The 143,069-nt window shown below is 40.8% G+C and overlaps 7 protein-coding genes across 11 annotated transcripts in view; 4 read left to right on the forward strand and 3 right to left on the reverse strand.

Moving 5' to 3' along the window:
- Positions 1 to 1,474: 1,474 nt before the first annotated feature.
- lck (LCK proto-oncogene, Src family tyrosine kinase) lies at positions 1,475 to 15,801 on the reverse strand. The gene is made up of 13 exons (XM_074691747.1): positions 15,668 to 15,801; positions 13,800 to 13,912; positions 13,184 to 13,238; positions 11,833 to 11,923; positions 10,224 to 10,322; positions 9,979 to 10,082; positions 9,343 to 9,492; positions 9,102 to 9,254; positions 6,355 to 6,534; positions 4,371 to 4,447; positions 2,416 to 2,569; positions 2,089 to 2,220; positions 1,475 to 1,974 (listed from the first exon to the last, which is right to left on the reverse strand). Exons 2-13 carry the CDS (start codon positions 13,905 to 13,907, stop codon positions 1,778 to 1,780), a joined length of 1,500 nt encoding a protein of 499 aa, XP_074547848.1. The 5' UTR covers positions 13,908 to 13,912; positions 15,668 to 15,801; the 3' UTR covers positions 1,475 to 1,777.
- A 2,225-nt stretch (positions 15,802 to 18,026) lies between these two features.
- On the reverse strand, positions 18,027 to 20,033 carry fam167b (family with sequence similarity 167 member B). Its single transcript, XM_074692850.1, has 2 exons — positions 19,636 to 20,033; positions 18,027 to 19,147 (listed from the first exon to the last, which is right to left on the reverse strand). The coding sequence occupies exons 1-2, from the start codon at positions 19,933 to 19,935 to the stop codon at positions 18,884 to 18,886; spliced, it is 564 nt and encodes a 187-aa protein (XP_074548951.1). The 5' UTR covers positions 19,936 to 20,033; the 3' UTR covers positions 18,027 to 18,883.
- A 1,085-nt stretch (positions 20,034 to 21,118) lies between these two features.
- Positions 21,119 to 30,546, forward strand: LOC141807074 (myotubularin-related protein 9). Its single transcript, XM_074692849.1, has 10 exons — positions 21,119 to 21,641; positions 22,493 to 22,601; positions 23,390 to 23,515; positions 25,374 to 25,547; positions 25,634 to 25,851; positions 25,943 to 26,104; positions 26,750 to 26,891; positions 28,264 to 28,484; positions 28,588 to 28,739; positions 29,912 to 30,546. The coding sequence occupies exons 1-10, from the start codon at positions 21,457 to 21,459 to the stop codon at positions 30,022 to 30,024; spliced, it is 1,602 nt and encodes a 533-aa protein (XP_074548950.1). The 5' UTR covers positions 21,119 to 21,456; the 3' UTR covers positions 30,025 to 30,546.
- Positions 30,547 to 30,853: 307 nt separating this feature from the next.
- On the forward strand, positions 30,854 to 33,349 carry tdh2 (L-threonine dehydrogenase 2). The gene is made up of 8 exons (XM_074692638.1): positions 30,854 to 31,088; positions 31,648 to 31,690; positions 31,791 to 31,861; positions 31,969 to 32,118; positions 32,203 to 32,375; positions 32,472 to 32,562; positions 32,653 to 32,922; positions 33,151 to 33,349. Exons 1-8 carry the CDS (start codon positions 30,896 to 30,898, stop codon positions 33,294 to 33,296), a joined length of 1,137 nt encoding a protein of 378 aa, XP_074548739.1. The 5' UTR covers positions 30,854 to 30,895; the 3' UTR covers positions 33,297 to 33,349.
- Positions 33,350 to 35,166: 1,817 nt separating this feature from the next.
- On the forward strand, positions 35,167 to 44,812 carry srrm1 (serine/arginine repetitive matrix 1). Of its 4 annotated transcripts, none has more exons than XM_074691926.1 (17): positions 35,167 to 35,297; positions 36,127 to 36,216; positions 36,408 to 36,530; positions 38,610 to 38,780; positions 38,975 to 39,063; positions 39,158 to 39,382; positions 39,655 to 39,840; positions 39,986 to 40,105; positions 40,308 to 40,516; positions 40,806 to 40,883; positions 41,453 to 41,539; positions 41,718 to 41,853; positions 42,343 to 42,429; positions 42,504 to 42,986; positions 43,120 to 43,306; positions 43,684 to 43,857; positions 43,994 to 44,812. In XM_074691926.1, exons 1-17 carry the CDS (start codon positions 35,277 to 35,279, stop codon positions 44,003 to 44,005), a joined length of 2,478 nt encoding a protein of 825 aa, XP_074548027.1. In that variant the 5' UTR covers positions 35,167 to 35,276; the 3' UTR covers positions 44,006 to 44,812. The 4 variants fall into 4 exon arrangements, with proteins under 4 accessions (XP_074548027.1, XP_074548026.1, XP_074548029.1 ...); XM_074691925.1 differs by having other exon boundaries at positions 41,739 to 41,853; positions 43,987 to 44,812; XM_074691928.1 differs by having other exon boundaries at positions 35,180 to 35,297; positions 43,987 to 44,812.
- Positions 44,813 to 45,160: 348 nt separating this feature from the next.
- clic4 (chloride intracellular channel 4) lies at positions 45,161 to 65,393 on the forward strand. Its single transcript, XM_074692211.1, has 6 exons — positions 45,161 to 45,556; positions 58,188 to 58,297; positions 60,356 to 60,481; positions 61,221 to 61,327; positions 62,397 to 62,578; positions 63,590 to 65,393. The coding sequence occupies exons 1-6, from the start codon at positions 45,488 to 45,490 to the stop codon at positions 63,752 to 63,754; spliced, it is 759 nt and encodes a 252-aa protein (XP_074548312.1). The 5' UTR covers positions 45,161 to 45,487; the 3' UTR covers positions 63,755 to 65,393.
- Positions 65,394 to 85,306: 19,913 nt separating this feature from the next.
- The window catches only part of runx3 (RUNX family transcription factor 3), a 128,290-nt gene continuing 70,527 nt past the window's right edge, over positions 85,307 to 143,069 (reverse strand). The window contains exons 1-8 of one of the 2 annotated variants that reach the window (XM_074692687.1): positions 131,510 to 131,761; positions 131,007 to 131,117; positions 111,874 to 112,115; positions 111,153 to 111,309; positions 109,648 to 109,752; positions 97,760 to 97,906; positions 92,170 to 92,244; positions 85,307 to 87,464 (exon numbers count right to left, since the gene is read on the reverse strand). In XM_074692687.1, coding sequence (XP_074548788.1) covers positions 86,983 to 87,464; positions 92,170 to 92,244; positions 97,760 to 97,906; positions 109,648 to 109,752; positions 111,153 to 111,309; positions 111,874 to 112,115; positions 131,007 to 131,112 — 1,314 coding nt within the window. In that variant the 5' untranslated portion in view covers positions 131,113 to 131,117; positions 131,510 to 131,761 and the 3' untranslated portion in view covers positions 85,307 to 86,982. Of the gene's footprint in view, positions 87,465 to 92,169; positions 92,245 to 97,759; positions 97,907 to 109,647; positions 109,753 to 111,152; positions 111,310 to 111,873; positions 112,116 to 131,006; positions 131,118 to 131,509; positions 131,762 to 143,069 lie in introns of those variants that run through there. The other variant, XM_074692686.1, reaches the window with a different exon arrangement.

Below are 143,069 nucleotides of genomic sequence, written 5' to 3' on the forward strand. Positions count from 1 at the left end.
TGTAGATGTTCCAAATCCAAATTTTTGATAATTATTAGGGTTATGAATGTCACATAGAAGTACAGTGTCACTCTATAAGGGTCAAACAAAAGAGAAAAAAAATCAAGTTCCCATTGGTGGAAAAGATAGGCTACCTCATTACTGAGGACATATTGAATACATCTTCTTACTAATGCTCATAGATTTAATGATTATGAGTGCTGCATTTTTTATTTTTGCACATCATTGAAGAAATAATTTTATAATAGTGCCTCAGATTAGAATCCGAATCAGAAAATAACATTTTTTTTCCCTCTGGAGCAGCTAGGAGGGTTAATAGCAGTCCATATAAGGAATATATAATAATAAATATAATAATATTATATATATATATATATATATATAATAATAATAAATATAGGCGCTACCCAAGTAGCTGCCTGTTGCAGCAGCTCTCTCGTCTTTGTCCGCTTCTTGTAATTTTTTCGTCTCTTTTTCGTCATCTTTGTATTTGGAGTGGATCATCACTTTGTATGGCTCATTGTCGGTCACGGACACCAAACTTTTTGTGGCTTCGGCAGTATTTTTTACTACTTTTCTCCTGTGTTTGTCTGGAGATCCTACATGTAACCATGGCTGCATTGTTTACATGCGAAATTAGCTGTTAGCAGCCTGTAGCATGTCAATGCTAACTAGTGTAGGGCTTGATGATTTCCCTCGAGCTGAGGAGGAGGCGGTGAGGACGACGTGCTGGTTCTCAGGTGTGAGCTGGGAGGTGACGACGTGGACCTGTCCTTCCATCCATCGCTGTTGGGAACGTGGGATCTCGCTCCGGGGGATGGATGAGCTAGCTGTGCTAGCCCAGCGGCATCATGCTGTTCTCGGACATGGCTGACGGAGCAGACATCGGACGCCGCGACACATCGGAGGAGCTTCGCCTGCTGTGAGCAGACAGGATCCAGGAGACAAAGACTGAACAGACTGCTGGGGAGGCTCAGTCCTGGACCCTGTGGAGGTGGAGACTGGCTGGCTGGAGAGTGGTGGACGAGTGGTGGACGGGATGTCGTCATCTAATTTCTTATGGACATTTTTGCACTGTCTATACTCTTTCTTACTTTTGTTTTCTTAAATGCTGCGGTGACTCCTGAATTTCCCCTCGGGGATAAATAAAGTATTTTCTATTCTATTCTATTCTATATAAAGAGCAAGAAACAGTTGGGAAACACACAAAGCTAGGTTAGCAAGCAGCAGATTGTGTGCTGTTGTTGAGATAGCAGGGCAGAAGGGTCAATTAAGTTTATGCAGCAATAAATAATCAGATCAGGGTGGAACAAGCTGTGATAGGGTCTTCTTTATGAAAGTGAACATAGGAATGTAAAGATAAGAGAATTCATGGATAATATTTATTTTACAGTGGAAATGAAACACAGTTTGATTGTAAAAGCATATATAAATTTAACACCAGAAGAGCAGCTGCTTATTGAACTACATTTGAAACTTTCCATGTTCCTCGAGCAGCATGATGAAAACTCTCCTTTTTGCTGTTGGCTCTGCAAGGGTCCAGCTGCTACAAGAGTTTAAAGTCCATAGCTTCAAATGGCTCTGTATCCTTTCTATAAGCCCATTTGAGAAAAAGACTGATGCAGGAAAAAAGAAGTACTCAAAGAATCTCAGCATGTACTGTACCAAAGTAAAGGCATTTGATACTAACAACAAAAATATGGAGCATCCAGCCCCACAGGCTGTGCCTTTGTTTGAGTTTATTTATTGTGTGTCTGTAAGTCTTCATTTTTTTCGACTACTCCTGGTACTGCCTCTCTGTAGCAGTGAAGAAATCCTCCAGAACACTCCTCAGGTACTCAAAGGTAGGCCTATCATCAGGGTTTTCCGTCCAGCACAGACACATGATGTTATGAAGCCCCTCTGGACAGTTTTCTGGCCTTGGCATCCTGTAGCCTCTGTCAAGGTTCTGGATTACCTCTGGGTTGGACATACCTGGACAAAAGATGAGACATTAAAATATCAACCTATGGATATTTTTCTTTCAGAGCTCACAGTCTGTGCAGAACTTTGGTGATAAGGTGGCACATGTGGTGAATGAGTATTTACCAGGGTAAGGTATGCGTCCATATGTCACAATTTCTGTCAGAAGGATCCCAAATGACCACACATCCGATTTTATGGAAAAAGTGCCATAGTTGATGGCCTCTGGGGCAGTCCATTTGATGGGAAACTTTGCACCTAAGTCACAAAAGAACAATTTATTTGTCATAAAAAAGAAAACCACCATTTTTTAAAATGAAAACTTCCCATAAAAATGAATATAATAGATGCAAAACTTTCTTCTGTATCATGCACAATTTATTTTGGAAAAAAAAAAAAACAATAATGGGCTAGAAAGAACAGACACATGTGATCTCTAAAGAGTCTATTTACCCTCTCTTGCTGTGTATTCGTTGTCCACAATCAGCCGTGCCAAACCAAAGTCAGCAATCTTACAGATGAGCTCATGAGACACCAGGATATTGGCTGCTCTCAGGTCTCGATGAATATAATTCCTCTGCTCAATAAAGGCCATTCCATCAGCCACCTGCAGGGGGCAGCACACCATCAGACATGCCAGAGTGCAACATGCATGTGTGTTTTTGAAGAGTGGAAACATGACAGATTTGTTCATTTGTTCGCAGCACAGTGTAAATCAGTGTGTGTGTGTGTTGGACAGATGAACAGAAGGATCCTAAAAACAGGGAGTGTACCACTTCCCCAGGTCAGTTCCTCTTTACCTCTGTACTCCACCCAGGTATGCAGCACTGACGCTACTTCCTGAAGCTAAGTGCAGCAGCCTTTTTCTGTACCTCACAACAAACTGGCTGATTTTTCCACTGCACATGTCTCCTATTCAACTAATTAGAAGGTGTTTACTCGTTGGAAGACCACAGATGGACTGTGTGATGTCTCTAAATCAGCTAAAAAACCCGTTTACTCTGGTTTTATAAATGAGGCCTATATCTAGCACAGTGTGTGTCTGAGGTGTCAGGGTGTGTGTGCTCAGAATTCAAAGCATCTCTTTTAGGTCAGAGGTGTGTATTTCACACAGCAGAATCTATCACATAGGTACCATTTGCCCAGGGGTCTTGTTAGACAGGTGAGATGTACATAAGACGTAAGTATGTTTCAGATACTTCAACAGTTGTCAGGACTCCCAGCTCAGCTAACATAACATCCCTCTTGACTTTTGACTCTTTGATCTCTTTATTTAACTGTTTAAATTGATTCATATTTCAATTTTTGTGTGGTTTAAGCAAGATCAGCAATCAGTTGAATTTTTGCAGTCAATCACATGAGAGTTTCTAGCATTTCATGTTCCCAAAGTCAGAGCATACATGATAGCTTTTGAAAGCATTATTCTGTGAAATATGTTCACCACAAAGCTTCATCTAACCCCTCTGCACAAACCCCAAAGCTGTCAGAGATGTACTGTGCACCAAGAATCTTTTGACTGCTCTTGAAGGTGAAACTTCAGTCTGTCTTCCTGTGGTTTACATTCTCCCACCCTTTAAAACATGTAAGTCAAACTTCCCTCTTTGACATATGAGATTCTAAGAAGTAGAGCCGAGCATGAAGTTTTATTATATTTGTTCTTAAGATCAGATACCACTCCCATTTCTGCACAATTATAATGTGGAGTTACTTGCTTTTCAGCTTAGCGTAAAAACTGGGAACACAGGGACACAGCAACTTTTCCTAGACTGAACTCAATGCCTGCCAGCACTTCTAAAGATCAGCAATTAACATCAACAGCATTCATTTTAAGTACTACTTATAAAAGAGAACAAATCAGGCAGCTAACACCTCGAAATCTACAAAAGAAGTTTCTTCACCAAGTAAGAATTTTAAAAAGGTATTAATGAGCAAAGTCCAGATTGATTTTGTAATCAGGCTTTTTCTCTCCGGGTTCATGCCTTTGTGTAAAGCCAAGCTAAGCTCTTGAAATTCAAAATACAGGTTACACAATTGTGTTAAAAAAAAAAAAAAAACTTCATGTTGCACCGATTTTATCTTCCACCCTGTGCAGGACTCCCATATTGGCTTTTGGCTTTTTCTGTCATGACGTCTTATGAACTTTTAGCGATCAGAGAGTTAATGCTGTTCAAACATGAACTTGTGTACAGTAAACTTTAATTACAGCAAACAATGATCAGCTCTTTGGCAGATGCATAAACTGACAAAAGATCAAAGCCAACAAGACTACTTTAGAAAATTAAACAGGAAATTGGCATTACATGTTAATTTTCAGTTTTTTGTCTGATGCACATGAAAAGAAATGACACTGATCAAAACGAAAGGGACTGAAAGGGGTACAGGAATGAAAGCAGACAGTGATGACTTGCCTGAGATGCCATGTCTATCAGGGTGTTCATGGGTAAATTGCTTCCCTCTGTTGTTTTCAGGTAATCCACGAGGCTACCTGTGAAAATAAGAATAAAGTCAGAAAAATAAATCACTCCTAGGAAATATCATGTGGGCCTCATCAAGTGGACTCAGATAACCTATAAAACAACAATTTGATTACTGCTGCAAATGCTTGCTTATTTGTGCTTATTGCATCTTCTAAATTATGGCTTGCTATGAGGACAGATGATATAACAGCCTGTTATTAGGACTTTTATACCCATTGTAAAAATAGACAGACTTGGACCAGAATAGCAGATCACACCGGGTAACATAAGATTATGAAGGAAGTGCACAGAGCATCAGTCAACGTGATGCATTGTTTCCGGCTGTTGACTGTGTGTTGAATTTGATTGCAAGAACAATACGTCTGCACGCCAGTCAACCAAAGGAAATACTTTGAGAGGAATGACCGTGCCAGGAAAGAGGAGGCCTTTGCTCCTCTGCTTAAGTCCGGAAGAGTGCTTTTGAAGTCTGAGAGCCAGCGGAGCGCTCTTTGTCAAGGTCACAAAAGGAAGCTGGGATAACACGCCTGTTATTTTCCATCTTTGTTGTCTTCAGTAATAAAAATGGACAAACTGAAAAGACGGGAACTCCAAGCCATCCTTTCTCTTGACAACAGAGGCTGCAATTGTGTCCTGTCCACACGTGGATCCCAGACAAAGAGACAGCCTCATGTTGGGCCACTGCTGGTGGTTTACAGGCCACACATGCACCACGACACAAAGACACTCCAGTCAATGCAGCTGGATGGTGGCTTCTGTGTTAGTGACAGCCTCTTTCTGAGCATTTTGTGACTGTTCCTCTCAGTGGAATACAGACTCAAAGGCTAAAACGAAAACAGGATTGAATTACTTCCATACGGCTGTTGCACTTTGATTTAAAGTGCGGGTTGTTGAGGGTTGTGTTTCTAATACATAACTTATTTTGAGGTGTTTTAAAATGGTAATAAAACATGTGATTTGTTATTTAATAAGGCAGGAAGGAGACTATCCATTTGCAAGGCACTGAACACACTGCCATTGTTGAAGACTGTTTACTACCATGACCTTATAGTGTTCAGGTATTTGTGTCCATGTGACTCTGAGCGTCTGTGGGTGCAAGTGCGTAATACAGACACTGGAAAGAAGCCAGGTCTCATCAGGAGTGAACAATAAACCAGTGAGTCACGCTCTCCTATTTTAACACCCCCTTGTCCTGGATGTCCAGGAGGGACTTCCCTTCTGTGAGTAAACACCAGAAGGCTGTCTGGAGCGGCTCTGGAGGAGAAGTGAAAGTTCATATTTGTGTTGAAAAATTGTAGCAGAGAGGTGAATGCAGGAGAGTGATGAGGAGAAGCTGAAAATAGCCTATCAGAGGGCAGGCCACTTCAGCAGGGTAAGAGGCCCGGCTCATGACTTTGCTCCCTTATTTAGTTTTGCGCTGCTGCTTTCCTCTTTAATCACAAGAGGCTATTGTACAATGTAATCCAACTTATGTTGATCTTTTATTTCACTCCTTATAAAACACATATAAATAAGAGGGCAGCTGTGGTGATGTAATCAAGGGGTAATTCAACAGAGCCACCGAGGCGAAACGCAATGTTGTCTGGAAACAACATGATTTAGTTTTTTGTTGAAGCTTGTGCTCCTGCAGGTGGAGTGTGATAATAGATCAACATGTTAGATCCTGAAAATCTCTGACACCCTCCTCTTGTTGCTTCAGGCTCTGAGCTTACCATGACTGTGTTTGGTGTTGGAGGTAACAAAGCAGGAAATTAAGGACATGCTAGTTTCTGACAGGTTGAGTCATGTTCACATCATGAAACTAAACTGGAAGAAGCAGGTGTGATTACACAGGGGTTAGATTGGTATGTCTAACTGTTGGCATTATTAGCAAAACTCATCATGCAGTTGAGACAGATCTCTTGGTCTTTTCACTTACCATTTTCCATATACTCTGTCACAATGTAGATTGGCTCCTGGGTGACGACAGCGAAGAGGCGCACAAGACGAGGATGCTGCAGGTTCTTCATCATGTTGGCCTCTGCCAGAAAAGCCTCCACCGACATTGTGCCAATCTTCAGGTTCTTAATCGCCACCTTTCTTTGATTGTTATAGATACCTGAAAATAAGCATAGTACACTTTACTAGATTTCTGTAAGGTTTTAGTTTAAACAAGATGTAGCTATGTTCCAAGTAATAATGTTGCTTTGAGGGGAAAGTTAGTTATCATCAGCTAACACTGGACACTTTACAAAGCTGTGGTTGTCCACAAAAAATTCAGGTCAAATAATGAGCACCGTTTATCTTTGGAGACATAATCCATGAGCCTTTAAGACACCTCAGTTAGAACCATGAAGGTCTTGGTAAAGGTGTGAAATTCAAAGTCAGGAAATCACCAAGGAAGTAGGATTTGTTTCCTCAAAACAATGAATATCTGTGCCAAACTGTACAAATCCATCCAAATTTTTACATATGTCTCTACACAGAGTGTGCATATGATGTACAATAACGTAAAGCAGGGGTGGCCAACCAGTCAGAGAACCAAGAGCCACAAAAATGACCGTGGTACTACAGAGAGCCATATCACACACGTGGTCTTACAAACACACTTCCTCTCACACATAAACAAAATGACATAAAATGAAAATCAGTACATTTCCAATTTTCAAAGCCAGGTTTATTGTGTTTGTGTGTTTAAATTTGTACTGGAGAGGAGAAACTGAAACTTAAGTATCAATCCCAACTGATCCCAATGTTGGCATCCATATATATAGTTTAGATTGATCGGCACACCACTACTCATAACTAGATGTATTTTTTTATGAATGGATTGAAGAGCCACACACCAATAGGCAAAGAGCCACATCTGGCTTGCAAGCCACAGGTTGGCCACCCCTGATGTAAAGAATATATTACAAAGGCCATTGATCAGATATCTTCATCAGTTTTGTTCTATGAACTCAGTAGTTATCAAATTGCAGTTGTATTTGTGTATATCCGATATCTTGATGGAAGAGGTACTGTTAAAAGCACCCCCCCCAAAATGGCCACTCCTCAAGAAAACAAGACACAAAATGTGTCATAGGTTATTGAAACAAATGCACACTCAGCAAAACTACAGACGTCAGTATAAAAGAGATCCACCATCAATCCCTCAATTTGTGCATGACACAAGAGTTTTATGGAGACAGGGACGGCATTAGACAGAAAGAGGAGTTGACCACCAAGAACCTCTAAGGAAAACACTGATCATGTCAGACAAGCCTTTCAGCATTCCATAAAATTAATTCTCCTTTTAAATTAGATAAAAAAGGTCTATATCTACTCATTATTCTGTAATAATTTCAACATATTTGTCTGTTCGTTTGCTTTCATAGTACATCTTTAAAATTGTAAATTGACTGTATGAACCATGACTTTAGGAACCTTGAACAACTGCAAAGCACTGGTTTGAATGCCTTAATGGCAAGCTGTTACTGGATCCAAGCAATGGAAATCTTTGATGCAAACCTTCCATCATAGTTGAATATATAAAAAAATAATAGAGGGATCACCAAAGTCAGCTGGAAAAAAAAACTGAGCTGATGTTGAGATAATTCTGTGTTTTTGGGTGAACCAACGGATCCAAGGAGCTAAACTGGTAGAGTGACAAAACAAAATACATGAGCAAACTGGAGATGTCTTGTGTGGCTTTGTTAATGGCCCTGCCATGAGTTGTGATTATAAACTAAACTAACAACAGTTTCACATGACTGTCAAACAGGATCTCCGTCCAGCTCTGTTACGACTGTTACATCCACTTGTGTTATCTTAAGCAAATCCACTGCTGAGAAGTTTTGTTTCCAATAACACATCACATCTGGTGTCAGGTATCAATCAATGTCTTTCATCTGTATTTTGTGGCAGTTTTTATCCTCTCATCATCAGTGATGGTTAACACTTATTATTTCTGAAAGTTAAAAAGTCATATAACTACCCATTACAATCTCTTACATTAGTCAAGTTTGTTCTTGGGCCAGTGTTTGTGTAAGGATAGAGAAACAAATACAGTGCTCGGACTACATGCACGAAGATTACGTAAAAGGACATAGGCTGTGAAAAGACAAAGAGTTTGTTTAGCTCTAATACAGAGTTGTGTTTAGGATGTTGTATTGTGCTGGCGTAATAAGATGGAAAATACAAGGGGGGTAGACATCCAATAGAATAATCAGGGAGTTGTGGGCTCAGACTAATGCAGCTGATACTCTTGTGATCAAAATGTTGTGCCTTCTTCTTTAATTCAATACTCTACAATGACAAAAGACACTCATGAAAGAATGCTTTAAATATGTGACCTTACATAGAAGAGGAGATCTTTGTAGTTAGAGTGGTGGAGGATAACACACAAAATAACACATAACCAGTTAATACAAGCTTGCAATTAGGACTGTTTAGAGGAAGTTGTTTTGCAACCACAGCAGAAAAAAAAGTCAAAATGCTTTGGCAGCAGATAAAGTCAAGCCCACAGTGTGACCGAGCAACTGTTTTTTTTCTTTGCACGTGCTGTATCTCTGCAAAATAGGTTCCTACTCCCATGTACAAAAGGTTCAGTCATTTTTCTAAATTCAAGAAATCAGAGATGTTTGAACACATTCTTAACTCCAAACCTCCTTCCTTGAATTAATTTTTATTATCTCTGAAACTTACCCATCCATACTTCTCCAAACTGTCCTGCTCCAAGTCTGCGCTCCAGTTTCAGAGACTCACGAGGAATCTCCCACTCATCCTGCCACCAAGGCTTCTGTGGGGCCCTCGATTGGCAAGGCTTCACCAGCTTTGTGCATAACCCATCTGCATCTCCTGGGTGACACAGAGAGGAGAGGGTTAAAATGATTGTAGGGAACATTTTTGGAGTAATGTACTATCCTGATTGAGAAGCTGCACGCACGTGAGTGATGCTGCACAAGCTCTTTCAGTGAGTTGAAGGATATCTTGGCTGTGATGTAGAAGCCCCCGTTGTCCATGTTGCGGATTCTGTAGTGCTTGACTCCCTCACCGGTGTTGTGGTCCAAGTCCCTTATTGATAAGGAGTATGACCCTGGAACATTGTAAGGAATTTAAAATGATGAAGATTTCACTTTTATATAACCCTGAATCAAAAACTGTGAAGGAAGAACAACATTACTGTGAAAGTGTCACTTTACTGTATATATATATATATATATATATATATATATACATATATAAACACTATTAGATCTACAGTTTGTGTCTTTTTGATTCTTACTGCACATGAAACTTATAATAATATATGAAACAAGCAGGAACAGGATCTAACATTAGGGCTGAAAAGCAAAAGTGAAATCTAATGAAGAAGAAGGGAATTTTGAAACAGGAAGGGGGTTGTCTTATGTGTCTTGTGCCAGAAAGAGCAAAGTGAGTGCATTTCCTTGCTTCTATGTGCTACATGGAGCACCACGAAACCAATCTAACCTACTATACTAAGATACACAGCTGAAAAACAACCTTGTGAAATATAAATGCAGATCTTATGTAAGCTGTATAACCTAAACCAAATTTTCACCTGGGGTTGTCTCGCTCTCTCGAATCAGGAAGGAGCCTTGTGTGTTCCCAGGAGCTAGCAGGTTCCTCATTGCGTCATTTCTAGAAATGTTCTTAAAGAACCACCTGAAAACACAAAGCAAGCTCCACACTGTGAGCAAACCACTTCCCTTCCCTCAGGGACATATCATGCACTACATGAAATGGTGCTGAGGTTGGGTAACATGGAGGTGAGAGATGTATGATCATGTTTCCTGTGTGACGTACGGTTCAGTCTCCACTGTGGTCATTGCAACAAAGTTGTGTGGGATGTAGCCCCGCTGGCCTGTGGTGAGGGACTCTGCCAAATACCACTCTGGATCATCCCTGGGTGTCAGAAAAGATGAGTAGGTTTACATGTCTGGGATTTCTCATAGCTGTCTAGACTTTCTTGGATGAATGGTTCGCCTTCAGAAGGCAGTTTCAGTGAGCTCCACAGGCAAGGAGTTGTTTTGAAATGTAAAGGAATGCACACATATGAAATGTGCTATTGAGCAAACCAGTGAAAAAAACAGGAGACTGCTTGTAAAAAAAAACCAAAAAGAACAAAAAACAATAGCTCGTTCAACCTTATGGCCTCTTAAAATCATTTTTTAAATACTTGGTGTGCATCTGTAAGGGCCGTGACTAGTACTTGACAAAATACAAATTTACCAGAGGACAGCATTTACCGGGGAACTTCTTTGACCCTACTTTACAGAATGTATCATAATTGATGCAAGAGTTTCACAGACCTCTATCTCATCAACATAATAAATAGTTTCCTTCAAAAATGTTTAAAAAAGCACACACACCAAAAAAAGCAAGAAAGAAAAGTATTCAGCCAGATTATTATTCCACTACAGGAAGCTAAAGTTGCATTTTGGCCCTTTTTAAAATGACTGCTCGTATGAAATCATCTAACACTTTTTTCAGGAAAATCTTAGCTCATTTTAATGAAGTTGCTGTAAGAATAGCATCTAAATTCTTGCTTATTTTTTAAAAGAAGTACTTTCTGCCAAAACATTACCAAAACTGCTCAATTCATTACATTTGATACAAAAACTGTATCATAAACAAAATTATGTAGCTATAATTTTTGGTAATTTTATTAAAAGGGTAAATAAACGTCTTAGTTTCTAAAATTAAGAAATTCCTGGCTATTTTTCAAAGGGTTAGGAGCAGCTGACAAGTTTTTTTTTTAACTTGGTTTGATTAAAAAAAAAAAAAAAAATTAAACAACACCAAAAATCAAAGTATTTTCCTTAAATGTAAATCCCCTTTTTCTGATCATGCTTAACACTTTGAAAACCGATCACACCTTAAAGATCAAAGGGCAAAGGTATCATTATTGTCCCCATGGGGAAATTTGTTTGCAGCGTGAGACAGACAAATACATAACTGTTATTAATTTATTGAAGTTAATTTCTTTTTGAGACTATTGGGCTGCAAAATTCATCTAAATTAAGAAATATTATCTGTAATATTTTGACTATTTACAGCATTTTTTAATTTATCAAAAATCAATTTGCGATATATTCCTGATAGTAATAGTTAATCGTAGAGAGAGACACATTGATCTATAACTGGGACATGACAACACAATGCAAGTCCTTCAGTCTGAAAGTCATTGCATGTTTGTGTGTCACACCACAAGCTCACATGAGAGAGCCAGGATATGTTCTTAAAGCTGCAGGTGATAGTTAATATGGTGTGTAAGGATACAGAACAGTCATTAAAGTTTCAGGGGGTCTGTCCCTTTATGCACAACACATGAGAGATTTACATTCACATTGTTTCCTGGGCGTAAAGTATAATCCCCATCCACCCATCAAATAATGTATAGGAAGCAGCTTACTTGTTGAGGATCTTGAGTTTGTCTCCCTTCTCAAAGCCCAGGTCACCATCATGGTTGGGTTCATAACTGTATATGGCCACCACGAGGTTGTCTGCAAAAAGTATTACAGTCTTAGATCTTGTTGTGGGATTCATTGAAACAGTATTTACAAATGTCACAGCTGAGACAGAGGACAGGCTCACACTCTTTTCATGGAGACGAAGCTCCTTGTATGATGTATAAACTAGTTACGGTTATAGACTCCATGGCTGTAGTAAGTGAAGAAAGTGTGTATTCTCTCTGTTTCTCTCTATCAGAAAATTAGACACCAGAAAGTAACTGTTAGGACTTCAACTCAAAGAGATAAGCTTTTTTTCTTATTTCTTTTTTTTTTTTTTTTTGAAGTTGGATATTTTTTTTTTGCCTTTTATGCCTTTAATCCGGGAGGATGGGACAGTGAAAAGATTAGGAAACAGGGTGAGAGCAGGGAATGAGTGGGGTCACAGGCTGGATTCAAACCCGGGCCACTTGTTCGAGGGTGAACCTCATGGGGTGTAACCTAGACTTTAGAAATATTTTATTCATCTCCGAAGGGAAATTCATGTAGTTTGGGCTCATCTTCCAAATTCTTTAATCTTTGGAAAATGAGAACTACATGACAAACTACAGGAATTTCCCTTCGGGGATGAATAAAGTATTCTATCTATCTATCTATCTATCTATCTATCTATCTATCTATCTATCTATCTATCTATCTATCTATCTATCTATCTATCTATCTATCTATCTATCTATCTATCTAGACCGCTTGGCTCTGCACCCCAGAATTTTTTAATATGTATTTATTTCAGGAAATAAAAGCTGATAATCTGAGGGGAAGTGAAGTGTCAGTGCAAGTGGTGCAGGTTATCTCAGTTTTTGAGATATACAATGAATGGAATATTTTACACAACAGTTTTTGAACGCTGGATGTTCCAATGGAACTTGGAAAATAAAATAATCTTTATGGTAAATGTTGTGAGGGTATAAATGAATAATGTATACAAAGATAATTTCAGCAAGCTAAGCTACTGATTTAAACCCGGATGATAAGGATGAAGTTATTTGAATAAATTCTACGATACACAGCATTTTTGAGAAACATATTTAATTTGACATAGAATAAAGACATAATTTGGATTATAGATGTATATCCCTATGTTTTGAGTATTAATTTTTCCTATGTAAGAGAAAAAATCGATGAAGCCATATGCAAAACTACAGTTTTGTTTTCCCATCATTTTGAAAAAGCACTTCAGAGACATTTTTGTCATGTGCACCATTACCTTTAACATGTACAAACACATGCAGAAAATAAACAGACTCTTGTCACCTGGTAAAGGAGATGTAGGAGGTGAATGCTGTGATGGGATCAGCTGGTCTGTGTACTGTGGAGAAAAACAACATCAGACCTGCATTAAAAAGTCTGCTTTCCAAGTAAAACTACAAGATTCATGTGTAAAAAACAAAGTACTATGACAAAGACTACTCTGCGTCAAAGAAATGAAAAATTCTGTTTCATAACACATCCTTTCTTTTCTGGTGGAGCTTGTGATTTTTGTTTCCTACACTGGTCTAAATGTATTGTGGTGCTCACAGCTGGTTTTCTCCTTTATTTAATCTAACGGGACATCTAGCTCATGAGGAGGAAACAACAAAACTCAGAGAAGAGTTACACACCCAGTTAATCACACATTCACAGTTTCCCTCTCAGCAATAAAACACAGTGTCTTGACTCCATTTCATAACTGCAAAATAAAGCTTCCTTGCTAACAGCCAAGAAATTAAAACACCGTAAAATGAATCGTAGAGGCTCGTGTCCTGTAAGTGATCAAACGCATTCAACCAGAATCCATTCATGTTGAACTCATTTTACTGTGGCATCAATGCCTGTGGGAAACAGAGGAAAACACAAAAGTATATGCACAAAAAAGTGGTGTGAAACTTACTGGGTTACATGACTGGGGAGGTATGGGACAGTTGCAGTGTTCACAGATTTCATCCAGGTTCTCGATCCAATCGGTGTCTGAATAGTCCGAACTGCAGTTACATCCCATCTTTTCTGCAAATTACAGGTTCATTTTATTTTTAATCTTAAGATTTATCTTTTTTATCTGAATCTCAGATGTAATTTTTCGAAATTAACTTCTCTTCAACCAATCTACGACCAGCAAGTTTTTGAACATAGTGCACTCCAGTCCAGAGCCAAATTGACAAAAATATGGTGGAAAATTAACAAAAAATCCAGAATATAATTTTTAAAAATCTCAGCTTCATTTTGATTGCTAAAACAGGAGATGAAAATGCTAATTTCCAAAATCTACTCCGATGGGAAATGACCGAAGGCTTGGTCTCAAAATGGCGGCTTAGTTGTGAAAGTTTGAAAGTCACAGCTGTGAAAGCTATAACAATATACACCCTTGAAACATCTCATAAACACTTGTTAAAGGTCAAATCTAACTGTTTAAATCTCCCCCTGAATTGTTAAGAGTTTCTTAATGATCACATGGAGACATATCACAGTCCCTTAGGGGCCTTTTGGGAGTGAAAAGCAAGCTCCGGAAAAACAGTACAAACACTAATCTCATATAATCCAACGTCTGCACGTGTTCTGTGTTGGGGTTTAATGTGGTGCACTGCACAAACCAGCTTTCTCAAGCTCGCTTGGCTCCCACTGGAGCTCTCATGGAACAGGGTCAGTGGGCTAATCACAGTGGCCGCCTGTCCCAAAGTTTTAGAGCCGTGAGAAAAATCTGGGGATGCCTGACCCGGCAATAACAACCAACCACTGTACCGGGACCCGAGGAACCAATAACAGCAGGATCACTGGGGAATGAGGGTTTTCTTTATTTTTCAATGATCATCACTCCTACGCCGACTGGCCAGCTCCCAGGGAGTCACACAGAGTCAGCATTTTCCACTGAGGGGCTGCCCTCGGTTTTTTATGACCCACTGCTGAAGGGCCCCCCCAAAGAACACTAATGATTGTTATAGTTTGCAAAGTATTATGGGTATGTAGATGGTGGAAGTGAGGTTTTTATGAGTGACTAGGGGGTATTTGGCATTTTTGATTAACTGGCTAAGGCACATCGGTCACTATATCCCTCCAAAAGCTATCTTTTAGCGCCACTGATGAAAACAATCTATTTTACATATTTTGAAAAACACTACAGTTCACAACAACAAACAATATATTTGACCCCAGGGATATTTTAATGACATATTTTAACTCTAGCCACCATCTTGAACATTATCACCTCAATAAAGATGTGTTAGCGTGTCTGCTTTCTCCAAAGTAACCCTTTGAATATCACTTACAGTTTATATTTTTGTTTTTAAAGGACTAAAAAAAAAAAAAGAATAACAATAAATTGTAGAATTTTTATTAAATAATTAGGCCCTCTGTTGTTCCCTTGTAGCTAATTTCTGTGTCATACTGAGCTTGTACAACAGTGATGATGACAAATTCACCTCTTTTTTTTTTCTTTTTTTTTAAAGAGCCATTTTTTCACCATTAAATAATCATATGGAAACATGATTTAAACATGTTTCCTAGCTAAGCTAAAGCTAAGCTAAAAGGCAGATCCCTTTGGGTGTTGGCATTTTTACTGGCATTTTCATTTCTGAAGAAAAATGTATTTAATAGATAAGTAAAAAGATTTTGCTGCCCCTCTTTTTCAGTAGCCTCTCTCCTTAAATTCACATGGTTTGTAAAAAACGTGTAATCACAGGGTAATATAAATCTTATATCTACCTTAGTAACCGTCTTTTCTTTTACTACTTTTGATCCCATGTCACTCTGAAGTTTGAAGCTTACCTCTTTAAAAAAGAAATCCCTCTTCAAGCATCCAGTAACGTCAGATTTCAAGTGCCGCCATAGAAAAGTTCCTCACTGAGCATATATTCTTCTACAAAAGGCTGTGAGTATCTTCATCTGCTGCTCTTATCATAATCGACTCGTGTGTGTGAGTGTAGACACACACTTGCGCAAACTTTTACAGAGCTGAGGTGAGCGACCCGCTGAGTTTCCTGTCGTTGAAAGGTTGAGGGTTGCTCTGTAGGCTTCTAACAGGTGCTTCACCATGCAGCTGTGTGTGAGAGATGAGGAGGAAGCGTTACAGGCTCCATCATAAAGAGGTCAGGACAGCACCTTTCCCAAAGTGGGAGCCAAGGCGTGAATGTTCCAATACAGTTCCAAGGCAGTGGTGAGATTATATATAATAGTATGAAATATAGCCAATTTGGGTGTAACATCTGTGAGTTGGTTACTTTTAGAAGAGAGAAACACCTTAAGGCTGAGGCCTGCAAAGGAGGATTTGATCAAAAAAATAGTGTTTTATGAAAGTAATGCCACACAGGTGAGCATTTTATATGACTGTTTTTCTCCATTCCTTAGTTTAAGATGAGACTATTTTTGTCAGTTACTCTGTGGTTTAGGTCTTGTGGCCAGCAAACTATTTAAAAAACCTCAGCCTTGGTATCCACATCAGAGGCATGCATGTCCAAAAGAGAAACTAGACACATTGACAGCCCATTTGACAAGTGACATGCTCACTTTCAATCCTGAGAGGAGACGCGAATAAAACAAGCCCCACAGATTGGTAACACACTCTGAGCCACTGCTGCTGAGTTTTCAACCTGTGGGTCGCAGTTTTCTTGTGGTGAACGGCTGCTGCTACAGAGCATGCATGGGCAGGAAGTCAGTCCAAACATCACAGGAAGTGCACTGAGATGTATACTAAGAAGACTGCCACAGCTTAGATTAAGTGACATATGCAGTGAAACCACCCTGGCTCACTCTTTTTTTCCATTGACACAAGCATGGGTTTGTCAATCTAGAAGTTTCTGCAGGGTAGCTTCACTTTTTTTCTGTTTAAATACAGATTAGGATATAACAAAAAGGACACATTCACTTCATTTTAACTGATTTCTTAGGGCAGTGTCATAGTTCAAGGGTATTCCTAACTCCCCCACAACCACAGCTGTAACATCCTACAAAGGTGGTTGGAAATCATTTTCTATTACGCAATCAGATGCAGTCACAATCACAAGACATAAAGTTTTCCAACCTTCCACCACAAGCCCAACAATGCAGGTGCTGGCCTCCTTCAAGTGTGCAAATGCAGCATATGCTTTTTTTTTGTTATTGTTGTTGCTGATGTTTGCTCATGTTCACAATCATACAGTCTTATAAACCAAATCAAATATTAGTTCAGATCTAAAACAAACTGAGGATACATTTGCCTTGTGTACACTCATCCATCAGTTTCTGCTCATATGACATGTGGTATGATATGGGGAAAAGGTCAAGGGAAAGTATCTGCAGGGCAGAACTGAGTGGCATGAGAAACAGAAGTCTGCAGTGTTTCATGATAAAAGCTTTCACCGAGTGGAGCCTGCATACACAACACCTCAGCCTCTGAGCACTTTCTATACAATATACATTTCAACTTTTAAGGTCTAATGGCACACATGAGGTCACTCGTGTCCTGAGCTGTGTCACATTGTGCCTGCACAGTACTTCTGGCTGTTCTGTGGTTTCACACAGTGACCGCACTCTGCCGAAGCATATTTGGTTTCTTGTTCGACTAATTACGTTGGACAATGTCTGCGTTTCTGCACATCTCCTCTAGGGCTTCATTCATATGTTTGAATTTTAGACCAGTTCACAACAGAGGATACTGTTGTGCACTCACAAAATCAACCTACAAACACACATCTCTTATCAAAATTAGAAATTCGACCAGTTGAAGAAAAATAAAACTAGAATTTACATAGATAAAGTCTCTTTAATATTTTTTTTTTGCAAATACAATCAACATTTATAGGGTTTTTGAAAATTCTCTTATTACTCACATACATTGAGTGCAACATTGTTACATAACCTGCATAGTGACAATAAAGCTTATTTTTTTTATAGCACTTTAAAACAAATGTAGCACATCACTCAACAAAAATATTGTCTTTCTTCTTCCATTACTTCTGTTATGCTAAATAAAGTATATGTTGTTACCTCCCTGCAGTTTCGCACACAGTATCAAAACTACTCCCAGTCATACATGGTGACTTATCTGTGCTCTGCAGCATCTGAGGGTGGAAAAGACTACGCTGGGCATTGCCCTCTCGGTTCTATCACTGCAGTGACAAGGCTGAGGGGATATTCTTGGTTTGTAAAGAAGAGGTGTTAATAATGCTAGAGTGTGAGCACACACTTCAGGGACAGTCCCATCATGAATGATTCAGCAGATGAAAAACATTGCTGGTCAAAGGGAATCAGATGTAAACTTCTGCTCTGTTTATCTGAAAAATGCAATTTCCATATTTTACAAGAAATGTCAGATTTACTGATAATGTAAAGCACGGGTTTCGTAGTGATTTCTCAGGATAGAAGAAAGTCTTCTTGCAGCCCCTTGTTGTTGGTTACAACCAGTTTAAGAGGGTTGCCTGTAAGGGAACATTATGTATCTATATGCCACAAAGATAGAAAAGAGCATTTGGTTCATATCTTATTTGTGTGTTTATTTATCCTTTAACCTTCTGCCTAGTTTCTGACCCTCTTGTGAAGCCCCAAATGTTACAAACTGTATTTATTTAAAAAACAAAGACACTATACCCCCAAATAAGCTCCCTTCTATCTCTACAATAATCCCCTGATGACAGTTTTACTCTTATATGACACATGTAAAACATGGTTTACAATCTGTTGGATAATATACCCAAAGACCAATTTCATATGTTCCCATCCTGGTTTCAACTCTCTTGACATTTCACTGTAATAGTAACAGAAACAGAGAAGAGCAACTCAGGTTCAGTCCGACAGGAAGGTGTGTCGTTTCAAGTGTGTGTGTGAGCCCCTCCAGGTCTGCACATCACAGCTTCCTGGTGCACCATGTTGCTTTTTCTTGTTTCCACCAATGGCTTGCAGTCACTCTTCACTTTATTGCCAGAACAGCTCAAGAAGAAAAGTGAAGCCTCATAGTCAGCATGTGTGCAGAGAAGGTGAATGTCCACAATATGCAAAAAGGTGGAGGTCTTAACACAAAGAAAAGCGCCTGGAGTTAATGTTCATCTTAGTGAGGCCCAGGTGTTTGAGTGGGGTGGACAGGGCGAAGGCAGCCTTCATGGGGATGTCACACAGCAGATCTGACTCCTCATCACACTCCTCCAGCTCATACGTTGCATCATCCAACATCTCCTTATGGCGGTGGCACACCTGCTCTATTTTCAGGCGGTGGATCTCCCCGCGTAGGTGGATCAGCTGACGGGCCAGATGGTTGTCCTGGACCTGCATCTCCCTCTGAAGAATAGGAGCAAGGTTGAAGGGGAGGAAGATGAAAATCTGTGAGACACCAGGAAATATCTGGAGGTTTGGATTGTCATTGCTCCTCACCTATGCTTGCTTATCATCTCATTCAAGCATGTAAAAAACTGGCACATGACAACACGGGCTGTAGGCTGATATGATGGAAAGACAGACATCCCATTGTTTTACCAACTGCTTTTGGGGGGACTACTGAAGTCAATGCAGCAGGGGGGCTTTATGGTGGAGCAAAGTGAAGATGACTTCAAAGGCCAGTGATAAGAGCCCAGTAAGCAGATATTCATAAAGAACATAAAATTTACACCTTAACTTTCTATCCAGGAGATGATGGAAGATTGGCATCTGTTGCACACATATAGGAGAAAAGGAACTGTGGATTTTTTTTTTTGTCAGCCCTCAAGACGATCAAACATGTTTTTAAACATCGTTAAACCAACTAAACTCATTCCTCAGGGATCACTTACCAGCTCTTTCCTCAGGAACTCCAAAGCATCATCAATAGTGTCAAAGCCACAAATGTTCTGGACGACCAACTCTGAGCTCTCATTCCTCAGAGTCGCAGGGATAGAAACAGCTTCTCCTCCAGATCCCGGATCGTCTGCGGAATAACTTTGCTTCCACGACCGGTTCTGCACCCGCTCCTGCCACTCCAGATAGGAAGGTCTGCGAGTTTGTAACTTCAGCTTCTCTGTAAGCGCTTTCACACTGTCCAAGTCCTCTGTCTCTCCGTCAGAGGAGTCCCCACCAAGCTCTTTAAAATCCATCGGCGCAGTAATGGGAACAGTCCAATGCGCCTAGGTTGGCTTTGTGGATTGGCAGCTGAACCGTGAGAGCGCAACAGGTCCTCACCTCCTATTTATTGAGATGAGACGCAGTGACCGCCCATCCCGCAGAGGACAGAGGCGTGATGATAGTAATAATAACAGAAACCAAGATGTCTGAATTCAACTTTTCACATGAGTTTCAGTAAATTCTCACATTTTTAAAAACTGGTTTATGCATTTCAAATGGCAAACTCTGGTGTAAATAAAGGCTACTTCTGAACACATTCAAATCATTTTATTCCCAGAAAATTGTTGACCTCAGGGGTCTATACTGCAAATGTGCAGTAGCGTAGCCTACTGTGTGTACTGTGCTATTTCCTGGTCATACTCTTCACCTTTAGGGTCAAACCTCAAGGTTCTTTGCTTATCAAATGCAAACAAAAACAAAATGCATAGAGATATTCAGATTGACTATAGGAAAAGTCATGCACTTTTAATTCAATGCCTTCCATTCCCTGTGATTTATAGGTTACAAGCCTTTATCAACACTTCAAGAGTAAACCTGTCATATAGAATACAAGAAAAAAAACACTACAAGAGTCGTTCATTTCTTTTATCCAACCCTGCTTTATTATTACTGATCATATTCCAATCAAACCTAGTCAAGTATTACAGTGTTTATAATAAGGAAATAAAATTTATTACAGGAAGAAAAGTCAGTCAAATGTTAATTTTTTCACAAGTGGTAGCTTAAAGTGGCAATTTTTTAAAAATTTTATTTAAGGTAGCTATGTTCTTGTCTTGTTTTTGAAAATATACACCATGTTGTGAACACCTGGGGGACGAATAGGGATTATTTCAACACTAGACATAGAGTTAAACCTACTTAATAATCGTAACAACGTAATATTTTTTGACCCGATGCAGTATGCAATCATCTTTTTTGTTAATTAATAAATTTAAGCAGTTACCTGTGAGTTTTTGTTTCTGTTTTTGTCACCTGAGATTGGAAAAGTGTTCAAACACTGCTGCCATCACTCAGTCTAGACTTCAACTGACGCCCGTTGAGGTGTAAGGGTTTTACCTTTTAATGTGCTGCCACCTAGTGGTCGTTCAGTGAACAGGTAAACAGTAGTCCCTTCCTTTCACCCCCAACAGTGCACAAACTTTTAGCACAATTTGTGACACAATTCAGAGTTGCTCTTTCTCAGGAAACGTGCACTTCCGCTCTCAATCCTCTCAAGCTACACGTCTCACGCTAAACCAGGCCCCTGGTCGAGAGAAGGTGTACGACTAACGGTCCTGGCTACGTTCAGAAAATGTAAATCTATTTTTAGACACTTTATCTTCAAACAAACAGAGTGCAAGTGTGGTGCTACACAGACTCCTGGAAGAAAACGCTGCATGAGAGTTTCTGCTTTCGTTGTCGTAAAAGAAGCAAAGGAAGATTGTCATTCTTTCTTCGGGAGTTGCAGAGACAAGTCTGGACAGAAACGGAGGTATTTCGTTTGAGAGGGGCTGATGGAGTTCTCTGAACACATCAAGACCGCTAATGTGGCGGATGTTGTCCTCCGACAGCCGTTACACCCTCCGAGCAGAGGCACCTTGTGCATCACCGGCCACCACCTGCTCTTCTCGGACAGGGAGGAAGGCAGCACCCGGCAGGTTCTGCTGCTTCTCAGGAACATCGATGCCATCGAGAAAAGGTGAGGGGGGAGGACGACTGACCATCACTGCAACAGAAAACTGCTGAGGGCTATTGGCTTTCATGAAATTCAGTAATAATGGTACAGATATACATTTATACATTATCCTCATTCTAACTGGCCAATAATTAGCTGTTTTACCTGATTGCATAAACTTTGGTTAACACCTTTACTAATATATAAGCCTACTTTAACTTCAAAACACAGCATCTAATATGGGGTTAAGGAACTTTTAACCTCATTATTTTTCCTTACTTGATCTTGGTTGCATTAAAAAACACTAATCAGCAATACTTATCAACCCCCTAAGATATCTGTACTGTTCCAGTGAATTCCTTCATGTCCAGTTGTTTAATGTCTAACCCCTTTATTCCTCAAATCTGTTTGACCAGTGTGGAAAATCTTTCAGCCTATTCAGACCTCTTCAGTAAAAGGTTGGACATACTTTGTGTTGCCATGTTTCCGCTGTGTGCTGCTTTTTCTCCTTCTCTTAAAGACAACTTTAGAAATTGATAACAGTTTTTAAAACAACCTTGTCTTGCTATCACCTCCCACACATGCATTCTAGTGTGTTGCTTGCTAACTGCTACTTCTTCAGCCTCAGCACTGCAAAAACAAACTGATATGTTGTTGGTCAACAATAGAAAGAGTGAGTTGCACGCCCTTTTTTTGTCCTCAGAAGGAGAAAGTCTCCTCCCACGCATCATTCACTGACTGGGTTTGCCTTCTTTTACAGATGCAAGTCACACTTTCTGCAATGCTACAGTCAAAACGTGGGCTTTTGGGCAAATGGACACAGATGTTTTGTGTCTATTTCTTTGGTTAAATACATTTTTGGGTGTGTTTTTCAGGGTATCTGGATCTTCAGGGACGATAACCATCAAGTGTAAAGATCTACGTGTTCTTCAGCTCGACATCCCGGGCATGGAGCAGTGCCTCAATATTGCACAGTCTATTGAGGTACTGATAAAAATAGATCAAACATGAACTAAGCACAAAAAGTAAGGTCATTTATTTTTAGTATTTCTTTTTCATAACAATTGTTTATGGCAATAAATCTTATACCATTTGAAGCTCATTTATATTATCAGTAGTTTCTTTCCATAGTGCGTTTTTGGGACCAACAGCAGAGCCAAGTATGTGGGTTGAAAAATTTGCCAAATTTTCTCTGCCAATGCCAAACAGCTTATTCTGCTGTTAATACTGGCTCTTATTTTGAGTTTCTGGTATATCCCACCTGTGAGCATGGGCCTTCCTGCAGTGATCAGTAGGTGTGTGCTCTAAGAATCGACATGCCGTGTCTGGCTGATTGGGATAACACTTGTGGAATCAGCCTGGGTATGCGATTCATGCCAGAGTGACTAACACAACTGTGTTAGCTGACTTGTTTCAAATGTTGATGAAAGCATCCAACTCCAAAAAGAGCAACTGGCAGATTTGGTCATTTTTTCATGGGTGTAACCCTCATACTCAGCTCTTCTACTTATCTCACAGATCCTTACAAATGTGGCATAATTTAAAGGGGAAATAATCAGACTTTCCAACAGTAAAGGATTGTCTTTTTTTTTTCCAAGAAGTTATTAGTTACAACAAAGAAATAATCTACCAAACACAATGGCCTTACTTCTTGTGCTATGTTTGGATCAAAAATGTGAAGTAATTTTGCTTCGTATTCTTTGATTGACAACAATGCCTATTATTTTTTGTCCCCTGTCCGCTTTACATCTGATAAAGTTTTCTTTCTCCAGACCTTGTCCAGTCTGGACTGTGCCACGAAGATGTATCCCTTTTTTTACAGACCCTCTGAACTCCGTCTACAGGACCAGTGGGGGCTCTCATCCCCTGAAAAGTACTACAACCAAGTAAAAGAGCTTGTAAGCAAGATATGAATATGTGTATCCTTTAAACCTGTTTTCACAGTGCAGGAATGTAACCCAACATGCATGAAACATAAATGAGCTGACAGTTTGAGAGGCAACTTGTCCTTCCAGTGACACAATCGTATGACAGGAAAATGTCAGGGAAACTAAAAGAAGTGGCAGGATTCAGGATATCCCCATTGCTTGGCTTGTATTTGTTTTGCCTGAATTCAAGAATGTGCTGCACACAGCTTGTATTGGTGCTTAATGGACTTACACCTTCCTCTGGGAAATAGTGTGTTACTATGGTGAGGGGCTGACCCTGAGGGAAGCATTGTTCTGTTTTATGGGCTCAGTGTTTCCCAGAACTTGCATGTTTGTGGTTGGATGTCTGTCTTATACTCTTGAGAAGCTGATTGCAGCTTATATAATCAATAACGTATGTTTACCTGTGACCATTTAGAGTTGTTAGAGATAGCCTACCAGCTACTCCTGAGCTTATTTCTTAATATCTTGTGTCTTTTTGTTTAATTCAGGCCTACTTACTTAATTCATTATGAGGGCTAATTTTAAAGGAAGGAGCTGAGATTGCTTTTACTTTCTAGTGTAATACTACTTCACCACTCTCCCAGAGAAGAAGGATGTCATTTTGTCCTTAATGTAAATGTCAAACTTGTAGTTCTTAAGCAGAGGTACCTCAAACCTACATCTGGTTCTTGTTTTGGCTTTGATGCTGTGTTAATATGAAAAGGAGGCATGGTTTCATATTGTAAGTGTGTCAGTTTCTGTTTCAAAATGAGCAATGGTGGACTGATGAATAATTTCTGGGATAAGAATGATGGGCTTTTCCAAGGTGGGAGTATTCTCTTTCAGCTGGGTGGTGCAGTCTCTGACTGTTACCAACAGCAGACTGTTTGTTCCTGTACTGGGATGAATTGGCTTCTTCTTGAAAAAAAAGAGTTTTGCATCTCCCTAGAATCTTGTGCATTAATTGATAATTCATTTCAAAACTAGTACCTAGTAAAAAAGTGAAGTTTCATTGGTCTTTAAGTTTACAGTTTTTTGCCATTTACATTTTTTTTAAAAACAGGGCCTTAAAACCAAAAAGTTTCACATTTTCACATTTTGTTTTACTCCAAGAAGGGAGCTACTTTGTGACTTCCATAAGCACTTGTTTGCTCTTGACATCCTCCTTTATTTTTCATGAGATTCCCTTATATTTGATATTAAATTGCTTGTGTTAAAGAGCAAAAAAAAAAACAATTGATTACAGAAAAATTGAGCAACAGACTGACTTAAACTCTGTAGAGCTCATTTTACAGTATATGAGATCAAAATGTCTGATCTAAAAATAAATAGATAAATAAATAAATAACATTCAACAGTCCTTTTGTAATTTAATATGTGTGTATTTGTTACCCCAACTTAATGTTGCAGTACAGAGCTATGTGTCTTCCTCCAGGCATGGAGGTTTCCATGGTCTATGTCTCAGCAAGAAAATGAATGTAAATCTCAAATATGAAAGTTGATTAAACATCTTACATGGTTGCAGTATTAGAATTTTATAGTACCTAACTCTGCCCAAGTTTTTGGATAGGAATTAAGTCCTTTTGCTAACCAAGTAAATGATGAGTGATAAACTAGCATCATCTCTCTGTCCATGCCAGAGGAAAAGGAACAAATTAAAACCAGAGCTGCTGCATCTTTTGATGTAAGCTTAAGTGGATAAAACAATTAAACATCAAAGTTTAGTTTTTGCATAGTGTATCTTGATTAGAAAGATTCATAAGGAGTATGAAGAAAAAGCTCTTCAGACACTTGTAATGTGTAACTATTGTTGCTCTTCACGATCCTCTCTTTCCCTTGTTTACAGCATGTTAAGTGGAGGCTGAGCACTGTGAACAGAAACTACTCAGTGTGTCCGTCCTACCCTCCAGCTGCCATTGTCCCAAAGACCATAGATGATGACTCACTAAAGAAGGTGGCCAAGTTCAGGCAGGGTGGACGCTTCCCTGTGCTCTGCTACTACCACAGGAAGAATGGCATGGTGCGTCTTTTGTAAATATGTCTCAGTCTTGAGCCTTTGGATCGTACCTACAACCTGATAACTGGAATCAAACTAAATCCCTTCAGGTGATCATGCGCAGCGGCCAGCCACTGCCGGGAGCTAATAGAAAGCGCTGCAAAGAAGACGAGGACCTCCTCAAGGCTGTAATTGATGGCTCAGACAAAGGTTATATTATTGACACACGCTCCAGTCAGCAGGCAATGCAGGCCAGGATGACAGGTGGAGGATTTGAGTCTAAGTCGTGTTATAGCCGCTGGAAGAGACTGCACAGACAAATGGAAAGGTGTGTGTGAAGAACAGAGTGTGCTGGATGAAGCTGGTCTGTCTCATTAATCTAACATCATTTATCTGAGTTTCTTCCTTTGTGTTTGCAGAGGTAAAGCCCTGCAAGAGAGCCTGATTAAGCTGGTGGAGGCTTGTGGTGATGAGTCCAATAACATGGATCGTTGGCTTAGCAAGCTTGAAAATTCAAAGTGGCTTTCCCATGTTCAAGTTGCTCTGTCAACTGCTGGCCTGCTGGCAGAGTGTGTGGAGAGGTAGGTGCTCAAACCACTGTTACAAATGGTGTGCTCTAATCTCTTGTTTGTGACAACAAATACTTACATAGATAAAAATACTTTTTTGACTGAAAAATCTTGGGCTGCTCTTTTAAATGTTTGTCAGTCAACAATTGGCCTTTATGAGCTAAATTGTATTTAAATTAAACTTATTTTGAAAAGGCACAATGTGGACATGCAATGTTAGGGCTTAGGGATACTGTAAAAATACATTTTGAAGACTGTCTGCATCTCTAAGAAATAAATAAATATGCATGTACATCTACAGGACCAGGAGTTTAGGGAAGGGTAGCTTTCATATTTGAAACGATACACATATTTGTGTGTATGTGATAAAATATATGAATTAGTTTAATAATAAAGTCTCATATTTTTCAATTTAACACATTCATTCTTCAAAATATTACCTTGCATGAACACAGATTCATGTTCAGCATGTAAAATCTCCTACTCTTCCACTCCCTCACAGTCACAAGGATGCATTTAGGTACCTATACATGGTATCTTTTGATTTTATGTGTATTGATACCCGGTACTATCGACTGAATTCAGTCGGTACCTATAGAAGTACCTATTTGGTACCCACCCCTACAGGAGTTTGATTTGTCTTTTTGTGTTGCCCAGAGACGGACATTCAGTTCTTGTCCACGGCTCGGATGGGACTGACTCAACTCTTCTGATCAGCACCCTGGCTCAGCTTATCATGGACCCATGCTGTCGCTCACTGGAAGGTTTCCTGGCTCTTCTGGAGAAGGAGTGGATACTGGTGAGGGCACATTTTTGTGTCTTCTAATATCAGGATCAGAAATACTATATTAAGCCCCAGGGAAATTTGGTGATAGTTGGTATGATTTAAATAAACATGTAAATAAATTGAATAGAAAAGACTTTAAAAAATAAGAGACCTGGAAGCTTCAGAGTAACTTGAGTTTCTGAATCCTAATCTGCCACCCAAGAAATTCACATTTTAAACAGCTTATATGACTTACATATAGCTGGATACTTGTGACAAGAACATGTTAAATGTTACAATTTTGTAGAAAAAAGGAGAAGAAGAGGAAGAGGAAGAAGAATTTACAAAATGAAGTTATTTTAGGGTAATTTTTCATGCGGTTACCAAATCTCTGCTCAATGGATATTGTGCCACAATTTGCCCTTACCAGGAAATGTCTCTAGAAAAAAAACATATTTAGTCTGCTGCAGGAAGTAGTCATGGATTTCACAAAACTTGCCTATGTTTCAAAATGTTTCCCTTTTTCCAAAATGATTTTCTTAGTTGTGTTACGTAAATTCAGGGGTTAAGTAATCACAAGTTTGATCATAATTTATCACTTTTTAGCCATTATCCTTTAAAATAGAGGTCTTCAACAAGGGGCCCTCTGCCCCTAGAGGTCCGTGGAGGTACTGCAGGGGGTTCATGACATTTTTGGTTGATTTAGCAAATTTTTACATTTTCAAGTAATTACTCCCAAATATTTCAGTCTTTCCTCATGTTATCTTTGAACACACACCAATGGATACACAGAAGCCAAAGATTTTATCTTTTAGTCAGAAATGAACACATTTAGCAACACAGCAGCTTTCTCAAACTGCACATAGTTTAACTCAGATACACTCCCAGCTCCTCAAGACAGAGGAAGACCAGCCTCTATCACTGCTTTTCCAATCACACAGTCTCATGTTTTATACTGGATCTGTCAGGTTCCCCAGATTAGCTGAATACACACTAACAAGTTATGTTTATATGTAGTACTAGGCCCAGTTGGGGGTCCCTGCTTGGTTTCCCCATCAGTTGGGGAGTCCTTGGTCTGAAAAATGTTGAAGACCCTTGCTTTAATATGTTGTATACAAACTATTGTTTGTCAAGAGCAGTGAAATATGTTTGCAACCAATCTGATACAAAACAAAACAGTACATTATTAAAGAGAAGGAGAAGAGTTACTGTAGTTTGTCAAATATAAAGTAGAAATGATTTTGCCAAACTGGCAGCATCACCAAGCAGGATTATCTGAACACTGATGTCTGTCCAGATCTGGAGAATCTGCCCATCACAAAGATACACAGTGTCATTAAACAGGTCAGGCACATGCCTGGTATGTCTTTTTGCAGTTAATATGAATGGCCGTACTTTTCTCCAGGCAGGACACCCATTCATGCAACGATGTGCTCACTCTGCCCTCTCCCATGCCCGTCTCCAACAAGAATCTCCTGTCTTCCTGCTGCTACTTGACTGTGTTTGGCAGCTGCTGCATCAGTTCCCCCTTGCACTGGGTTTCTCAGAGGCTCTGCTTCTGAGGCTGGCGACAGAGGCCTACGTGTCTGACTATGGCACCTTCCTAGGCAACAGTCATCGGGAAAGGTAAGTGTTACTTCTCAGTGCCTCTGGAAGTTTGACATAGATGAATTATCTTTGTCTTTCTGGCCTAGATGTAAGGACCTCCCCTCTCATTCTTGCCTCTTAGGTGGGCTCAAGGAGTGATGAAGAAGACACACTGTTTGTTCCAAGCTCTGCTGAGGCCTAACGAGAGAGAGCGGTACTCTAACCCACTGTATGAGCCCACTGAGCTTGCTATCTGGCCCTCTGTTCACCCTCAGTCCCTGCAACTGTGGAGAGGTAAGCTTTGATAACCTAGAATAGAGCTGCTGAAAGTGTAACAAAAAAGTTTGAACATATTTCCCTCAACTGGATGTAACAGTGCATTTATTCTGGACGCTGTTGGAACCATACTGAAGATATTACAGATTTATCATTAATAGTGCAGTGTCAGTGATAATAAGTGTTAATGAAGCAATGTAATCACAGCATATGCTCTGCTATGTCAACATTCTTTATTACTATTCCACTTATTCCTCTTATTCCACACACTTTTTCCGGTCGCTAAAACTTCAGCAAATTTTAACCAATTCAAACTGTCCAAACCTCAAAACATTCAGCTTATTCAGGACAGGTGCGCCATGACTTTTCACATCCGTGTCACTAACGCTTTCAGGGATATTTTACTTTTTTTCATGATTTTAGTCCCATTTAAATGAATGCAGAATCTTCAGAATTTTCACCTTTCAGGACATTTTTCAGCCTTCTTCAAACCCTTCTCACTCAGCCATACATTCACCCAGTCTAGCCTGTTGTCCACATCATATTTAAGCTTGTGTTTATTAGCTCATCATTCAATTTTTCATACTCTTTCAATGTTGACATTGAAACCTTTTAACCTTAACATCCTGTAAATGGGAGAAGTAAAGGAAAACTCAATATTAAATGATTTTTCACTAAAACAGCATCACTGTGAAAGTGATGACTGTTCATAGGATTTGCTATTTGCAAAGACCAATTTCCAGATGAGGAATATGCAGGTGAATGTCAGAATCTTTTATCAAACTCTGCTAATGGGTTTGGGAGAAATATATTTTTTAAGAATAGTCAGTGAATGGGGCCTAAAGATCTTAAAATTTGCCATAAATGTCCACACAGATTTAAGTGTTAATTTATAACTTTTTCAGAGAGATGTGATAGACAGAGGGATGGAAGGAGATGGAGAGTGACTGAGACAGACAGCGACTTTCTGATACTTGATGCTTCCAATTAAATAACTGTAATGTGACCAAGTAATATTATTTCCTTCACATTGGCATTTTGTGGGGAATGAATGAGCAAAGTAAACTACCCCTGCTACCCCTACCTGGCTGTAATTATTCTGATGACTGACGTTTAATATTAAGATTAATGCTAATATCATATGACATGATTACCTTAATGTTGACTGAAGTTTTTATGTTGATTGACAGGTTTTTTCCTGAGGTGGACCCAGCAGGCTCGTCAACTTGCAGAGGCTCAGGAGGAAATACGGAACATGGTCATTGAATGGGGGAAAGCTGGGACTCAGAGCATGAACAAATGAAGATTCTCAGCCTGAACATGGACCATGTTTTTAAGCTGACTGTTACCAGTGTAAAATATTGAGGTGTTGATATTGTAGAATAATTTTTACCACACGCTGTGTTTTGATTAATAGTGTGTATCTCAGTCTGTTATAAAACATTTTTTAATCAGTGTCTTTTGAGACTCTAGTGTCACACTCACTTCAAATATGAAATTGTTGCATTTTCTCAAAAATCTGTACGATTTCCATAGGGCTACCTTGTTATGTCATAGCTTCACTCATAACTATAATCAAAAGGAAGGCTGTATAACTGACACACCTCCCAGTCCTGTTAAGCTCAGCTAAACACTCTTCACAATACAAATCCCTGTGCACAGCAAGTCAGCATGTTTGCACACATGGAGCTTTGCAAGCTGGAGACTGTAGTCCATTGCAGTCAGGAACCACAAGCTGGTGTTTATACAGAGTGGACAAGAACCACAAAGCCTAGCATGACTTTCTTCACTTGCCTATTCAGCCAGTGGTTGATAGGTGTACTGACAGGGCTGTTTGAAGGTAATCTTTGAATTCTAACATTAAATGCCTGGAAAACTCCTTTCTTTGCTCTTCTTAAGTTTACTGGTGTAGCATATTAGTTCTACAATTTTGAAGCTTCATCAACTAGCTTTGGACCAAGAATCATCTGTTGGGTTTTTGCCAGCGCACAGGTAATTGATTTTTTCTATATCCTATTATTATTGTAGTTCAGTTTGGTTCGTAATGCTCTTTTAACAAAACAAATACTGACCTACGATTATTAGCTGATAACCCTTACTAGTTGCTTTAAAATCTGTGTGATCAATACTTTTAGGATACCTTGTTTTGACTATTTTAAAGGCTGCCACTGGACATGCAATCAGGTGTGCGGCTCTGTGTGCCCACTGCAAGTGTGCTGGGCCTGTTTTGCCGAGGCTGTTGGAGCAAGATGCGGAGTTTGCCTGGTCGCAGCTTTAGCTGTTTGCCCAAACAGATGAGCAGGTGGAACAGTCAGGAGACCCCTAGCCCCCCACCTCCTGAGGAAAACCCCCGAGTCCTCATCACTGGTAACAAAAATGTTATGATATACCTGCTTCCTCCTGACATTTAGACATTCAGGTACATCTGTACTTTTAGACTTAATGTAAAAGCTTTACCTTTGAAACTACCATTGCTTTCTACTTCTTTCGAACCCAACTGTTTTTGTCCTGTTGGCTTCAGAGCAGTTACAATAGCTGTTGGGTGCCTCCAATAGAAAAGCTTTCAAGGGCGCTTAGAGAATAACAACTCCCAAGGAGAAAATGATTATTATCTAAAGACATTTGGTTTTTTTAAGGATTCATTGCCAGGTGTCAAAAACTTTAGCGCAGTATGGCGGTGTGTTTTTTTCTTTTTAAATTGTTTTCACTCCACACCAGTGGCAGGACCCCATTTAGTCTCATCACAATAGAGAGCACACAGGCAGTGCTTGTGGTTTTAAAGAGCCAATGGGTAATGTGCAGAGAATAATAGCCTGGTGTCACTGTTTGAGCTCTGGGAAAAACAAAAAACAAAAAGCTAAAGAACAGTGACCAAAACATCATGATTTGTGTGTATTACTTAATAAATAACTTTGGTTTTATGCAGGTGGTCTGGGACAGTTAGGTGTGGGACTCGCACAGTTACTAAGGTTGGATATGGATATGGAATAAAATTCCTCAGACATTTTATTGATTCTTTGGAAAAAAAATAAGAAATTTGTCTTTCGTCATATTTCTGTTATTGTTCAGGCAAAAGTTTGGAACAGAGAATGTAATCCTGTCAGACATCAAGAAGCCTCCACCTCATGTTGTCAGCAGTGGTATGCAAACACTTTCCATCTACTTTTTCCTTGACATCTATTTCTTTGCTGTTCATTTTTTATTTTTTATTTTTTTCTAAAAATCCACTTTCCTTTTTTCCTCTTAGGTCCATTTGTGTATGCTGATGTATTGGACTACAAACATCTCAGAGAACTGGTTGTAAATAACCGTGTCACTTGGCTGATCCACTACAGTGCTCTACTTAGTGCTGTGGGGGAGGCTAATGTGGCTTTGGCTCGCAAGATCAACATCACAGGTCTATTGAATACCAAAACCCTTTATATGTCTTGCTTTTGAAAGTTATTTTAATGTTATTTGGATTCTTTTGCTTTCTTTCTAGGCCTTCATAATGTGTTGGACTTGGCCTTGGAGAACTGCTTACGCCTTTTTGTCCCAAGCACCATTGGAGCATTTGGTCCCTCTTCTCCGCGTGACCCGGCCCCTGACCTCTGTGTCCAAAGACCTCGAACCATCTATGGTGTGTCAAAAGTGCATGGAGAGCTGATGGGAGAGGTAGTATAATCTGGAAACAGTCTTGAAATACAGAAACATATGCATGAACTTCATGGAACACTGTTATCTTGATATCCTCTGCCTCTTTTTTATCAGTATCTTCATCACAAATATGGTCTGGACTTCCGCTGCCTACGTTACCCAGGTGTTATATCAGTCAACACGCCTCCTGGAGGGGGAACAACGGGTATTGCATTTCTGAACACGTGCCATACATAGATTCACTTTTACCAACAGGAAGTCATGAATCGAACACCCCATGCCTCTTTCTTTACAGACTATGCAGTACAAATCTTCCATGATGCTCTCAGCACAGGTCACCATGAGTGCTACCTGCGTCCTGACACTCGTCTTCCCATGATGCATATCTCTGACTGCCACCGTGCTACAATAGAGTTCATGCAGGCCCCAGAGTGCCAGCTGTCCCTGCGGACATATAACATTGCTGCAATGAGCTTCACTCCTGAAGAGGTGGCCCAAGAAATCCGCAAGCATCTCCCTCACCTCAAGGTTACCTATAACCCTGACTCTGTACGCCAGACCATCGGTATGATTTAACACAGAACACAAATATTTTCTTGGACTTTGCAATGTATCATATCATTAAGGAACAATCAAATCTGTTTGGTTGGAAAGTCTTAAAGTTGAAACAGCAAATTTTGAGTTGGATTCTGTTTTATTTCAAAGCCTTTCAGGGATTGATGTTTTTTTTTTAATCACAGCTATGTGATGAAAATAATGTGGTTGTCTTATATATATATATATCACTTTGCAGCAGACAGCTGGCCTGTGAGATTTGATGACTCCAATGCCAGGAGGGATTGGGGTTGGGCACCAGCGTTCGGTCTGGAGGAGCTGGTATCAGACATGCTGCGCTCCATCCGAGACATGAGGACCAATGAGGGTTTGCCAGTTAGCTAGCAAAGCCTGCTTTGAACAACTTCCTACTTCTGACTTCTTTTCCGCCTTTATATCCCAACAGTATATTTCCTTTTACTTCACTTTCACTGGTTGTCAAACTGCAGTATACTTCTTTCCACTTCACTTTCACAAGTTGTCCACCTGTGTCCTCTGTTACTCTGGTACATGCCAGTAATGAGCCAGGGGCTGTTAGTAAAATAGGAATTCTCAGTCAAATTCTCAGATATATGGTGTAAAATATGACATAATGTGTATTCTTTCAAACACATATTTCAGTCTATTTCAGGGAATCATATACTGTCAGAGTCAGATTTTCTCTTCATATGTGTTTTAATTGTTTTCATAGCAAAGGCAACACTTAACTCATGTTCAGTTTGCCTCAGATGGAACAGAGAATAACTTTTTCTTAATTTTTACAGATATCCAACTTTTATGTGAATCACATCCATAGACTCTTGTGTCTCATAAAATATGTTTACCATTTATGAAATACATGTACATTTACAGTAACAAATGTAGGGTACACTTAAATTGCTAAATCACTCAATAACAGACTCAGTCTACTCTAGACTGGAATTTCCCATCATTCATTTTGGCTGTATTTAAAGACATTACTCTACAGTTTGGTCTTTAAATTGAAAACACACACTATATACGCACCACCCTTGCTTTGGCATCTAGCAGGTTGCCTTTATTGATTTTTTTCAGCAGTGTGATTTGGGTTATCAAGGAGTATGGATCACAAATAAAGCCTTGATCACTATTAGATTACTTTTGAAATTATTTATTAAAAATGCAGTGTACTTTTAATCAGACCTTGAATATTAAAATTATTAATACTCAAAATGAAGTGATTTTTTTTGTAAAGTCTTGTTTTCCATCCATTATTCATGTTGAATAAAAGGGTTTTGCTACTGAGTGGGTTATGATGATGTCACTTGTGATACTGGGCCAATTGACAATGCTGGTTACAAGGTCAGGCTTTACAGTAGACCAGCTTGCAGTTAAGTATGTACTGAATGAAACTCACCTACTACACTTAAAAAGTGAAGTTTTTACACATTTCATTTCATCACTTCTAATGCTGCAAAACATATGATCAACAAATGGGAAAAATCACAATGTCAAAGCTCCCCAGTGATGTTGCTGTCTGAATTGGTCTTACCAACAGACTGGAATAACAGTATTAACCTTCATTTTTTTGTTATTACATTGTCCTTTTAACTTTTTGAATATTTTTCATTTAAAAAAATACCAAAAATACCTACATACCAAAAGATATTTCCTTCGCCAAAAACTATGGGGACAGTTTTTTCATCAAGGGGGTGGAGATCTTTTTTTGGAGACGCAACTGCACAGGCCTCATCTCCATGAATTTGTCAGCTGAATACTGTTTTTAACCTGATAAACTGTAAAACCTTTGAAAAGAAAATGTGTGCATGCACATGTATGGGTAAAGTACTGTTTTTTTTTTTTTTTTTTTTTGTAATTTAGAGACAAATTTTGTTTTGATTTGTTTACTAAAAACTATGTTTTTTTGTTCGTTGCCCCATGGCGACCTTATGCACTTGGACCGCTATTGTTGTGACTGTCATAAAACTGTAGCTCTCAACTCTGGTCTTAAGCAGAGTTGAACAACCTGGTTGTAAGACAGGATCAATTTCATTAACAGCTCTTGAAACCAATGTTCCTGCTTTACCCCCAACAGAACTCTTTTTTCCCCTATTTTTTCTTTTTGGTTGATTTAACAGTAAAAGACCCAAGAGCTAAAATAAAAAAAAAAAAAAAAAAAAAAAAGGTTGTAAAATTAATGTAATAGAGGGTGACAGTTTCTACTTTAACGTTTAGTTAAATGTAGGGGGTGTAACGGTTGTTGCTTCCTGTAGAGGCGCACGTTTCTTCCGGCAAGCCCGTGTAAATTTCATTGGGGACACACACACGTCTTTCTCAGCAGCGCTTGCTAATACATCTCCTCCGATCATGGACGCGGGGTTCTTCCGCGTAAGTCACTTATACTTATTTCGAACTTTTGAATACATTATGGCTGCATGTATCATTACGTCAAAAGTTAGTAATTCGACTTAAAATACTGATTTTGATGTAAGGCTGTACCCAGAATGTGATACGGTTTGGGCTTCGTCTATTACCTGATGACAGTTTGTACTCCGACATTAGCCACGTTCTACCGTTGCGACTACCAGACTGCTCATGGGTTTGCGAAATCGTTTGTTTGTCACGATAATCTTCTGTTACACTTACTTTTTTATTGAACCATCGCCGTACCAGTTTCGCATTCAGAATATTTTCCAATATCCGACAAGCCAGTCATGCTAGCATGCTATTGCTAATTTCTTTAGCCTCGACTAAAGATGGCGTCCGGGCTGTGGATCGTTTAGGTCTGAGGTAGTCACGACCACTGATAGGCAACCTAACATCAGCGGCTACCCGGCATGTTTTGTATTCCAAAACAGATATCACGCCCAAAAATGTGTTATAGCCGTGGGTTGTCGTTTTCAATTTATAGCTAACTTTAGCCTTCCAGGTTTCCTCGAAGGATTAATGCGGCCTTTGGCTAAACGAACTTTAGCTTGACTGACTTGTTTAATGGTTCAGAGAAGTCACTGCGTAATGTAGCTGGTTCTCACATGTACTCGAGTTAACCAATGTATCAAGTGGCGTCTCATTTTAACACAAGCAGAATAGCTTCTGACTTGGCCTTTGCTCTTGAGTTTGGCTTCAAAGCATGCATTACCAAGAAGAGGGAACCAGGACTCTATGCCTGGGGTGAACGTACAATACGCTAAGATTTGGTTGTTTTGTGTTTTCTCAGGGCACAAGTGCGGAGCAAGACAATCGTTTCAGCAACAAGCAGAAGAAACTGCTGAAGCAGCTGAAATTTGCAGAATGCCTGGACAAGAAGGTATGAGATATTAAGAGATATTTAACCATTGCAATGCTCAGTGCTGTTGCAAATGGGACGCTGTGTTCAGAAACTGTCGTTTTGGTAGTCTGCTGGTCAGTGCATGTGCTGTTTTAATAAACTACCTCGCATACTCATACAAAACCAGTAGCTAGCTGCAAACGTATCTGAAATTCCCGTTTCACCATCAGGTGGACATGACAAAAGTGAACCTGGAAGTCATCAAACCCTGGATCACACAGAGAGTGACGGAGATTCTGGGATTTGAGGATGACGTCGTCATAGAGTTCATATTTAACCAACTTGAGGAGAAGGTAATGTCTTTATCAATGTCTGTTTGCTTTTTTTTTTAAAGCTGTCATATATTTGAGGGCATGTCATGGTCAGTGAGAACGGATGTAGGCAGATTATTGCACATCCTAGTCAAATAGAAAACTGAGTGGGTTAAGTAGCACTTCGTATGAACTGATATATAATGACATGTTTTGCTATTCTGTGAAAAAGTGCCTTTATTCAGCAGTCTTCTAATGATGATGTGATTTATGATTTAAAAGGCCTGAACCAATATGGATGTTATACCTTGCATCAGAAGTATAGCACCAACACCTAATTAGCTCTCTCCTGAGCCCAAAGTCTCTGAGCCCAACTCTCCCTTCATGATGCAGTGTGTGTTTTGAGGTGAGTTATATACAGGGCTTACCAATATCATGTCAGTGAAAGAAACACCTGAACAATGCCATGATCATAATCACTAGAGATATTTCAATAACACCATTTAACTGAAACAAGCCTTTAAAAGCTAAGCAGACCTGTATGTTAAAACCAGACAAGGCTTGGTAATGTGCTGCACACAGTTTTTAAAATGTCGTAAACCTGACTGCTTTTAAAAGAGTAGCTTTCTGAGAAATTAACAGTAAGCTTAAATAATAACAATGTCATAACAACCTCTGATTTATTTTTTGGTTTCAAGGGTTTCTTTGCACTCAGTCACATGTGAGCAGAAGAGTTTTCCTTTGCCTAAGTAACCACACATGTGATGTGGGGGTGCCTATAGCATAGTTAGATTTATCAAAAATACTGTTGAAGGTTGAGAACGTCAACCATATAAGGCTGGAAAAAAGAGAAATTTCTTTCTGCAGATATTAAGTCACCCTTGAGCATCTGACTGCATCCAGCATCTCCATCAGTTGTGGTCAGATGTGTGGTGTTGTCTATCAAATATGATTTAAACTTGTATATGTTATTTTTACCTTTGACTCTCACACTATACCGGTCATTAGAACTGTAATCCTAATGACTTTATCACTATAAAATTAATTGTTCATTTTGTATAAACTAACGTTATGCTTTTGTATTCCTTAGATATTGCTATATTTTTATTTCCAAACATTTCTTGAAAAAAAAAATCAACTATTGCATCAATTTAAGCACAGCATTAGACTATTGCAAGGATCCATCTCATAGTTTACTTTCAAGCAAGTGTGGTATGTATATATCAATTCTTCTAGGATGCTGAAACCTTGTTTGATTATTTTAAATGTGAATTTTATATCAGTACCAAATTGTTTTTCCTCCAAACTTTTCATTTCATCTGTTGCCTACCATAGGGTGGGCTGCTAAAGCTAAGTTTAAAAGGCAATGAATCATGGTAATAAGATTGAGATTACGATATCCCTCAATTATAATTGTTGAAATAAAACTCCTTTTTGTGTAACTGTGTACTCATTATTGCTTGTTCGTCTCTTGCAATTTAGATAAATGATATAACATTAAGCTCAAGGTGGTTGAGTCTCAAGCAGTAGGGAGGCGGAAGCAAGCCAAGGGAGCTCCGTGCCCACTGATCCCACGGGACTCACTGAAGACACCGGAACTGTTCTTGCAGTGTTGGGTTTTGAAGCACTCTGTATTGTGGCTATTTGTTTAACTCCTGAATGTAGACTATGGGGAGACTAGAGAACAAGGGGTGGGTATGGATACACACATTTAAATTAGTGGGTAAAGCACAAGGAAAGAAAATCAGTACATATATTTTTTAGTATTTTGATATATATATACATTTTTTTGTCTAAGAACTAAATCAGGAGTGGAGATAACATCACTATTGCATGCAGTTGTATTCCACTAGACACATCTCCCTTCAGCTACCTTGCATTCTCAGTTGAGTTTGTGAGTAAATCAGTCAGTTCTATTTGGATTAACTGAAATAAGTTTAATCATTCTTGTCAGTTTTACATTATTCTGATGTAGATAATTATATCATTTCAGGTATAGTAGTGAGGGCTAGAAGGTAGGCAGCCTCTTTTTGGGGCTCTTACCTGCCCCTGATATTTTGCCATCCATTATTTCAATGGCCATATGGCATTTCCTCTCCCTCCTTCGTGTGTGTGTTACAGCACCCAGATAGCAAGATGATGCAGATCAACCTAACAGGCTTCCTAAATGGAAAGAATGCCCGGGAGTTCATGAAGGACCTTTGGCCCCTTTTGCTGAGTGCCCAGGAAAACATTGCTGGCATCCCCTCTGCTTTTCTAGAACAGAAGAAAGAGGAAATAAAACAGAGACAGGTAAGGTCGTCTCTAAACTGCACTATCAGTAACTTTGAGAGTCACTCACCAGTTTCGTTCTCTGTGCCTGGATTGCAGTACAAGAATGGGTTTTAAACAATTTGAATCAAGTGATTGACACTGTCAGGTTGTTTGCAAGAAAGATGGGAAAAATATTTGAAAAATGTGTTGTTTGTCCTCCCTCTGTGTCGTAGATTGAACAGGAGAAGCTCGCTTCTCTGAAAAAGGTTGATGAGGATAAGAAAGACATCAGAGAGAGAGCTCAGTCAAAGAGTCCAAGAAGGTAAGATCCCATGTTTTCTATATGTAGATTAACAGATGCTAATTTGTGTTTTTCTCGGCATTTTTAAAGTAAGTTTGTCTTCTTTTCTGCCCAGGCGAAAGACAAGGTCACCATCGCCACGTCGGAGGTCACCAGTGAAGCGAGAAAGAAAGCGCAGTGCATCACGCTCCCCTCGGCGTAAACCAAGCCCTGTTGGTAGCAGTTCACCACCTCCGCCCCTGATGCAGCTGCCCTCAAAGCCTTTAGACCAGCTCGTGGAGTCAGAAACATCAGAACGAGCTCTGCCAGAGCAAGTCATCCAAGAGACATCTTCCACGTGGTTAGTAGAAGGCTTCACTTGAGTTTTAAATTTCACTTTGGAATTGAAGTTTTGCCTAATTAGTTGTTGTTTACATTATGTCACTGTCTTATTTTTAGTCTTGAGTGTTCAAACCTTTCCTTTTAAAAGAAATATTAGTATTTTTGTCTTAAAATTCGTGAGTCTGCAAAGCAGTTATGGCTGTGATGAAAAATGTCACTGGTTTTTTTCTTCTTTTTTTTTGACAAGTGATTAAGGTCTTTTTTTAGAACGTGGTTTTCTTTGTCCTGCAGTGACGCTGTTGTGGAAGTACTGGGAGCAGACCCTGTGACTGAAGTAAAAGAGCCCTCACCTGAGAAGGTTCACAAGAGAGAAGAAAGGCCTAGGTCCAAGGAAAAGGACAAGGACAGCAGGAGGGACAGACCACATCGCCGTTCTCGTTCCCATTCTCGCCCTCGTCGCCGGCGTACCCGTTCTAGGTTATTTTCCATATTCTTATGTAGGGAAACTAGGAGTCAATTCAAGTTCTTATGACATAACAGACAGTTAATGAACAGATACATTAGCTGTTTTTTCGGTTTAAAAATTGAAAGAATCTTTCTGTGATCTTTAATTTTTCTTTAGATCTTACTCCCCTCGTAGAAGACCTAGTCCCAGGAGAAGAATGTCCCCCCGTCGAAGAAGTCCCCCAAGACGTGGCCCCACTGGCTCAAGACACAGGCATAGACGCTCTCCACTTCGTAGGTCAGTGACTTCAGTTTTTGGGTTGTTGATTCAGTATTCATACTTTATGGATTTGACTCCACTGTTCTCTTAGTATGCTATTGACATTATTCTTGAAATTTGTCGATTTGGACCGGATAGTTCAGGACAAAAAACAAAGATGTAAAGCCAGCTACTGCCTTGGAGAATAAACTTTTAATGTATGTGTTCTTTTTTCCTGCAGGAGGCGCTCTCGCTCTGCTTCGTCCTCAGGCAGCAGCTCCTCTGGCTCTTGTTCACCTAAAAAAGCAATGAAAAGAATATCTAGCACACCACCTCGAAAACAGGCACATCATCCTGACACGTCTATTAGCCCTGCAGGGAAGGACAGACGATCTCCATCTCCACGTGTCAGAAGAGGCAGAGGCTCAGCATCACCAGCCAGAGCATCTGGTATGATCCATATCTTCTGTCTTTTGTTATCTTACAGTTCTCCCATTCCTGTATTCCCCATGTCACTGTGTGTTTTATGTGTCTTGGAAGGGATGACACTGAAGTGTAATTTTCCCTAGGGGATCAACTAAGTATTTCTGATTTTGGATCTCTTGTTGATAAAGTTGCAGAGACCCAAAGATTTCTGTGCATTTAAAGTTTGCATCACCTCAGGACTAACTGTTGCATCAAAGAAATGTGAGCATTACCAATATCAGAAATGCCAAAATTCTTTGTGTATTTTTTGCAGGTTTTAAGCGAAAACAAGGAGGAAGAGCATCATCCTCTGACAATGCCAAGCCTAGACCATCTGAAGGGTCAGAATCAGGTGAGCAATATATTAAGTCTGTTTGGAAGATCCCTAATGCTCACCTGCATACAGACAAGGGTTCATGAAGTTCTTGAGACATGTGATTTTTATGAGTGGATGCACTTTGTCACCTTGCCCTGATTTTTCACAGGAAGAGCAATGGTGACCAACATGAAATTAATTTTACCAGCTCTAAAAATAACCTGTCATCACAGTGAATGTTGGGAATTCTGCCTTTGACTTGTTACAAATTTTTCCAGCAACATTTAAGTCAGATCACTCTTGTTTGACAGCACAAATATGTACATTGATGACACATAACCTTGTTTGAGTTCTCCATTGTGTTTTAATGCTTTCTGCTGGTGAATGATAGAGTCCTGTTTAAGCCTTCACTTCTATCAAAAACCATGAAAAGGATTTAGTGAGAGAAGGGAATATTAGTCAAATATGAAGTTAATCCATCCCACTGAAATTAAACAAAAACTCAACATGCATATGAATCTCTTTTCTGTATTTTCGAACTTTTTTTGAGGCAGTCTGTTTCACCGGTTTTAAAATGATGAGACACTGAATGCTCTATATTTCAGAGGAGGATAAAAATGAGAAAGGGGCAACAGCAGATTCCGTGCAGCAGCGCCGTCAGTATCGCAGACAGAATCGCCAGTCTTCTTCAGGTTATAAGCGTTTTTAATCCCCCTATGTCTTCTCTCCCATTCCAACTTTTCTCTCTGAGTCTTTGTCAGTGTCATCTTGAAGACTTGTCTCTCAAACTTTGAAGCTTTTCCCTTACCTTTAACTTGGTGTTTTTTTCAGTTTATAAAGCAACTGTTGATGTCCTCTGTTTCATCTCAGATACTGGGTCTTCCTCCTCAGATGATGAGGGGCCCAAGAGGCCGAAAGCGGGACAAGGTGCTAGAAATGGTGAAGTAAGGAGGAGACGCAGTCGTACGCCCTCTCCACGAAGACGGCACAGAGATGCCTCTCCTAGGTCAGGCCCTAAATGCATTCATTCTACATATTTATCACATGGTTCTGACTTGATGGAAGACAATAGTCCAAGACATTCAGTGAAGTCCTATGATGTTAATCATAAGGGGTGGGAGAAAAAAAAACAATATACGATCGATTTTTGTTTGATGATATCAAAATCTATCATTTATTCAAATGCTTCATTTTAGTCTTTGTTTATAAACAAAAAAAAAGTTCCCACTTTTCTCCAGCAGAGGGTGAAATGTTTCGCTCTGACTCACATGATGTGCATTTTATGGGAAAATATGGCTCCTGATATAGTCTGTACACATTGTCATTTAACTTTCCATATGGTCTGGTGTTAAAAAAATCGAACAAAAAACTTGTATAGAATCACAATTTAAATTTGATCGGCACCCCAAGAATTGTAATAGCATCAAATTGTGAGAACAGCATATCGTCCCTGCCCTATTAATCATATTAGTATTTTGTATCTGTTCTCCTCTAGGAAAAGACGCTCTCCATCTCCTGGGCGCAGGCGGCGCTCCCCTTCACCCCCACGTCGTCGCAGATCTCCTTCTCCTCCAAGACGGAGGTATGTGTATATTTTTTAATTGTCATATAATATTAGTAGTTGACAAAACATAAATTAACTTCTTTTTTCCCCAGGTCTCCTTCTCCACCTCCACGTCGTCGTTCTCCATCCCCAAGACGTTATTCTCCTCCTATCCAGCGTCGCTATAGTCCCTCACCTTTGCCTCCACAGAAAAGGAGGATGTCTGTATCTCCCACAAAGCGCACTTCTCCAGGGGCCAAGAGACGCCTTTCCAGGTCCCCCAAGCGTAGAAGTCCTCCTGCTCAAAGGAGACGCACATCTCCATCCTCCTCGTCTCCACCCAGACACAGGAGGAGCCCAATGTTGCCATCAACCAGGCCGAGCAGGGACACGCGATCCCCAGTTACAACAGCCAGTCGTCTCTCTCCGTCGCCTGCAAACCGCAGCCGCACAGTCAGAGGTTCACCTAGTCCACAGGGACACTACAAGCCCTCTAGTCTTTCTCCATCAAATCAGCGGAGGCAGCGTTCCCCTTCACATAATGAAAAACCCATTCGCAGAGTGTCCCGCACACCAGAACCACGCAACAACCAGAGGTGATCAACACAACTACCACATAACTCAGTTGTGGAAATGATAGAATGACAAAGTTTTATCTTTTTGCACTCAACAAACGTTCATTCATGTGCTGACATTCCTGCCATAATGTCTCCTTTGTGCCTTTCACAGACCATCTCCAGGTTCCCAGCCATTGAGAAGAGCACCCTCCAGATCCAGATCAGTGTCCCCTCAGCCAGTAGCTCAAAAACGTGCAGCACCAGCTTCTGCTTCTCCCTCACCGCCTCGCTCAGCCAGTGGTTCTCCACCACCAGCCAAGAAGCCTAGCAGCGGCTCGGGCAGTCAATCTCCAAACAAGGTTTGATTTTAAAGCATATTATTTAATACAGTTATTCATTTCGTAATCATTTTCAGTCATTTCAGTCTCTCTAAACACAACAAAGTAACTTAAATTGCTCAAATGCTTATAAATATTTACATACAGTTGATACCAAATCTTTCTGTCTTGAAGCGGTTTGTTAGGCTCCATCCTTTAAATAACATCAAAATTGCTGATACCAAGTATGCTGATACCAAATATTGCATAAACCTAGTCAAATGTTAGAATTCCTAACTGGGGCCGACCAAAACAAAATGTACCTGTCTAATCCAACAATTTGGCAAAACTGTTTGTCCAAAATCATGATTGTAGTGGGTATTTTCATGGAGTCATGATGTTGTGATGTTCTTATGCAGAATTCGGATGTTGATGCCAGTGGGAAGAAAAAGAAAAAAAAGAAGGAGAAGAAACATAAAAAAGACAAGAAGCACAAGAAACACAAGAAACACAAGAAAGAGAAGAGTGGTGACGCTGTGACAGGAGAAGGACAAGAGAACCAGGGCATTGAAGAGGATGGCGAGTCTAGAAAGGTTAAACCTGTTTTTGTTTGTTAAACTAGTCTTTTCTCACTGAAAACACATTTTATTCTAAACTTTTCAACATTTATTTTCCCCATGTGCTGCCAGAAAAATGTGTATTTCATGCTGTTTGTCTTTTAGGAATCAGACAGTGAAGTAGAAGACAGTTTGGATGACCTCGAAAAACACCTCCGAGAGAAGGCCCTGCGCTCAATGAGGAAAGCCCAATTGTCTCCATCACAGATGTCCTGAAACAAGGGTCTTTATCTCAACTGATTTTTCAACTTTATCTTGTTCGTCAACAACCTGGTTCAGCTTTAGAATGTACAAATTATGAAGTTTTGAGTTTTTGTTTCCTTTTTACTGGTTTGGTATGGTCTGAACTGTGTCTCATTTAAGAGCTTGCTTGGTCAGTTGGTGTTTAATCTATACTGTAAACAAGCTTGTGTTGTCCATAATTTTAAATTGTTTAGTGGGGAATGGTTAAGGCTCAGAGATGTGTGTCAGACAAGTTGGAAAAAAATGTTCCTTGAAGCCTACAGTTGATCCCATAAAAGAAATGATTGCATGTCCTTTGAAGGTCTCAGATGTGCATGAACCACTTAATTTTTAATTGTAGAAAACAAGCCAACAGTAACACACTGTCACTTATGCCTTTTGGTTAGTGGAAGCGTTTTACCACTGTGAACTGTTATGGCATTAACAAAAGTCTTGTCCCATATTGTAACTGAATAGAGCCGTTTGGCTGTGTTTAAAATGCTGTTTCATAGTTTTGAAATTGTCTTCTTTTAAGACTAACAATCTGATGTGACGAAGTATGCTTTAATTTTTTTCTAATGGCTTGATATGCAGATGAATTTTGACACCCTGCATCAAGAAGATCTCTGTTGGACTATGGTTTGTCTGTAGTACCCCTGGCTTTTGTCATCTTGTCATCCTTTCAGAATTAAAACCTTTTTATAGGAAATTTGTGTCTGCTTTTGATTTGAAGATATGCGTTTTGGATTTCATTAGCAAAAACGAACACAGGGGTAGGAGGGGACATACAAACGTTAAAAGACCAATTAATACAACGAACAGTTTCTTCACAAAGCACACATCATCTATTGAATCTAGATGTTTATATATTGATGTGTCTGAAAGTTCGTTTTGGCATACTTTTTCATAAGTAGCACTGAGAAGCCACCGCAGCACTCCATCTATAAGTCCCCTGAAGCATGGAGCACAGTTAGCGTTGGTTTCTTTGCTGTTGCATAGCCTCGTTTGGTCATCCCCATAAACCCTCCCACATTCTTACATGTTTGCGCTTCTGATGACATCACAGCTTTAAGTATTCCCGTTGCTTCTCCCACCCGCCCTCATCACCGCTACTCATACCAGCAAAAAGAGCCTCATGGTCCAATGATGTCTCTGTAGCTTAGCCGAGTTTGAGTTCTGTTGCAACGGTGTGACAATTCTATCTGCCCCGTCACTGCTGCTTTTGCTGCTAGCTCCAAACCATCGCAAGGGTAAAGAAGGAGAGGCGCCTACCGAGCTCCAGGACAAAAAGAGAGGTGGAGAACAGGACCAAGCAGAGTCCGGGTGTGGTAGCAAGAAAAAAAATTAACCTTTGTTTGACGAACTTCTAATAGTAGCAGCAACTATGTCGTTGTCAGTACCACAGAACGGAGTTAAGGCGGATAACGAACCCGTTATCGAGCTCTTCGTGAAGGTAAGACCACACCACACATCGTTTGGAAAAAGTTTAGCATTTTAAGTTTCTTTTTTTACCCTGGCTTAACCAGCTTCAGTATATCGTGATGACAAGTAAGTATTAAACGTCTGTTTTGCATTTAACGAAAAACGGGGTGTTTTTACGTTAACGGACGTTTTTTTTTTCTTGAACCACCATGCTAGCCTCACATTTTTGATTAACCTTCGAGGTGTGCCAAAGTGGACAAAATGGTGATTTCTGGTCGCCTTTGGAAAACAAAAAGATTGAGATTTTTTTAAACCCTTGCTTCTGTTGCCATGTGGAGCCGACAGTGTCACAAGAAGGGCGGATGCAGTAGTGAGGGAAGGGGCGCCTGCCATGCGGAACGCTGGGCTGATCCATTAACAAAAGCCCGGTAACGTAAATGTGGTCCTCCGCCGCAAATTCTCCCCTCACATTTTCTCACTTGTTGCCGCTGCGTTTTTATTTCTAAAAACCAAGACGTACAAATAGCGATATAAAGCATTTCAAAGTAATGGAATATGTTGCTTATCCATACATTTGGTTCTGCCTGGCCATAAATGGATGCTGGAATAGACACATAAGAGTTAAGTTAGGTATTTGGGTCCTCATATGGTCACTGACTGCAGACCAAAAACCTGGGACGGTTTGGTTGTGATTTACAGTATTTATGTGGGTTACTCGTACCACCATACAGTGAAAATGGCTCCTAATACTCTTTGTTAGGGCCATTTGTCAATGGGGTGTAGTTTTGCTGTCTCAAAACTGCAAGTGTAGCTAAGCAAATATCATCCATTTTCAGATGCTGTGATTGATTACACTTTATACATGAATCCTACACTTTTCTTGTGGAGGGGGTGAAGTTTCATAAAACCACAGCATTATTACCCTCCCTAACACTGATTTCTGTATTGAGTTGCCCCAGCAGCTATGTGGATGTTGGAGGGTGTGAATGGCTGTTTCCTTTTATTCAGCTGCCTGCTTTCAGGGCGGGAAAATGGTTGAGAAGAAAAAGGGGGAGTTTTGGGGGTCCTCATTAGATGAGGACAGGGTGGGTGAGGGCTCAGGGGACAGCAAAGCAAGCGTACAGTGAAAGGGGGGGAGACCTTTGTAAATCCTGTGTGTGAGATATGGTGAGCACATTCAGTTGTAACTTTTAGTTCCTCTAGCTATGAATAAGGGTGACCTGTGTGCTGTGAGAGACTTAACAGAATCATAAAAACCATGTCCTGTTTGTTTTGCTCATCATAAGAAAGGGAGGATTGTTGAAGGCATTGATGAGGCAGAATCTATGGGAAAACAAATCTGAACAGCAGTGTTTCTTTGACTTCCTCTTACAGCCTAAAGGAGAGGTTACATCATTCCTTGGCCATGAAGGGTTACACATGTGGCCAACTCTTCCTCCTTGCCCTCCCTCTTTGGACTTTTTGTGTAGCCTGTTGTGAACAGACCAGACATTTCTTTCACTGAGTGTTTAAGATAGTATGATAACCTATCAACTTGCTTGGCTCTGTGTTTTGTGCCAGTGTCTGACATGTCTACATCTTTTATTTATGCAGTTGTTCTCACTGTGCTGCATTAAACACAGTCACGGGAGACAATGGAGGGCACACTGGTTGCCATAGGCACCCTGCTGCGGACCAGACCTCTGGGAACAGCTGATAACAAACTGTGTGTATCCTCCACACTCTCCAGTGTTAGATCTTTCAGGACACTGCCATATGTCAGCTTAAGCTGACTAATTATTTTCCAGGTTAGCATAGGGTCTGAATGTTCTTACCATGCAATTTTTACCTGTTAAAAGTAGCTGTTATACTTCACAGATTCTTTGATGACGAGGCAACTTATATGACCCGGGGTGTTTTTAGCAGCTGTTGTCACATTGCTATGGGTACAATGATCATCTGTTAGGGGTGTGGATGTGAGGCCCTCCATGGTAGTTTTTATTGCTGTCAGTCGCAAATGAGCACGGTATAATGAGGTTGTAATTTGAAAGATAGACCTTTGACCTCATTACCGTACAGCAGGTTACATATTTTTTGCTGATATAGGTAGTAGTGCCAGCGCACTGTAGATGTGGACTTTCAAGCATCCACCCATGTCTGTTTAACGTTTTACCAACAAATTTGTAATAGCTAAGAGTTAAGATAATACCCTGAATCCTGTGCACATGCTTTGCTAGAGTGTATCAGATTTGATGAAGCAGCACTTAATGACATTGGACTACAGCGGGGGTATTCAAAATGTTACTTTCAGTAACCACAGTTCCTCTATTCCTTTCTCACTCCTTTCAATTCTGAATGATTGTATCAGACTAACTTAAAAGCAGTTCTGACCTCACTAAGTGATCTCCCAATATCTCTGGAGGAAATCATAGTACAAGTGCTTCTGCAGAAATGCCCACTCTATTACTACATGTTTTGTTGTGTTTTTATTCAGTCTCACTGCCTTTAAAATCTACTCTGGATTCATTCAAGTATGCTAGTGAGTCATCCACCACCATAGTGAGACCTGGCTGTATGGCGGATAACAGAATACAAATGAGTCAGGAGAAACAGACAGGCTTTATCTGTCCTTGTGTATGCCTCCATTGGCTGCAAGTGTGCCAAGGTCACACTGCTGGTTGGGAAGCCTTCTGCTGCCTCCAGACTTCCACACTCCTGCCAGCAGCAACAGCAGAGCCAGTGGGCATGTTGGAGAAGTGCTCTTCATTCTGGTTGGCATAAGAGTCTGTCTATGTTTATGTTTGGTCTTCAGGACAACAGTCCCATGGAAACCATGGTGATGGAATGCCAAAGTGAATCCAACAAAGGACACCTCTGTAAGGACGATGAAGGGGGTCTGCGTTGTCTGACAAATCTTAAGTTATGGCCAACAGATAACAATGTGCTTTCTTAAGTTTCATTCTCTGTTCAGCAGATGTCCAACTCCCATCATACTCTTTCTGTACCTCGCACTCTGTTCTTTTAAGTCCAGTGAAAAAGGCTTCATGGAGAGTTGCACATTTCATATTGTGCTATCAGCTGCAACATGTGACTTATGCCTTGTGATAGGCTGTTTTATGAAACACAATGAACCTTTTTCAACACTGACTGTGCTCCAGTCAATGCTGCTGCCTGAAATTACATGCATGGTTGGAATTAGCTCGTTCGGTTCTAACTACTGTACAGTTATTTGAAGGTTGGTTTCTGCTTATGGTGGTCAAAATAGTTTTCATGTTTCTCTATAGCTTAAGATTCAGTCTTTCTCCTTTTTAGTTATAGCTTAAGTAATATTTTGATTGAATAATGAATAATGAATAAATACATGATAAACAGAAAAGCTTTGAGAGAACAGCATTACAGATAGACAGCATTTTGAAATAATCAACAACTGCTAGTACCTCCACTCATTAGGCCAAATTATAAATGACTACTAATATAACAATGTAAGCCATTTTTACCAATGTATTTTTAAATTTCCTGAATTTACTCTACCCAACAATCCATCTCAAACATGTTACTGACTCAGAAAAGCTATGTTTTTTAGATTGTAATGTGCATAGAATAATAGATGTCATTACAACTGCATTTTTTAATAAAAGGCAAATAAAAACAAAATGATATTGACATGAAAAAGCAGACATGGTTGCCCTGCTCTCTGTTTATCAGTATCTACATCAGCTGTTTAAACTTGGATACCAGTGGACCCTGACAGAAATTTGATCCCCAAGTGTACGGCGGCCAGCGTCACGAGTCAGGTCACAATAGTTAATAGGATGCTGATGTTGCAGAGTGTTGTGTTGTTGCTGTGAGTATTTTTTTCACAGCACAGTGAATTTGTCTTAAGGCATCTAGCCTGTCACTGTTTCTTCAATGTTACTGTCTTTGTAATGTAAAATGACAATGTTCTAAAAGGTCTATTGTCTGATTATTGTAGGGGAATAAAACCAGGCTGAGTAGTGGTAATGTATGCAGTTAGAATCTTTGATGTAATATGTCTCAAGAAGGAAAGCTTGTCTCATTTGCACTGCTTGACCTGTAAGCCACTTGCTTATGAGGTATTTCTCTTGTGTGCTCTAGAACAGGATGCCATGCCACCCTGGTCAAACATGGATCAGAGATTATAAAGATTTGTTCCTAAGAGTCTTGTTGGTTCATGGGTCTTTCTACTGAACTAATAGTACTATACCGATTACTTCAGCAGTTTTAACCCACCAGATCTGAGTACAGGGGGAAGAGAAGCCCCACTCTCTTCCTCTTCCTCTGCCTCCCTGTTACATCATCTTTACTGTCAGAAGAGCAGCATGACCCCTCAAAGGAGGAGAGTCTCCCTGCTGACTACACGTGTAACTCAATCAGTCTCAACATGATCCCGTCTGCTTGTGTTTCATGTGCTGTGTTCCTCGAAGCAGAGAGGTGTATGTAGACCTAAGTGTGGTACTCCATCATGGGAGTTTGAATAAGTGGGTCATTGTACCTGAACCATCATCTCAGAAGATTAAAGTATCTTAAACCATAAAGACTTTCTTTTTCCCTCAATAGTAGCTGAGATCAAGAAGTAAAAAAACAGGTACTTATTAAGCAATGATAGCTGAGATAAATTTTCAACACCTGTTTTTTTGTAGTTTTATAGTTTAACTGCATCAAATTGACTAATGTATCATATCTGTGATTATTAGGTTTTGAATTGCCCTGAGATTTTTCTGAGATTCCTCCTACATTGAAATGTCAATAATTGAATTACCATTGGGTTATAATTTCATATTAAAAAAAATCACTAATGTTGTTAATTTCTTTTATTTAATGTCTTCTTTTGTATACAATCGCTAATTATTTCTATTTTAATAATACTCAATACTCACAGACACCGAGTGCTTTGAGTATAGACGTTACAATTTACAGCGTTCCAGACATAACTCTCCTCACTGTATAGCCTTGCCTTTTACAACATTAATATCATTTTTAGAACATCTAATCCCCCAAGTAGTCATGTCTGTTACAAGTCACTGTCAACACTCAGTTCTTAATTTGCAGATTAATCAACATCATGATAGAGTTAGATTGTACACTTTGATGTAGGATCTGCAATTAAAGATAATAGTAACAGTTAAAACTTAAGTGATAACTCTTGTTTTTTTGTTCCATTTCCCCCACATCCCCCCATGAATTCCTGTAAAACCCCTGTTGTCCTGTGGTGACCAACTCCAGGAGGTTGGGACCCCACTTTGAGAACCAGTTGGCTCAAATATTTGCAAACTAATAGTGGCCAGACAAACACCCTGTTTTCTTAGAATCACTGAGGAGGCTGGTATGTGTGTGGCCATGTTGATGATATTTGCTGCCATGTTTATCTGGCATGTGTGTAGTGTCAGCATGCTGGCATTGTGTTTGTGCCAGAGCCTGGTACACAGCTGTCTGATGGAGACAAGATCAGGCTGTCTGGTGTTTTTTTTTTGACTATATGCAAACATGAGGGACAACAGATGTGTGTAAGCTGTGGCTCTGAATAGGATGTCTGCCCTTGTCTCCTGCGTAATTAAAAACTGGGATTGAGTCTTATTCTTTCTTTACTGCGGCTGAATACAATACTTTAATGCTGACTTACTCCATAGTTGTGCCATGGTTGTACATTCAGGCTCTCCATTAGTATCTAACTTTCCACTGACGCTGGAGGCTCAACTCAGTGCTCATGTGCTCCAACACAGTAGGCCTCTGTCTGACTGGAAGTCTTGAAGTTTCCACAGAGTGATGTCAGCCTGAGTCAGAGCCACACCAGGGATGTGATGGTATTTCCACTCTATAGTTAAACCTGGCTCTACACTCATCTGTCACTAGTTACACTCAGCAACTCGCCTCTTGTTACACATCAAAGTGCTTGTAGTGTTTTTTAGGCACAGAACATCAGTCCATCTTTGGTCAGGGTCTGCCACACCCACTCTTTCACTGCAAAAACTGAAATCTTATCAAGTGTTTTTGTCTTATTTTCAGTAGAAAATGCTTTTTTGGACTTAATATCAGCCACATTCACCCAACCAGTCCAGATAAATGTCTTATTCCAAGTCATTTAAAGACAAAAATGAGGTCTGAATTGCTTGTAACAAGTTAAAAATATCTGCCAATGGATCAAGAAAAAAGTTACTTGTATTAAGACAATATTTTAGTTTTTAGCAAATTTTCTTGCAAATCTTTCTTGTTACATTGGCAGATTTTTTAACTTGTTACAAGCAATTCAGACCTCATTTTTGTCTTTCAATAACTTGAATCAAGAAGTTTTTCTGGACTGACCAGTTGAATGTGGCTCATATTGAGTATAAAAAGACAATTTTGACTAATAAAAAGACATAAACTCTTGATAAGATTTCAGTTTTTGCAGTGTTGTTTTTAGATACCTGGTCACCCCTTCTTTTTTTTCTCCTCTAGGGGATATAAGTTATTAGGGTTGGTTCCCTTTTACATTTGAAACGATACGGTACCGACACCCGGTAGCTGGCAATCGGTACCCGTACTCAACAGTTCCAATTTTCAGTACCTTTTTTGTTCATGTGGTAAAAAAATATCAATTTATTTATGAATAAAATACACTTTTTTTTTTCAATTCAACATATTTATTCTACAATATATTACCTTGCATAGCTGTGTTCATACCCAGCATGGAAAATCACCTACTCTTCCACTCCCTCACAGTCACAAGGATTCATTTAGGTACCTAAACATGGTACCACTTGATTTTATGTGAATCGGTACCCGCTACTTTTGACAGAATTCGGTCGGTACCTATAAAAGTACCTGATTCGGTACCCATCCCTATAAGTTATATTCAAGTAATGAGGCGTTGTCAAATGGAAACAAGGGTCTGAAAAAGTTAGATGGATCAGCAGTCAATATCATGTCAATTCACTGAGAAACTTCTCCTTTTACTGTCTGCAAGTTGTGTCAGTTGTGCACCTGTAAACTACTCTGCTGTGAGTTTAACTGCATGCTCACAGTCCTAACCCCAGCCCAGTCTGTGTACTTGTCCAGCTAACAGGGAGAGGCATTGCTATGAGGTTACCATGGCTGCCCACTCTCAAACGGACATTCCTGCTTTGTGTCATAGCCAGCGGAGGAAGCTGCTTGATACATCGTCCGTTCCTTATTCGGTCAAAGTGTGGCTTGAACTTGCTAAGCAGCCCACCCAATTTAGAAAATGAAATGTGCTGGGGAGGGGAAGGAGCGGGCCTGGATGTTTCTAAAATTAGATTCTGAGCCAAGACTGAGAGGACCATGCCCAGCCAGAACTGGAGCTATCGTCGCTAAGAGTTCTGGCTATAAACTTTCATCACCTGACAACATCAGGGGCAGTTTAGATTAGGATACATAAGTGGGCTGTTGTAGTAAAAACAGTTGTGAGATGAGTGTTCTGCATTTTATGTACCTAGTGAATTTTCATGGGAACAGACTGGTGAAGTGATAATGTTGTTCTTTTTAAAAGCACACATTATTTTGACTGGGTGTTCATGTTTAGACTAATAGAAGGCCTATCATCACTATCACACCCAGAGTGTGTCAGACTGATGATATCAGTGTCAGGGAACAGAGTCATGGCAATATGAGTGTGTTTTGAGAAGTAGAAGTGTTTTAAATGCAACATCACCCCCGTTGCTAACTGAGGTCTCATTGTGCTGCTGTGGGGCCACGCCGTCCAGGACACTGCCTCCTAGATAACATCCGATTTGAGCATGACTCACTCTCTGCTGAGCAGCTGTGTGTGTTCGGCATTAAATAAACAGGCATCTGTTGACTCATGATCATTCCTATGAGCCTAAATGAAGCTTCAGAGGCCTTTGGCAGTCGTCGGCTCGTACCACTTCATGGCCTAGACATTATCTCACATCTGGTAAAAACTTGTCCTGTTTTCTTTGAAAGGATGGTGTGACCTTAGGAAACAGGAGCTGAGGTGTCAGGCTGCTAGCTGGGCATCATCACTTAGAGTTGGTTTATACACAGCTTGTGTATTGAAACTGAACAGCTACTTTACTTTTTTTAACTGATGCTGTTTTCCTTATAAGGGCCCATTTGCAGTTGTTTCTCGCCTCCTTTCTGCAATTTTATTGGCGTGTTTTTTTTCTCTGTTAATGTGAACTGGTAGCGTGCCTGAAACTCCAAACAAAAAGCACTTTTGTGTTGTATTTGTATAGGAAGTTCTCCAGAAGCTCTTTGTGAATGCCACACTATAACAGTGGCCCTCTGGGAAGTGTTTGGGGTACAGGAACACAATGTTAGGGCTGTCGTAAACCTTTTTCTTTTTAACTAGTTTTGTTCCAGAGGCTTGATTTGAAAAATCTGTTTTTCTTCCTCTTTTGACTCAGTTGCTTGACTGCTTTAACATTTACTATAGGTGTTTACCTTAATTTAACACCACAGCTGTTTTAGTGTGACGTAGGGCAGCAGCTTCTTAACAGGGAAACAGTTCAAACGGCACCAGCAGAGGAAATACAGCATCATCATGTAAACTAAACAAAGCACCCTCTCCGGTGAGACTTTCAGGACATTTCTGGAATAGTTTCTCCCTCCTCCCTAAATGCCCAACCCCCCAGTAACTCCAGCGAGGGGCCCAGGATAAGGGGGCAGGGATAAAGAAGGAAGAAGAAGAATCGAGCAGCATGCCCAGCAGCACGCAGCCAGCCGTCCCCCTCCACTCCCACTTAAAGCATCCACTACCACTTGTTGTTTGCTCCATCTATTAGCGTTGCATATAGTCATTGATTCGCACCCTGTTTCCTGTAACACCTCTTTCGAGTGCTCTCTCCTTTCTCTCTGCTGGCAGAGTCTTTGGCAGAGCGGTAGTCTGCTCTGCTGCGGGCTCTAGAGGGAAGGACCTCGGCTTCTGGAACAGACCAAAAGAGAAAGAAGAGTGTAAAATGTCTTTCACAGCTGCTGTGGCCTTCTTCTCTGCCACTTGAGACAGAGAAGTAAAGATGAGCTCAGAATTAAAGTAGCTTTTTACGGAGAAGCACAGAAAATGTCTTTTTGTTTTTTTTTCAAAAACATTTCTTAATCGGGAAACATTTTCCTCTGTTTGGAAAGTGAGTCAGACAGTTTACCTGTGAATTGGTAATCCTCTCTGCTGTTTCCTCTACTTCAAGCCATATGTAAGTGGTCATTACCATGGGAACTGTTGCTGGGGTGTATTACCACCTTTGATTCAGAATGGTTCTCTTTGGATGTGCTGAATAGAAAGTAGCGTAATATCCCATTGATGTTTTTCTGATCCCATCAGGATCAGCCATTGCCAGTCCAGTTCAATGATGCTGCCAGCAATCTATATTTACCACAGCTCTACTTTAGAATTGAAATAATGTTAGGTGAAAAGGGGACTTTCATTTGCTGAACAAAAGCAGTGTTCTAATCCTGGCTCCAGAAATTGAATGGTGTGGGGGGGTTGGCTCAATGGGAGTACAATGGGAGCCTGCAGGCAGATCAAACAGAGCCACCCCACTGGGCATCACACAGAGGACAACAGTGGCCAGGCTGTCCACACCAGCAAGGAGCTGCTGGACTGTCTGAACACTAGAGAACAAAGTCACTATTGAAGACGGTTCACAACCTGCTTTTGATACCAGAGATATATTTTGGAGACAGATGTTGAGCTGAGAGTATGGAGGGGAATTGTACACAAACATCTTCTGCATTACTATGAGAAACAGTTTCCACGTCTAAACAGATACAAGAGGTAAAAACTGCAGTTGATGATTGAAGAGGAGTCTCTGATAACACAAGAAGCAGACTAGAGCTGAAACGATTCCTCGAATGATACAAGGTACTCGATTACAAAATATACTCGAGTAACTTTCTCTGCCTCGAGGAATCGTTTAATTTTAAAAAAGATCAGAGTGGTATTTCAAATAGAGCTGAGGCCATATGAAGAGAGTTTTCAGACCCCTCAAGCTACCTCTTAAACAAAATAGCAACTAGCAACAAATCTAGCTTCTTTTCTGGAGTTTGGAGACCAATGGGTCATTCTACAAAACGGGTGCCATTTGGGTCTGCAACATTTGATGAGATTTACAAGGCACAAAAAATGTGTCAGTGTGTTTACATATTTTGGAGCTACCAAAGCAAGTGCTCTTTTTGACATGATGTATCAGAAAATTCTATTTCTTAAAGAGAAAAATTTTCATTTGAAAAATAACTGCTCTTTAACCAAACAAAAATGTATTTTATCCGATTACTCGATTAATCAATGGGATTTTCAGTAGAATACTCGAATACTAAAATGTTTGATAGCTGCAGCCCTAAAGCAGACGTAACCCAAACAGTTTGTAACGGCAGCTCCTCAACAATAAAATGCTGAATGCATTCCAGAGAGGTGGTACTTGAATGACCTCCATGCTTGTCCTTGTGAATAGATGGATAAGGTTCATTTTTTCTTGGCCTGCCTTGCCTGGAGAGTAGTATACCCCTCAAGCTCACACAGAGCTACACAGCTCTGCATTAAGTGGGTTCAACCATGGTGATATCTCTGAGGAGGATATTTCCATTTCTTAATTAACAGGAATGAAACAGAGATTAACAGTACTTGGTTCATGGCTCTCAGTTTTGCAATGAGGTTGTTGAACTGAAGTCAGTTTCTCATTTAGCAGTGTCCCAGTGACTGTCTGATTTAATAAAGATACCACACAAAGCTCATCTGATCAAATGAAGTGATATATCCAGCCTGTGATGGAGAGTTTAAACCATATTTGTACTTTTCTTCAACCTCTGCAGCCCATAAAAGGCTGAGAGATGAGCCCAGTGAAAGGCAAGTTAGAGTTGGAGAAGAAGAGCGTGTGACAAAGATAGATGGTTAGAAATAAAGAGGGTATGTTGAACGTTTGCAGCACCTTTTCAGTACATTTCTGTTTGGCACTGGGTGTGTGTGTGTGTGTATGAGGGATATCCCCAGTTAACTTAACACTGCCATCTTTGGCTTAATGTCCACTGATCAGGTTTTCTGCAGACTGAAGATTCACCTACACTCTGTAATTTTTTTATGGAATCCAAAGCAACTACTAAACCAACAAGAAATCTTCTGCTGGGTTTGAGTAGTGTACCATGCTTTTATGAAACATCTCCAACAACATATTTCGCTCTTCAGTATACACCACGCACACTGCAGTAGTGGCTATCTAGCTAGCTGGGTGGCTAACAGCTGTCCTTTTTTACTTTAACTCATGCTGCTTCTGCCTGTTCTCTGTTTTATAGCGGGCAAAACCAGCATGAAAAAAATCTGCCCCCACTATGAACCAGATAGTTTCACTGTAGTATCTGTAATATCAACATTTCATTTTTTTTAACAGACAGTTATAGGCCATGTCCACACATAGCCTGTATTTTCAATAATGAACATCCCGGCTTCATTCGTTTTGAAAAATACTTTTGTCCACAGGCAGCGGGCAAATCCGCCAATGAGTGCGGCTTAAGGCATGCCAAACCCAAATTTGGCAGTGTTTTCCAGACATAAAACCCGCGCCAGCCAATCAGAATGAGCCCCTGTCATTCAGCTGTGACGTTTGAGAACTGAAAACTCTGTTTACCGGTGTCTGCACGAAACCATGAAACTGGAGTTTTCCAAAATCTTCACTTTGATGTAGTTTTCTGAAAACATTGTTTTTTAGTGATGTGAAGCTGAACGACAGGCGTTAACGCATAAAAATATTTTCCGTTTCCTAAATACTAGGGCTGGGACAATATGCTATTCTCATGATTCAATTCTGTTATGATTTTTGGGGTGCCGATTCGATTTAAATTGCAACTCTACGATTTTTGCGATTTTTACTTCACTTTTTAAACGATGATGATTATGTCTACAAACAGGAGACAGGGGCCATATTTTCCCAAAAAATGCACATAACGTGAGTCAGAGAGAAATATTTCACCCTCTGCTGGAGAAAAGTGGTAACTTTTTCCCAATCAATTTTATAAACAAAGACTGAAATGAAGAATTTGAAAAAATTGTTAAAGAATCTTAATTTTGATATTGGCAAAAAAATCCTGATATTTAATTTTGATTTTTTCTCCCACCTCTAACAAATACCACACGTAAAATTCCTTCTCCAATGAGTGATAAATATCAATTTATAATCCACACACTACTGCCCCTCTCCTTCTGCAACTATTATGCTTTTTTGTGCCTTGTAGCAAAAGAGAAAAGAAGAGTTTTCCTAATCACTTCAGAAGTCTCTCCTCACAGCACACTCTTCTACAGTAGAGGTGACAAAGGGTCAGTACGCTGAAGCATTTCAACAATCACTCCTTCCTTCCTACTTAAGTTTTTATGAGGGCAGCCTGTAATATGCATAAAAGACTCTTTGTCTGAAATACGCCCTCTGTGGCTGGCTACAGGAAAATACCTCAGTTTATAGATGGTGCAACGAAGATGTAACCTCTATCACAACTGTCCAGTTTGAGGCCAGGAGATTCCAGTAGAAGAACCTTGTTACTCGTGTTTTCAAGATCTCATCTGCTGTCTGTCATCATTTAATCTGAGATGGTCCCACCTTTGCTTACTGGGCCTTATGAGGTCGAACATGTGCCACTGTTTACACACTCAGTCTCCATGGCACCTGTTATACTGCTTGTACTTAATCTGCTCCCATTCTAACGCACTATCTATCTGTTTATTGAAGGCGGGAAGTGACGGAGAGAGCATTGGCAACTGCCCCTTCTCCCAGAGGCTCTTCATGATCCTGTGGCTCAAAGGAGTCGTCTTCAATGTCACCACAGTGGACCTGAAGAGGTTGGTTCCTGCTCCATTTCCGAGCTTCCTTTCATCCCCTTTTCCCCATCCTCCTCTTCTCAAGTTCTGACCGTCCAACCAGATGGAAACATTATCCCTCTAATTTTCTTCTTTTGGTAGATTGCTAGATTTTTCCTGGGCGTGTTCACAAAACTCTCTGCACTGCTCTGATCCAACATCACCTCTAACACGCTTGTGCTTCCCTGCTGCTTATTTGGTTTTCCCATGACCCTTTCCCAGGCTAAAGAAGATCGGAGCAAAATAAACACTCAGACTCCAGAGAGGCTATTTAGGGTTCTTCACTTGCATACTTCCTGCCTACATTTTAGTGGGGAACATGTTATTTTTCAACCCTGGGATCAAAATACTGGTGATCCTCTGCAATTTTAAATGCACCACTGATTTTTTTCTTCAAATACAAGCCTTCTTGCTTTTCACATGTGGATACCAGAAGCAGTTTTCTAAACCCTCTATGTTTTCTGTGTGTATGATTCACCTAATGTCCTCTTGTGCTTTTTCCACTAATGCAAGACACACCAGTGCTAGATTATTTTCAGGCATGGTCAGTACCTCTGGTTTATTTGATCCTCTTCCTCCTGAGTGTTTGACTCAGAGATACTGCGTTCTCTGCAGACCACTGCTTCAAACAAAAAATGACATTCTCCCAATTACTGCTGTGTGTTTTTAAACAGCTAAAAGAAAGAACGCTGGATCTATTTGCCTAGAGAGTTTGTTTTCTTACATGCCAGCATGTTTAAAGTAAGGGGAGGAAGGGTTGAGATGCATTTGCATGGTAAGGATATTTGCATTCCCCTGGCAGAGGCTGTGTGGCATGAAACAAAGCTAGCTGATACCCTGTGAAAGCCAATAGAGGATGTCTGTACACTTGGAGCTGGAACTACTTACCCTGCTCTTTAAGCAGCCCTTTGTTCAGCTGGAATGAGTACTTGGTGCCTTATGTTTTAAGACTTTCAAGAGCAAAAGGGGACTTTGAATTTTTCTGTTCCAGACGGTGTCTGTACTCCTAAATAAACTGAACGTACACTGTGAAAGAAGATACATGTTTGCCCTGTTTATCACTCTTTTATGGCTGAATTTGAATGGAAGCTCATGTTGTGCCAGTCAAAAGTCATGACAATATGAGGAGGACAAAGAATAAATCAAACAGGAAACGAGAGAGTGAGAAGCAACATGCAGAGAAGAGGCTTCAGGCTAGAATCAAGCACCACCTACTTGAGGATTTTAGTTCCTGTGCATGGGACACACATCTTAAGTCAAACCAGCACTTCTGTGTTAATATGTCTTATTGAAGGCCTGTGATCCTAGAGGCAACATGCTATCCACTCCTTAATGATGTCATAGGGTGACGGCCCTACTTCCCTTTTTGCATGCCAGTGAGTTAAAGTGATTTCCTGTTTTTTTGTGCCCTGTAATGCCTTCAGACTTCAGCTACCAGTGAAAACATTGTCAGATCCAGGACCATTAAAAGTCTCTGACTGTTGTTGATGCTACACACATAAGATCATAGTGGATTCCCAGAGTCTGCTGGCTTCCAACAATAAATCAGACCGCGTTGTTGAGACTCTGCTGTGAGACATGGGATTCAACCGTCTGGGTTTCTGCAGATTTCATGAGTCAGTTGTGTTCACACTCCTCAATCAACACATGCTCATTTCTTTTTTTGTGTCAGTGGCATCTGCCTGCCAGAGACATCTGGTACAAAATGTGCTGGTTTGAAGGCTGTACAAAGGACACACAAACATGCTCATGAAGATACACATATCGTTAAAGGTAGAGCACAGCAAAGCAGTTGTAGGAGGGAGAAAAGGGAGTTGTCAACTCATTTCTCCGATGCTTGATTTATCAGAAATGAATAAGTATCCAGCTCAGGTTTTAATCTTAAACTTTCGACTTCTTATGAACTTTGTTTATTGTACTCAAGTGTCGTACCTAATGTGGGCATGAAAGGCTGTTTTTGCTTGATAGATCACTGCACATGGTTTCTGAAATCACTTAATTTGTTATGACTGAGCAGTGTTTTCTCCATTTATCTTCCAGGAAGCCTGCAGATCTCCAGAACCTGGCCCCAGGCACCCACCCACCGTTCATCACCTTCAATGGTGAAGTCAAAACTGATGTCAACAAGATTGAGGAGTTCCTTGAAGATGTCCTCTGCCCACCTAAGTAGGTGCTTCTCACTGTAGCAGCAAAGCTCCCAGCTTACAAAACGGCACCAAAACAGTGTACTGGGAATCCCTCCTCCAGGTTTTTTCTCTTGCTACACTCTGAAAGGAGACTGGTTCTTTCTTACCAACAGGGCTCTAAGAGGGCTTTCACACCAACATCATTTGGTTTAGACTTTCAGACTTTCCTGAGTGGTCCAAACCAAAATGATATGTGTGAAACCTCCCCCTGGACCCTGGTCTGGAACCAACAGCCAGACCTTGGTCAGACCAAAAGAGGAGGTCTCAGTCAAAATTAAGGATAGACCGATTATCGGCTTGGCTGATTATCAGGGCCAATATTTGGCATTTTGGGGCATATCAGCATCAGCCTTTTTTTACGATCCGACGGTTGATATGAAACCAATTCAAAACTGTTGTTTCCTGCACTGTGTTTGTACTGTTCAAAATTTTTACACCAACATTTCCACTTTGACTGCAAATAATATCGGCTTCAAATATCAGTTATCGGCCTTTCCTGCCTACTAATAACCAATATCGGCCCCCCAAAAAATCCATATCGGTCTATCTCTAGACAAAAGCATTATATAATTTGAACAAGAACAATTTGAGAATTACAAAAAAAACAGCAACATGCTGTGTATTTTTGTTCAACCAGTATCACTGTGCTACAGAGTTAGCTTTAAGTCCATTTTTCCATTCATGCTGTACCCATCGTTTACTTGTATTTGTGTTTACAGGTTCATCAAGCTTGGTGCAAGACATCCTGAGTCAAACACAGCTGGTATGGACATCTTTGCCAAGTTTTCAGCGTACATCAAGAACTCCAAACCAGATGGAAATGAAGGTAAATACCCATATGTGACTGATATACCCACCCACATGTAAACAGATAGAAACGTACAACTGGCTGGACCCACAGATTATGTGCAAAGATAGCCCTCAGGTTGTCAAGGGAGTGTATTCTGGTTGCCTGGTGACATTAAGAAGCTTTGCCCTGATTGGTGCATCATAGCACAAACACAGAGTGAAGAACAGGGCTTTTGTTCAGCTGCTGCTTCCTGTCCTCGTGCTCACTGTCCCACCTGGTGGGGGCCTCTGAAACTACAAAGCAGTTAATGAACAGTCTCGTTCAGGATTTCATCTGTCTTTGCAGCCTGAGCCCTCCCCTAAATCATCATTTCACAACAAATTACTTTTTTTTTTTGGAAATATGAAGAATAGACTCTTGTCATGTAGATTTTGTTTCATTATTGATAGGAAAAGATTGTGAGCTGGTTTTCCAGAACAGTGTTGATGGTATTTAAGAAATACACAGACTTTTTTTCATGTTTTAGTTGGCTCTTCGCCACCCTGGGAAAATATTGAACCATGGTGAACTAGATGTGAAAGTCAAGGCTGTGTCAATAGTCTGAGGCTGAGTTGTATGGTAGAATGATAAGTGCTCTCCAGTGTAGCTGTAAAACTTCCAAATCACGCATGCAGCCCATTCATGTCAGTTTTGCTACCATAGAAAGAATGGTTAATAAATAACCTGTAAGTAGATGGGTGAATTGTGAGGAAGAAGTAACAGCTGTGTTCCAGTGAAATGTGTAGCCAGAAATGAGCTTCTTGAAGATGTTATTTTGATGTTTTGTTTCACTTATAATGTTACTTTATGTTATAAAAGTACATGGTAATACTCAACATGATTTGTATTAATTTGTTTTCTGCATTAATGGTGAACAAAAGAGGTTTGGCTCTTGATGAAACACTGCCCTCTTGTGGTGGATCAGCGTATAAGCGTAGCAGTTGCAGAAGGAAGCCTGAAGAAAAGGCCTTGAGTTCAGTTCCAAGTGGAATATTTGCACATGCAAAATATATGGTCAGACTTGTATTTTTTACAGAAACTCTGCTCTTGTGATCTTTTTTTGCAGCTCTGGAGCGTGGACTTCTAAAGACTCTGCAGAAGCTGGACGAGTATCTTCGCTCGCCGCTGCCTGATGAGATCGACCACAACAGCATTGAGGACATCAAGGTCTCCACACGTAACTTCCTGGACGGTGATGAAATGACTCTGGCTGACTGTAACCTTCTGCCTAAGCTTCATATAGTGAAGGTGAGCAAGAGACTTGGTGTTAGTATCACATTTAATCTCCCGACAGTTTTAATTCCAGTCACTTTACTTGAAAAGACTTCCTCTGATGATTGATCATGATCATTTCTAAACCCAGCTTCTTCAGTAGCAATTGTGTAGCTGTGCTTTGCTAACATACTTTTCAATTTAACAGGAGCCTGGTGGAGGATGGTGGTACATTTTAGAGTAGCCCTGTTCTATTTTCAACATTCATGTTGTTTTGGGACTATTTTTTCATATTTAGGATTTAAAAGACTGTAAACCGTCAAAGTCTTATTTACAACATTTTACCCTACACCTATTACTTATTGTATGCTCATCTTAAATTTGAAGCCAGCAAATTGTTTCAATTGCCTATTTGGTTAATTTGCAATAGATTGGTAATTTGAGCTGGTATAAAAAGGGGGATTTCCAAGAAGCTGAATCACTCAAAGTAAAGATTGGTTTCACCAGTCTGCGAGAGACAAAGGGAGCAAATAGTCAGACAACCACAGGATAATCTGCAGTAAGAAACTGCAAAGAACTTTGGGATTTTATCATCTCTGTTACCAACAAATATCCTCAGAGTTGGAGAAGTCTGGTTAAAACAAAAAACAGTTTATGAATGGAGTTAATGCTACCTGTTTTAACCTCACACCGCACTTTCTAAGCACTTTTCAACAGATTAAGACTCAGAAATTAAACCATGCCCCTTACAAAAGCCCCTAAATTAGCAAAACACAACTAAATTAATCAGCAACCGCCACAGGAATTAAAGGAAAGCCTATCTAACCTACCTGCCTCATTAAAAATGTATTTCTGGATGATCATGTTTTCTTTTTTGATTATTTTTTTCTATTAGATCAATGAGAAACGTAGTAAAGTTACAGTATAAAAAGCATGACAGCCTTTAAGAAGAGCCCTGTCTGAATCAATACTGTAAGTGCTGTGAGTTTGTGAAAGAGTCTTAAAACTTAATTGAGTAGATTTCTAACTTCTGACAACTCCCTCCAGGTGGTGACTAAAAAGTACAGAGGCTTCGACATCCCCAAAGACATGACTGGGATCTGGAAGTACCTGAACAACGCCTACACACGAGAGGAGTTCACCAACACTTGCCCCAGTGACAAGGAAATTGAGATCGCTTATGCAGACGTAGCCAAGAGGCTGGTCAAATAAGCTTCCTGATCCCTCACCCTCTGTAACCTCTCCCTCCACACACCCCTACACCTCTCCCTCCCCAGCAGCCGGACTGACGTGCTCATTTACGAGAAAGAAAAAACTCTGGACTTGTTTTCCTTCTCTCCTCATCCAGAGCAAACACAAATGCATGAACCATTGCCAGCTTTTTTTTTCCCTCCCATTCCACGGTATCCACAAATACCTTTGTAGTTGATTCAGAAAAAGATCATCTTTGTTTTACCCTTCTTTGCTAACTGCTTTTGTGTTTCATTGTCTGACGAATGTGACGTGACGAGGGGACAAAGAAGCAGCTGTGTGTTAGAGCTTATCAATGCTGGGAGCCACGACTTACACGCTCCCTGATAAGTGACCTTCAAACAGAGCTTCTCTATACATGCAGGCAGAGGCTTACAACCTGTCATTTATTTTCTGTTTCATTATTGAAAAGCTACTTCTGTAATTTCTATAAAACAACACTGAGAAGCATTTTTTTCTTTTCTTGGCTTTAAATAGCAACGTAAACAGTGTTGAAGCTTCAGTGTTAAAAAGAAGGTGAAGCTGGTCTAAACTTGGTGGCTGACATATCAAACCAGAGATACTTTATTTTACTGTTGAGCTGTTAACTAAATCTGGATAATTGTAACTGCAGGTAAAGCTACCTGGTTTTCATGCTATGATCTTCTCGTTGCCTCATATACAAACAAGACTTGTAGCTTAGCTCAGTAGAATTGTAGGGGATTTCTTGTACCGGCTGCATTAGGATCAACACAGGATTAATCTAACTTGGGTTATAAGACTATATTCAACAGTATGTAGCTAACACATCCTCAAGCATTAGAGGGTGTTCTGACATATGTTAATCACCTTGTTGCCATATTCACACACAGCATTGAACAGCACTAAATAGCACGCTGAAGCTTTCTTTTTTTATGGTGCATGAAAGAAAGTCTTCACTTGGATGAGCTGACTGTAGTGTTATGGATGACCAAAAAGGGCACATTATCCTGGTCTCACTGTGGGTAAAATAACTCCTATGTAAGCCACCACCAAAAGAAACCACATTCTCACTGTTTGACTTTCCATAACTTACAGAATGAAGGACACTAATGTGCCATCAGGCACCAGGAAAGATTAAACGAAGAATATTTATGACTCAGCAAATCACAAAAAGTAGCAGTGATCTGAATACCTGGTCCAATTTCACTCCCTCCTGTGTTTGTGGATTGATCTTTAAGGTAGCGAATGTATGTAATTAAACAGTAGCTCCAAAAGTGCTTTAATGCAGATAAAGCAAAACTTGTTTTAATTACTGTAGATTGCCATGTTTTTCAACATTTGTTATAAAACAAATTTGATAAAAGGAATTGTAAATATTTATGTTCTGGTTGCTTTAAAATTTGTTGTCTGAGGTTTTTTTTTTATATGTTTCATCAGAATTGTGTGGAAAATTGGCCCTTTCTAAGCACTTGGGATCAATCCAGGACAAACCATTTCCACATTGCCTTACTTGTTTTGCCCTCTGCACAAGTTTTGCAAGAGGGTTTTTGTTGATCATTTCATTACAGCATGAGTGTGTAAAAAGATGATCTCATGGCTTTTTTTTAAACATGGAATTAAAATAAACTTCTTATTGGCATTCTGACTGTTTTTGCTCAAGGATTATTCTCATTTCTTGACTTGCTGCAAACATAAACATGGAAATGATATTCTTAGACGCAACATTCTGGATGTATTTGCGAAACAAGGCTTGGAAAAAGAGACTCAGAGCTGACTTTCTTTTGTAATGTGAGGGTTAGAGCCTGATATATAAAAAACATCACGTTTTATCACATTTTTTTAAGTTACATTTTGGGATCAGCACTTTTGTAATATAGATATAGATATATGAGTGCTGTCAGGCGATCAAAAAGATTAATCTAATTAATTACAGGATTTGTAATTAATTAATCTAATTCATTGCGTTTTAATCTCATATCTGCTTAAGGTCCCCAAATTATGAATCTGAATTCTAGGACTTAAAATTGTAGTGCATGACTAATAAAAAGAATTCAGAAAGAAGGGAAGATTTGTAAATCCACATTTTTTTCAACTGGCCAATATGAAAATGTCCGTGTTTGCTGCCATTGGCGTTGTGCAACTGTTTACTGCGTCTAGAAGTAAATTATTTTTTTCAGCAGGAGGAGGCAGGGTCTAGCAGAATTTGTCAATCAAAATCCTGCTCGTTAGCTACTGTGGATGAGAGTGGTGCACTCTTTGGATGAGAGACCGACATTGATATGAGGATGTGATCATGGAGAGGACCAAAGGATGAAGCTCCCGAGACAAATGCAATTAAAAAATACATAGCCTTAGAAAACAATATTATTTAGGTCTTAAAAGATTGTTCAAGATGCGCTGAAAACAGCTGGCAGTGAATGAGTTAATCATATAATTTTTGTAACGCATTAAATTGTGGTGTAATTAATTTTTATATATATATATATATATATATATATATATATATATATATATATATATATATATATATATATATATATATATATATATATATGTCTTGACAAAGAAAAAAAAAATAAAAAAGGATTTAAAATCCATTAAATCCATAAAAATTTCCGATTTAAATCCTCACATTTCATTTACTACTTTCTCAGTATTTTACATTGGCATTTTATTTTACATTGAACAGTACATACTAATTATCTGAATAAGTGATTGACTTTAACATTGCATTCCAATCTTTTTGACTTGTTGTTACCGAGGACACTTAAGTCCAATGAGTCAAAACACTGTGTCAATGACTCAACATGTTTTTTTAACATTAATTTTATTTTGTACACTTATTCCTTTCACACCATGATGTGTTTAAGTGTTCTCAGTTTAAATGCTGTGACACATTGTTACTCATATAACAAAATACTTTACATATGTTATTGTTTAGATAATGTCAACATACATTTTACACTGGAGTAGACTTGTTTGTCCGTCTCAAAACTAACAAAAAAGCTCCGTCTACTTAACATCACATGATTTAATTTATTTTCCATTAGAGTTCCTTATTTTATCTGCTATTTGCAGTGCAAGCTTTGGGAACCCCTTGGTCAAAGCTTGTTTGTTTACAGCTCTCCATCTCCATGGAATGTCTCATGTGGGTGTCCACCCGCAGCCGGCTCCACCTCCAGCTGGAGACGCCCTCTGGCTGTCAGCTTGATGATGTTTTGCAGCCAATTCTCTGTTTTCTGAGGCTACAAACAACTCTATTCTGCAGAGCTGGTTGCAGCCCAGAATTTTGCAAGAGACTTAAGAAAAATAAAAAAAAAGTCGGGGGTGTGCAATTATTGGATGCTTTCACATCATTAAAGAGTCATGTTTCAGCCCCACACACTCCATTCTCCCTTCCTGCTGAAGTCAACCCTTGTTATTCACTGGGGGGGAATTCAGCTCAACCCAACCAGAGACAGACTGTGTGGGTGTGTGTTTGTGTGAGTGTGTGTTTGAGCAAAGGGAGGACATATCAATGCTGGCTATCATTCAGACCACACAGTCATTACAAGCAGGATGAGTGGATTAGTGTAATTGGGTAATGAAGGTGAGGTAAGGAGGGGCCAAGTATTGCTCCTTAAATTTGTTGTGTGTGTTTTTGTGTGTGTGTGAGAGAGAGAGATATATAACACACCATTAGAGGGAGCCAACTACTCAGCGATGCACTGAGCACGATGACAGTTGTTTGAGAAATGCTTTTGGTACATTCAGAAGACAACAACATGAGGTCTAGAGTTTAATATGTTAAACTTTATTTAACCAGAATAATAAACCATGGTTACTGTTTTTTCTTCTTTTAGTTCAGTGGAGCCTTTTTGAGCTGGCATCGACTCTCCCTTCACACAGTTTGCAGGTTTTACACAACACCCATTTATGCAGCTGGCTAAATATTGACTCTGGAAAAGCAGCTCACTCGAGGGTACACAGTGATATCCCAAATGGGTTTTGGACCTACAATGTGTGAAACCCATTTTTTGTGTGTGTATGGACTGTGTTTACCTGTAGCTGATGTGGTTACATTACACTTTGTTTTCTATGTGGCAAGAAAAAAAAAACAAGATAATTTCCAACATGTTTTAAATCCACAAACAATGCATCATATTTGTGCTTTCTTGAAAGTATCATCAATAAAAAAAAAAAAAAAAAACTTTGAACCCCTCTGAGTGCAGAGGATTTCTTAGGTCACTGTTGCCAACTAACAAGGCCTACCATATGAATTAACATTAGTCACAGAGAGCCAGAGGGTTGACTTTATGAGAATTGGGAAGTTGGAAAAATGCTTTAATTTCCTTCCAGAGTTAAAAATCGTACATTTTTAACAAACGTATGATTTTCCAAGATAAAGAATTTCTGGAGATAAAAGTTGGTAGAACCAGATTTGTTTAAAACCTTTCACTCACCCTAAGTTGATACTGAGAAAACAGTGTCTAAGTAGCATTTGTCAGAAACTGTTTTCTCCACTAACATGCTCATTAAGATCTAAACTGGGACGATGTGCTTTTGTTTTGATTTGATTCTTTTATGCTTTTTAAGGGGCTGATTTAATTCGGATTGCGATTCTTCAATAGTTCAGATTTTTGTGATTTTTAGTTTGCTTCTTTTACACCAGACCATGTGAAAAAGTTGAATGAATATTTTATGCTAATCATTGTTACGATAATGAGGGGTCCTTGGAAAAGTGTCTTACCATGCTGGAGAATGGCAGGGTATGGATGGCCAGTGTGACTGCGCCCATAAACATTATAGGATAATTGTTATGATGCCACCATAGCTGGCCCAGCTTGATCTGTTAAAAAAGGAAGGACATCAGTAAATGTGTGTACTATTCCACAACAACTTTTCATGTTTTATACAAGAAAAAAAATCCCCGGCACAGGCAAAGTGTAATTCTGTGACTGTGGCAGGAATCTGAGATTAGCCTTTCTAATACAGGGTAAAGGAACCTCCACTATCTCCATGACTCACGGGTGAGTTAGAGATATGTCAGTTTGTAATTTGGGTAAACTGAACCTTTGATATTTTTTTGAAGGTAACCCCAGTTTGAAGAGTTTCACTTAAAGAAAGATTTTATGTTGTGCAGCTCAGTGTTAAGCTCTTACGAAGCTGCCTCTTCAGATAGCTGGGTGCATGCTTCCTCTGTGACAAATACTGTCACTCTTTCTTTGAACAGTTATGGTCTAATTTGACCAAAAGGAATTCATAGTCAATTATCTTGTGGCATCAGACATTTCATCAGCTCTCAGACCACAAAGTTACAGCCCGGCTTATCTGCCCCACTGCAGTGCCCGCAGTCAACCAGTCAGGGTGGGTTTTGTGTGTCCATATTGTTTATTTTAACCCTCATTAAAATGTGGTGGGGTGGCTTTCTCTCTCCAGGGCTCAGTGGCTACTGTGGTGGGGAGATAGGGGACTGTGGTGTATCCCCTTGGGCGTCCCACAAAAGGCTGTCTCACCCCCTTCCCATGCTTGCCACTCACCCCATCTGGGTCCTGCAGTCACACCCTGAGGTAAAGCTGCGGTAACTGCGGCTGTTGGCTGGTAAAGAGGCACAGTGAGGGTACACAGATAAAAAAACCAAGTGGATAAATGTTATTCTGTGTTATCACCACTAGAGGGTACTCAGCTACAGTGAGCGGAAAGGGAAGGCTTTCAAATCTGAGTCCAACTACTGTCCTGGGGGATGTTCTTATCTCCGCTACATGGTCAGCACTTTTTCACGGGAAGCATAACAGAGGTCTTATGTGTTTGTGTGAAAGAGTCAGGGGATAAAGGGAGATGTGGGTCTTAAAGTAAGTGGTTTTAAAGAAAAAAAGAGGGACTGAGTCTTCTTCTGCTGTGGTCTTAAAAGGCACTTTGTGACGTCAGGTATTTCATGCCTCCTGGGGCCTTTGTCAGGCTGTTTAGTCTCCTTATAAGACTACAATAGTGGCCTGTTTTATTTTGTCTGTGACGGAAAAACTATTAGACATGAAAGACTTTGCTCTGTCAGCAGCCACACCCCACCTTTGCTTTACAGAGAGGAAAATGTACCTTGCAGTTTTTTGTTGTCTTAGTGTGTCAGAGCCTGCAGCAAATATCTGTCTGGTATGCAATGAGTTATTGTCGTGTCTGCTGGTGCTTGTGAGCTATACTAAGTGTCTATGGGTGTTTTTATATCTCAAACATACTCCTGTCGCTCAAACTAAAACTAATAAGGAAATGTCTGTTGGGTGTGCTGATAATCCCAGGTCTGTGAGTGTCTTCAAAGGAGATCTCTGTCTTTGTTCAGATTGAGCTCGCAGGTTCTCTTTGAGAACTATACAGCACATCTAGGGGGAGAGACAAGGTCTTTGAAGTTTTGGTCCTGCCATCCATTTTTTTAGCTCCCTGGCTTTCTTTTTTCATGCCAGCCACTGCAAAGGCCAGGCCTCTTTGAGAGAAACAGCCCTGTTTGCTCCTCCCTGCCATGTTGCCATGGTGAAATGACAACAGACTAAAACCACGTGACTCCGCTGACAGTAAAGCTTCTGTTGTTTTGTCAAATTTTTGGTCTTTAAAGTGTCGTCAGAGGCAGCTGAGGTACACAAACAAGATCCTTGAATTTATTGGAAACTGTAGTCAGGGTTAAAGGCCTCACCTATCTGTGGTTTTATTTTTTTGTTTTAGTTTATTTTTTCTGGTCTAAGCCAGCATGTACTTTACTCAAGCAGCCACTGTTCTGATATTGTGCTTTAACAATAAGGAGAAGAAGAATGGAGATATTGATTGCCCTTAGCTGCTCCTATCCAGCCTGTGTGCACAGTTTGTGTTGGCTAAGCCCTCTATCCTAATAGCTTTTAGACTTCCATTAGGTCGCTGCAAGCAGCGTGGTTTAAGTAAGTAACAAAAGGCCTTGTCAAAACGCTTTAAGCATTTATTAGCCAGTCAGTGTTATTTCTTCAGCCTTTCAGCTCATCCAGGCGAACACACAAGTCGTGATCGAACAGTTGTCATCATTTTGAACTTTTTTTTGTTTGTTTTTGGCTCTGTTGTTTTTACTAAGGCCCTGAGCTGGATTAGCTTCTACTTCAGGGAATTTGTGGGATTGAACAGTGAGAGCTGTGGCTTACTCACCCTGTAAACGTTCAATGTCGTGAGACTTTTTTTTTTTGCAGTAAAACCACTGTCACAGTCTGTAAAAAAGAAAAAAAATGTACAAAGTGTTGCAGAGGAGTTCTGGATATTTTAAAGCTCACTTCAAGAGGAGAGACCTGGGGCTTAAAACAGAGAAAGAGGCTCAGTGGATTTAGAGTTAGAAAGGCATTGTTAGGGTGTCAGACTGAAGGGCCTCGAACATCATAAAAGAAGTCGAGACATTCAAGCTTCTTCATACAAAAATAACTTTGGATTACATTCTGGTTTCTACATTTTCCTGTCTATGTCTGAAGCAGTGTGCTGGTGTGCTGGCCTGTTTTGTCAAAGGAGCTCCTCATACTTTATGAATATTGTGTGGTTTGTTTCCTGATTGCCAGTGCGTCTTCAATCCCTCTGTGTCCCTGCGTTCCCTCAAAGTCCTGAGCGAATGCTGGGGATTATGATGTTTTTCCACCAAGATGACTGTCGTTTGACGGGAAAGCCTCATTTTGTGTGTATGTGCATGCATGCACTTGCGCCCTTTTTGGAAGCATCCCTGGGTTCTCTCTGCACCAGCGCTCATGCTACGGAAGCCACCAGGGTCTTTTTCTCTTGTGGTTGGACCACATATGCCAGAGCCTTTGCTTTGGTTGGAAGTGTGTTGGTTTGTTTTTTTTCTCTCATAATACAGAGGACAAACTCCACTACTGTCCCTTTGCCTTGTAGTAGCAGGTTGTTTTCAGCCCTGTACTGCAAAAAACAGAAATCTTACCAAGAGTTTTTGTCTTATTTTTAGTAGAAAATGTCTTTTAGACTTTATGTGATGTGTGTTATGTTTTAAACTTTAATATAGCCACATTAACCAGACCAGTCCAGAATTTTTGTTTTCTTTTTCAATACTTTACAAGCTATTCAGACCGACCTCATTTTTGTCTTTAAATAACTTGAAACAAGAAATTTTTCTGGACTGATGAGTAGAATGTGGCTCACATCCAGTGTAAAAAGACAATTTTTACTTAGAACAAGACAAAAACACTTGATAAGATTTCAGCTTTTCGAAGCGTGGCCTCACCATAAAGAGCCTGCTCTGGGTGTCACAAAGAAAATAATAAGAAAATGATGGCAACCATTTATAGAATATAACAATAAGAACAACCCCATGGAAAATTAGTTCTAACCAGATCAAAATACCAAGACGCATCCTCCGTGTCATATTATTAATATTTAAATTGTCTTTTTCTATTATTCTTGTTTTATTTTTTATTGCATTATGTTTTTATTTATTTATTATTATTTTGTTTATCATTATTATTATTATAATTATTATTATTATTATTATTATTATTATTATTATTATTATTATATTTTTATTTTTTCATCAAGTTATTGTATGTGTGTATGTACAGTTGTGTTGCGTGTGTGTGTTGGTGTATCCATATGTGTAAATACATGTATACATAAGTGCACATTTATGTGTGTATGTGGATTTGCCTTTTCATCATACCATGAATGTGTGAACGGATGCATATATTAATATCTATTAATCATTTTTGTATTTCTATGCAGCAAAGGAAAAGCACCCACTAAAGAGAAGTAAAAAAACAAACAAACAAGAAAATAAGAACAAGAAAATATGGAATATGAAAAATTTCCTCAAAAAATTTGCTTCATACAAAAATAATGTCTTAATACAAGTAGCTGTTCTCTTGCTCCATTGGCAGATTTTTTTTTAAACTTGTTACAAGCAATTCAGACCTCACTTTTGTCTTTTAAAAAGATGAAATAAGACATGTTTCTGGATTGGTCAGGTGAATGTGGCTCACATTAAGGCTAAAGAGACATTTTGTACTGAAAATGAGGCAAAAACACTTGATAAGATTTCAGTTTTTCACAGTGCCCATTGTTTTTTAATTTTATCAACGCCTGCTTTGCCAGTGGCTGCTGTCCCAGCCACTGCTTTGACCCCTGAGCATAGATTGCCAATGGTTTAAAATCTCAGTTCCTAGTTTCAGAAGCTTCTGTGGATTAGACCCGACTTGAGAAAAATGCTATAAAAAACAGAATCTCATCATTATTTTGTACTCTTCTATTTTATCTAAATCTAGTCCCTTGAGCACGTTATCAAAGAGGTTAAACCCTTGTCCCTCATGGCCACCTAGAGCACATATCAGATCTTTCCAGGTACCTGGACTTATCTAAACCGGTTCTGCATTGGCTGGATACTTCTAGGTTTGCCAACCAAGCAAGGAACAATAAAAGAGGAGAACAATGAGCTGGCTGCAGATCAGTAGGTTCCCGCTTGGCCTCTCCCAGACGCTACGTCTTATTTCCTATTTGATTACTCACGCCTGCCTGATGAGCCGCACGCTCACACTCCTTGCTGTCTGTCTGTCTGCAGGAGAAAACCCAGAGGAAAGACTTTTTGAAGGAGACTGGTTTTGATTTGCAGACTGGAATGCCTTTGTGATAATATTTCAAGATTTATTGGCAGGGGGTGATAGATGTGTGAGACAAAAGTAGGAAGATTTGGATAGAGTTATGATGTGTGAACGCTCATGATTCAATCACATTTAGGTATCAGCCACAGGATTTATGAATGCTTCCACGCTGGGTGTGTTGAAGTGCTTTTCTCTGCTAATTTATGCCTTTGTCCACCAACAGGCCTCCAGGATCTGCCCATAAAGGACTTTTTAACTGGAAAAATAATACTGCTGGACATAAAAGTCTAAACTGCCTTGCCACCCAAGCTTGCTTGCTTGCTTGCTATGGGCTGGGTCCCGTTTTCCTTGCGGTCTCCCTCCTTCTAATGCTCTCTACCCCACCCCTCCTCTGCACCAGGCCCGAGGTAGGAAATCAAACCAATTACGGTTGTGTTTAAAGAAAATTGGAGCAGGGCCGGAAAAGTGAGGCATTTCTGAAACCCACAAAAAGAAAACTGTGGGGCTGCTCTTTGGGAAAATGCCATTCTCGAAGAACACACGGAGAGATCTCTTGTTTTGATTTAGCAAACACGATCAAGCACGATCTTATTTTTTTGGAAAAAACACATTTTTAAGCAGCCCTACTTTACCACACCAATCAAAAAACTATTCTTCACTCTGTGTTCCTAATGATTCATTTCTTTATCTGTCATGAGCGAGGTTGATGGATTTGCTCCCTGGATGTTTTTCATACCGCCTGTGTTTATATTCAGGTCTGCCATGTCGTTCTGTGAATGGCCTGCCATAATTCTGCACCTCATAAAGTGGCAGAGTACACCAAGATGTCCCACAAATTCTTCTTGGCTCACTCTGCTCCCGGAGCCCCTGCTGAGGTACAGTTTAAGGCCTCTCATAAAGCACAAACACCTGTATGCTTCAAACTAGGTCGCGTATAAATGTAGTATCCTTGTAGAATGAAACACTGCATTAAGAAGCACCTCTATACCTTCAAGTTCATTTGAGTACAGTCACAACTAAAACAATAAACAAATTTGATGAAGCCAATTAAGACTCAAATTTGACTGGTTACATAAGAAAATTTGATTATTGGGTCAGTGTGTTACCAGTGAGCCACTGATGAAGGTTAGGCTTTTTATCAAAAGGCACAAACTTTGCTGTCATGCTTCGTGTTTTGATGAATCCAGCACATTTTAAAGTTCTTCAGAGACAAAAATGGCTTCAACACCTGACACAGGAAACACGCCTGAGGATACAGATGCTCAGCCAGGAAGTGCAAATGCAGTCCTCCAGCACTGTACTTAGCTGACGATCATAGATCATGGCTTAAGCCCCTGAAAGTCTGTCAAGAAGCCCCTGATCAATGAGAGACAGAGGTTAGAGCGGCTAATTGGGCCAAGCACACAAGAACTGGACACTCAGGAACTAGAGGAAGATTCTGTGGTCAGATCAGTCCAGTTTCCAGCGTTATCTTCCTCCTGCTGATGTGAAGGGACGGAGAAGGCCAGGCCAAGCATTATCTCCAGCAGGTACAGTACCTACTGTCAGCACGGTGGAGCAGGATCATGGTTTGGGGGTGCAGAGTGCTACTGCTATTGACAACACATTGAACCCTTACAAGTATCATGCCATCATTCAAACCCACATGATCTTTGCTGCACATTCACTGTTCCACAGAGGTCAAAACTAGATTTTTCAATAAGATAATGCTCCTTACCATGCATCCAGCACCAGGAGAACTTGACTGCAGGATCACAGGATCCAGGTCTTGGAGTGACCAGCTCAATCCCCGAACATGAGCCCCATTGAAGATCTGTGGTGGGTTATCAAAAGGAAAAAAGGAATTTAAAAGTATTAACCCATGTATGCCCAATTTTTTTCAGAGTTGTAAGCAGGACTTGACATTAACACCCACCAGACTTTATAACACTCCTGTTGGTTTACAAAGCTCTGAATGGATTAGGGCCAATATATATTAATGATCTTTTGATCCCACATGAACCATCAAGACCACTCAGGTCATCTGGATCAGGTCTACTTCCAGTCCCCAGAGTCAGAACCAAAGATTCAGAAGCAGCATTCAGCTTCTATTCTTCAAATATCTGTAACAAACTGCCAGAAAATATCAGGTCTGCTGAAACTCTGAGCTCCTTTAAATCCAGGATGAAGACTCACCTTTTTACAGCTGTCTTTTAGAGCATTTTAACAATTCATTTTAATACATTTTCTTTAAAGAAAAAAAAAAGCACAATTTTACAACTCTGCCATTGACTCTTATCTCAAAATAGAATTGTCATTGTAACAACGAAATTGAAGTCACAGCAGCAATCAAGACAACAAAAGTAAGAAAGTGTATAGAAAGTGCAAAAAGGTCCATAAGAAAATAGATGATGACAGCTTGTCCATCATTGTCCAGTTCAGCCAGCCTCCACCTCCACAGGGTCCAGGACTGAGCTTCTTCAGCAGTCTGTTCACTCTGTCTCCTGGATCCTGTCTGCTCACAGCAGGTGAAGTTCTTCCAACATGGCGTTGGTGTCTGATGTTAGCTCCTTTAGCCATGTCTGTGAATAGCATGATGCTACTCTGCCCTCTGGTATTACCACTGTTGCTGGGTTAGCACGACTAGCTCGTCCATCTTATTAGAGATAGATCTTATGTTCCCAACAACGATGGATGGAAGGACAGGTCCATGTTGTTACTTCTAAGCTCACACCTGAGAACCAGCACGTCGTCCTCACCTCCTTCTCCTCACCTTGTGGGAAACATCAGGCCTTGCACCAGTTAGCACTGACATGCTACAGGCTTCTAACAGCTGAGTTCACATGTAAACAATGCAGCCATGGTTACATGTAGGATTTCCAGACAAACACAGGAGAAAAGTAGTAAAAATATCACTGAAGCCACAAAAAGTTTGGTGTCCGTGACCAACAAACGAGCCAAACAAAGTAATGATCCACTCCAAATACAAAGACTGCGAAAGAGAGATGAGAAAAATTACAAGAAACGGACAAAGAAGAGAGAGCTGCTGCAAAAGGCAGCCATAGCCAACAGGGCGGCGCCTAGCAACTAAAACTAATCTGTTTTAAAATCAGTTTTAACTTTCTTTTTTGATGTTGTTGTTTTAGAGTATCTTATTAATTTTAATCTGCTTAAATTATTTTCTTTCAATATGTTCTGTCTGTAAAGCACTTTGAATTGCCTTGCTGAAATGTGCTATATGAATAGACTTGCCTTGCCAACCCATCAAATGCGCGTGGATTTTGGCTGTGGCAGGTAACAACCAAAAACTTAATCTAAGTTGTCTACTAGCATATAAGTGGAAAAAGTTGCATTAGTAATTTTGGGGGGCAAAACGGGTTAAAAGCAGTAACTCAAGAAAAAGGGACGAAATGACCCCAGTTCAGTGTAGTGGGAAACATGCCCACCAGAGTTAGAGATCTACTGCTGCTAATGGCAGGACTACTACATATAAATTTGATGATGTGATGTTTTTTTTTGTTTTTTTTTATCTTGATCAAATCCTCTGTTATTTGTTGACATATACTGACAATGCTGAGAGCTGGCATGATTTTTTGTTTTTCTTGTAGACACTAATAATAATAAAAGTAAAACTATGATTGGTATTCATTTGTGTCTGTCAAATGCAGCCACAACTTTTGAAACACCCTGGTACAGGATCAGTGACATTATTACCACTCTCTGATCTGATGCATCTTTTCATTCCCTCCTCTTCTTCACTCTATCTGTCTCTTTCGCTCTCTGATCCTCCTCCTCACCTCTATGGAAAACCCCCTCATTACCAGCCACTGAATGTAAACGCTTCATTTCCCTCCCCCCCACCAGCCCACTTCGTTCAACAGGTGATTTGGCTGTTATATTTCAACATTTAAGAGCAATTATTTCTGATATGAGCGCTACATAAACGACATCTCCCAACAATCAAAGATATATTTCTGCCATCGTCTCCCTTCATCTTCTCTGTGCCTTTTGGGCAAAACAAAAACAGAGGAAATCAAGGTGTCTGGTGTCTGTGAACCAGAACACACCGGGCATGAATGTGTTCGCTGCGTGCACGCACAAATTAAGCCTGATGATATGTCTTTGTTCCTGCAGGTGCACGCACAGAAAACAGGCACACATATAAACACAAACACACACACAAAAAAAGTTTCCTTCACACCTTCACATGCACACATCATAAAGAGTGAAAGACGATCTCCCATTAAGGATGAAAACAAACCAGTGAGTGGGAGGTGTCCCCTGAGGAAGTCTACAGCACTATAGTGGAACGATGGAACCATGGGAACTGGTAAGCAGAGGCCTGCGGGGCAGCCATTGCCAGACGTGGGGGTGTGTGACTCTGCCACACTGCCACACACACACACACACAGAGTACAGACTAGGCGCAGGAACATCAAGACGTTGGCTTCAAATCACCTCACCTGTCTGAGAACAACAATAGCTGACACTTTATTGGATGTCAGAAGGAGCCTGATTTATTCAGACTTGTCTTTGAAGTCTCGCTGACGACCAAAGTGCCAAAATAGCAACATCAATAAAACTGTTTGGGGGAGAGTGATGTTATAAGAGTGATGAAGGCAGAGTTGAGAAGCTTATATTAATCTGTGACACTTGAGAGGATAAAAAAGTGCCTTCACTGTTATTGCTCTCTCCATTAGTTAATGTGATACAGAGGGCTGCAGGGCTTCACTTGTATCTGATCAAGCTCTGGGTAAGTTCATACTGATAAAAGTCGCATCTATGGGTGGTCAGCCCGAGAACAGAAAGTCTTTTAGATAGATATTGGCGTAGGACTACCAGAAGCAGTTTTTTTTTCTCTGAAAGTGGTAAATGAAGAAGAAGAAAGAAAGAGATAATGCGTTTTTAAAGTTTCCACATGATCCAAAACACTGGAGCAACCCTCTCAGTTTGACTCATCTCTTTCAAACATGGATAAAAGTTAGAGTTATAGAAAGATAATGTGTATGTGAACTGCCAATACACAGCGTTCCCCTGCTAGAGCAGGAAGTGAACAAGACCTGATCCACAGGGATCCCTGCCCCCCCATTATGGACCCCACTTTGAGGGGGGAGCCTGGCAGAGAGCTACTGTGTGTGGTTTGAGTTCCTTGTGATAGTGTGTGAGTGTGTGTATGTTCATTTCCTGTTTTATGGAGGAAGCAGTGTTTGCATGTACAGATCATTATTCCAATTTTTCTGTGAGAAAAAAAAAGGACAGAAAAAAAAAAAAGATAGCGTCAGTTCTCATGAATCTCTTTATGGGAAACAAGTTGTATTGTTCGGGGAAATTGCCTGACCTTTTCAGAAGAACAGGGTTTGTCTCCCTTGTTAGGTTTAAAGAAAGGTCTAAATCAAACTTTGATAAACATTTCATTTTTTCCGGTCGACACAAGAAGCTAAAAACAGTCAGATTTTCATTGACCGTTTCTAACTAAGTGCTCAAATAAAGGCCAGATTGGTTTAATACAGAAAGCAGTGGTCATTGTGTAATGACAAGAATTTTAATCAAAGCCATTGGTGCAACTTTCAGAAAGCTAGCTGCTGTGGCTGCGGGCATAATGCCCTCTAACCAGAGTCTAAGCCACAGGTCCACCATGCAGTCGTCTGTTGGGTTTCTTTTTATAAATGCATCAAGGCCTTGACCTGACTCACTTACATGTGGGGTTATCTACTTTAAAGTAGAATAAGGAAGTGAGATCATGTCCAACTTCAATGAGATGTTGTATGTCATGTTGCCTTTCCCTTCCTGGAGGAAGTTTATTTCTAGGCATTAGAATTTAAATTCAGGTGGTGAGGTTTTATTAATTGTAATATTAGTTAAAGTAGAAAGAGAGTAATTTATTCTAAAAAAAATTAAGTATTTTCTAATAAATGTTGGGGTGTGATTTTTTAGTTTTTTGTCGTCACAGAGAGATTACACTATTTTTTCAGCTTCACTCATTTTTATTATTTTCTATTTTTTTGAAAGTTTTAGTTCATCAGTTTAAGAGCCCCTTTAAATTGCTCTTCAATAAAACATGTGAATGCTAACTGGCAACAACACTGTCTCGTAGTTTTTGTTCATCTCCTTATTGCAGTGGTTCCCAACCTATTTTGGGCATTTTTAAATCACAAGTTTCTGGCGACCCCAGACACCTAAAACAAACTTCTTCTTTTTTTCCTAAAAAATTGTTTTTGTTCATGTAATAGTTTTATGTATGTATGTATATATATATATATATATATATATATATATATATATATATATATATATATATATATATATATATATATATATATATATATATATATATTTAAGCAGGTTTTCTGACTCTGACTCTGTGTCCTGTTTGAAGCGTAGAAATACTGAAATTATTAATGAATTATTGAATTATTATTAGAATTATTATTATTATTATAAGGGAAGATGTAAGGTGTTTTGATTTAAATGAAATATATATTCAGTCATTAAAAAACATATTAGAATTTTTTTTATCTTTTTTTTTTTTTTTTATCAATTGCTGGAAATTCCAGGCGATTCCAATTGAATTTCAGACGACCCCAAATGGGGTCACGACCCCAAGATTGAAAAAGACTGTCTTATTGGCTGCACTCCCTCTATGCACATTTAAAGATGAACAAGAACACAGGTGGGTGTCTGATCTTTGACCAACCCAGGGCAGCATGTCACTCTGATCAATGTTTCTCTTTATTGCTTCATTCTCTTCATCTCTCACATTTGCTGCTTGCATAAAATTCAATTCCCTGCTGTTTGATTATGATAAATCAAGAAAATCAGCTCCTGCCTGCCTGTATCAGGAATCTTTTACTAAGATCTTACCCCGAGCCCTAACACTAACCCTGACCCAAACAAACCCTAAACCTAAACCAAATCTAATATCACCCTTACTCTAACTCTAACCTTACAAAACCCCAACCCATATCCTAACCCTAACCTCAACACTAACCCTAGGACTGGGAAAATACCTCAAAGATTTACCATTCTTTACCAACATACTACAACTCAGAAGGTGTTCACACAACTTGTATTTAAAGCAGCAAAACCTTGTAGTAAGGAAACTAAAAATGAAGACTGATGTCTAAGTCATTTATTTTCACTTTTGTCTGAACATTAATTTATCTGTTTTTCAACTCAAGCCATCTTAAGCCAAAGAGATAAGCCTGTTAGCTCCTTATTTATACAGCCAGTTGTGAGTGCAGCCGACATAAGACTTTTTTTTTTATTTTTTTTTTTTACAATCACTGAATTGAAAAAAATCACTTTTCTGGGCACCTGATCACCTGACATTTGTATTAATAGCATTTTTTAACACAGTTTTGACCTCAGTTTGTAGTGACAACTCCTTAGAATAATCTGATCATGGTCCTCTTATCACATAATGTCTGCTGTAAGCTTTTAGTCACATTCTGGCTCCAAATGGGAGCAGGGTCCAACCCCAGAGAGAGGTAGTCCACTGTGGGAACTGAGATCAACTTGGTGCATCGCAGCAGAGAGGTCTCCTAAGACCGAACATGGATGAGAAACTACCTTCGCTGGGTTTCCTCTGTACTGTAGGAGCGCCCTCTCTCAGTGTCCTGCTCCCTGTAAGCAAATCAGTGCTAGCCAGCAGTGTGAGAACAGTTGCATCACAGCTCTCGCGGTTTCTTAGCCCCTGGCCCCTGTGTTTCTTGGTCAATCTGTGGGAACCCTGAGTTTGGACGGCAGCCTCTGTTCCCACCACCAGCTTGGTTAGAAAATAGACTTCTGGTCATGTACCAGGCGCTCAAACCAAGCCGGTTCCATCCCGCTCCTTCTCACGGGTTCGGGGGAGGAGAGGTCAGCAGCCACAGAAGAGGCCCTAATGTGTTTCGTATGCAGGTACCGCAGAGGCGACACAAGATACTGTGCTCATGAGAAATGAGAGGCTTTTAACGATTCTGTGCTCTTTCCAAAACACTCCCTCTCTTCATTTTTTTCCAGTTTCTCTCTGTTTCCTGCATCTTTCCCTCTGTCTGCCTTTCATTTGAAATTATAAATAGTGCTTTAATCTTGAGATCTTAAGCTAAAGCTCTCAAAAGGACAATGCTCAATTTTGTTGCAAGAAAAGAACAGAGGACACTGTTTATAAGGAAAACTCAATCACCAAACAAAGAATTTTTTCATCAATGATTTTCATTGTTTTTAGTTTTCTTTTTTCTTCTCTGACAATCACAGTCATTCTTTCATTTCTCTTTATATTTCATCCACTTAAAAAGCAATTTTCTGTGCTTTCTTGTGAACTAATTCATCATGGCTTTGACTACAATTAGATCCAGACTAGGAGCCCCATCCAGGAAAAAGTTTTCCCTCTTTCCCTGAGAGTTACCATTTTCGGAACAAGAAAAGCAAAGCAGAACAGAGGAAAGATTGAAAAAACAGCTCCACTCTTGTACCTCCATGACAAAGACACCAAAGCACCAGATGAGAGCTCCTCTGCACCCCACATGTGGACTAGAGAGTCGGGTATCTCAGAGTGTGTGAAGACAGCTGGAAAATTCCCCTGAGCCCGCTCTAATTGAAAGCTTATCATCTTTTCTTTTGTGCTTCCTGAGCGGTGGGGAGAAGCGTCTCTCTGATGAGACCTGGAGGAGATAGTTGGGAATGTTTAAGACGGAACTGATCCGTCATGTGCTCACACTCTGAAGACGCTCAAAATGTGTAGGTGGGGGTGGTGGTGTTAGATCTGCCAGTTGGGGATTTTGTGTTTATAAGTGTGTGACATAATTTTTTTTCCCGAATTGGAAATGCTTTGTTGTGAAGAGTTAATGAAATACACTGCGTGTCATTACTGTGTGTGACCTGAGGCTTGTCGCCTCGCCAAAACTGCCCAAACAAAGTCCTGATGCAGACACAGCAGGAGCCACAACAGACGAAAAGAAAGGATGGAACTAAAAGGGAAGGAGAGATAAAAGAGGCAAGAAATGAGTGCTGATACAAGGGGAAATAAAGGAGTGACTAACTTGAAGCGGAAAAACAAAACATTAAAGAAGTGAAAGCCCTTTCATGGTGCGTCAACAGATGGCATCAGTTTTGGAGTGATTAAATGTGAGTACTGTATTTCAGGTTAACCACATGAGGCAACTGATATCAGACCACCCCACAAGGTAGCATCTCAAATGTTTAATTTTGTTCCTGGCTTCAAATGGGCCAAACAGATGCTATTAGTGCTGCATTAATTAACAACCACTTAGCTCGTAAAAAAACACGGTCGACATTCCAGACTTCTCCCTCATTGTTTTTAACAAGTGACAACCTGCGTGTGCTAACATGGAGGCTGCCAGGGTGGTGTTGGATTCCAGAGCTGTGCTTTATTTACTCTCTGGGTTCCACAGTGTTGACAGCTGAGGCATTTTTAAACCTATGAGAAGTGTGGGTAATTGCCAGTAAGAGTCTTGCTATTACAGGAGAAGACGATAATTATTTAAAGAGGTTACTGGTTATACGAGGGGTACGTGGTGGAAGCAGTGTGTATGAAGCGTTTTCTGTTAGAGGATAGAGAAAATGTCAGGAGAGTAGAAATATCTGGATCAGAATGTGGGAGGTTGAAATTATGAACAGTTATGGTGTTTTCTTTCCTTCTCATGTGTCAGCTGATGTGATGGGATTTGGCTTTCTGGAGTTGAATTATACCCTTCACCTTCATGTGAAATATTTTCTACACCTACACTTGTTAGACTATAAAAAAAAACATTAAGCTTTTCAGGCGTTGACCTTGAAATCAGAGAACCCTCAAGCTATAAAATCATTTTTTTATTGTTCAAGGGGCTGTGAGGAGTTTCAAAGTGATCTTGAAAAAGTCTCCCCTCTGGATAAATTCCTGATCCTAATCCACAATTTACAATTAGATTATTAGCCCCAATATTGCTGGTTACGGGTTATTTTAAATTGCTACTTTTTAGCTTCCCGATCGGGTCGTCCAGGACTGGACTGATCTATGGCACGTCTAGGTCTCTATGGCAACACCACACCGCCTGACGAAGTTTAGCAGTGAGAAGAGATAAAACACAGAGATCTGTGTTTTATCTCTGATAAAAACGATTTATGTGTTTAATTTTGTAGTGGTGGTGGACACAGGAGCCTAACTGTCAGACAGAAGAAGGACAGATGAGCAGAAGAAAGCTAAACAGGAGAGTGATAAAGCCCGAGCGAAAGGCTAATTAGCCGTTAGCTCAGGCTGTATCTCTCCATAACACTGGGGCTAAACTGTTTGTGCTAATATTCATTCCAACCCACAGTCAGAAGTTATTCTGCAGTGGTCTGTTCAAACTTGAGAGCCTGTCAATAAAATAATTAAGTAGGAGAACAACATGTTAAAATGCTGAGTCAGCATTTCAACATAAGGAAGAGTGAGGTCGCGTTAGCTCTGCTTGGTAGATGACTGGGAATTCTCATTGTCATTGTCATTTAAGACATGACCAGGATTTACTGACTTTACACATTACAGACATGTCTTAGAGCACCAGACTGCCATCTGCGCTAAATATAGACAGCTGCTAAACAACATACAAACTGACAGTGTTTACTTGTTGTCATGTTAGCTTACAGATATGTCAGCGCACCGGACTAACATGTCGCCGGCTGCTGCAACGTTTGCTTGACGTCACGTTTCAAACCATATAGCCATGTTACTGTACAGACAAATACCTTACCTTCGTGCGTCGTATCCAGTAAAAAGTTGTCTCGAACTAAGTCAGTTTGTTTCGATCCAATATTATATTGGAAATATTTCGATCCACATAATTCCAAAACAAACACACACCTTGCTAAAAGTAATTTTTGACAGAGTGCGGAGACTCCCGGCCACAAGGTGGCGAGGGAGTGCATCAAAACAAATCCTCTTCATGGCATCTTTATGAGAATGTTGATTCTTAATCGAATGCAGGTGGGATTTTCTCAAGGAAGCAGATGGTACGTCTAAATCTGATAAGAAAGTAATACATTCTTAACCTTTCACCTGGAGAATATTCAATTACTCTGACAAATAAACAGCTGTTCAACAGACAAAAATGAGACATGATTTTTTTTTTAATTAAAATGATCAAAAACTACATTTTTCGCAAACTTTACAAGCACTCAATATGGAAGCATGAACAACATTACATACATAGATGAGATCTTAAATTAACATATCAATATCAGGTTTACATGCTTTGAGCATAAGAAAAATAAAAAGAACCAGATGGATTAACATTTTGATATATGTTAACAAAAAAAGCATCTTGTAAAGAACAAAAAGGAAAATGTGACATTGTGCTCTTTGATTCAATAAACAATGAAACTTGTACACTTTGGCTTTCAGGTTTTGCATAAAGAATGGTTTTAGAGATCAGTCCAAACAGGACTGATGTGCTACACTCCCAGCATTGACATCATGGCTGTATTAAAGGCTGTTGTGATGATCTTTGGTAATCTTTTAAATCATTTTTTTTACATATACCTATGATTATCTGAGCTGCTATATGTGTTCCCTCAGTGAGGTCAGGTCTTCAACCTAATAAAGGCTCCAGTGGCGTGAGCAGAGAAACATGCTTTTCCTTTAAAACCTGAAGAAAAGAAGAACGCAGTATTGTTTCTGAATAGGAGGTAAGGCTGAGGGTCATTATGTTTGATCTGCAAAAATCTTGAATAAATTATTTGTACCTGAGCTGCAAATGCAAGATTACTGTGGATTACTGTTCACTTTGGTAATTACCTAATACCTCTGCTCACTTCTTAAGGAAGCCCCTTAATACCTGCTGTACCAACCTGTATACAGCTCATACCTGAGAGATCAGTGTAGGTGTGTACGTTGTTGGCAGAACCGTGGCCCCTGGCACTCACTGATGATCAGTCATGATCAGTCTTAGGCCGTAAAAGCTTCAAAGCGCTCACAGATTATCCAAAACAAAAGAACCTGTGCACAATTCAAGATCCCCCCCCACCCCACCCCGTGTAACTGCCCCTGGTGTTCGTAAGAAGACACCGCAGACCCACCCTTTCCCTCCATCCCTTCATCCCTCTGCTCCTCCTCCTCCAGGAATAGAAGCTCACATGTATAGATGCAAAGATCGGTCTTCCAGATAGAGGGAAACCAACATCTATGATGCAGGAATGCATGTATGTGTGTGTGTGTGTGTGTGTCAAGACACTGTCAGATTGATGTGTTTTAGATGAAGGAATTAAATTGTTGGAGGAGAATGTTTAGGGAACAATTTGTTTGTTAAGGATGTGTAATTTAATGGATATTTAATGACTGTTATTTGTATCTTGAAGAGGAAAAAAAATCATTCATAGTGCAAAAAACAAAAACAAACAAGAATGAGCAAATGGCTTGTTTTACAATGGAAGGCAACTTAGAAATTATTGAAATGGCTACTGATCTAAAAACAATCTATTTTACATCATCTGTTGGGCATGGTTCATAAGAAGTAAAAGATTTAGTGCATCAAAGCTACATTAGAAGACAAAATAATTACATTAAAAAGTTTTTTTTATAATTTAGAAGCAATATATTACACAAAATCCAAATTTATACTTAACAACAAAATATGGTATACACTGTTTATTGTATATTAAAAGGAAAGGTAGAGAGAAATGCTTAAGGAGTTTGGGTATATGCACGCATTTCCTCAGAATTTGGCTCAAATAAATATCAAAAGTAAACTGTGTCATCCAGTTTCAGAAAAACTCACCAGGACTTTTAAGAAAAGGGACTCAACCAAGAAACTTGAAGGAAAAAGTAAAAGGTTAACGCAGCAGGATTGGAGTTTCCCCGTAGGAACATACTCTAATGGTCAACCCTCTGTGTTAAGCTTTAAACATCTTAAAACACGACCCATTGTCCTGTCGAAACTCTGGTGACACAGCAGTGGAGAATCCGTTTCTTAAACTTGTCAGTCCCAAAAGATAAAATGCTTTACGTTCTAACATGCTGCACTTGTACTGAAGCATCTGCTGCTTACCATAGCACCAAAGGCTGAATCTATTTAGATTATAAATTAGGTAATAGGTACTGCATATGTACCGGAAGTACAAGAAACTACCCTGGGTGCAACAGCGGATGTTTTTTCAATTATTATTATTTTTTATATTTGATGTTTCAGAGAAATTAAAGCTTAAAAGACGAGGTTTCCACGGCAGTGAAGCCATGCTTTGGAAGGATGTCTGCACTACTACGTCTTTTGTGAGCAAACATCCGCTCCAACTGCCCGTCTCCAACTGCTAAGTGAGTTGGACTGATCAGCAATGTCTGGTTGATGAAAGTCAGTGTGTTTTTTCAGTGGCCTCTCTGGTGGATCACACATCCAGTCTTTTTCTCTGTACACCCGACAAGGTGTCGTTACTTTGGCTTCATTTGTATTTGCAGCTTTAGCAGATCTTCTTAACTTCTATGGCTTTTATAGTCATCTTAGAATACATGTAGAGCAGTGCAGGAGCTTACCAAGTATTTACAAAATATGCAGAATTCTTGAGAGAGTTGGTGAGGGGCATAAAAGTCTTCAAAGCGAGTGCTGGAGAAACGAAAGACAAACATGCAGGATTTCTCTTTTTTTTTTAAACTTTCAGTGTTCATCTGTTATGCTCTTTGTGATCGTTTGGTTCCTCCTCTCACCCTCTGATAGTTTAGCTGTCTGTCAGTCAGTAAGGCCTCCAAACGGACTCATCCAAACGGCCTGAAGCACTCATGGCAGTAGGGGAGTTGCTGTGGCTACCGTCAGCCTCCACACCCTCACTCTGGGTGTTCAGGCCTGGGTTCATCAGACTGTTGGTCCCTCCGGTACCGCCGGCGCCAGAGCAGGAAAGCAGGCGAGTGGGGGAGCGCTCACCCCCTGTGTTTCCTGGTGCCACCATGGAAAACTGGTAGGACCCTGAGCCCGTGCCGTAATACAGGTAGGAGTTGGACTGGAAGTTCTGGCTCTGGTTGTTTGAGTAGGGGGGTGGCAGGTAGGTGTGGTATCTGGAGGAGGCTGACATGCTGAGGCCACTGATGCCAGTGCTGGAGGTGTTAGCAGAGTAGGGGAAGGCCCCGGGATAGTGCATCCGTGGGTCTGAGAAGCGAGGGTCAGTCAGTGGTGATAGAGACGGGAAGGTGGTCCGCTGTTGGAAGAGTTCTGTCGTAGCTGTCAGCAGAAACAAGAAAAAAAGCTGTTAAAAGACAACATTAAGAATACTGCACTGATAACAAACCACAAAGCTCAGACGGTTCAGTAATTTAGAAAAATGACCTCCAGGAAAGAAAACTTCCCCAAACCCACAGCTCTGAGCTCAAATTCCCTGTGATACTCCTGTCCATGGAAATAATTGCTCAAAATAACGACCTGATGGACTTTCTTGCTTCTAACAGTCATCAGACGCTGACAGCGCATCAGCCCACAGCCCCGTGCACAAGACTGGAGTTAAGACGAGGCCCCTTCACCGCGGCCCTTTTACCTCCTTCTTAAAGAAAGGCAAAGTGCAGTATTCTATCTTTCGCAGAGCAATGAAAAGAGGCATTGTCAGCGCTGAAGGGTGCTTTGTATAAACACTGACGGCTTGTTGTGTCGTTGTGCAACTCATCATAAATCATACTTATGTGACAGAGGCAGACGGTCACAATCAGAAGCAGACAGGAGAGGAGAATGCAAAGGGAGGGTGGGGGTGGAGGTGAGGGGGATTTTTGTGCGTGGATATCCCTTAAACTAATGTGAATCACAGTCCAAGAGCTGTCAGAGTAAACTGCCTTGTGTATTCTCACAGGTAACAGAACAGTGTGAACGCAGCTGTAAAGACTTGAATTTCACTGCACTCTCACTGATTTCAGCAGCAGACAACGGGGAAATAGAAATGTTGCAGAAGGGTTTGACTTCAGCTTTGGGACTTTGGGTTGCTGCTGTCATCAGGCTGGCCCCTAGGGTCACACATCTTCCCCTGACACGCTTCACTCAGGAGTATCCTTGATATAATGTCACATCAGTTTTATAGATAAATAAAGTGGTGTTGTGTCTACAGACCCTTTTGTTTTTATCATTCTCTCTGTTCAGCTTTTAGTTTTTGAGGTTTAACCTCATTAGAAACTTTCAGGTAGATGCATTTAGTTGTCTTATGGAGGTGTGAAAATGAAACCCTTGCCTGGCAGGTTATGCATGTCAAGTCTTTGCACTTGTGACACATATTTATAAAGAAGGTGAGATGGCCAGCTGCCAGCCTGAAACACTCTGTAGCTGTAAACGCCCTTCACCAAGTTGTACACAATGTTTGAAGGAAGTTTCTCACAACTGCTGTTGGTATACAGTGCGCCGTGCACACCTGCTGCTTGTACTCACACACTTACACACACTTACACACACCTCAGTCTATGGTTATTTGTTTGTCTGCATGTGGCTTTAATGGGTCCAACGTGCCCACATGACTGCAAGTGTAAAATGTGGATTTGGATGGCAGAGAAAAGAGAGCTTGTATTTGTGAAACAGCAAGCTTTCGCACGCCACAGCCCTGAGGGGGGAGAATGCCAAACTTGCGTGCCACAGTGTTGTTCAAATGTCTTTTCCCTATGTCTCAAAAAGTGGGTCCATTTTCATCGACATAAAAAAGGTTCCTGTGCCATTTCCATAGGCCCCTCTATACTATTTTTTCAGACACATTTCTGCTGTCGAATTTTCTCTTTTCATTTTTGGGATGTGGGGTTGGTGGGGTGCTGTTTCTTTTTCCAGACTCAACCAGGCACCAGAGTCAAGCTGCATATCTGATTTCACGCGAGGAAAATCCCTGCCCTCAGCTGCTGTTGATTCGGGTGAAGTGGAGTCGGCCCACTAATTCCTAACGGACTCCCAAAAAGCCTTTGCTTTCTTTCTCTCCCTTTCTTTCTCTGTCTGTCTGTCTGTCTGTTTGTCCCTTCCTCTCACACTGTCTGTGCTAAATTTAGCCTCTGGGGTAAAGCTCAGAAGGAGATGTGTGGTGTGGGGACTGGAGGGCTCTAGCTGCCACAGCCCACCCTGCTCATGATCTCTACTTAATTTGAGTGTGTGGAAATGCGTCGTCTAAACTGTGGTGGGAACCGGCTCCTGTGCTCTGTCAGGGTAAACTGCCCTGGACACTTATCACAACACCTTAATGGGCTTGCACAGCATGCAGCTCTTGGCTTGGTGCCAGGTGGGGTCTGCTGCCACCTCCGACACCGTGCAGCACAGCAGCTCCCTCTTGAGGAGAGGGTTGAACAAACTACTTTGTGATTAAAAGCCAAGCTGTGCAGCCTGCTTTTTCTCTCTCTTTTAACCATACTGCATACCTTACTGTATCCCCACCCTCCCCCACCCAGCATAAGTACAGGCCTCAATGTTGTGGCTGTGGTAACTGTGGTGTATCTTTGGCAGAGAGGGTCTTCCTTACTGAGCCTTGTAGTAGCTGCCTGTAACCTCTGCGGCCCAAAACCACACATGATCTCCATTAGTTTCATCTGAAATGTGTTGACTAAATTGCAGGGACAGGAGAGGGGATGGACCCCAGAGGGCGAACTGGCAAATTCTTCTGTCTGTGATGTTCCCAGTCTATGAAGCGGGTAGCTGGGAATCAGGGCTTTTATAGAGAACATAGTGTTCCAGCCGTCTCTCTTCTCTAGCTTTGAAGCATAGCACCGCACACTTATTTAATTCAGCAACACCAAGGGTGGAGTCCTCCTCTATGCTTAGCTCAAGAAGTCCACTAGTCCACAGTCAAGCGTGTAACCCAGATATGACAGGAGGTTTGCTTCATTTGCTTATGGGAGAAACTGATTTTGGTTGTTAACATAAGGGCAAGTTTGTGGCGGTCAGAGCTCTGTGTGTGATTGTGTGCAGATAGTGTGAGTGTGTGTGTGCTTGTGTCCGCATGTGGTGACTGGCGATGGGGAGATGCAAATCCAGGCGCTCACCTGTGAAATGTTTACTCAGGCTTGATGCAAACCGTGACTGCCAGCGCCCGGGGAATGGTGTCTCAGGCAAATAAGTGAAGGGAAAGAAAGGGAGAAAGCGAAACCTCAGGTCTGATCCGGCTACATGAAGGCATCACCGCTGTGCAGTGAGACTGTCCTCTTGTATGTTCTACCTATGTTACCTTTATTATTACTGTATTGAAAATCTCTGTATGGAGCTCTTTTAATCAGCTTAGTGGTTTGGGTGGTCTGAACATTGGAAGCTGTAAGAATGAGCGGTCTCTGTTGATAACAGGGCGGCGTTGATGCCAAGGCAGGTCTGCTGTTACACAGGCCGAAGAGTAGGAGACCCAAATGAACACAAATGATCTTCAGGTGTTTTTTTAAGCAGCAAAGCTTTGGGCCCTGAGCATCATGCCTCCAAATGCAAATAATAATCACCTCTGCACTGTGGCATCAGGGCCAGCAGCCCCAAAGCCTGACCGATGCTGAGCTTTTGATCAAGAGAGCGGAGAGAAACTTTGCATCTCTCCAACTTATGACATGAAACATAAGCAAGGTTGAAGGAAGTTTGTGATGACAGGAAACCAGAGATTTCCCTAATGCATTAACAAACAATGTGACATGATTAATATTTTTAGTAAGTAAATTTTCTTTGTGATATGACACTTCCTTAGAATTAATGGCACAGGGTTATTACCTCCACCAAGGAGGTGATGTTTTTAGGAGACTTTGTTTATTTGTCTGTGAACAACATAACTAAAAAACTAACAAACAGATCTTGATGAAATTTTCAGGAAATGTTCAAAATGGGATAAGGAAGAAGTGATTAAATTTTGGAGGTGATCTGGATCACTCTGTGGATCCAGGACTTTTTTTAAAGGATTCTTTATCACAGTGAGATAGGGCTGTTTTCACCATATGTGTATATAACTCCACCATAAATGGTTGGATTGCTTTGCAAAACAATACAAGACAGGGTCACCATCATTTCTGACAGATGTAAAAGTACAATCAAGATTCTAGCAATAAATTATCTTACAAATCTGCAGCTAACACCAAATTGTAGCAGGCAGTCTGCAGAAAGGGAGTATAACATTAAAGTAAACTGGCTCTCTCAAAAAGTCATATTGATCTGAGTCTATGCAGCTTGTAGTTTCCACTGTTGAATCTCAAACATATTCATGTTACTATCCATCACTTTACATTTCCGCATTGTTACTTGAGCTCTGCTGTGATCCTCCTCAAAGACAATAAGACAAGTAAATATGTTAATGCTTGTGTTAAGCGACTAAAATTGTTAAAAAATAAAAAAAAAAGCAACATCAGTGAACCAGTTTTAAAAGTCTTTGTCATTCTTCTGTGCGCCTGAATGTGTGTCCTCACCACAGTATGAGAGGATGACTCAGCATGTCTAGTGTGGTGTGGTGTGGTGTGGTGTGGTGTGGTGGTTTCTGGGTCGGGAACAGCTAGGAGACAGAGGGGGCTGCAAAGATCCAAATCACCCACAAAGAAATGAAAGAAATAGAGAGTGGGCGGGAAGAAAGGAGTTGAAGGCAGGCAGGCAGGCAGGCAGGCAGGGTGGTGGCGTTAAAGGAATGTTATGGGGTGTAGTAGGGGCCTACAGGCAAAACGAAACAGACTCCAAAATTGTCACAACCAATGGCACTCCCTGTGCTTTGAGCGTATTTCCTGCTTCGCGCCTTCATTATTGAAAAGCTGTCAGGGATGCTTGTCGAGCTATGTTAGTTCGTCATCGAAGAAATCATTTTCTCTTTCAAACGATCCAAGTCACAATTCATCATTGGCCATGGGGGAATTTGAAAAAGCTGTTTCTCCTGTAATCACCACACCTGACACCTACTCTGGCAGGAAAATAGATGCACACAAGTCTACTCCTGACTTAAACTGCGAGGGAGAAATGTATCACTTTGACTCACCTGGCCATGGTCGAAGGTCCTCCTCCACCTTGCATGTCTTCAGAGCTGGGGTGTCCATTTGCTCTTGCCACAGGGCTGCAATAACACACAGTAATCAAAGAGTTAATACTAATCCATGCCTATTTACACAAAGCTTAAGGTAAAATTCTGTTCTTGTAGGAATGTAAATTTAGGTCTTTTGCCAAAAACTAGAAAGTGTCTGGTGTATGTAAGGATCTTGTACGTGTGGCAGACACTTCAATCTACAGCATTGTACAACACATCTTCATGACAGACTTGTCTGAACTGCTTTGACATCTAGCAGTTTTGAGATATCTCTCTGTCACAAGTTGACCTGTGCTGACTGAGCAGCGAAGACGGGGAAGAGGAGGGGTACTTTTCTCACCAGAGTGAGACCAGGATTGGAAAAATATGCTTGATGGGTGGAAGAGAGATATTTTTGGGTCCCTCAGGCGAGACGCTGTAGGGACAGCGGGGATCTGTGAAGTACAGGACACTTGCTAGCCTGTCCAGCCAAGATGTCAGGAAGCGAAGGAGGGTCATGGACCTACTGGCCCAGCGCGTGGGACCCTGCTTCACACTCAGCAGTCACACCGCAGGAAGGCTGACATAAACAGGAGCTGTTTGCTCTGGGTCTGAAACGATGCAGTTGTTACAAGACATCTCGCACGGAGCTCAGTTGGAATGGGAAGCTGCAACACATGGGCTGGAGGGAAGGATAATCTGTGTGCCTTTGTGCAAAAAAAAGGAAAAAAAAGAAAAGAAAAAGAAAAAGTTTTTGCTTCTATGATCAAAAATTATGGTTTTAGCAACCATATCCTGTCACTAATGCTCTGCTACTTTCTATGTAGATACTGCAATAGAGCAAACTTCAAACATCTTTCAGTGGCCATTAGGAATAAGACAGATGCCATAAGCAAAGAGAGGTAGGCATGAGTAAGACCTGTGCTTCCCCTAGAGCTCCTCTACTTCCTTTGAAAGGCCCAGATCAGCACTCAGCCACCAAAAGGGTCCTGCACTATGCCTCACAATGGCAAATTCTTACACATAAATGGCCTTATTCAGACATGCTTCCAAGCAGCTGGTACGATTCACTCAAGAAAATAAACATTTCCTTCAAATATTTTGATTGGCCAGCAGACAACGTCAATACCAGAGGCACAGATTACCCCTGTTAATAAGAGGAACAGCCCTGGGTGGAGCTGAGGAGTGGGTAAGGCAGGGGCTAAAACGGGGAGAAGAGGTGACTACGTCACAGATAAGAGCTCTGGGGTGGTGCCAGTGCAGTTTGGGGAGGACACAAATAAACACGTGCTGCATTTGAAGTGCAAACGTAGATGAAAGGGGGAGCTGAAAAGATTTTTGAGCCAAAATGGCATCCATCCTCGTGACTCCGGATCCAGCAACGCCTCTGAGACATGTAATGCGCCTGCCGTAATGAAGCATGTCATTGAGACACAGTGAATGCTGGTCCTTGTGCTGGCTTCCTGCTTCGCTCAGGCTTTAGGCGTTTAAACAGGGAGAAAATGTGAGAGAGCAACGAAGAGAGAAAGAAAGACGCCAGCGAGGAGAGGAGAGAGAAAGAGAGCGTGTTAGCGAGGGGGGAACGCGGCCTTGGCTCGGCTATGTGGGACATTTGATATGTCTTTTGAGCCCTCACTTATAACATGAGCAAAAACAAACACATAGACTGAAAAATCCTATGTTCTCTTTGAGGGCTCGTCACCCTGCCGCCCTCTCAGATTTAAAAGAGACCGTTCATGGCACACATGAAGTGTCTGTAACTGCTGAAAAGTAAAACTCAGACTGACTCTGATGTAAAATTATAACTTATTTAAACAGATGTGTTTGGTAAAAACAACTTACTCCTACTTTTTTTTCTTCTACTTGAAAGCAGCCTCAGAAGACTCATTTTTTGCTGAAGAACAAAAACATTTTCAGTTTGAATTATCCTTCTCAGGGTCGCAAGAAGACAGTGACCACAATTGATGCTTTTAGGAGCTATAACAAACAAACTTTGAAGGAGTCATCGATGTATTATGTAAATAATGTAGTTCATAAGTAAAACAGAGTGCCCAGAGAACTAGTCCAGATTCCTGCTCATTCTGTCTGTATTATCCTCAGAGGACCAGCTTCCTGGTTTCCTCTGGTTTGGCAGAATCAGCGTGAAACTCAACCAGCATCCACAGCTACCTGAAAGCGTCCGTTTCCTGTCTCACCCTCGTGTCTAATTGGCTGTTCGTGTCATTCTCAATGTGTGAATTAGTACGAGCAGCGGTGGTTATGTTCCACCTGGAACCTGGGGGGCCAGTCAGCTTGTTTATGTGGGGTAAACAGTGTGGTCACTGTGGAAGGAGCAGGAGGGGTAGTGCTGCATTAACTTGGTCCTATCAAACAGGACCTTCTTCAGAGCAGCCCAGTCTCAGAGGCCGCAGCCTAAACATGCTAAGTAAGAGGGCCAAGGCACAACTGCAGGAGATGTAGACCAGTTATTCAAGAGGAAGCTTTAGGTACCAACGAGAATTCTTGAGCACACTCACACTCACACACACACACACACACACACACACACACACACACACACACACACACACACACACACTTTTGGGCCCTCATCAAAGCTTTAAGCACTCATCTTGATGGCGGAACGTTATGCTACTATCTGATATTCATCTTCAGAGGGGAACACACAGGTGTTGGAACAAAAAACATGTCAAATGATACCACCTCAGAAGTTCCTGAATATTTTGGATGACTAAGCTGCACCTTTATTTCTTTTTTCACCTCTTTCTTTAACTTAAAAGAGTCGCTTTAGTTCCTTTTTACCTGCAAGATTGATGAGTTTTCAATAAAACAAAACTGCACTTCAGGAAGATTTAAAAAATGTCTTATACTCTTAAAAGAATTCATTAATTTTTCTGTGTGCAAAAGAAAAAATGTAAAAAAAAAAAAAAAATTAAAGAAAAGAGCTGCCACCCACAGACACATTGCAGATACATATGTAATTCAGTTGAGGTTTAAAAACCGAGATAACAATTTAGTACTTGATTGTCTAAATGTCAGATTTGCTTGACTGTACTAGTTGAAACACACACACACACACACACACACACACACACACACACACACACACACACACACACACACACACACACACACACACACCCTCCACCCTTGTTAAGAATGATTCCACATGTCTAGCAGGCTTACCTGTGGCCACAGAACAAAAACAAGCAGTGAATGCAGCGTCTGCCAGCGTGCAGGAATCCTGTCACTGCATGCACTGTAATGAGCTCTTAATTACCCTGTCTGTCTGGGGCGCTACAGGAGAACTTGCAACACTAGTACTGAATTGTGTATGTGTGTATGTGTGAGTGTTTTTCTGTTTTTAATGTGCCCATGGTGCAATTGTGTGTCTGTGTGTGTGTGTTTGAGAATTAAGAATCAGCATTATTGAGCAGATGTCTGGAGACACGTCCTGTTGACATGAAAACTGAGACAGTATTTCATAGCTCAGACAACAAAATGAAGCAAGGAGGCTTTAGGAGGAGATGACAGTGTATTTTCTTATTTAGTCGTCATCAAGGGGGGAAAATGCAAGGTTCCAGCCATGGATAATGGAAAACATCTTTTGTAACAGTGAGACAAGAATCCATTTAATTATAACGTGTTGATGGGTGATCCATCACCCGGTAATTCTCAAACAAACAGGCCCTGGGATTTTAAGTATCTACAAAATACAACAGTGTCGGGCGAGGCTGCCAAAGCAGAGCGAGTGTGCTGTTGATATGTAAACACTTCCCTGTGTCTCTGAACAGGATTTACTACAACAAGTCTATTTTTGTTTGAGCTTTACTTGTAAATCTGTAGTGTTGCTGTCTGTGTGTGCTCCTACAAGAGCAGTGTGTGTGATATCTGCCGCCACATACATTTTTTTCCAGTCTGCTGCTCAGACGCTCCGACAGAAAGACGAGGTGGGAGGGATGAAGGCCCTCTGCCCTATTATTTAATTATTTTACCACTCTTGCCCTGCGGTGTGCCGTCATGGGGGTAATACCACAGATTAAGGTGTGTGGTTTTTACAGCCCTTCCTCTTGTCTGCCTCATTCACACACGCTTATAGACGGCTTCCAGACGCTGGCTGCTGTAACGTGAAGCCTTCACTTTCTGACAGTTCCAGCAGATGTTAATGTGTTGTGTCTGCTCCCTGTGTATCTACTGTTTGTGCACGTGTGTGTGCTGCAACATCACAGGCCTTTAAAGCCCTGCATGTCTCTGGCATCCTGAGTCTTTCCCTATACTTGTGCACGGCAGACGAGAGCAGAATGAGAACCACTCTTTTGCTGTCCTGACCAAGTCTGCACACCCCTCCTTGCCTTTCTTTACATACCCAAGTACACTCGCAGATCCATAAAGGAACAGCTAGAAACTTAGCTGTTCATGCTGTTTTTTATTCACAGACATCATACGACGCTGACTTCACCTGCTAGGCCATCAGAAAGTTGTAATCACAGTGACTATATTGTGCCGAAGTTCCAGTGTGTTTATTTTCCGAAGACCGGTCTCTGTTTGTAAAACGGCTGACTTGTTATCTCCTCAGTACAATCTGTGCAAGTGAAAATCAGTGTCAACACTAAGTAAATCATGGGCATGCGACCCTGTGTTCCTCTACGGTCAGCTGCTAAATAGGCTTTTATTGGTGACTCAGTGCTGGCTAAGCTAAGCACAAGGCCAAACACCACAGTAAAGCCGTGATACACACCGATAGAGTTCCACCCACACATGGCTGGGAGCTCTAAACAAGCCTTCTTGTGCCCAGCAACATGCTGATACAAAGGTAATAGGTTTCATTAGCTAGCATGAGAACCAGAGAGTGGGTGGGTGGGGAGGGAACACAATGTGTGTGTGTGTGTTTGTGTTTAGTCTGCATGCTTCCAGACATGGCATTCTGTTAAAAGGATCTGACATATGACGGAGAGTGAACACTCATCCTCACCCCAGCCATCACCCACGCAGCTGTCCACTGAAAATACACACACACACACCTCAGTCTGCCCCCTCTCTTTCCCCCTCACACTCAACCTGCCTGGGAGTGACGCTATTGCCAAGGTAACAGGCAGCTGTTAAATTCCTAAGGTTGTAGTGTATGTACGTGTGCTCATGCAGAGGCCAGCTTCAGCACCGGTTGGCAGCGCCCACCATTCTGCCCGGCCAAACTCAACCCTGCACTCTGTGGGGCCCGAACCCACCAACGCAGGGCATTCAGGGACAGAAGTGACACGAGCTCCCCATTGTATGGCTTCTACATAACAGCTCCCGGATAAGTGAAACAAAGAGATCTCAAAGGAGCCCCTATTTCTGGTAATGCTCATGAAAATATCTTGACTTATTTTTATTCTGGTTGAAGGGCATGCCGATGTGTACCAGATTGTTTTTGGAATTACTTACCCATTGGCAAATTGACATGACATGTTTGTTAAACAAAAGAGTTATTTACTTCAAAAAGTTGATTATTGTGAGCTAATTTACAGAGATTTGGTTCAAGGAACGCGATTTGGTTACTTGTCGTGAGATATGTCTGGGTTCTTACCTTGTGATGTGCTGAGGTGGGTCTGGTGAATGGGACGGGGTTGGTTGTTAACAGGACCTATTCGCATACTCCGCTGATAGCGCTCGATTTCTGACAGCCTCTCCGAGAACTGCATCTTCTGGGGGTCTTCCATCTTCACTCTGTGCCCTGAAACACCAACATGAAGAAAACAGGTAAGACAGAAATTGAGAATTTTCAAATGTAACACTCTTAGAAAAAGAACGTACAGTCAAAAATCCACTTCTAAAACTTCTGAAGGGGGAAGGGCAAGACAAAGTGAACAATAAAATTAGAGTTTGGAGCTGTAAAGACCATTAGCATCCTACGTTGCAATTCTCAATTATTCACTCAGAGTGAAACTCTTCAAGGGGGTAGTGAAACGCTGTCACCGTGTTTTCAGCTTCCAAATACAAAAATATTATTTGAATCTTAGCAGACCTTGAAATACATGGACTAGACACTAAGTGTTACCCAGGCTGCACCTGCTGTTGCGTCATCTGCAGATAACGACAGTATGAGTCTATGAGAAAACGAATGCTTGAGGAATGCTGTTTTTTTCTGAACCGTCTTACAAAGAATAAACTATGATTTGTGACATCAAGCATTTCTTAGAACTGACAAAGTGATTATTATCCCACAACTTTGCTTTATAAACAAGAAATAGTGAGCACATCAACTCTGTTAAACCGTCCCTCTCACACATACACCCACACACACATATTCAGGTCTTGCTGAAACAGCGCTTAGTCAGAAGGAAACATCCAGACAAGAATACCAGACCATACAGTCATCAGTTCAGAACATAACGGATGAAAAAACTGAACGAAAGTGAAAGAGAGAAGAGATACGTGGGACTGTGTGGGTCAGAAGAAGTCAGCGTTTGTTTTCAGCTGCATCTCTTTATCCAGCCTCAGCAAACTAACCGAGAACACTTAGCACCCTCCCATCTGGGCTAAAAAACACCGGTGATCATGCCTCTTATGTGGACACAGACACGTACTTACAGACGCACATAAACATACATGCACATGCTCTACACACACCTTAAATGTCAGATGTGAGTCCGGATGAGGGCTATGCCTCTAATGGGAGGAAGACATTTTAATGTAACTATCAATGCACCAAAACTGTGTGTGTGAACCAGCATGTATACATTCTGTGGTTTTCTCCCTGGCATCTCTACAGAGTTGCCTAATGTGGAGTAATGGCTGGATTTGAATATTTTATCACTATATAAAGGGGGCAAGGCAGACGGACCAATATGGATTTTGCCCGTCCCTTTTCTCCTCTGACCCATGGGCAATATATCTTCCCTCTGAGGCTGACCCATGGGTAAAGTTTCCTCTCGTTTACCGCTCTGTCCATTTGTTTGTGCCCACTGCCTCCCCTCCATCCTCTCTTTACGAACTATATAGAAATATCTTGCACTGAAAGCCCCCCACACATTCAGACACATGCTCCAAGGGTACGCAGGCGCCCATTGATTCACACACATCTTCTTATCATTTGGAAGCCTTAAAAATTCAACCCGAGTGGTTCTACATGAGAGCTGAGGACATTACACTTTGCTAATATCCCATCTACCCCAATGGTCAACAATGATGATGCTGTTAATGAGTGAAATAATGCTGTGTTCCTTGACGTCATCTCTGAGTCCAGTATTCCAGCTGCCAAGTTGAAAAACTGATTTAACAGCAGAATTTCTTATAAACATTGAACAATACTGAACAGGAGGTCCTCGACTTATATGGTTTTCGACTTACATCATTTCTACTGTATGACGCCAATAAATATATGTACGCAAGAAAATAGAGAAGGTTTCAAAGTAACGTCGCTCTGTTCACAAGCTCCATAAGCTGTTTGTGCTACGTAATTAAAATGTCTATTTGAATTGTCTGTACTGTTTTCCCATGAATATGAAGTATAATGGATAGTTATTTAGAGATTTAGGATAAAAATCTGACTTAAGCGAAATTTCCGGTTTCCGGTTTCAACATGTCATAGTAATGGAACTCATTCGTAACTTGAGGACTGATTTTTACAGCTGATTTATTGCAACAAACACTTTTTTAGAAATTCTAAAATAAGAATAATATAACAGGGGCTCAATTACTGTTTACCCCAAACTCTGAATTTCCAACTGGGAACTCGTGGTGATGTGGGTGCTCCAACTTACAAGTTGGAAATTCCAACCTCAGGGGCCGTTTCAGCTGGGCGTTCCCACTCAGAACTCGGAAATTCCGACTTCCGAGTACAAATGGAACGCAGCATAAGAGAAAGATTTGTTGATGACTAATCTTTCTGGTTGGATATGGCATTTCTGTTGCTGCTCTCCAGCTATTCAACCAGTTTGCTCCAGTTCATGGTCTTAATAAAAATTGACACTCTTCACACTCTACTTCATACACACATACTCCTAAGCGTACACTCTACCCTTTTCTTTAAACCGTGAAGGAAGGAACGAAGGCCTGTTCTTCTCTCACTCACAGACAGCACCAGGTACAGACTTCATTTCTGACACAGACACTGTCGCTTTTGTCTGTTTTGGGCGAGTGTGGGGGCCGTAAGGGGAAGCAGCCCTCCAAATATAGCCTCTATTTGTGCCCTTGTGTAGTTATTAAGAGATTTACACCACCTCAAACGCCTGAGGTCAGGGGAATGATCGCTCTCTGGTTGGAAAGAAACAAAACACAGAAGGTAGAAAAAAAGATGATTGCTCAGATTTATGAGTTGGTGGTCCAAGATGAGTTGGCTGGCTCTTTGGGGATGAAAGTAATCATTCAGCGACCCCCACACACACACACTCTTCATCTGACACTGGGCGCTGAATGCTCCAACTGTAGATCGAGTGGCCTGCTGCTGGTTTGTAAGACCACTGAACCACCTACTACTAATACAGGAGTGGAAGATCACTAGATTAGGCCTGTTTCTCACTGATCTTTGACCTACTTTTGCTTTTAACACCAAACATCACTGATGTGACATTTCCTTCTTAACTTATCTGTTTTTCTCTGTCTTTGCGTCTTGATTACTCATGAAATAAACCAGTCTCATAAGTACATTCGTTCTGACTATACTCTGATAGAACTAAAAACATAAAACATCCTGAAGCCTTATGTATTTGTTTATTTTTAGCCTTTTGATATCTTTTTTTTGCTTTTTCTCTGATCCAAGAAAAAGTTCATTTTCTTTAGAAAAAGTTTCTAAACAACCCGACGGACTGAACCTGTATCTTCCTGTTAAACCTTGTGTTAATGCACTCCCTTTGGCCAGTTGACCCTGTCCAAAGCCACAGTGAGTCTGCTCCAACCACCAACATTTGACATCCAGTCGGCATCGTCGAGGGCCAGAAGGGTACCAGCACTGCACACCACCCCCATTTTAGAGGGGTTTCTGTGGTTGGATGAATATTTTATGTGTCAGGGTGCACTTAGGAGAGAATGCCCTTGTTTTTTCTCTCTATGATATCATAACCACAAGATAGAGCTGGGAGATGGGGACCAATGCACACATGAGGCCTAAACAGCAGCGCTCAATATGCACCAAGAGTCGAGATGGATGGTAAAGGTTGCATGTTTACTAGCCCCCTCTCAGAGTAGTGGTTGCTTCATCTGAAAGCATTATGGAAGTCTATGAAGAACGAATAAAACGCTGGATATAAAATGTCTGGTATTAACGATGTACTGAGAGGCTGTGGCTATGTTTTGAAGGAATGGGTGTGCCGTTCTTTGCCTCGCTTTGTTTACTGTGCATGTGTGTATGTGTGCCTTTTTATTTCCTGACAGTGTTTTTTTCTTCACCACAGAATTACATGAGATGATGCTTTTTTTTTCAGTCGCCCTCATGCTTTCAAGCTCATAGATGTGAATATATGTGAAACAGAGAGAGCAGTTATTTTTGTCAGACCACATGAACAGCAAACTCTTACAAATCTTACACAGCTATCTGCATCAGTAAAACACACACAGTGTTTGCTCGGTGAGTTGATAGCAGAAAGTCTCAGTGATATGGTCACCCAACACGACCTGCTTCCTCTCACTTTTCCTCATCTCTTCTTCCCTCCACCTGTCCCCTCTGACAGAAAGAACACATGTTCCTGTCCAAAGGGAGACACATTAAACACAGGCTCTCTTTAGTAAAGGGCCGAGCACTTTTTCAGGGGTGAACTGAAACTCTATCTGAACGGCAAAGGGCAATACGTGCTTTGGACCGAGACCAAATCTGCACTGAATATATTTGAAGTGTAAATATTTGTATTGAATGTATAAATGGACCTGATAGGCCACTGATAACAGACTTGAACTGACTGCAGGTATTACATTTAATGCTCCAACAAAGTCTGGACTGTAAAGCCTGTGTAGGTATGCTACATGCAAAAATGTCTGAGCAGTGCATGGCGTATGTTTTGTTATGGTATAAAAAGTTTGATGACAACAGCTGTCTTTCTTTCTGGGTTCAGGCATGTTCGAGTGAGCTTTTTGTTTGGGATTCAACAATCAATACAACTCGCTGTTTTCAGGGGAAATGAAAGTCTGTGTTTTCGTTTTAGGACGATGAAAGAAGAGTGTTGAAAGGAACGGCATCCTTATCTAGCTTTTGAAATCACACAGCGAGATGTGGGGCGACAGTTGAACTCGCGCTGCAGTGAGGCCTGGCTTGCCTGCAAGTGCACTTCCGTTTGCCTCCAACAGACGCTGGGACGTTTCAACATCTGTGAGCTCAGTCTTATACACCTGTCTTCCTCTTCCTCCTGAACACCCTGCATTTTTCGTTCCCACCCTGCTGCTTTCCGCTGCTCTTTCTCATACTTCTCTTTTTACTTTTTGTTCTATTCACGGCGTCACAGGGCTGCTCAGAAGTGTCTCCACTGAAGTGCTCTTGGCACTGTGGTTCCCGGGCCACCAATCACTCTGTTGGTATTTGCAGTGGAACAAATCAAAGTTCTTGTTTTGAGGCTGACCCAGAAGGATGTGGGTTTTACCCTCGGCTGGTGATTTTGGCTGTCTCGTCTAGACCTAAATGACTTGATGCCTGTCTTAACACTTCTATTGAAACTCTTTCAGTGTTAATGCTGTGGTTTGAAACATCTCTGTTGATGTTTATTCTTATTTCTTTTTACTATAACTCAGAGTAAGTCCAACTCTTCTAAAAACTTTGGCAAAAAGGAGTTTGTGAAAATCTTATGTTCATCAGCAAAAGTGTTTATTCTAATCGCCACCAAGCCTCTGACCTCAGCTACGGGGCCGTCAGGGTCCTTCAGGCGCATGCATCAGTTTCTCTGGGGACAACTGCAGTGTGAAAATCCCCCTCACAAGGCCTGAAAACAAGCTGCTCACAGCGGAAGTTGCTACATGAGACTGTTTGAGCAAAGAGTGCAGCCTTCCTTTTCTGATAAGAGGATAAAGCTCTTGTAGTGTGTCTGTGTGTGTAAGTGAGGGCAGGGCAGACGCAGTACCACACAAAGACAGCCTCGCAGGGAGGCAGGTTAAGGCAGGCTATGGGGGTGAGGGGGTGCTAAAATAAAGGCCAATGCACCCGGATTTTCTGACAATACAACAAGGCCCATAGCAAATTGAGAGCAATCATCCCTCTTTTGTCCCACCACTCTGTACTCTGAACTCTGTACTGTGCGTGTGTGTTTCTGTGTGTGTGTGTGTGTGTTGTGGTTGGGAGTGGAGGCGTGTGGGGTGATATGAGCAGGGCTGTTTTTCAGGCCTTTTTGGCTGCTTGCCTGCCGACTTTGTAGATTTCACAGAGCTGCTGGTGCTTTTACCTCGTTGAGGAAAGGAAGGCAAATTTGGCTCCGCTCACAGATCACATATTAAAGCAAAGAGCTTCTTTAGATGTGTGTTCTTTCAGCTTCAATAGTTAAGGTTTTTTATGTTATCAAGTCTGCGCCTGGGTGCAGTGAGAGGTTGTCAGGTTGCTCTACACACACGGGAAAAGGTGGGGGGCTGGCAGGGCTGTGTGAAAGGAAGGCGAGTTGACACATACATCAATGTAACGGCTACAGATGTGTCAAACGGCTTCGCGTTCACACCTCTGTGATGAAAGCAAAGCTGACACATATTCACATATTAATTTGCACAGACTGTGCATTTGCTTCAAATTATGCACAAGAAAACACACACACTAACACACATTTCCACACACACAGCTAACGGGATGACAAGTGATATTCCATGCAGGTCAAACTGTGCTAAACGATGGTGTGATCATTTTGCCTGGTGGGCATAAACATAGCTGATTTTCACTACTTTCTCATGTTAGAAGACTGTTGCAGAACTATTGAGGTTACACAAACTGACTACAACTTTTCTTTGATGTTTTCAGTCTATTTTAAAAAGCCAAGCTCCTCCAGTGTTTACCCAGAGGATTACAACCTTCCCCACTCTTGGAAGCAAAAGAAAGAACTCAATACACCTATCATTTGTTCACTGTTCCTAACCATTAAGGTCTGAAGAAATAAATATCCCAAACCACTGGTTGATGGTACACGGCGTCTTTTCCAGTAACCAGCAGGTGCCGGTACACCCCCACCCCCACCCTCCACACATGCATAAACACACTCCCTTCACCCCATGCCCACTGCTCTAACACTGAAAACAGTTTATTGTCAAAATGCAGCCAGTGTTAAAATATTCCTCCGCTCATGGGCCATTTATTTTTCTAAATGCAGAACAGAATTTTGATTGAATTATGGCTGAAAGGTTGTAATGGCTCCCTCCTGTATGGGTCATTGTAAATAAAGAAGAGTAAGCACAAACTCACACACTGAGTGGGCATTTGACTTCCCTTCGTAGGTAAGTAAACAGGAAAAACGCTTGGCTGCTGAGCTTGAAGGGCGATGTGTAGGAGGTAGGTAGGTAGGTAGGTAGAGAGACAGAGAGCAAGTAACGGGGATGAGAAGCCATAAGACAACATCTTCAGTATAGGAAAAAATCTCCAGGGTCCTGCTGATTCATCTGATAAAAGAATAACTGAGGTGGAAATTTGGGTCTAATTAAATAAAATGCTTTTTACCCTGAAGCCAATGTGCATGCCTCTAATAGTCTTAAAGTGGCCTGAGGATGGTACGTTGTGCTGTTTGAAATTGTGAAACGCATCTTTTCTTTCTGTTTTTAGCAAAGACGGGAGTAGAATCCATTTCTCTATAAACTCTCCAAAAGGAAAATTTGATTGTGTTAAAGATATCTTCTTCTAAGTCCCACCTCTTTTTATGACTCCAACAGCAACAGTCCCTCATTAATTCATATCTTACTTAAATCTCTCATAAAGTGTCTTTGCAAAATAATTAACAGGGGTGTGTGACTCCTTGTCTCTCATACTCAGACGCCCTGCGTGACTACTGGAGGAAACTTTCGGTCACAAGCCTCAGACCTCAGAATGTGGCGACTGTTTTTCCCCAACACACAAAGTCCTCTCTGAAACCAGTCCAAACCTATTCAGTGTGCACTGCTGCTGCATTCCAGTGGATATATCAGTTAACCAATATTTGCTCTACGTCTAATCACTGAGGCTAAGTGTGATGCGTCAGAAGTGACCCCGGGGAAAGAGAACGCCACGGTTGATGGTTTCCATTCACCCGAGATGCCACGCTGATGTTTCTCAGAAAAAGTCATAAAATACTCATTTTATCTGCTAGTGGTGTTAAGCTAGCTTATCTTCTCTTCAAAAGCATAAATTAGGTGGTCATGAGTTTGATTACAGAGGCCAACCACTGTCTCTGGGTGTGTGTGTAAATCAGTGTGCATACATAGGCCAAAATGTCCGCAGATCTTCTTGGTTTAGCTGAGCCATTAGCAGTCAGGAAAGCACCCAGCATGAAGCATGCCAATATTTTCCCCTCCCCTGGCACTGATACACCTGTAGGCCTTTCTTTCAAAGACACCCATCTCCACTTTCAAAGATCAAAGATGGCTTTGAGCAAGCAATTCGCACTGAGGGTGAGCCTTTCATGTCATTTGTGAAGCATGGGCGTGGCCCGGGCTGACTTAAAGAGATGGACGCACCTGGCAGGTGTATGAACCCAGCACGCACACGCAAATGCATACGCATCAACACACAAGCTATCTTTTTGTTGACTTTACAGAGGGACTGCAATATCACAGGAAAAATAACACAGCAAATGTCATTGTTTGTCTATTTGCATACTTTGTACAGTCTGTGTGCCAAATGCAAATAGAATCAACCTGCCAAGTTTAACGTGCACCCCCCGCCATCCCAACTACCCCCTCCACACACACCCGCCATTCTCCTCTTGGAGCTGCATGAACACACCCAGCAGAGTAAATAAAGGCAACAAAACACGACAGTGCTTGTGTGATTTTGTTGGGTGGGAAGGTATATCAGGCCTGTCTGAGTATACCCAAGTATTGCATGTACGCTGTATAATGGCGTTAGTGGTTAAGGTGTATTAATGTGTATCATTTTCAACTTTCATCATACAGATTGCCACTTTGACCTGACTCAAGCTTGCATGTCCGCAACAACAACAACCTCTGTCTCTGTTTCTCTAACACTGATCCATAGAGCTTCAGCTGGGAACAAAGAGTGGTATGTTAAAATGATACATGCACGCTGGAATCTACAGTTATCTTGTAGAGGTGACTGTGTTTGCTTTGTTTAAAAACCTGCTTTAAGATTAAGGTCAGACACAAGTCTTAGACTGTGCATTGGAATTTTAGAGTAGTCACCACCTTGCTTGTTTAGAGACGGATAAAAGTTGATCACTGGACAGATCACTTTCATTTTCAGCTGTTACCCTTCTTTTTCTATTTTATCCAGCCTGTCTTCACATTTATTCATTGTATGAAAATGTTTTTTTTTCTTAAAAGTGTTAAGGTTAATCAGTTTTTCAGGCTCTGAACTGGGAAACACACGCCCCTAAATAAACTTTTCACTATCTAAAAGTGCTGTCAATCTCTCTGACATGCTGTGAGTTCATCTTTTCATAGGGGGGCTGATTCACTTCTGGTCCAGAGATACAGAATTACAACCTGCCCCTCCCCCCCATGGGTAAATAGGCCGAGGGTGATGTCATGTACAAGTGAGACAGTGAGAAGGGCACCCAAAATATAGTTGCCCCAAAAGTGGTGTTAAGTGTGTATGTGTGTGTGTGTGTGGGGGTAAGCTTTTGTTAGCAGGGAGGATATCTGGGTAGGGTTTCAACACATACGTGATCAGCTCTGTGTTTTTGTGTTCCTACAAAAGTGATAAATAGTTTTCCATTACAAAAATTTAACCTATATATATATATATATATATATATATATATATATATATATATATATATATATATATATATATATATATATATATATATATATATATATATATATATATATATATATATATATATATACTCCTATATAAGGGGGTAGGGGGGCTTTAGGTATGATGAGGAAATCATAAATACTTACTAAATACTTGACTGAAAAACATTTGATTGTTGTTTATAACATTCACATGCATATGCAGGTATGAAGGAACTGTATATAGGGCATCTATCTCAAGCATGGGGCTCTTTGTTATGTTGCTACAGGCTAGGAGCTGCTGCCGTCCTGTCCATCAGGTTCTCCTGACTAGATCAGTAAACATTAATAAAACTTTCTCCCTCCTGTGCCAAGTCCTTCCACGGCTCAGCTGGCAGCCATGCAAATGCAGGCTCTGCACAAACAGCTTACAGTCCCATACAGGTAGGCCCCACAGTCTGCCAGCCTGTGGACAGGTGAGACCAGCGTGGCCAAGTCTGCCTTCAGGCTGTCTACACAGTGAATTATAGAGCTGAGATGTGCAGGCAGCAGCGTGTGTCATTGGTTAAAAAAACAAAAAGAAAGAAAGCTGGAATGGGATTTGGTAATGAAAAAATACTATTAGTTTTATGTGCTGGCACAAGTGCCCCTCTGCTTTGGCTGGAGAAATTGCACGGCCGATGTGGTGTCTTGTGGTTAAAGAGAATGTGATTATTTTTTATGACCCTAATAATGTCTGAATGATGGTGTGTGTGTTCCTGTTCTTTGACAGTGCCGGGACATGACTGATATTTAACTCTTTAAACGTGCTTCTTGCTTCAATGTGAAAGTCCATTCATTGCATTGCGCAAGCAATATCTGTATCTGTACACATTAATCGGTTCAAAAACTTAAATCTCACTGACCTGACAGCTTAATTAAACCAACACCATAAATACTATGAATGTGATGGATTTAAAATCCTTCTCTAACACAGCGATCAGTTTTTGAATCTCCCGGTCCAAACAGAATCTGTTTTTTACTGCAGAATAACTGGACCTATTGTTCACTTGTAGATAAGCAGAGACTTAACATTTTAGCTACCCTAACATTAGCGCAGATCTAACAGTCTATGGCTGCAGGGGGTATAGCTAAAGAAAGTCCCAGTTGGTATCATGGAATCATATTCAGATGCTTTTTTAAATCAGCCTTCGCAGAGGTTTATTTTCTGTCTTTCTGTGAATTCCCTCTCAGCACCGTGAAACAGAGTTTAATGGGGCCTTAAATTCTTCCTGCCCTATATTAAACAGTGTCACTTTATAGCACCCAGCGCCAGTGCAAAAGTAGCACGGCCACTCTGACGCCTCAGCTGGAGTCTTGACAGACAGATGGTAGACAACATAAATGTTCGCAATAATTTCAGCAGGAGAAACTCCTGGAAGCACATGAACATGAATTTATGCACTGACATTATTTCTATCATAATAGATGTTCAAATTAAAAACATTTTCACACACACACATGCAATCTTCAGTATTGTCTAGGTCCTCCCACTTTTGCAGGCACCATTCTTTTTAAAGCCTCTGCAAATAGTATCCGGCCTGGCATAGCAGTGTGTGATGCCCCTCTATTCCTCCTTTCTGGCATTAGCAGCCACCCTCTTTTCCTCTAGCTATGGACTGTTATGACTGAGCTAAATCCACCCCGTCCCTACGATTCCCCTCCACAGACATGAGCAGGAGCCACAGATATCCATCTGCCTGTTCAAAGGCTCCTGCACATCATAAGGAGAATCATGAATCTTACTCGTCACTTCTGTTCCACCTTGAGCCCATTAAAAAGTCATGCATGCACGCACAAACGCCACCAGCCCTCGCCTCTGACTTATCTAAGTATTTCGGTTCCCTGCCATTCTTCACACCAGTAGCTTTAAACCACATGAGAACAGTGGTACTAACAGCTTCAGCACAACAGCAGCCGGAGTCTGCACTGTGTTAAATCAACGAGCCACTTATGTGGTCAGTCAGGTGCAGCCCCTCTGACCAGCTCCAGAGGAGGTAGGAGTGTGAGAGGAGAGTGGGAAGGGGCTGAACTGAGCTGAGCCACCTGCGGGTTGGAGACTCACTCAGCCTCTCTAAGTGGTCTTGGGTTATGCGCTAATATGCTTTACAGTTTCCTCTGACTGGGCCCTTCCTTGTGCTCCTGCTGCATGCAACTGCCCACACATGCTGGCATACACACAAAATGCATTATTTTACTTGGGTGGTGCACATAAATACACTACTTTACAGTCATTCTGCAAAGGCTAAGAAACCACTTTAAACCAAACCAAACCAGAAGATAACCCAGAATTCATTTTTTAATCCTGAAACCTCAAAATAATGTAGTGATGACTGACTTGGCATGACACATGACGCAGCAGCTAATTTTAGGTTTCATAAAATGAAGAAGGTGGGGGAAACACGCACGCACACACAAACGAATAAATGTTAGGCCTGTATCTTTAAATCAGTCAAAAGGCCCTTAAAACATGCAGACTGATACTCACTACAGGCTACTTTCAAAACAAGGATAACATGATGTGACTAAGTGGCTGATCAAAGTATAAAAAAAATGCTGTGGCGAGTGCGCGTGTGTGCGAGTTCGTCTACTCACTGCGTGGTTCCCGAGGGCCGTCCACGGTCACTTTGATAGCTCGGTGGTAGGTGGCGACTTGGGGCGGTCCGGTGAAGACAGTGATGGTCAGGGTGAAGCTCTTTCCTGCAGAGCACAAACATGTCCAAAGATTTATGGAGAGGTCTTTTTGCTGCACGTCATAAATGTCCTTTTTCGAAAATATCTGTGACTTTTTTTTCCTCTTGATCCAACAAAACCTCGCTTGTTCAGCTTTAAATCACCGCCGGATTTTGCCCCGCTACAGTCCATGAATTAAGGATAGAACCAGACAGAGACCACCTCTTTTGATGGCCTGGCTGCGTGTATGATTTAGATTATTGAGATGATCTGTTCCAGATTGTCCAAGAAGAGCTTACAGCAATAGTTTTAATGTTCAACAAGGAAGGATTTGCTCCCTTCTGCATCACAGTCCTGTTCTGAGTAAGAAGGCTGTTTTTTTTTTTTGTATCGGCTCCAGCGCTCGTGCAGATCAGCATCTCGTGTATGAAAACAAAAAGACCTGAGTCCTCGAGTGTGGTAAAAATGTAGTCATAATTACATGATCATTTAGATACTAGACCATTTGGCTTTAGAGGTAATTGGATCAAATTACATTTTATAAAAAAAAAAAAAAAAGAAAAAAAAAATCCAGCTCTGAAATGATTTTGTTCATGACATTTATCACTGGTAATAGAGCTTCTGATTCCCCCAGCACGCCACAAATATAACTGAACAAAAATACGCATTAACCACATCACATCTGTACATGACGTGATTTTGTGATTACTATCAAAGTATCACCAGGCACTTTAAGTTTTCTTTTTTTCTAAATAAATTTTTCAACAACTTTTTTTTTCAATTTTTATTTATTTATTATTTTTTTGCGGTGAGGATTGCTTGACAAGAGTCTGGTGTTTTTTCAGTCATTCCGTGGATAAAGAAAATTATAGTCACATCGCAACCGTTCACCGTGACGCAGGCCAGATGTTTCGGATGACACCCATGGACGTCAGTTGGCAGAATGTGGGCACTCTGCGTTCGCATACCTAAGTGATACCACATTTTCAATTTTTCTTTTGAGTAATGTGTAGCAGAGATCAGGCCAAAATTGGCAGAAAAAAAAATATATTTCAAAAGCTGTATTTTAAGGGATCAGCGTTTCCAGTGTGTGCGTCTGTGCAACATATTTGATGCTGGGGACTTTTGACTTTCTTTTTCGGATTCAAGAAAAAAATAATAACATGCTGTCAGTTGTCAGTCGTTTCCCCACTTAGACTGAGAAATATGATCCGTAATATTATTATAAGCGCGTTTCCAAGTGTTGCTGAAAATGGAATAACAAGAAGTCATAGCCAATTTATCCACTGCATGTGTGCGTGTGTGTGTGCGTGTGTGTGTGTGTGTGTGTGTGTGTGTGTGTGTGTACTATAGAGAGAGAGAGGGAGAGAGAGGGAGAGAGAGAGAGAGAGAGAGAGAGAGGGGGATGGAAAAAAAAATCTGCGTACCCCGTCCACTCCTGCCCACGAAGCGCAGGTCGTTGAAGCGGGCCACCTGGTTTTTCATCACGGCGGAGGCATTCCTCAGCTCGGCCGAGTAGTTCTCATCGTTTCCGGCCATCACGGTGACCAGAGTCCCGTCAGGGACATCACCGAGAGCGACGACCTACAACGGGACAAAGCCGGGGTCAGTCTGGGTATACCAAACCAGACTGCGCGTCAAACCGCAACCGGCTCCACTGTTAGCAAATACCCTAAATTGACAACTCCACCTGTTTGTCAACACAAAGCCAATACAACTGGTATTGCGGAGAGATTTTTTTTTTTATAAATTAGACTGCCTTCACGACAAAAGAGAAAAAAAAACTTGTGCAGTCATTGGATCTGATATGTGATCATGTTTCTTTGTAATGTACGAATGACATATTTTTGAAAAAATAAAAAAAAAATTTAGTCGCCAAATCAAATGCTTCTTCAGACCTGTCATCCGTAATATTGCCAGTATATGATGTGTAATGTTTCTTGATGCTATCATGGTGCTGTGTTTTTAAAATTCAACCTCCTTTAAGGCTAAATATCAGATACAGAAACCTGTTTGTCTCAGCCATGAAATAAAAATATCACTCATTACAGCCTGTTGATCAAAGGTGTGTTTGTTAAAGTCTGTTGTCATTCATTTTCACAGCACATCACAAGGCCTGTAATAAAAGTAAGAGGCGATGTGACTGACCTTAAAAGCCACAGGCAGCGTCTTGTTGCATCTCCAGTGAGATGGGAGGACGGAGCACAGGAAGTTGGGGCTGTCGGTCCGGACTAACTCGCCAGCGTGGTCTGCCAGAACGTCCACCACGTTCCTAGTGTCCGGTCTTGACCTGAGGGGCCCCGGGGTGGCCATGGCCCCGTTGCCGTCTCCAAGCTTACTGCAGGGGAAGGACGTTGAGGGCGGCGTGAACCGTCTTGTGGTGGGCGGCTCTACGGGAATATGCATCACAACAGCTTGGGTCAGTGCCACCTGGTCGTAGCGGAGGAGCAGGAGTTTTAGGGAGAAAAAGAGTTTCCTTTTCTCTTTTCCTTCAGGCTCTGCTGGTCTGAGGAGCCCAGTGGGTGAGCGCAGGAGATGTGGGACAAGAGCGCTCAAGGTGTGAGTGAAGAGAGTCTTGCAAACAGGAACAATAAAGTCTGATCAAAGATTGCTAGATCATCAGCACAGAGTGTGTCAGCCTGAGGAACATCACAGTTTCTTTGCTTTTTCTTCTAACTTCAGCAAAAACGCACCAAGTCTCAGAGTGCTGAGCCTCACTTATATCGGCGCTCTTATCTATCGCACACTTGCACGGTCCGTTCACAGAATATCAAGAACGCAAAAATCTACTTGAGCATTCACTTTGAAAACTCAGGCCAGTTTCTAAGTAATTTATTTCTGACAAGCTCAATCTGTTAAAAGTAATCCGCAAATGCAAAAAAAAGCGACACGATCCAGCTGACTGGCTTTTTCGGTTAAAGTTTCTCTTTTAAATTTCTTTCTCGGAAGACTCTCCGGATCTCACCGTGACTTTGATGAGGAAAAAACGCTTCTACATCCTTCAAACCTGAATACCTTAAGCCAAAGTTATACAGGAGTACAGTGTCCCGTTCTCGCGTAAAAGTTCTTGTGACTTTATCCTTGTTGAATCACTCCCACAAAAACCGACGGGTGCCTGGTGTAAGCGCGTCTGTCCTCTCGCTCAGATGGAGTCTCCTTTCAAGTTATCCTTAAGCGCAGGGTTACCGGGCGCAGGAGAGCCGTGAGGCTGAACGCAGAGCAGAGTGCCGCGATATTATTTTACCCGAGTCATTTCAGTGTTTAGTGGTTGGGAGTGTGGAGATGATTTCCACCAATGAATCTGCTGGGTTGGGCTTTCACCAGACCAATCAAACTCTTCGGTGTTCCTTCTCCAGCACTGTGCTGTTGTTTTACCAGCTGAATTATTGATACATATCAGCGCTTTTCTTTGCGTTTGTATTTAATGCAGCATATAGTCTGACGCGGAATGAGAGAAATAAGACATCAGTCTGCCTTTGGGAGGAACATTTTATTCCAACCCAGATGAAAGTTGAATTTTATGTGTTTTAATCTATTTTAGATAACAGTTTGTGACCACAGTCACTGTAAGAATCAAATAAAAACACTGAGAAAGACGATCAGTTTAAAACACGGATGGTTTAAAACATGAAAATACTCAGAGCAAAGAAACATCTGGTTTATGCTCTTTTTTTTAAATGACAGTCTGACAAAGAGACGGTTTAATCAGTTTAATTACACATCATCTGAAAGGAACTGGAGTTGTTTATATTCAGTCTAAATCAGTAGGACTGAGGCGGCAGAGGCCTGCGGTTTTACTCTTATTTATCCATGTTGAAAAGCTATTATATCTGGCGGCCTCACACCTTCTCCCCTGGATAAAAAATAATTTTAAGGAGGAAAATTATGGGTGCAGAACAGATCCATATCACTGTAATTGACTCGTTTCAATTAATAAGAGACTTAAATCATAAAGGCCAATGCGTTATCGCCACATCAAACGCCGCGGCAGATAAAGAGGTGTGTTTTGTGTCTGTGTTTGCGTGTGTTGAAGCCAGAGGCTGAGTTCATCAGACATTTAAAATGTTTGATGGAGAGCTGAAATGACGGCACTCCCTGGAAGCCATGCGGCTTTCTGTCACTAGTTGGCGCATTTGCCTTTTCAATCGCAGACAAATCAAACCCAGTGAGCAGACATTTCACATCCACACAGAAAAAGGAAACTTGTCTCCGGGCTCTGTGAAGGTCTGAATTAAATCCGACTGTAGGCAAATCAACGAGAAAATGCTGGATCTAAATCATTGGAAGAAACACCAGGGATCTACTCAGTTTATTTTTCCTGAGTCATATCATAATTATTCTAAATTCTAAATTTACTATTACAGGTACATGCGCACATTAATTCCAATGAATAAAGTTAATGTATTATAACATTTGAAGATTGGTTGATGTTTATGTAGCCTATGTGTACATTTATTTCTCAAACGGTTTGTTCATCGTTAAGGTAGTAATAATACAATTTCTGAGATTTAATGGCCAGAAAAGCACAACATTTAATTTGGATATTTCTGATTTAAAAAAAAATCCATAATGATAATAATGAAAATGGTTATAATAAAAACAAAAACACTTATAATACTAATTCACTGAATAATCAATATTTATGGTTGTGACAAGCAATTAGGACTTACAATTAAAAAGAATCAGAAGTTATCCTGATTTCCTGTCAAGAGCAATTTTTAAAAGTATTCCAACAATTCATGTTTTATTTTCACAGTAAGCCTAAACCTATTTCATTTTCTCTCCCTCTGTGTTTGTTGTGGTTTTTGAGTTGTTTACTTGCTCAAGAATTAATTAAATTCAGATAAAGAGGCATAAGGAGTCATCAGTGGCTTCAGATTTTTTCTTAAAGGAATATTAAGTATTGAAACTTTTAAAGGAAGAAGGACAAAATCTTATTTTAAGTCCAAATCACATTTTGATGTCTGAGCAAATTTTCACATTGCTTTCAGTGTGGTGGGATTAAAACCTGGGTCAGTGAGGTCGCAGACCCTTTCAGCGCTGCAGTTTTACTCTTTTGCAGGCTTCTACACTTCTATCAGAGAAAAAACAAACTGATAAATCAATACAAGTTTGAAGGAGGGCCTTAATGATTTACTTTGAGGTTGTGGTGCTTAAGATTTATTGAAAAGCAAATTAGACAAACATATGACTTTCCAACGCAACAAATCATCTATTCATCTATCCATCCATCCAGGTAACGGTTGAAACCAGCAGTTTACAATTTAAAATGTATAAAAAGACACATAACCTTTATAATTTCTCACTGTCTGACATTAAATTAGAATGAACTTCTCTTATTTTTGGTCAGTTGGGCTTATCAAAATTATTCATATTTGCTAAATATAAAGAGTAATGACAGAGAAAAAACAATTGGGTTAAGTCCAGGCGATGATGACAATAATGATGATGCTCTGGCTTTTGGAAGCTAATGATAGGTTAATTAACATCATTTGGATCTTTAGTGACATCATGGTAAAATTAAAAGAAATCAGCCAAGATATCAGGTAGAGGATTCTCAACCTACATAACTCTGGTTCATCCTTGGCTACAGTGTCAAGATGCTTGGAGGTACCACTTTTCAAACAATTATACACAAGCCTAAACACCATGGAAATGTCCAGCCATTCAACCACTCAGGAAAGAGACAAGCTCCGTGTCCCAGACATGAATCATTTTTGGTGCGAAATGTGAGAATGAACTCCTGAACAAAAGCAAGAGACCTTGTGAAGATGCTGGCAGAGGCTGATAAGAGAAGCAAAAAAGTCCTGTACCTATGGGCTCAAAGGCCACTCAGCAAGGAAGAAGCCATCACAGAGACAAAGACCCTAATATTTGGAGACATTTTCTGTGGTCTGGTGTTACAAAAACTGGACTGTTTGGCCATAATGACCACCATCACATCTGGAGGAGAAAGGGGGAAGCTTGTGAATTTGACAACACTACCCCACATGTGAAGTACAAGGGTGGTAGCATAGTGCTGTGGGGTTGTTTTACTGCAGGAGGGACGGGTCTTCACCAAATACATGGCATCATAAGGAAAGAACAATATGTGGACAAACTTAAGCAACATTGCAAGACATCATCCAGAAAGTTAAAACTTGGGCATGAATGGGTCTTCCAAATGGACAATGACCCTGAGCATTCCACCAAATGAAGTACAAAAGGACTTTAGGATGACGAAGTTAATGTTTTAGAGTGGCTATCAGGTGTTGTTCTGTTACACCAGGTCTGTCAGGAGGAATGGGCGAAAATTCCAGCAAATTATTGTAAGAAGCTTGTGAAAGGATATCCTCAAAATTGGACACAAGCAAACCGTTTGAAGTCAATGCAATCAAATATTAAGGAACTGTATGTAAACTTTAGACTTTGAGGACAGTTATAAAAAAAATCTAAATGTTCTCCATCATTATTCTGGCATTTAGCATTTAGAAATAGTTTTGGTAATTCTAACTGAAATAAGAAAAGTTTAGTCTGGTTTAGTGTCGGAAAGAGGAGAAAGAAAAAGAAATGTGTCTTGGCTCAAAGTATATGTGAACTTCTGGTTTCAACTGTATTTTTTGGTGTCACATAGATAACCTGTTATAATTTAATGAACATGTTTTCATTCAAGTTGAACCCCAAATTAAAGAAGTAACCCCCCTCTTCTGGTCAGATCAAGTCTCTGTTTTGAGAGCAGGTCCACTGTGAAATGGGAAAACGGCAACGATGATGATATTTTAGTTGCACCTTAGTTCATTATTAATATGTGACCACACTCCCGTGCTCTACCCTGCCCAGCCATAACGCCTGCTCTGGGCGCCTGTCACATTTAGACCTCTGCTTTTTAACATCCACTTTCTACAGTTACAGCCACAGAAGCACTGAGGACAGAGCTTGTCGGGCCACTGAACGATTTTTAATGATCCAGGAAGGTTGAGCTTGAAATCAAGACAGAAAATGCGGAGGACACGTGAAACCTCGGATCTACCTCAAGCCGGCCTGAGTCTACCTGACTCTCAACATCAAAAGATAAAGAAAATGGATCCTTAAAGATACAAACAGCTGATCACGTCATTGTTTATTGGTTGTTGCTCTGGGACAGCTTGCTGTGATACTGCCTTCATACATGTGTTCCTGACCTACTTATTAAAAGTGCATATGCTCAGTATAAAGAAGGCTCTCTGTGATACCAGGGAACAGTCTGCTAATAAGAAGTGAACGCACAACACAGTCAAATGAAAACATTGTAGCCTGTAGGCTGAAGCACAGCTTGTAATGGAGTCAGTGCACAGGAGAACCACTTCTTCTGAGAGTATTAAAACCAAAATAACCTCATTTACTTTAGGCTATCATGTGTAATGAGTCAAAGTGTAAAGACAAATATGAGCAGAAGAAACTGATGGAGGCCTTCAGGGTTTGTAAGATTATACCTGCCACCCACACGGCATTTGGTGCCACTTAAAAGTCCCTTTGAAGATTGGGACAGTCTCAGAAATGAAGAGACCCCTTCAAGTGTTTTTTCTCTTCAAATGAATATGATCTATTAGTCCGTGAAAACTCTAAGGCTATTTCCAGACGTGTACACATAAGCCTCCGGATGAGTAGCTATTCATTTGGGAGAAAAAGGGGCTATAGGGGCAATTAGAAATAGTTTGAGGTTCAGAGATGACATAAGACAAAGATTTCTATCTTTAGAGGAACTGTGGCGGTCACACATTTCTGTACATTCACAAATTACAGGGCAAGCTTGGCCCTCAACCCACCAAATGCATTCCTTCCGAAAAGTGTCTGCTCGAATTTCAGCCGGGGGTTTCTGCTCAGTGGAAATATGAGTGTTGTGAATGGACGACTTCTCTGAAATGGAGTTTTTATTCCCCTTGGATTAAATTAGCTCTACTTCAGAGCTCAGGGTATTTTTTGTATGAATGATGAATTCTGCGGTGGCTGTGGAATGCCAGGCTTGTTTACCCCCCACCTCAACCTCTTTTAGCCTTTTTTGAGGCATTGCTCGCTATGAAACGGACTTTTTCAGCCTGATATGACAAGAGTGTCTGTGATTAGACTTCCAAGAATGATGTAAGTCACCAAAGCCATTTGTGCCAGTCCCCTCAAAGCCAAATCATATTCTAGCGTTGGGAGTGTTTATATACACAAGTATATGGAGAAACTTTTAAACAACAGTGAGTGGGTACAGACTGTTTGGGTTTTGGGCTCTTGCTGCTCTGATGGCTGATTCTCTCTCAAATTTTGATTATACAATGTGTCAGCACATCACAATTGGTGGTCAGGTTTGTTCATTTTGATGTTCAGACGAGAAAATAGGAAACACATTGAACAGTTTTGATCGTATAAATTTGTATGTTATTTTTTCTTCACCAGGGTTGTCTGTGTTAGTTTTAATGATAACTGGTACACATGTGTATATTCTGTCTTTGCTTCTACATACGCTTGAGAACTTCATTTCAAACTGAATTTCTCGAGTTGTCCTCTTTAATTGAACCCTCTTTGTGCTTTGTGTATCCAGTAAATCATGAGAATGTCAGGCTTTAATTTCAGATCCTTCAAGATGTTCAGAGTATATATTATCCTAAACTGATGGAGAGGACGGTGACATTTCCAAAACCAGCAGCTAATTATTATGGAAGCCTAATGAGCTGAGACACGGCAGTCACCAGAGGAGACAATGAGCACATTCATCTCATGCATCTTTAATGTTCTGCTTACATTTTATAAAAAGGTGCAGAGCGGAGCTAAGGGCTTATAAAAGCCCTCTGAATCAATTGAGCAGCATAATGGCTGTTGGGGGACGACTCCAGTTCTGTTTTTATTTGTGTCTGCTGAATGTAAATGGACTTCTTAAAGAGCGCATTCGTTTCGAACACAATAGGAATGATTTTGTCAACCTGACACCTCGTTTCATGTTAAATGCATTATGGGATGAGTTTTTGAGAAGTAACACTTACCATTCCTTTATCACAAAAAACAGTAGATTCCCTTTTATTTAATGGTTTTATTTCATCTGCTGTTAGATACCCAGAGAAGTAACATAAAATATTATTTAAAAAAGCCAATTTAAGACAATAATCAAAGACATTTACTTGTCTCATACCTCATTAATCATATCCTGACCCCTTGGTTTTTATCTCGTGGCCTTTGGGAGAAGGCAGACCGTCAGATAAAGAACTCCAAGACAAGGCTTTATTAATGTGGAGTAGCTGCACCACTTTCTCTTGACCAGCTGAATGCTATCCATCTATCTAGTACAATCCAGGGTCTTCTTGCTGGTGTGCTTGTCTAGTGTAATGAGTACCATATTACAGCCCATGATAGCTTCAGTTCCTTGGTACTTACCCTCTCTAGTCTGTTTGTTGATGGGGAGATCATTTTCTACTAGTGTTGGGGCGCAGTCACACTGGCCATCCAAACTGTGCTCAGGCACGGTTCACTTCTCTGCTTTGGTGCGGTACACTCCATGCACAAGCACGAGCACGTGCACACCATGAGGGCATGACGATTAACTCATTACGTTTAATTGTTGCGACCACTCCAATTGACAACTATTTTAAACAATGGCCCCTTAGAGGGCAGTGTTGGGCCAAAATGACAACAGAAATCAAAAGTCACTGAAGTTGTAGCAAAGTCCACCGTGTTCCCAAACATGGGGACTCTAATGAGACTATGCTACTTGTAAACAGGCTCTTCACTATGACGTTGGCGGGCCATGTGTGTGCCTCAAGTCTGGTTCATGTTGGAGTAGTGTGGCCGCAGATCGTACCGGTGGCTAGCGGGGAATCGAACATGGGCCAACTTTGCTAGAGTACAGCACGGTTGTGCTGGCCAGTGTGACCACACTTAAAACAATAAACTGAAATGTTTAGACAATCAAGTTAAACAGTTCACAACGGTGTTCCACTTTGTTGCAAATAAATGTTCGCTTGTTTTAACTCTCCTGTATGCCACACACTTTTTGTCCTCTAGGGTAATCTGGTAGATGTTGGCTATGGCTGCCTTTTGCAGCAGCTCTCTCTTCTTGTCCGTTTTTTGTAATTTTTTCGTCTCTTTTTCATAATCTTTGTATTTGGAGTGGATCATTACTTTGTATGGCTCGTTTGTTGGTCATGGACACCAAACTTTTTGTGGCTTCAGCGATATTTTTACCACTTTTTCTCCTGTGTTTGTCTGGAGATCCTACATGTAACCATGGCTGCATTGTTTACATGTGAAATCAGCTATTAGCAGCCTATAGCATGTCAATGCTAACTGGTGCAAGGCCTGATGTTTCCCACAAGGTGAGGAGAAGGAGGTGAGGACTGGTGGACTGGTGCTGGTTCTTAGGTGTGAGCTAAGAAGTGACGACATCGACCTGTCCTTCCATCCATCGTTATTGGGATGGGTTATATCCAATAAGATGGACAAGCTAGCTGGGCTAACCCAGCAACAGAGGGATTACCAGAGGGCAGAGTAGCATCATGTTATTCACAGACATGGCTAACGGAGTTAACATCAGACACCAACGCCACATTGGAGGAACTTCACCTGCTGTGAGCAGACAGGATCCAGGAGACAGAGACTGAACAGACTGCTGAAGAAGCTCAGTCCTGAACCCTGTGGAGGTGGAGGCTGGCTGAACTGGACAATGATGGACATTATATTTTCTTATGGACCTTTTTGCACTTTCTTTCTTTTGTTTTCTTGATTCCTGCTGTGACTTCAATTTCGCTGTACTTGTTACAATGACAATAAAGTTCTATTTTATTCTATGCTTAATATGACCCCTCCAGGTTTTACTATTATTTTAAACATACAGTGAGTAAAAAAAAAAAGTCATCAATTTTGTGTTATACCTTTAGTCTTACTTCACTCAACCCATTATCATGATTTTTCTCTTCTTTTAGGAACTAAGGACCAATAAACCTTGTTTACAAAAATAATGCAGTCAGATGGCATAATCAAATTCTTAGTCTGTATTGACAAAAACTACATAACTCAAAGCAAAACTGTTAGACGACACTCTGGGGTACACTGATCGGTTTACCCTGATCAGAATTCAAGGGTCTAATTTGATAGGACCCCCGCCTGGCCTGTCAGTGGCATTTCAACGGCACACACCACACCAGAGGCAAGCAGGGGGAGCTCACTGTAAACCCCACTGTCAGGGTCGCTCCGCCCTCACATCATCTGTCGGGTACACTCACCCAAAGATGACAGTCAGCAGCCTGTGATGTGGTTTCTGGGTCTGTTTATTCTTTGGAAACCCACTAAAAGAAGCATTGGATGGTAAGCTCACCAAATGGCCCCAGTGCTATTATAGGAGCACTTTTGGTTGAGTTTTGATCTGGTGGGTTTGTAAATAGAGCCCTGCCTTGCTGCGGGGCACCACTTTGGGTTATATTGTTCAGTGTGACCTGAAGTAAGATTTTGGTATTCATGGTGATGTTTTTTCACCTGGCACAAAAATCAAAGTCCATAAATTTGTGTGAATTATGGCGCTTAGTGTTGTTTATGTCTTCAACGCTGTATACTCCTCATAATGTTTCTGATGATTGACAAAGACGTACAACATTTGCCCTCCTCTGCTTTCTTTTACTTCACGAAAAAACAGATTGTGTTCATCCTCACGATCTTTATTTATCCCATAAGTCATTCTTACTTTATGATCTATATATGTCCCCAAAATACGTCAACCCGGCCATATTTTCTTCCATTTTGGTTTTGAGTGTGAGCTATAATCATTTCTCATCTTTCCATCTCTCTTTGTCTCTCTTTATCTCTGTGTGTGTGTGTGACAGCACACACACACAAATGCACTTTTCTTTTTTTTAAGCAAGAGCTTCTGATGCAAAGACGGCAATCTGTAATCTGTAGTAATTGCATGTTGCAGAAAAACATTTTTCCGCTGTGGTAATTGCTGCAATATGTGCAGTTGCATTGCCAAAGTGACAGCACCCCGTCCCCTGAAGACTCTCTCTCGCTCGTACTCACACTCACTCACTCACACACACACACACACACACACACACGTAAAAGCACCACTTTTACTTTGCCACTTTTGTCCAGCAAAAAGTTCTCAGACTGTTTTTGTGAGACAAAAACATCCACAAAAGCAGCTATGACAATATGCTGTGATTAACAGGTTGGCACATTTTCTCACATATACACAAACAGCACACACACTTACACACACACACACCTGTGGCGCTTTAATTCTGCATTCACCTTCTGCTAAAGATTTACAGTTCCTGCCAGTGACAGTTTAACTGCCACGAAGCCTGCCAGCCCTGCTGCCACACACGGATCAGGACGAGAATCTGTCAGTCGCCACATCAAGTCAATCTCCCCGCTCCTTTAAACAGAAAACACTTTCAGTGAAGACAGGTGATGAAATTAACGCGTCATATTCTTACTACATCTTTAAGTATTGAGCCTTTAGCCAGAGTTGCTGATGATTAGTGGAAATAATAGCCACATTCAATCTAGGGGAGGGATCTGTGGCTCAACCATAGACGGATACTTATGTAACCATTGTCTACCATTTCACCACTCTGACCCCAGTGTCTGCTGCACTTTGTTGGACTGTGCCACATTTATGAGGTCAACCCCACTGTGAGACCTTGGGGAAACTATGGCATGCCAACCAGACACCGCTCTTCTCATCACCTCAGTGGAGAATCTCCCTCTTCCTCTTCCTGTCTCTTTCTCAGCACCTGCATTCTCCGCCTCATTGCCGAGCAGAGCCCCAAAATGTGATGGGGCTTTCTTACATTTGACTTCACACACCTAGCACGAGGAAAGCTATTACTTATAGACCTTTATGGATACACAGCACAGACACTAAGATTGCAACCAGACTGTGTGTGCAAACCTTTTCCTCTTTAGGCTGCTACTCTGACTGCTGAAGCCGTCCAACCTCCCAGCAGTTGTGTCTCAAATGGAGTCTCTCTGTCAGATCAAACAGCTCCTACTGATGAGGAGAGGAGACAGATTGCAGCGCTGGAAGCCGTTCAGTCTGACAGCCCGAACACGTTTGACTGGCAACGCAGACTGCGTCTACTCTTCCATGGCTAGAGAGCCCACACAAATTTAGCAGCGCCACCAGAGAGGGGAAGAGGGAATAAAGAGTGGGGCGGGAGTAAGGAGCCTGAGTCTGTTGGCTCTGAGAATAAGTTGTGAGAAGTTTTGCTCATACACAGGCAAAGCCCCGTAGCTCAGTTTTTTTTTTCTTTTTTCACAAAATGAAATCGCATGTGAGCTGAATATTAGGAAGTACGCATGGCTTCCAGCAACCACCAAGCCATTTCAGCAGTGCCTGTAAACCACATTTTCACCAGCAGACAATGCCCCTTTGTGCTTGTTGTGTGGCTGTCCCATCTCCCTGGCACCCGAAGAGAAGGCTGTTTTAAGAACTGTGGAGATTAGAGTGAAAACTTGAAGAAAAGTGATAAAGATGAAGTGTCAGTTTTAGATCGCTGGTTAATTAGTGGCAGTCATGACAGGAGGGGCAAGCAGGACAGTCTGCCCTCATTTAGCCTCAGTGCAAGAGGGGATCTTTGATGTGGTTTCACATGGAATGCTGTTGTTCATTCCTCTCTGCAACAAAAGCCACATGTTTTTATTTTTTGAGACTAGGTCCTTGTTCTTTTGAACTATGAAGGAACACGGTGAGGTATGTGACGTATGAAATGAAAGGCATGAACGCAAACCAGCAAAACACAACACAGAGTCGACTGTGCCAACCTGGCTCTGGGACAAAAGTATTGTTCTAAGCTGCGCTGTGTTTGTACGTAGAATTACATTTTTGAAAGAAGAGAAAACTCTTTGTCATCCCCGCTGTGCAAGTCTTACACTACAGCACACTCTCAAACTCTTTCAAGCGAAGCCATTTGTGAACAACCGTTTTCACGTTTCCAGCTTTTCAACTGCTGCCGTCAGTGTTTGTCCCTTTCAACTGCTTTCATCATTATTGAGGGATCCTTTCAACAGAGGTCATTCCAGGTTCTGTCACACTCATTCAAGTGCAAATTGACATCAAAGGGCCCCCAAATATTAAATTTGCATTTATTTCCCTCTGCAGAGGGGCTCAACCTCCTAAGCACCATCTGACTCACCACAGGATCCAGCCAGATTTGAGCAAGAACCCAGCACTGGTTTTCTGACAAGTGTCCATGCCACTTTCCTCTGCAGACATGAGACAAGTCTTGGAAAGTACTTGGCTAGCCCTAAAGGCTTTTGGTTGTAGGGAAATAGGGTGTGTCAAGTCCTCAAGCCAAGCAGCTCAGGAGAGCATTTAGACACAAACTATTGTCAACTCTCATAAATCTAATCTCTTTGATAGTTGGTGATTATTGTCGGTCAATCTAAATGATTTTAAATTAAATCAAAAGAAAACAAATTATCTCCAAATGTCATTGAACCTTTCTGCGGGGATATGGCGAATAGTCTCTGTGACGCATGAAACTCCTTTTCTGTGATATACTTGGGCCGGATGCCCAATTTTAGATTAAGCAAACCTAATTGAAGGCTAAAACTTATTTTCAATAGAGTCAGTCAAATCATTGCTTGTGTCAAAGGCCTGGCTTCAAATTGAAGTCTGGAAAACAGACTGCTAAGGAAACCCGCGTGTCTGAAGTGACTGAATGTTTCCTCTCATAATCCCCACTGCTAATCAGTGGTGGCATTGCCCTGGTACAGTTAGCACCCTAGCCTCCTGACGCTAGGGCGTATTGCATGATTTTTCTTTCTTTGACTCAGAGTCTGAGGTGTCCATTCAGGATTTGCTGTAACTGCACACTAATCCCCTGATTACTGTGTTTAGGCCCCGCCATCGCTGCTCCACGTCAAGGCGGCCTCGGCTAACGACAAGCTAATGACACCACAATGACAAGGAGCGTTTGTAAATCCAATCAGTAGCCTGGAGTCTGGCTGCCTGGTGATTAGGTTGATCAAACTCTCTACTGACTGAATGACTGGCTCGCTGTCTACCTCTTATGTCACCATACTGATTAAAGGGAAAAGTTGTGTTAGGAGTCCATCAGGTCCGTCTAACATTCAAGTCTTTCTGCCAGGCTGGCAGTGTTAGCAGCTTGCTGTGATGCTCAAACATTAACAGGTTCTTGTTTAATTGAGAGTGCATTTTATTTATGACTTATACTGCCTGTTTCATGCTAAATAGTTTAAAGGCAATGTTACCTTTCAGCATTAACTACATTTTGTCGTACAAATGTTCAGACACTCTTCATATGGATATTTACCTGCTATTTGTGGGTGGTGAATTTAAAAAGATTAAGATCGCAAATAAAAGAGAGATCACAGCTCACAGGGCACAGATGAGCACAGTCTGAAGTGAAGGACACTCTCACTGATATTTTTGTGAGATCCTCTGCTGTTGAGTAATCATGTGGGTATTTGTGCTGGACTACAGGCATCAGGAGACCATATGCCAGTCCTGACCAGCTATTACAGTGAGGTTAGACAGCATTTAGAGGGGGGAGGACGTCACGCTCATCATGTTGACATGCACTGCTGCACTCTGACTCAGCACTGCAAAAAACACCCTGGCAGACGTTTGTGTTCAAAGCTGTGCGCGTGTGTGATTGTATGAATGCATGCACCTTTTATTTACACCTTTTTTTATTTATACCTTTTTCTTTTGTAATTTTGTGTTTATGACTCCTGTGTGTTTGTGCTCTTAATAGCTGCTTCTGCAACCCTGAGAAAAAGTGTTGCTGTAGCAGACTATGACGAAGAAATAAAAGTGGCCACTTCTGCTACACAGCTAAGGGGGAACCCCTGCCATGGTGTGTCCTACTGAGCCAATACAGAAGTGAGCAGTAATGAAGAAACACAAGTTTTCTGGGTTTACTAAAGGGCAAACCTGCTGCAGGGAAATAGATAACATGGTAAAATCTGCATTAATCAAAAATAAATGAATAAATAAAAACATTGGTGACTAGATGTTGCTGTCTATTATTACATCAATTAATTAAAAAAAAGGGGTAATGCCCATGTATCATTTATTATTACTATTATTTTTTTAACAAGTACTGGTAATTATGGTTGTAAATATGTGAGAACATAACATTTTATGTTAGGTACTGGTCCAAAAATAAATCAAAGTGAAAAGTGAAAAAAAAAAAAAAAACTAGGTTAACTGTGTACATATATTCAGTGATAATATCAATAAATCTGTGGTTGGTATGCTGTGTATTTAAAATCTAATCTGCATGTTTATCTCGCTGTTTATTTTCAACTTCATTTCTTACACCGTAGCTCATCTGTTTCCACGACTCACTTCTCGTCGGTTAATCTGCCTCTCCTCTATCTAGTCATTTGTCCCATTTCTAAAAACTAAATTTTTAAACTGTGTCCCCTCAAAAATCATTTCCGTGTGGTTGAAGTTGTGTTTGAAGTGAAAGAAGAAACATCCCCTAAAAATGTTTTATTGCAGCAACAACAATTAACTGTATATAAACAAGCTGAGTGAAAAAATAATTCTGGGAAAATGGGTAATCCAAAAAACATTTCATAGCCTGCAGCATCTCACATCCTATTATTATCTGCATTTTCCCTTCACCGTAATTAAGTTTTTTTCTTTATTGCTTATGGGAAGAGGGATAGGCAATAAAGATCTTTGGAGCTTGGTTAAAGTTGCTTATAATGCTGTGAGGATTTAGTCTGGAGAATGGATTTTTTGTCCATGAAAAAACATTATTTTCATCCTTTGATGGTGACAGAATGAGTTCCTCTGGGCCTCTCATCTTTGCTAAACTTTTACACATGATAAATACAACCCTCTGCTCCTTCTGTATTCCATCTCATAACTGTCTGCTGGTATGTCTCTGCATATTTAGATCTCCATAAGTTGGAGTAATTCAGTGTGTTGCCAAACAGACCAGTGCCTGCCCAGTAAAGTTGAATGAAATGCAATGAAAGTTGAACTTAGTCACAGGTGTCCTCTGTCATTTTTCTCTGTGCAACGGAAAGGATATTGTGAGCAACACTGGTTTAACGGTACAGGGAGGGGTCCAAACAATAAGTCTTCTTCATCTACAGTCAAACACAGGTCACAACTCTCTAATTCTGAAAACAAACTCGCCCTATGAACACACAAGTCCGCACTTTTTTTATTCATCTTTTTTGTGAATTTCTGGAAAATTAACTTCACACAAGAAGAAACTGCAGCATTAATTTCGGCAAATAATAAATAAAAGAGCTCATAATTGCTTCCTTTCTTTGATCCAAGTTATACCATGTAATAAGCTGTTGGGTTTGCCTGTGGATTTAAGACGAATGAAGAAAAAAGTTTGTACTAAATTGAAGTGTCCACCATGCAAGATGGATGAGATCATGCAGAATAATAACAGTAAAGTGGATGTAATATTTTTAACTGAGGGTTTGTATGAAAAATGATCAGCTCCTAAGCAAAGCAACAAGCCCCATCCTGTATGGGTATTACTTTAAAAAAAAAAAATAAAAAATTGTGATTTTTTTAATATTGTAATCATTTTCACTTCATTATGCAACTGCGCACACATGTTCACAGTCAACATATTTTCCTGTCTACATTCAGTTTGTTCCCGTTTCGATCTCTCCGGTCAAAGAAGCCGGTCTAGACATTATGAGTTTCACTTGCATCATATCTGGACATTTGTGTCTCATAGCAATTTTTCAACTTCCTGTCTTTTATGAACATGTGAGAATATTGAGCAGACTTGTGTATCATTCTTTTTTGGGTGACTTCAATAAAAATCCTACACTCCCTCATTTCACACTGACAATTTATGACTCTGGATGAAACAAGCCTAAGACCATACTCTGTGGTTGCCACCTTAAGGATGACGATTACTGTTGCTGAATTACAGTTAGGACCTGGCCCCTGTGGTTGGTATCCTTTCTACAATCAGAGAGTTATATTTGCTGTTACACTTTGCACAACTTTTTTTCCCTCATCCAACGCGATGTTGAGTAGGGCACTTTGAGCCAAAAGTGTACAAGGGTGGAGGTCGGTTTGGGATTACTTGACCACATAATCAGCACGCCTCTGTGCATTCTGTACCTGAAGCCATCTTACTGGCAACCCTTAAAAGTGTTTCCCATAAAGTCATGTTGACAGATGGTGAAAACTGCGAGACGTACCAAAAAGTAAATATCTACCTCAAAAAACGTTTACAGCCTTAATCAAGTCCAGAGCTCAGAGCTCCTTCTATCCAATACGCTTCAAAGTTTTATAAATAGATATTATGCCTTACTAAATTGGAGACAGGATTCTGCCGCGCCATGGCCGTCATGAGTTTTCTATTATTTGCTTTCACATTGGAATATTGAAACTGTAATATCTGGTTACGGCTTTCAGCCCTCTCAGCCCAGTCATGTTTTGGCGTCACCCAGGGGCCTCACTGAGCAAGAATTTGAATGAGCTTCAATCGAGCATGTTAATTCTAGAGAGGAGAAGAAATATTCCTCGTGTGACTTTGTTATTAATAAATCCTCCAGAGGCTAGCCATCTGTTCTGCTGAACCCAGTCTTTTTCTTTCTTGAGCTACTGTATGGCTCTCAGTTCAGTCATTATACATGTTACATGATGCACTAAAAAGTGTTGTCTTCTCACACGGTAAATGCATTTCTCTTCTAGAAAGTTTAGAATGAACAGGACCACCTCCCAGATTCTCTAAAAATAACCTTTGTGCAACTTTTGTGAGGCATGCCTCTTTTCTCATATTGCAACTGCTGTCTTCCATTCATGCTGCGCAATAAGCCAAACAAATAAAACCATTCCCACCCTAATAAACCAGAGCCTTTTTCTCTGCTCCAAAGGGAGCTGGCACCCACAAGCGTAAGACTGAAAAAACAGACCCCTGTATAAAACAGCAGCAGGGAACAAGGTGGCCCTTCCAATCGGAGGGAAATGTGGTGACAGAAACTGAGCCACTGAGCCATGCAGTGGGCAGAGCCAATCACAGCTGCCAGAAAGCAGGTACTACACCTAATGCAGACGTAGTCAGCATGTCAGGAAGAGAAGCACAGTAAACTTTATACAACTCTACTTCACAGGACAAAAGTCTAATCATTTATACAGCTTACTGCTTTTTTTTCTCAAAGCTATGTTTTAAAAATGCTTCTCTTGGATTAAAAATGGTGCTGCTGTGTGGGGGTTAGCAGGTGTAGCCTCATTGTGGTTATTATCAGTGAACTGCAGGAGTACTGTGAGTCTGCATCAGATTAATGCCTGATGATTCTTTTTCTCTCAAAACAACAACTGTCTGAAAACAACCCCATCTGAGAACGTGTAGAGAGCTGGACACCATGAGAACGAAGACTATCTGTCCGTGTGATTGTCATACAAAATGTGTGTGTGTGTCTGTGTGTGTCTGTGTGCGTCTGTGTGTGCGTTTGAGCCTGAGCGAAGGACTGAGGTTTCTGAGGTGAGGCGTCCTCTCGCTTCTCACGCGAAGTGCATCTGATGTTGCACATCACATGATAACATGTGTTCTCTGACTGCACTGAGATACGCCGTAGACGTATAAGAATAATTTATATAACGCCTTCAGAACGGACTTTAAGTTCATAGTTTGTGTTATAATTATGATCACGTTGGTGTCTCTTTTTTCTCATACTTTAAGTCTAGGTTAGCACAATTTCAGATCAAACTTTTGATCAGTGAAAATGAACTTTTCTTGAGCACATTACATTATTTTCTTCAGGCTATACATTGAGTTTATTAATCGTCACATAGGAGCATTGGAGCTTTTAGAGGAATGAATTAAACATTCTCCCTTTTTTATAACATTTAGTTCTTATTTCAGTGTGGTTTAAGTTAAACACTTTTCATTTTGTAATGTATGTTTTTCAAGCAACCACTCAGGTATAACACCGACATGAGGTAGTACTTGTTTCAGAGTGAGTAAGAGGGTTAAATGTCTCTAGGCCTTTGTTCTCTTGCAGTTTGGTTTCAGTAAAGAATAAACTCTGAAAGGATGTTGCACATTCACAAAGGATTTCCAATGGATGATTCAAAATCAAAATCAGACATCTGAAAAACATTACGTGATAGGCTAAAACGTCTCCAAAGGCTGCTGGATGGCATGCATGAAACCTAAAGTGGAATAAACTCTGATCTGTAAACAGTGAGGAGATAAGGGGACGCAGATCCAGTTGGAGAGAAGATAAAAGAGGTAAGGCTCAAGCCTTGTCAAGAGGAAACTATAAACGCCTTAAGTGTCTAAAGAAGCTGTGTGAACACCAGAACATCAGCTCCTGTCACTGCAGCTCTGCTGAGCGTATCAGAGGTTTGTTCTCATGCGAAACACAGATGGACTGAGTGTGTGTTTTACTGTCTGTGTCTAACTGCATGTGTGTGTGTGTGTGAGGCTCCAGAGATTTTAAGATACACTCTGCAAACAATTAGGATCTGGTAGGACTTCTCCTGTTGCCGTCTTTAATTACCACGCAACAAGGCCTTAATTGGGAAGGAGATTTTGTTTTTTCTTCTTCTTTCCAGTGGCTGTTGCAGCAGTTGTGTGACAAACAGAGGAAACAATCCCCTGCTTGCCTCCATATTAATGACATGTTAAACTCAGGATGTTTGTGTTTTTTGGATTCTGACTTACAGAAACTCAGAGTACACTAACCCAAACAAGAGGAAAGGTTTTCAACTTTGTCTCCTCTGCTCCAATAGTCTCACAATCTGGAAGTAAATGTTGTCTGATTGGAATTACCATGGCAACAAATGGCTTCTTCATTGAGCTTTAGCGTGTAGCGCCGCCAACTATAGTGCACTCACCTCACCACACAGACCAAAAGTACCTCCTGGAAGTAAAGCAGAGTGAGAGGGACTAATATGTTTTTTTCTTTGCTCTTTTATTGTGTTGCAGTGTTCCAGTAAAGACTCAGTCACATGGAGCCTATGAGCTCGTATTCTCACTGTGAGAGCGCTCAGTCTCACTTGATAATGAATGTCTGTGGTGAGAATTCCATTATGGAGCTACTCCATCAAGCCTACAGAAAACACAGGAGCGGTGAGGCAAAGGCATTTAAGGTCCATATCAGTCAACTAGACGGGGGCTACTGTTCAAGTCAGATCCTCCTTTGTGAATCTCCCTCAGCATAAGTCTGACTGTGTGCAGACAGAGATAAATGCATCAGTGGATCCATGTCAATGCCTTTTTTCTCAGAGTTGAAATAGCTGCACTTTAGCAACAACTGCATGGAGGGTTGGATGGTTGGATGAAGTGGTATGGGGGTCGAATGAGCGGGCCGACACTCACCTCTGAGTATACTGCTGCTGAAATTGGAAAAGGAGTCAAAGATGCTGTTGGATGCCATGACAGGGAAGCCAGGAGGAAATGAAGCCACTGATGCTGAGAATGTCATACAACCTTGGAGAGAGCACAAGGAGAACTAAGTACACATCGTGTCAAGTGTCTCTGAGTAGTCTGAAAAGCACTTTACAACTCCTATCACTAACTTCCACTATAAGGTTAACTGCTTTTGTACAAGTGAGAAAGAGCAGAGGAAAGTTAGGAGAGCAGAGAGGACAAAACTCCTGGAGCTCAGAGCCTGTTTGCAACCAAGAATCTAGGGTTTGTGACCACCACAGGAATCCCAAGCCACAAGCCTGCAGAGAGAGCAGCAGCATGTGTCAGGAGCAGCACCAGGAGACGTTTGACAGAGAAATGCAGAGAAAAGTAGAAAGTAGACATTTAAAAAGACCCTATCTCAGCAGAGGCGAAAGGAGCATTTGTGTCACCAGGTGTCAGGGAGGACTCACCAGGGCTGGAGATGAAGGGGGGCCAAACCTTGCAGAGCCCGGGTGGTGGAAGCGGGGCCGGCGTGGAGGGCAGGGCTTGTGGTCCTCTGTCACGGAGTGAGCTGAGGGTCTGAGGTTAGCCAGCTAGCTTGATAGCGCGGTCTGTCTTTCTCTTTCTCTCCCACAATGGTGGTGGCCTGACTAGAATGTCAGTGCTAGTAAAAGGCTAAAAGCTACAGTCTATCTGCATCCTCCTCGCCATCCTCCACTCAGAGACACACACTCCTCACAGTGAGTGGTGGAGCACACGTCACATGTCACGTGAGGTCACTGGGCCTCTCCCTCCCACCCTCCTTCCTCTCCCTCCCTGCTTCTGCTATCCTCTTTTCTGCTTCTCTGATTTATTTTCTGTAGTTTTTACTTTCCATATATCTCCTTCTTTCATTCCTGTCTTCACTCTCCACTGGATGTCCAAGTTTTAGAAATAGTCTATTTTCAGTTAAGTTCAAACCAGGCAGCCGCCGTTGCCCACTGAGGTTAGCAAAGAGGACTGAAACCACGGGAGCAGAGCTGGAGAGGATTTAAAATGTACGAAGCCAAAAATGAAAGTAGAAAAGACACGGGTGAATCAGATGAAGACAAACAGAAAAGCGAGATAACTGTGGCTTTTGACACTGCTGGGTGACAGGAAGGCGTCAGTGTCGACTGCTGAGCAGCACTGAGCGCGCTGTTCTTGAATGTGTCTGTATGTCCTGTGCTAGTTTTATGTTTTTCTGAATCACAGCACATCTGTGTTTGTAAGAACCGGTGGTTTTGGGCCTGCTAAACCTCCACCCTCACTTACCACTTGATAGTATCATAATCTTAGCCTCATTAGAAGCAGCACTGCCAGTTCCTCAACTCTGCCCTTCGTCCTCTTCTCCTCCGTAGTCCTCTTCCCATACACCGTTTGTCTGGATATATGCTCTTGCTTTTATCCATTTGTTTTCTTATTTGGACACTTCTTTGAGTGTGTTTCATGGTAACTCCTTGTAACTCCTCTTAGAGATAATGAAACTCCAAGTCCAAAAAAGAAATGTAGTGTTTGTGTACTGGTACTACCTTGTTAGTTCCAACTTTAGGTTTAGCAGTTAAAAACCACTGTATTTAGAATTATTTTTGTTTTTGTATTGTTATTTTTGTTTGTGTTCTGAGCATTTATTAAATTTTTAAGACCAAGCTTTTGTCTGGTGTGCATTTTCTATTTCCTTGCTATTTTGGATAAGTAAGACCTAATAAGTATGATAACTAAACTTGGTCTTTGTACAGGAAGTTTGATTATTTGTGTTAGAAGTCCTCTATTAGTTGCTTGTTTGTAGAGTTATTGCACTTAAATTGATTGATTTTTTTCACTAAAATGGGTGTAATGTTTTAATTTCACCAAAAGATGATGTGGGCAGTGTCCCTACATGTGGCAAAGAGGTCAAAGATTTAAAAAGAAAAGTAATGTTCGCATGTGTGGACATACGTTGGGTCTTAAAAGGTTAAGAAAATAAGATAATAATAAAAAAATAAAACAAAACAAAACAAAGCAGGAAGTTGTTACTTTGCCCAAGATTCATAAAGAAATTACCTGATGAACAGGATGATAATTGTGCAGTCAGGAAGAAAAGAAACCCACTGTTCTTTGTTGTTAGGTTTACCTCTGTGTGTGTGTGTGTGTGTGTGTGTGTGTGTGTGTGTGTGTGTGTGTGTGTGTGTGTGTGTGTGTGTGTGTGTGTGTGTGTGTGTGTGTGTGTGTGTATGCGTGTGTGTGTGTGTGTGTGTGTAAGAACATTAATAACTGATATTTTCACAGCCTGTAATGTGCACACTTCCTCTGCTTTCTCCTGTCCCTGTGTGACACACTGACCATGTCTGGCCATGGGACAACAGACCCAAACCACCGTCTGGTAACTCATGTGAACCACTGGCTTTGGAACCCTGTGTGCATGACAGTCTCTTTCTCAGTGTGTGTGTGTCATGTTGCTTTGTGTGTTTATGTACAGATGTTATCCCACCTTGTCCTCTGCTAATTGTTGAACAAAACTGCTGCACGGACCACAGCATGTTTATAAGTGTTCGTACAGTACCATATTCTGAGTGTGTGTGTGTGTGTGAGTGTGTGAGAAACAGAGAGAGAAAGTTCGCTGCTCTTCCTGGTAGCCCGCACTGCCCTGTAAATGAGCAGTTGCCATTGGGTTAGGCGGCAGTCGGGCCTAAATGACACAGCGCGTCGGCAAGTGTGGCCGAACACTGAGGCCACAGCCGCGGCCCCAGGGCTTTTATCAGTCCGTCCACACGGCCACTACAGGCCTCTGACTTAACCTCACACACAGCGAGGCTTCCTCTTCTCACACCTCTGCTGCTTCCCGACATGGTCTCTGCCCTAGCCTGCCAGCCCAGGGACAGATTACAGCTCTGTGTCTCACTGCTGAATGGTAGAGCTCTCACACTGGCCCACAGGGATAAACATCCATCTACAAGCCCAAGGAGATAATGGCCAAGCCGGGGGATGATTTGTATTTAAGATTGTGTAACTTTCAGCGGGAAAAACTGAATTTGTAGGCTCGTCTTTTTGGATTTTTGTCTAATATCATCTGTATTTGCTCTAAAAAAGGGAACCTCTAATGCACAGAGTACTGGTTTCCTATTCCAGATAGATAGTTTTAAATAATCATCAATGTATATAGTGATGTAGTGAATAACTCATGTTTTATTTTTCAGGTTTCTTTTTTTAGTGACACACATTTTCTGGTAACTGTTTTCCCCGAGGGCAGAGGGATTATTTTTGGTCATTTTTCACGTTGCATCCTGAGTTGAAGTAATGAAAAGAGTAAAGCATCCCACAGCATGGAGTAAGAAAAGTAATAGCCTTTGTTGTAGTCTAGTCTAGTACAAACTTGACAGAAAGAGTCGGAGTCACTGTTTTTCTTCTTCTTCTTCTTCTTTGTCTAGGTAAACATCTGCTTCATGTTTTGAAATATATCTCATGGCTTTGCACTGCCCATGACCATGAGGGGAAAATAGTCTGAAGATCATTGTGGCCATTCACTCAATTCTTTTTTCCCCTGCCCAGGCCTTGTTTATCAAGCCCCTGTATTTAAGCTTAATATAACTCCTGTTTTGCTGAGAAAACTGTGGTGGTTTAATCACTGTCAGTGGTCCTACGCCTCTCGGGTGTGGCTCGGGAGGCAAAAAAGACCCAGTGCGGTCGTGCGTCCAGCTGCAAAGGGGCTTATTTTGTGGTCTAAGAATTGTAGGCTTCCCCATATGTTCCCTATAAACATGGAATGCAGCGTGGGACTTGAGGAGGCTTTTATAATGAAGTGGCCGTCATTGCATCAAACACCATGGTCCTGCCTGCTTAGAATAAAGCCATGAGAGTCTATCTGCTAGGCCGCATTGACAGGTCTTAGTGTCTTACCAGCTGTGTTGTTCACGAACTGATGCTCCTGTATACTTCTATTGAGTATATCTATAACCTACTTTATTTCTAGGAAGTAAATGTAATTTTGGTAGCCACTGTGTATAGTGTTGTTAAAAAAAAGTTTTCTTCAATTTAAAGATGCTATGAGGAGGATCTGGTTTAATTGCACTCCCTCGCCACCTTGTGGCCTGGAGTCTCCGCACACTGTTGCCAATTACTTTTAGTGAGGCTTGTCTGTTTTTTTTTTTTGTTTTAAATAAATGGAGATCTGATCAAAATAAAATTTCTTTGTTCAAGACAACTTTTTACTGGATACAACAAAGCACTTAGCACTACGGTTTGAAACATGACATCAAGCAAACGTTCTAGCTGCCAGCTACATGTTAGCAACATCTGCAGCCTGGTGCTCTGACCTATCTGTAGGCTAACGTGACAACAAGTAAACACTGTCAGTTTGTAAATAGTTTAGTAGCTGTCTATATTTAGCACAGCTGGCAGTCCGGTGCTCTAAGACATGTCCGTAATGTGTAACGTCAGTAAATCCTGGTTAGCTATGTCCTGCCAGTCATCTACCAAGCAGAGCTAACGTAACCTCACTCTTCATTTTATTGATAGACCCTCAAGTTTGAACTGACCACTGTAGAATAACTGCTGACTGTGGGCTGGAATGAACATGATCACAAACAGTTTAGCCCCTGTGTTATAGAGTGATACAGCACGAGCTAAAGGCTAATCAGCTGTGTCCACCATCGCTACAAAATTAATCACAGAAATCATTTTCAGCACAGGAAAACACAGATCTCTGTGTTTTATCTCTTCTCACTGCTAAACTTCATCAGCCGGTGTAGTGTTGTCATAGAGACCTAGCCATGCCATAAATCAGTCCAGTCCTGGTCAACCCGAACTGGAAGCTAAAAAGTAGCGATTTAAAATAACCTGTAACCAGCAATAGTAGCGCTAATAATTTCATTTTAAAGTGTGGATTACAGTCAGGCATATATCTCGAAGTGAGACTTTTTCAAGATCACTTTCAAACTCCTCACAGACACTCCAATGTAAAAGCTTTATAAATGACTCATATTTTTGCAATTGCCTGAGCGTGCATATCAGAGTCCCTGAGTGACCTGTGGCAGGACTAAGACACAGGAGAGCAAGAAATAAAAGGAGAAAACTGAGGTAGCCTAGAGTCTGAAAATATGTACATAAAGTCTTCATAATTCCCCATATTGATAAAGATTAAGTTGATGTCCTTGCTCGTATGAAGAAGAAAAGCTTACTCATCTGCGGTGTTCTGTGCTGACACAGAAGTGACTTTTAATCTCTCTTTTCAGCATTCACTGCTATCCCTTTGTTATCAGGAAGACAACAACACTACATCAAGAGCCTTCTTGTTTTGCTGTGTTTCATTTCACAGGGCTTATCACAGTCTCTGCATTTGGTGAATGACTTGTCTTCACCAAAGTGGTAAATTTACACTCCTACTTGAGGTACACAGCAGCACCACATCACGGCAGAGAGCAGCTGGAGGGTGAAGTGCTTCAGCCTCACATAAAAGAACACGTAAACCCGAGACCTCAGTTACCCCAAATGCCCCAGCTCTTAACATACAGACTGCTTGGTCTCAGCCAGACCAGAATAGAGAAGACCAAAGTCTTGCCACAAACCCGACAGATCCCATGCACCACAGCGAGTCATCAGGATCTTGTGAGATAATACAGGTGGAATGTTGCAATGTCTTCTCTTTTTTTGTCTTTGCTTAATTTTTGTTACTGACAAGAAAAGCACAGCCTGCGTGGACAAAGGTTTTTGCTTTGCTAATTTGTAGTGACTATCTAGAGTGTAACTACCGCTGTGTTTTAATACCTGCATGCATGCGTTTGTGTCTATGTGTCTACAAAAACGTATTTCCTGTGGTGCAGACATGGGTTTTGGATGTGACAGACGAGTCTGCAAGCTTGCTAGTAAGAGCTGGGCAGGATGTTCCTCTGCAGCAGATGTAGCGAAGTTTACTCAAATAGTGCGATATGAAAGATAAATGTGACTTGTGTCTGTGTATGAGGTTGCCACAACAAGAAACAGTCCTGCAAGCATTCCCTGCGCTCTAAAAACACAACAATGAGACACGAGCTGCCTTGAATTGATTGTGATAAGATGTATTTTTGTGGTTTGCTCAAGTAATTACAAAAAGCCTGTCAAACAATTAAAGATTGAAGATATTTAAATTCTATTTCATGTACAGTGCATGTTTTTTTTTTGTCATTAAATGAACCATCTCTTAGTTTGTTTTTCTTTTTGTGTGAAATGTGCTATAGGAAGCAGGAAGTCACTTTGCAAAACAGATGAAAAAATAAAATATATATTATCTCTTACAGTTTTAGGCTTTAAAACACATGAGTCCCATCAATTTTAATATACACTGGTCAGAGTATTCTGAAAAAGGGTAAAAAGCAATTTATGTGAAATTAGCTGTTACTAACACAAGCTTATTACTGAAAAATAAAAACTTTTGATCATCATCAGATAGATGTGGTTGAAGAAAATGTTGAACTTCATCTTTGATTTAAATATTATTATGCAATAATATTTAAGTACTATTTCAAATATATTTACAGCGAGCTATAGTTAAACGCTGTTGTTTGAATTGTTTGTTTAGCAGCAAATGCATTTAAATGTTTGGCGCCCAGGCTCCAGACTCATCACTCCTTGTAGATAAGTTCACATAGCTACATTAAGGAGTGAAACATACAGAACACAATCCAATAATATGCAGCGACACAAATGTAGGGCATCACACGCATTGACAGGCGGAGGGGGAGATGGGAAATTTCCAGTTTAAATAGACCGCCAAATTGAGAGGCAGAGGATGCAATTGGAAAATGGCTACGATGATTGAGACGTGATATGTGCATTGTGGCACAGCTCAAGTTATCAGCCTGAACTAGCTCGCAGGCTTTGCCCTATTTTAGGTAACCTACTGAATACAGCTGATTCAACAACATTAGTTTAATGTTTTGTTTTCTTTCCTTACAGAATTGGTGTGAAAAGGTAATCCACACAAAGGTTACATTTTCATGAAAACTGCTGTATTACTAAATGTGCAGAGCCCTAGCTCATTGATTAACCCCGGCGACTGTTATCATCACATATGGTTTCATGGATCAGCTAAATAGATTATAACAGGATTCATTTGTGGCAGTTAATCCATGTCACTGACAGCGTTTTAAACAGTGTACGACTGCTTAGATTGAAAAAAAAAAAAAAAAAAAAAGATAAAAAGTCTGTTTTGTCTAAAGTTAGTGACTTTGTGTAACAGGCAGAACAAATACAACACTGCCTCAACTCTGCCTTCAATTTCCTTGTGTGTGAGTGTGTGTGTGTACCTGCAGCGATGACCTGCTTTCATGCTGCAGCCCACACATTTCAGTACTTTGGTGGGTTTTACTGACCTAGAATGAGGGAAGGGGGCTCAGGAAATCCTCTGCAACATTTAAAGGCTTTTTGTGACTGTGTGTGTGTCTACGAGTGTGTGTGTAGACAGAAAGCTGTAAGTGTCTGTGCCTGTAACAGAGTAAATGAAGGAGTATGTGCATAAGCTTTTTTGCAGTCTTTTGAAAGCCAGTATCATAACTGCACACTCAATTTTTCTTGTGGATGTCGTTCTCACTTTCTCTCTTTCCCCTCCCAAATGCTGCCTCTCTTTCATTTGTCTCTTTCTTTGACAAATAGGTGTAACGTCCATTAAGATGCTTTATGAGGTGATGGGGACACAAGGCACCCTCAACAGCGTCTAACATTGTTTCAGACACACACACAAGCACACTCTCAAGCTGCCTTCAAGTTCTTCCTCTTTGCTCTTCAATATTGGAGCTCATTGCTCTTTGTCATCTGTTGAAACGCATGCCTGCATCGTCCTTTGTGTGTGTGTGTGTGTGTGTGTGTGTGTGTGTGTGTGTGTGTGTGTGTGTGTGTGTGTGTGTGTGTGTGTGTGTGTGTGTGTGTGTGTGTGTGTGTGTGTGTGTGTGCAGAGAGTTTGCTACAAGTAAAGGCCACTCTGGAGGGCCTCAGCCCCCAGCTTCTAATGCATCCCAGGCATCTAGGATGGGCTGAGAGGCAAGATGACTGTAACAGAGCTGAAGGGTGCGCCCCAGCAGGTTAGGTACTCTGCCAACACTTGTTTTATTCAGCCACTCACAGAGCTTTACCCTGTCCACAAATACAGTCTGTACAAAACCTCTGATGTAAGGTGAAAGTTAAAATAACCTTCAGTTAATTAATGTCTGTAAAACACATCATATCATATGTGATTTGCATATGTGCAGTGGAGGGCTGCCAGGCTGTGTGGAATTTATATGTTAATATATTTCTCTATGTATGCCCTAAATAAAAAGGTTGGATAATTTTTTTTTGGTTCATTTTTTTTTTGTTTTTGTTGTTTTTCTTTTTTTTGTTTTTGTTTTTTTTTTTTTGGGGGGGACAATTACAGTTTTAACTATTTATTTCTGTTTGTGATTGTGATTTTTTTGTTGTTTTTCCCCCAATTTTGACCTTTTTAACAAATACCACTTCAGCCCCTTTAAGTGGGACATGTTTCTTTTAACCACCTCCCCACCCCACCCCCCACCCCCAATAAACAATGTTTGCCCATTTGCCTTGTAAGAGCCCAATATGTAAAAAAAAATGATCTGAAATGTACTAAAAAATATATTTTATAAAACCCAACATGCAATAAATGGTTGATCCTGTAACAAAAATGCAGAGCCTAAAATGTTATTTAAAATAATTGTAATGGAAACCTGAATTTACAAAAAGTTATTGCTGAGCATCTTGTAACATTTTGGGTCAGTTTTTACATTTTGGGTTTCATTTCATTTTTTATAATTACATTTTGGGTCGTTGTTACATTTTGGGCTCTAACATTTCTTGTTGAAGTCAGTACTTGAATCTGAGCTGTGATGTAACATGCTGCAATCAGCTGTCCTGACATTTAATTTTGACTTTAAACAAGTATCTTCTGTTCAGACCTATAAAGGTTGGATGTATAAAGATTTTAATATTTTAAAACTGTACGACTAGTATGACTAAAAATGAAATATTTAAATATTTTAGTTTATATTGAAAGTATTAAAAGTGTAATTAAAATAATTTTCATCATTCATCAGTTCCCATGTTTGAGCACCTCACTCAAAAAGTCTGGCTACGACCCTGCTGTTGTTAAGTTTGAAAAGCAATGGTGCAAATCTGCAGTAAAATTACTCAAAGGAAAGTTGGCCATCCTACTACTATGCTTTACCATAAGTTACACTTTCTTCTGACATTACCTGCAAGAACCAACATGCAGCATCACTTGCACAGACATCACTGATAATATAAATGCACAATGTATGAGAATCTTTAGTGTCAACCTACCAAAAGAGGATGGTAGGAGACACACACAATTCATCTGGGATTAAAAAGTTTGTACCATATTAACGCCTCACTGCTCCACGACAAAATGAAATGAGAAGTGGTCTTATGGTTTTAACTCCTTGAGCTGTCAGTGTAAACTGCTCACAGTGATAAGGAAAAATAAAATGATGTAGTAAATGAGAAGTGGTGGTGTGGTTTTAACACCTGAAGCGCTCAGTGTAATCTGCCCAGAGTGATAACGAAAAGAACAATGATGCAGGAGTTTCACAGACAGATTTGAAATTTCGTGCTCTGAAACCGATCAAACTTTTATAGAGGAGAAAACAGCACAGAGACAATTTAAAGCTTGTTTGTGAGCTAGTTTGTGCGTTAGATGTTTGTGTGTTTTGAGAAAACGTTTCTACTGTACCTCCTGAATTATTAATTTCAAAGATGAGTTTGTGTGGTGTTACAATGTTGAGGTTTCACTTTGCAGACTAGAGGGGAGAAGACTGTCGCTGTGTGCGTAGGTGTTTCACAAAGAGCAGAGTTTTTCTCTTTTTTTAGAAAAAGGGTAAAAAGAAACTCCACATAACTATTCTATAAATGTGAGTGTTTGGTAAATCTGGTAAATGCAAGACACAGAATATGTTACCATGGGAGTGCACAATTTTCTGACAAGTCATCCACTATTTGTCAGAGTATGATAATTATTAAATTTTGTGATACAATCTTTAATTATAGCTTAAAATTGGAAATGTAAAGAAAAAGGGAAAGTAGAGTTATAGCTGTGTCTTTGTTTAACAGAAGAGTCACACTGTGTCAGGAGAATTTCACAGTTCAGGCGAAATGATTCTTGTAATGTTGATTCCCACGCTCACTGCCGTAAATAGGTCTGGTGGGTTTATCTGTGACACATATGCACACACACATTTATACAAACACACATATACGTATGCATGCATACACAAAGTCATCCATGCACCGCTTCACTTTTATATAGTATATGTTAAGGCTTCGAAAAAAGCACATGCCTTTGCATCCTCTTCCTTGGAAGCCTTGAGAAAGCCAAATTGTGCATCTTTCAGCGCTTGTGTGTGTTTGTGTATCTGTGTGTGTGTGTCTGCTGTCTGTCTGAGAGCGGGTGTATTGCCAGGTGCTTGCTGGGGCTTTGTGGTTGTGGTTGGTGGCTTGCTTGCTGTGCAGACAACCGAGAAGGAACTGTCTGTTTTACCCTGTATAATATCTGCTAGCTCTGTGAGTGTTTGTGTGAAAATATAGCGTAAATATAAATGTCATTCTACATCGCTGATACAGTGACAAGCCTTTCCCAAATAGACAAGAACTTTTTTTTTTCTTTGTACAGTAAACATAAGGGTATATGTGTACATTGCAATGTGTAGTCTAACTGTTTTTGATGTTTTATGTATATATATATATATTTATTTATTTTCATGCAGCAGTGGTGGTCTGTGAAAAGTGCATCAGCACATGCTGCAAACAAAAAAAATAGAAACATCGCATTGCATGTTCTGTGCTCTGTCTACATCTGAGCTGTGCTTCTCCTTTTTATTCCCAAATGTAACTTTACTGTGTAAACACACCAGCAGGTAACTTTACAGACAGCAGGAAACAGATCACGGGATAAGTCTGCATTTGCCTCACCAAACCAGCCCCGTCCCAACCCACATGAAGAGCTTAGTGCGGGCTCACTACAAAGGAAACAATGGTTAGAGTGGAAGCGCAGAGCACTTTGCCTCATTGCAGCCTTGGCTCAGGACCTGTGGAGCTGCAGCGTCTAATGATGCCCCAAAGTGAATGTGATTGTGGCCTATAGGCCTAAGAGCATCAGCATAGGTCTGTGGGAATGACAAGACTGCAGTATGGTTGAGCTTGGCTAACCAAGACTTAAACATTGTGCAAACAGCTACTTTAAATATGTGGTTAAATCGTAGATAGTATTCTGATTGTGACAACATCATCATGATTCATGAACCACTTTGAGTCACATGTGTGGCTGAGTTTAGACTCTTTTTGTCTCATAGGAAACCTACACTGTCTACTAATGAGTGTTGCACTAAAACAAAGGATAACATTAAGTGACATCTTGTCCCAATCTTCAATAGGCATTTTTTTATGTGTGACACAAACTTCAGTGTTTGTATTTTCATCACCACTTTCTAAAGCAACACGTCGGCGTCTATGCAGAGAAAGACGAGTGACGAGGCTGAGTTTGCCACAGAACAGGACATGTATTGCCACATTCTCACGGTGTTGGTTAGCCAGATCTCTTTACCAAGAACTCCTGGCTAGCTTCTGCTAAGTTGACTCATATCGGCACAGCTAAAGGCTTCGGCTTCACCCTCACAAAAACCACTGCGTTGTATGAGTCACAGAGTTGAGGTGCTCAAACCTGCACACATACATTTTGAACACACAGATTTAGCAATTTCCAAAATCTTGATTTGACTTTCTGTGGTGGTTGATGGGCTTAATGGAAAAAAAAAAAATATTCCTTTAACATTATACCTCACCTTTGAAATGGAAAAATACACAAAACATCACCAGTCAGTAATAATTCCCAATAAACAAAACTTTAACTGCTTTCCTGAAAACGAGCTCACACCCACACTTAATTTTCCATTACGATATCAGACCATTGTACGTTAACTGATATTTCAATGAGCTGTCATCATCATGAATCGTGTGTGATTGGGAATGACTCGTCCTGTTAAATCACCAGCAGTT

Source organism: Halichoeres trimaculatus, unplaced genomic scaffold (assembly GCF_033239565.1).
Source record: "Halichoeres trimaculatus isolate MK-OKI-2021-1 unplaced genomic scaffold, fHalTri1.1 fHalTri1_scaffold_17, whole genome shotgun sequence".
Taxonomy (NCBI): domain Eukaryota; kingdom Metazoa; phylum Chordata; class Actinopteri; order Labriformes; family Labridae; genus Halichoeres; species Halichoeres trimaculatus.

Excerpts from the sequence above, each read along its gene's own strand:
- fam167b (XM_074692850.1), bottom strand. The coding sequence starts at position 19,935 with ATGGATTTTAAAGAGCTTGGTGGGGACTCCTCTGACGGAGAGACAGAG. Across the intron at positions 19,148-19,635 it reads AGTTCCTGAGGAAAGAGCTG|AGGGAGATGCAGGTCCAGGA; the intron begins GTAAGTGATCCC and ends CCTATTCTTCAG.
- LOC141807074 (XM_074692849.1), top strand. The coding sequence starts at position 21,457 with ATGGAGTTCTCTGAACACATCAAGACCGCTAATGTGGCGGATGTTGTC. Across the intron at positions 21,642-22,492 it reads ATCGATGCCATCGAGAAAAG|GGTATCTGGATCTTCAGGGA; the intron begins GTGAGGGGGGAG and ends TGTGTTTTTCAG. Across the intron at positions 26,892-28,263 it reads TGGAGAAGGAGTGGATACTG|GCAGGACACCCATTCATGCA; the intron begins GTGAGGGCACAT and ends ACTTTTCTCCAG.
- tdh2 (XM_074692638.1), top strand. The coding sequence starts at position 30,896 with ATGCAATCAGGTGTGCGGCTCTGTGTGCCCACTGCAAGTGTGCTGGGC. Across the intron at positions 32,119-32,202 it reads TCGCAAGATCAACATCACAG|GCCTTCATAATGTGTTGGAC; the intron begins GTCTATTGAATA and ends CTTTCTTTCTAG. Across the intron at positions 32,923-33,150 it reads CTCTGTACGCCAGACCATCG|CAGACAGCTGGCCTGTGAGA; the intron begins GTATGATTTAAC and ends ATCACTTTGCAG.
- clic4 (XM_074692211.1), top strand. The coding sequence starts at position 45,488 with ATGTCGTTGTCAGTACCACAGAACGGAGTTAAGGCGGATAACGAACCC. Across the intron at positions 58,298-60,355 it reads ACCACAGTGGACCTGAAGAG|GAAGCCTGCAGATCTCCAGA; the intron begins GTTGGTTCCTGC and ends TTTATCTTCCAG. Across the intron at positions 60,482-61,220 it reads GATGTCCTCTGCCCACCTAA|GTTCATCAAGCTTGGTGCAA; the intron begins GTAGGTGCTTCT and ends TTGTGTTTACAG.
- lck (XM_074691747.1), bottom strand. The coding sequence starts at position 13,907 with ATGGGATGTAACTGCAGTTCGGACTATTCAGACACCGATTGGATCGAG. Across the intron at positions 9,255-9,342 it reads GCTTGTGCAGCATCACTCAC|GAGATGCAGATGGGTTATGC; the intron begins GTGCGTGCAGCT and ends TGTGTCACCCAG. Across the intron at positions 1,975-2,088 it reads TGGACGCATACCTTACCCTG|GTATGTCCAACCCAGAGGTA; the intron begins GTAAATACTCAT and ends TCTTTTGTCCAG.
- srrm1 (XM_074691928.1), top strand. The coding sequence starts at position 35,277 with ATGGACGCGGGGTTCTTCCGC. Across the intron at positions 35,298-36,126 it reads TGGACGCGGGGTTCTTCCGC|GGCACAAGTGCGGAGCAAGA; the intron begins GTAAGTCACTTA and ends GTGTTTTCTCAG. Across the intron at positions 40,517-40,805 it reads ATCACCAGCCAGAGCATCTG|GTTTTAAGCGAAAACAAGGA; the intron begins GTATGATCCATA and ends TATTTTTTGCAG.